The sequence below is a fragment of the Nothoprocta perdicaria genome, unplaced genomic scaffold (genome assembly GCF_003342845.1).
Source record: "Nothoprocta perdicaria isolate Ctin4 unplaced genomic scaffold, notPer1 scaffold_284, whole genome shotgun sequence".
Lineage (NCBI taxonomy): Eukaryota > Metazoa > Chordata > Aves > Tinamiformes > Tinamidae > Nothoprocta > Nothoprocta perdicaria.
In genome coordinates this window covers 281,463-425,641 of record NW_020455515.1, presented here as the reverse complement: position 1 = coordinate 425,641, position 144,179 = coordinate 281,463, and the positions used below count along the sequence as shown (strand labels likewise).

The 144,179-nt window shown below is 39.0% G+C and overlaps 2 protein-coding genes across 3 annotated transcripts; both read left to right on the top strand.

The window, feature by feature from the left end:
- The first annotated feature begins 22,947 nt into the window (after positions 1-22,947).
- CHST9 (carbohydrate sulfotransferase 9) lies at positions 22,948-96,146 on the top strand. The gene is made up of 3 exons (XM_026041431.1): positions 22,948-23,063; positions 82,057-82,094; positions 94,889-96,146. The coding sequence occupies exons 1-3, from the start codon at positions 22,964-22,966 to the stop codon at positions 95,981-95,983; spliced, it is 1,233 nt and encodes a 410-aa protein (XP_025897216.1). The 5' UTR covers positions 22,948-22,963; the 3' UTR covers positions 95,984-96,146.
- Positions 96,147-114,839: 18,693 nt separating this feature from the next.
- Positions 114,840-128,383, top strand: AQP4 (aquaporin 4). 2 transcript variants are annotated; one of them, XM_026041434.1, is made up of 5 exons: positions 114,840-114,896; positions 119,416-119,830; positions 120,724-120,888; positions 121,227-121,307; positions 123,804-128,383. In XM_026041434.1, exons 2-5 carry the CDS (start codon positions 119,450-119,452, stop codon positions 124,080-124,082), a joined length of 906 nt encoding a protein of 301 aa, XP_025897219.1. In that variant the 5' UTR covers positions 114,840-114,896; positions 119,416-119,449; the 3' UTR covers positions 124,083-128,383. The 2 variants fall into 2 exon arrangements, with proteins under 2 accessions (XP_025897219.1, XP_025897218.1); XM_026041433.1 differs by lacking the exon at positions 114,840-114,896 and adding an exon at positions 114,982-115,022.
- The last annotated feature ends 15,796 nt before the right edge of the window (positions 128,384-144,179 follow it).

Sequence of the window (144,179 nt, the reverse complement as noted above, 5' to 3'; positions counted from 1 at the left end):
GCAATCCAGGCTTCTRAGAAATTAGATCTTGTAAGCCATCTGTTCCTCAGATTTTTATTTTCTTTCAGTTCTGTCATAAAAGTTCAGAGAGTATTATGCCTATTTTGGAGGATGGGTTTTGTTTAGCTCTTAAGAGTCTACATTCCCATTTCACTTTCACGGCTTTCAAAAAATACTGCCTTCATCATTCTGAATGCTGCAGTCAGCCTCTTGAGCCACAGCAGAAGTGCAGTTCCAATAGCAACTATGAAAGTCTGACAACTCAACAACTGCATTTCAGTCCTTAGCAATTAGGTGATACTCTGCTAATAGTTTTGATCCATCTTGCAAGGCTGATAATGACACTGCAGTTGTGTGGCTTGAACTGTAGACTGAGAATTACAGGTCCTTCCTTCCTTCCTTCCTTCCTTCCTTCCTTCCTCCCTCCCTCCCTCCCTCCCTTCCTTCCTCCCTCCCTCCCTTCCTCTCTCTCTCTTTCTCTCTCTCTCTCTTCCTTTCTTCCTTCCTTTTTCTTTCGCCTAATAATGACTTTACTGACTGCCAAGCACTAAACCTGCACTTAATTCTGAAGGCTAGTAGCAAAGTATTTCAGCTGATGCTCGTGTGACACTAAGATTTTGTCCTTAAAAGAAAAAGTGATGTTTGTCTTAGTGAGTTTTGTTTTAGGCATGTGTGGTAGTGGCAGATGTTCTTGGCAATTGTTAAATGAGCTCCAGATGGTAGTTTAGAAGTTTGACCTTAAACATTTTCTAACCTTCAGCTGTAATTTTTAAATGAAGAGATGTGTAGATGCATGGCTTGTTCAGYTTTTCTCCTAGATTTAGATAGAAGATATTATGATTAGGTTCATCAAAAAGATGGATGATGATATTATCTTGTCTTGAGTTCACTGCAAGTGAAGTTTGAAAGAATCATCTGTTCATCATTTTTTAAAAAAGAAAAAAAAAGATTTTGAGGAAAAATACATACCCGGTATTTTTTTTTTAGTTTATTTTTATTCCTGGGGAAGCTGAAGCATACTTTCTGCTTGAATCTTTCTAKTCATTGTCCAATAAAATTTCATCTCCTTATGCAGATTGTTTTTTTTTTAGATTGTCAAAAGTCAACTTCAACTCAYTATGTATTTCCTAATAGAGAGTAAACCACTGAACTTTCAAGTTTAAAGAGCTCTTACTTTGYTTTCTCCTTTGAAAGATGAGGTATTTACTTCTCTCACCAGAGTAATCACTGGATAGTTCATCAGAAAATGTAGTATTCCATACAAGGCTTTATAATTTGGAAAATAACATCTAAAATCATCWAAATCTCCTCTCTACTGGAATTGTTATCTATGTGTATTCATTTACTAATGGAGAAAAACTTATTTCTTCATCAGTAAACAATGTCGTGGAGGTCAGACTAACTCCACAATGAGAATATGTAGTAAATGGTTGATTTTGAACACAGGGTATGCATATGCTATGAAATCATGGCTCAGTTCTAAGTAAAATTGTTGCCTCTATTTTTCTCTWTTTATTCTAACACAAAGCAACAATTCTAGCAACTATGCTGAAAATGATATTTGAAGTTACTGACTCCCCATCTAGTGTGGGTAAAGCTCTGCCTCGCCTGTGCAGCAGATGCAAGCCAGAAGCCTGGTTCTTGGTGACACAGATCCAGGGCAGAATGGTCAGAGCACGTCATGTCATGCTCAGCATACCTGCTTCTCTGCTATAGACAGGATGGTGGTGGGAGTAGATTGGGCTATGTTCATGTTTCACTTCAGTGTGCACTCAAAATACATAGGAGGTGACTGGTCTTCGAGKATTAGAGACCCCCTACTGAATCCAGTAATTCAGACAGTCATGAAGTCATAGTTCAAATGTCAGAGATGATCTGAAGCTCTAGATGACCTACTGCTTCAACACATTTAGCACTAGTACTCTTACACCAAAAATAACGAAATTTTGAAAGAGGCAAATGAGGCCTGTAAGTAGAATTTGGGCCTTTGGCTGTACAACAGTTCTAAATTCTTCTGAATTAAAACATCTGTGGAAATACTGACTTGGAAATATTTAATGGCTGCCATTGATCATATCTTTGATCTATGGATAATTCAAGAAAATAAGATCTAATAACGTATCTTATTATAGTTGATGAATGTAATCAGCAGCTTTCAGCCTGACTGAATATTGAATGTTCCTTTATATAGTAATAACTCAAAAGAGAAGGGAGCTTTCACCCAAGGTAAATGAAAGCAAAATCACGAGACAAAAAAGGATTCCTTAAAACTAATTATAAACAGTAGGGCTGTGATATTGATTTATGCAAACTGCTTTGTCCATAGATGCATGAGGAAGAAAGGAATACAAATAATCCTGACTATGACCCTAGGAATAAGCAGAGAAACTTAGCGACAGACCCTGATTTCTGAATCAGGCACCCTACTGACTCCTTGTTCCCCAGGGCTTTGGACAAAGGGAACTAACTGTGCGCTTGYATCCAGATATGTGCAAAACCAGACCTAAACCCAAGCAGCACCTGAGCCTACAACCCATTTCTCTGCCCAACATACACACATAAATGGGCTTTGGCCAAATATCCCAATATTGTTMAAAAAACAAAAGGGCATGCTTACATGTTTTAAATGTTAGTCTTCAACACACTTCTTATAAGACTCCACACTTCTGTGTGGAGTTTCTCTGGAAATTAATTAGCTGCTTGGTGGGGGAGGAATTTTTGCTCCTAATGAAAAGGGGTCCCTTACACAAATATATAGCCAGCACTAGTATGACTAGTATCCTCAACACGTATTATTTGCATTCTGAAGAGTGCACATGGAAGATTTCTCTTGACTTTGGTATGATATATGGAAAGTGATCAAAAAATGTTTGCTTGAAAATGCTAAATTGGATAATACCTTTAATGTCTTTAACCACAGTTCACTATAGACATAAATATTCACTAAGGGGTTTAAAGAAACAAAACCAATCAGATTTTTCTGCCTTTTTCTCCTCAGAGATGTCATAAATTTGAATCTAAGATCAGCTTACCAACCTGGAGAGTTTGATCTGAACGATGCATAAGTTCAGCACAAGTCTGAGCTATGCAGTATGAAGGAAAAGTAGTTTCTTTCTATTTCAAGTTGCTGTAGAATGGAAGTTTTTATATCGATGGTCATGATGAATTCATTAAGTGTAATTTGAAACTAGGCTGGTACAAAATTGTCCAAAAGTCTGTTAAAATCAATGTAACTATGGAGTGAGTAATTAGAATTCAATCAGCAAGGAAAGTTGCTGAGTCTTAAGACAGCAAAATCAATATATATTTTGGCAGAAATCATAAATTGTAATGGCTACATTCTGTAAAATTAGAAAGCAACCTGTTTTATTGTTTTAAAATTACCATTTAATTACATCTTTCGTTTATATTCCCTCTGTGGGTCTCTAYGCAGTATACACAGACAGACCTCTATATAGATGAACTTAGGATTTTTTCCTTAATTACGGAAATTTCACACACAATAAGTAATTCTAATGTTCTGATGAAGTTGGCAAAAAACATCAAATAAAAAAAAAAGACAGATAAAGACAGACAAATTTCTTTATATAATCTATAAATTAATTCAGGCAAATTGCTTTAATATTTACACTAATCATTGAGGAAAATAAGTTTTAGTCTAATGATGTCAATTCACAAATGTTATTATGTTGCTATTTCAGGAACTTGGAGCCTGAAGAAGGTTGTACAATGGACTCAGAGATGTGGGGACAGTAGGTAAAATAGTTAATATCTCATGGTAGAATCTTGGGTGTTTTGGAAGAAAGAACACAAGTACAAATTGCACAACCTACAAAATTGTTAAAAGGGCTTTCTGAGATTTCGGGGAGAAATTGTTGAGAATCTAATGTCACAGTGAAGCCTGAAAAGAAGCTATTATGTCTTCCTTTGTATGTTTGTTTTATATAAGCCATATATATAATAAAAAACTCAGGAAAAAAAAAACAATTTTAGGAGGCTTTTCTAATAAGTTCTACCAATTTTTGTTCCTCAATTTCACCTCTGGAGTATGAAAAAAAACTACAAACAAGCAAATAATTTTCTAGAATTAAAAAAAAAAAAAAAAAAAAAGAGGCAGGAAAGAGATGAGAGAAGATGCAGTTTGTTTGACCTAAAAAAATGGTAAATAATAGATTTTATTTCTGTGCTCTGTTGACGATCCTTAATTCATTCGCACATGGTTTTGGTTATCAAGTACAAAATCCATTTTTCAATCCTGCAAGCTAGGCTTAGCAGCTGCTCCATCTGTTGAGCTATAGTAGCAAGCGGAGGCCTCACTCCACTGCTGGGTGTTAGATGTATGCTGGRTTTAATGTAAGGTCGTCATTGCAAGTGATGACCTCCTTTTCAGGGATTTGTACCTCCAGAATGAGACAATATTCTGTAGCTGAAAGCTGCAATTATTCCTATTCTTCCTGGACAGGGAAAAAAGAGGTTTGTGGTTTTTTTCCTGGGCTGGTCCAAGTCTTGCTTCCATTTAGTCAGAGAATAAAGCTCACTTCTTTGGAACTCATCAGTCTCCTACTCAGGTCAATGGCATGTTGAGATGCTGGCCATTGGAATCACAGGAAGTTATTATTGATCCCAGGATACCCTGATTTGCCATTAAGAGAAAATCATTTTAATAATCTAGTGTAAATCTCAGTTTTGTGCTTCTCTTCAGCTCCAGCCTGCAGAAAAGCTCTTAAACTGTTTACATTTATCAGTATCTGCCATTTAATATTATGCTAGACAGGCTCAACTTGCAAAAAGAAAAGTTCATTTGTACTAGACACTTTATTTCATCAGTGTTAAATATCAGGCTGACAAGACAGATAAAATTCCCTGATTACTTACTTCCCTCATATTTTGCTAGAACATGTTCCTGCATTCATTCAGATATTTCATTTCATTACTGATGGCTGCTTCCTGAAACATGAACAATTCCATCTTGGTTTGAAAAAAAAAAAGTCTTATATGATATCCCATAATTACCTTAAGTGACAACAACTACCATTACAAGCTCAATGCATTCTCCAGCGTTACTAGACTCTGAGCATTTTCAGCTGCTAATTGTTTTTGTGCATGCTTCTTTATTTTTCTCTTGGTCTGACAATTAATTCCTCCATTCCTTCCTCAGGTTTTCATGTTCACACACTAATTTTCTTTCTCAAGCTCCTGAAATGTTTTTGTATACCTTAACCTTCGGATAGAGCTGCTATTCTCCTGAGCATAAACAAGTTTCTTACTTGGTACTACGCTAAAACAAGTAATTATGTAATTGCCCCCACCATTTCATAAAGGTCCCTATAGATGTGTACTGCTATGCCTAAAAGAGCGATTGGCCCATTAGGTACTAGCTGTATCAGTAATTACATACATATATATATATATATGTATGTATAGCTAAGTASTTTTTTGCTATCTGATTGGGGTCTGCTAATGTAATACTTGGAAATTCTAGAAGTTTTGCTCCAAAAGTCAAGCTAAAAATGCAGCATACAGCTGAAACACATAAAGTTGCATTTCTTCTTTCCAAATAAGCACAGTGATTATAATGGTATTGAAGCAAAAAACAATGTGGCTGAAAGCTCACACCATTCCTTCTAGAGGAATGGCTAAATGCAGAATCAGCCCATTATCCCCTTCTGTTCAACTACTCTTTCTTCTGAGGGAGCCCGAGGAGCTGTTCTTTCGCTGCTTGAGCTAGAGACTGACAATAGACAAAGGAAAATTCTGAGGAATTGTAGCATCACACCCCCTCCCYTTGATAAAAAACATTGGAAGAAAAAGAAAAGATCTAGACATGTCAAAGGGGAAAACAACAGCTTGCTGTTGCCATCAAACCATCTGTGGCAGCACCATGACTAAGCCTCTGTGAATATGGAGGAGATGCTGGYTTGGGTGAGAGAGGGAGCCACAGCCACCACTGCCTTCAGAACTCTCAACCCAAAGGTTTTGGCAGCATTAAATTAAGTGTTACTCGTGCTGGAGAGCTAGAGACATGCTAAGAAAAAATGTGTTACAAAACTGATAGTTAACAGCAAGATCTCTCTCTCCAGCACTGTAAACTACTCCTSCAGTGATGTGCACTCTACATACTCTTTGCCACAGCTGTGAGTACGTGTTTGCAGATCATTGTATGCAGTGGAAATCACAAATGTGAACTTTACCGACCTGTTGTGATCAGTGATAAGTACATCTCAAATGCCAAAGCGTGCATGCTGGTTTTCTTATTAGAGGAAAATTTCATATTATGAAAGATGAGTCCTTGTGGGCCTGTTGAATAGAAGAAAGGCATTGTCTGAATTTTCAGTCTAACCCTATACCTACTGTACATGAAAAGGAGGAAGAACTCATTTGATCTGTACACTTGCAGATATTAAATTGCATGCAGTTGAAACTGCAGCTTTTCCTGAAAAAAAAAAAATCCCATTTTTTGGTAGTGACTGTAGTAGCAGAAGAGGTAACAGTAGCAGTTTGGACTTTCCAAGGCAAGGATAAGGAAAAAATACAAAAACAGAAACAAAACCAAAACCAAAAGATCTCACTGAAAGACAAAAACTGATTGTAACARTGCAGAAATTAGAAGGGATGCTCAGGGGCAAATGTAATACCTGCAAGGAGTTGTAACTCATTTATTGAAAATGACCAGGTTTCATACTACTATCATCTTCAGAAAGGAATACATTCAGTTCGTTTTGACAGTTTAGAGGTCTCTTTTTCTGTATAATGTAATCTTTATAGGCAGCTGCCAGAGAACGTGGTATAATCAATGCAGATGCTGAATACAAGATGTAGTTATATCATAACGTGAATTTCATACATATTTTTGAAGTTGATTCATCAATTCAGAAATCTGATCTGATGTAACTAAATGAGACATCCTGTTTTGCTGGCACAGAAATCATACCCTGGTGCCTTCAGCACCAGAACATCATCTTAGCACTATCCATGTGCTCGTTGCAGACAGGGAGACATGCTTCTACCTGCAGACATGCGACATGCAGACATGTTGCTAACCCTTTTGCCACTTTTGCCCCAAACTGCTATAGAGGACACCTCATTATGTTATAATACCCCTATGTTATAATCATAATCTAAAAGCATGTTCACAAGTACTAGGAGAAAAAAAGCAAGCTAATTTGAAGACAACCCACCTCCTAACTCRTTTGCTGAATACTGTTTAATTTCTCTGTTAAAACATTCCCTTGCCTTACAAGCTAAAATGGTAGTTGGTGATTTTAAGACTGTTCAGTGAGAGCCTGAAATGTCCCAGTTTGTTTGTAGCTGCTGTTGGTTTGGGGAGAATTGTCTATAAAACCTGTTGTTTCACAGCAGTGGATTTTCTGCTGTATCTGGAAGGCTGCCAGCATGCCACTGGATGTCRCAGAAATTTTATATAATCCTAGGGTGTGAGATAAGCAACCATAGGTGAAAACCCTGGAGTGACTGAGGTTGAAGGTGCAACCGGAGCTGAATTTCATGGTGCGGAGCTCTGGAGGTCTAGGTTAATAAAASTGAACTGTGAAATGAAAATGAACTTGGTTTTGTGTGCTGTATGGACTGATGGCAGGTTGCAAATGGGCTTTGCTAATAAGGATTTCCTGTGAACTGTCTATCTAACATAGTGGGTTTTATATATATATATATTATATATTTATATTTATATATATGTGTATATATACATATACACACACTAGAACCATTTGTTTGCTTTCGGTACACCACTTTGCCATCTTTCAACACGGAAAGTGAAAGGAGCTTGTTGCAAACAGAGCTTGGCAGTCAATCTTATGCTACTAACACAAGCAGCAAGTGACTAGAGACTGGTGCCAGGAATGAACCTACCACCAAGCTAATGTCAACAGAAGACAGCAAGAAAAGGAGACAAAAACTGCGGCTACTTTAATTCACTGCTGGAAGTCTAAATTGGTTCCATAAACACAGTTCTTTTTAACTAATCTGAAATTCTGAAACAAATGAACAAACAAGTATATTAGTACAATGGACATCATGGATGTGCGTATTCTTAAGCTTGTGTTTATCTTAATGTATGTGATTAAAAGAGGTTTAAGATAGCTGTACCTGAAAAATGTGGTTACTGATGATCTACTAATGCTTAGGCTACACCTATTGTGTACAGGATCCGTATTTCTTGCCATTTTTTCCCTTGTCCAATATTCAAACCAAAAATCTTCAACCTCTACTGACAAAGAATTTCACAGTTTACAAACAATACAATAAATATAGCTGTGTTTTAGTTCTACCAAATACTGAGTGTGAAATATTTTCTATGACTATAAAATTTCCTAAATATTATATTTTGTACCTAGGCATTTAGCTTTAAAGTGATAATTACAAAATAGAACAATTATTTGTAAAATGCATAAAAGAATAACACCCTGCTTTATTTATTCTTGAGCTATTTTCCCATAGTAATTAAGATAATCCTGAAAATTACATAGTTAAGCTTTTTCATTGCTTAAATATGGTGAAAATCCTAAGTACATATGTTTTGATAATAATTAAAAAAATAAAAGCAATAATTACATCTGCAAAGCCCAAACCAGCTATGTAGCAGGAAAGTCGCTTAAGAATATGCTGCAATTCCATTGATTGTTACCAGGCATTTAATCAGGTATTTTTTCACTCTACATCAAGGTGAAACCTAAAATTATTTCAYGTTCTCTGATGAATGGGATTATAGCTCATACTCTCCTCTCTAGATGTGCAGTAACAACCTATAGCAAAGAGAACACTGGATGAGTGTACTTGCGGAAGGTCATAATCCTCAATGGCTTAAGTTAATTATTAAGTGTTCTTAAGCTTTTTTCCAAAGATGAAGAGATGGAAAATCARGATACTGCCTGCAAGAGGTGAATACAATAATCACAAGTCTGAGGAAAATTCAAACCAGAAAAAGAGTAATTTCCAGCATCCTTGAGAACACCACCTCTGTTTGGCAGAGGATGATGAGAAGGAAATAAAGAAAGTGTCTTCCATCAAATTTATGAATGAAATAAATTAATTGTAGAGTTCAAAAAGAAGGTAAAGGGTGATTGCTCCTAACTCAGGAAACAAACTGGTCTGGGCAATTGCTTCCTACCAAGGAAACAGTCTGGTCTATGTCTCACCATGTAGTGGGTTACCACAAAGGGAGTAGGGAGCTCTACAGTAACCTTTGGAGATGGAAGGGGAAGAAATGGGCATGATATTTGTGAGGGAGAATTAGCTTAGCTATAAGGATTAGCTTCCTAAAAACAAACAAACAAAAAAAGTACTTTCCTGAGAATTCTAATTATTGGAGGGAAAGTTAGTCAAATTCTGTAGAGAATTATTTATGGATATTTGAGCCTGAGTTTTTGAGTTGAGCCAAGAAAATTTACTAGGCAACCTGTGAAATTTGTTAGGACTTATGATCCTATAGTTTCAACTCGGTGTTCGCATTTCTTTCTGCAGCACTCTGCAGTAATGGAGCCTGGAGGCAGGAAATACAGAATTATGTGCATCTGACAGGAAGGAAATTCCCAAGATTAGAAAACTTTCTGCCATGAACCCCATTTCCAGATCACTTCAAGCTTCAAGCTAGCTCCCAGTCTGAGCTCTCAGTCTGAATCCCAGTCTGAATCTCTTCCTCTTTGAACAGTCCAAGGTTAGAAGCAGACTGAATTTCCCCATGCTACTCTTCCTTTTAGTTTCATTTTAGTGTGTGGAAAGTTTGGTTATAGATATGCGCTTTAATTTTCAGTGCATGCTGCTGATAACCAAATCCATTTGGACCCTCAGAATTAACTGAGAGGTTTTAATACATGGAAGTGATCACAGAACCAGGAGTACATGTAATCCCGGTGATGTATTTAAAAAAAGAGCTGAGGGAGACACACAGTTTTATCTGCCCTTAAATCCTATGAAAATCAGCATCACATGACAGTCAACTCCACCAAATTCTGCCAACAGATGTAGCTACATTAGCAGAGTAATTAGTCTGAAGTTTATAGCTAAAAGAAGATGGCCGACCAGAGCAATGAACATTGTCTCAGTGTAATATCTTCATATAAAAATCCAGCTGTGAGAATATTTAGGGAACTGGCAGAGATTAGGCAGTAATAGGTCGCCCTGGCTTTTGCCCTCTTAAAGGTTGCTTTCTACTTGTATGTATCTCAACTTCAAGCTAAAAAGAGAAGTTTGCAATTAGAGTGAAACTGCTCCCAAAATTTAGGCAAGCCAACATGTACCCCATATCCACTGGAGCCATGTGCCCTAGTTTTCCTCTGCCTTTGGGACAGCACCTAGCCAAGGTGCAAAGGCATAGAATTGCACTGAGACTTGGCCAACATTTGAGAATTATGGCAACAGCTATTTTTCAAATGTACAGTTCTTTTTCCGAGTCTCTTCTTTTTTTTTTTTACAATGCCTGGCTATCACAATGTCCAATCTTTATTCTGCTTTCCACTCTATTTTAGCCCTGGATTGTCTCAACAACTTTATTTTCTGGCACACAGGAATAATGTTATGATTTCCTAGATGTTTGAATCCAGGCTGCCAGACTGAGTTCAGAATATGCCCATTGGTCCTAATAAGCAATGCAAAGGCTCAACATGTAGTAAGATGCTGGCATCGGTTAAGAGAACTATACATTATCTTATTTCATTCAGTCCTATCTGTGCTTCAGGGCAGCTGCTGGACTGTCAATGTCACTATTTTATTCCAGGTATTTAGGCTGTTTAGGACGGAACAGGAAGTGTTAACACCAGCGGTAAATATTTAATGGTTGGGTGTCTTGTTTCAACCAATCATGAATCACTGTAGAGCAGAGGCACACTTGGCCTCATGCGTCAGTTTGTTTCTCTGCTGATCTATGTAGACAGCTTGTCAGCAGATGTGGACTGTGCAGGACTCAATGCAGAATTTAAGCCATTACCAAGAGAGCTGTTGTGAGTAGAATTTTATCTTCTCACATTTGGGATTGTGTCACATTTGGGATTGTGTAGTGATCAAAGCATATTATTTAGATTTTACTTCTGTGAACTTCTAGTAGTTATGTAAAAGATAATAACATGAGTCTATATTTTTTGTAAGTGTGTACAATGCCTAAGTGCAGTCATTTGCTACTGAGGTTCTAAAGGGAGGATGGAGGTGAGATGTTAGTGTCCTCTCAGCCAAAATGGAAAGACAATAGTGAGGAACACACCCTTCAACATCCTTGGAAATGCCTTTAAAGCATTTAAACTGAACAGTTTAGAAATTCACATTGAATTTTTAAGAATATCAAATAGTGACARCTGAAACACCAAAGGAACTGTTTCCCAGCTAGACATTTTAAAACAATAGTCTATTCTTTGTACGGCTGTATCTAGGAGGTACCATAATCAACCATTATTTTGTAGAACAAAGATAGATGTTCTCCTTTCTCTAGAAGTAGGCAGAGTAGAAATTATTATGTCATGCAGCTTTTACAGGCACTGTTCAAAAGGCCTGGAAAATTAGTTCTCATTTAGAATTTTCTCATGAAAGTGATGAAGACTTTCAGTGAAATCTCCTCATATTTTACAAACCTCATATGAAGAGAAAGCCTCCTGATCCTAGATAAGGGCCTCATTGATTCATTTGTGGTCTGTGATCCTGTGAGTTTCACACGATAAGGTAAAAATCGTCAAATCTTGTTTTTGAAGTGACAGTAGCTGTTTTTAGTGAAGCTGTGGGTTCCTGATTTTCAGATATGCTATTTAGAAAGATATTGTAGGAACACAGGGTATCTCAGGAGATCAGAAGGCTTGTTGTCCAACCTCTAGTCCAAGGTTGGTCAGTCAAGTTGCTAGGGGTTTTATCCACTCTTGTCTTGGAAAACTCCAAGGATGGAAACTGCACAACCTGATACACCTCGATATAAGTTGTAAATGTAATATAATAGCATGAGAACATCACTCTGCTCACCAGTGCTAGGGATGATGTAGAAGAAGTAATCTTCACCTTTCTAGATACCTCAGTTCCTGGAAGTCCTCACTAGGTCTCTAAATGCGGAATGCCTTCTCTTCTGCAGAAAATCAATCTTCAGGATGTCTTGACCCATTTTCCAGCCCTGAAATAAATACCTAATGGGGCAGGTAAAGAACTTTCTAGATTTAGGTTAAGATAATGCACCATCCCATAGAGAGAGAAAAAAAAAGGTTGCAACTACCATCTTCTTTTGAATTTCCTTTGAAACAGGAGCCCATTCAACTAAAATAGCTTTCCAGCTAATGCGTAGAAGCATTTAAGTCAAGTTCTAGAGACTTCTTAAATATGGAACATTATAATAGCTGAAGAACAATAAACAATTTGAATTGCTCAGTATTTTTCAAAGAGCACATAACTTGCTTGGAAAGACTTTGATAATTAATAAAATATGGGATTTAGTGAAGAAATGATTTTTATGCCAAGCTCCTATCAGGCTTTTTTTTTTTTTTTTTTTAAAAAAGAAATAAGCAAATACCCTATAGCAATCTTGAGCTGAGGCATATTTTAGCCTCCTAACTGAGAAAAGCAATATATTGTAGGTAGGGTGTTTCCAACTAATTAGCTGAAAATTAAAAGAGCTCAAGGAATTAAAACAGAACTACTTGCTAGATGGTTTATGYCCTGGAGTGAAAGGCACCATCATAATAATAACATGCATTTAATCACCACGGGCTTATCTAGTCGGTTCAGTGTTGATATACAGCACACCCCAACCGAAACAGAGGCTCTGCCAGGGTGGCCTGTCTGCAAATTCACTGAAGTAAATGATATTTGCATTTGGCATGACTTCGCCTAATGTAGAGAAGCTCTGAAGATTTGATCCTCCTCCCTGGGAAAAGGATCAGGCCAAACAGGCACAGTTTTGTCATGGCTGCTACCCAGGTTTTGGATTTTAAAATAAGAGCTCATGACTTATGACTTCTTGAGAGTTGTATATGTGTGTAGGTGGCTGAGCTAGCTTTGCTGAAAACTTTGCAAGATGTCAGATGGAAACTTGGCATGGAAAGTTCGCTTAGAGGGAAGGGTTTCTTAACAAAGCTCAGAGTGGTGGATCAAGGAAGGATCTTTCCCTCCTTGTGGGTCTTGGCCCAAACATTCACAGGTGATTTAGGGGCTTTTGCCCCATGCACCTGCAGATCATGGAGAAGCAGCGAGGGCAAATGTGACCTTCCTCCGTGCTACACTTCCCTCCACAGCTGTTGCTGCTCAGCAGAGCTAATAAACCACAAAGGGAGCATTCTTAAAAAGCCAGAATTGGTCATGTTGTGGAGCAATGCAGTTTTTATTACAGTAATGTGACCTGCATTTTTTTTTTGGCAGGTTCTAGTTTCAGTTCATGACCTGTTACCTTTCTTTGTAACTACACTGTGACTACTCATGTTACTATGAACAGGCATCACCATCCAACTGCTCTCTCCACTGCCTGCAGAAGGTGACAGTGCTATTTTAAATATTGAGCTGCTCTCTTCCAGAAGACATGGGAAAAGTGCAGAAACCTGACAGGAATAGGTTCTCCGACGCAGGAGCTGGCTCTGTACCAATCCAGCTGACTCAGACAGACTGCCGCCATCCTTTCGTAATTTGTTTCTTTTTCCCTATGTGCTAAGCTTTAGAAGGTGCCGATTACATTTATGTAGTTGATGAGCTTCCTAATCCAGTGTCTAATTTCACCTGTGTGTTGAATTTTTAATCTTGTAAAGATCCTTAAATCCACAGTTTAAATATGTCCTCTGCCCTGGAAGAACCTGTATCTGAACAAGCATTTGATAAGCTAAGTGATATTTTTTTCCTCCTTACATTATAAAATGAGAATTGACTTTATTCCAAAACAGTTAATTTGTTTCTTAAATAYATAAAATTGAAAAGATTTTTTTATTTATATTTAATCAGTTGATGGGTACAGCCTGTGAGTAGATCAACCTGAAGAAATATGTTTGCAGCATATACTTATTGAGTGAAATTAAATCTACAATGCTCAGAAGGTTATTATATATCTCATTGAAAACTTCAGTGATCTTTGTTGCAATCTTTTGAGTGCTTTACCTGAGGAAACTAAAATTCAGAAGGGATGTTGYTTTTCTCAAAATTGTCCCTGCCCATCTGGGACTAATAGGTATACAATTTAAATCTGTGCTTGTATTTTGTGTTGGGGCATATGGTTATCCTAACATCGCATGCCTGCCAGCTTGTCTAAAAGGGGAAACGTGCTCACCTCTTGTAAAATAGCTATAAAATAACGTATTCTGATGTTAAATCATTTCCCTCCTCCTCTTCCCCCATTTAGTTGTGCTATTGAGCCAAACAAGCTGCAGGTGTGACAGCATGAGRGATTGTCTTTCCTCACCAGAACTTTAAAATTGCTTAGCTTTAAGGAAAAAAACAGAAATTTTATTTTTCCTTGGATTTGCTGTGAGCTGCTAGCCTCCATTATGTTCATGGTGAACTTCTTACTAGAAAGATCCTTAAGCGAGATAAAAGGGGGAGTGGTTCTAGAAGCTGGATTTTTAATGCCCTCTAGGTGAKGTTATATGTGCTCACACATCTCTAACTAAATATGCATGGAATTGCTTAGTGTTTAAACAGGAAATCCATAGGGAACACCCTGTGCACAGATCCCAACTGCCTATAGCTGCTTCAATGCCTACAGCATTTTGCTGTGAACGTGAGTTATCCTKGGGCTCTAGGTTCTGGTTGGGATAATTGCATCTAGTTTAGCTAAGTCCCTCTGGATATCAGGGCAATACCCAGCGCTTTGCTCTCTGCTGTGCTGTCTTGGGCCAGTTGGCAATGTTAAGCTTCACACCAAAGGTGGTTGTGCTTCAGTGGCTGGAGAAGTGATCCCTGTGTGGCACCTGTAACAGCGTGTGAGATAATTTGGGATCAGCCAGGATAAAAGATGCTATAAAAACATGGAGTGTTACATTGCTGTTATTTCAAGAAAGGGGCCTATGCCATGTGTGAGGGATGGGACTGCAAGCCAGGGAGTATTTCAGCACCAAATCTTGGAGTAATTCTAGAGACACAGCACTGCAACAAAACCCTTGGGGAGAGAGAAGCAGAGAACAGAGATTTGAGCCTAGCTCCATAAAGTTGGAGCTCCTCTGTGCTTACCCCATTCCTGGCAGAACCGGAGCAAATCCTGGAAGGAATGTAAGCAAAGCACCACACCTGTTAAATACAGATAGTGCTGTTTGCCTACATAGCTGGACTATTGTAGCAGTTAGCTGATAATGTTTGCAAAGCAAATTCAAAGTGCTAATAAGCACTAATTAAACAGTTTTCTCTGTCACCTCTCCCTGTTTCCTGTAGCTGATAAGGGAGTTTTTTGTAGGAATATGCTTGTTTTAGCGGCTAGCTCCAGTCACGACTTGCCACAGCCCTTACCTGGCAGCTCAGATGTGCTCAGTTGATTGTGCTGGGGACATCCATAGGTTTATGGATGTGTAAATGCAAACAACCCTCGGTAGCAAAGCATGTAACACCAGGGGAGTTTTGAGGAGGGAAGGACTCAACCTATAGTTATAGGGGCTTTGTAGAGGGACGAGCGGAGGAGGAAACATTTTATTTACCTGCCTCGGGCGGGATGTGGAGGAGGGGAGGAAGGAGGAGGTCCCGTCCAGGCGAAACTTTTGGGGCCGAAGTTTGCGTCTCCGCGCCTCTGCGGAGCTCTCCGCCTCCCTGAGCTCTTCCTCCTCCTCCTCCTCCTCCGCGGAGGCGCGGGCGGCGCAGCTTCCGCGGGGCCGCCCTTCGCTGACCTTTGCGCGGGAGGAGCGGCGGAGCAGCGCGGCGGCGCCGGCAGGTACGGGCCGTGCGCGGGCTTTGCGCCGGTTTTGCGCCGCTTCTCGCCCTCGCCGCGGGCGGCTCCGCGTTGCGGCAGCGCCGGGACGTGGGGCTGTGCGCGGGCGCCCCGCGTGTTTGGGGAGGTCGGGAAGCAACCTGGAAAGTTTGAGGGAATCCTTCAGCGCTCCCGGCGAGGCACGGCGCAGGGCAGCGCTGCGCGGCTGCTTCAACTTTTCCTCCGAGCCCAAGTGCGCGCCCCGCTGCAATCTGCGATTCAGAGCTCGTCTGCAAAGTGAAAAATTAGGTAGTATTGCCTGTACATTTTTAAGTAGCAGAGTGAGTGATTGGGGCAGAGCGCAGTCTGCTCGGCATGGTAATAACGCCTCGATTCACTGCAGTCGATAAACAGGGTCCCTTAATTTGAATTTAGCGAAATTATAAGAAGATCCTGCTTCTAGCACTAGCCTCCTCCGTGCTAAGGGCGGGGAAAAAACCTACCTCCAGTCCTACTGGTAGATTCAGAGCTGGTGAATTGCCCTCCCGTGAGCACTGCTGCTGTTTAACTTTCCCTAATCCAGGTGACTTTGCTGGGACTGCTCACTTGCTGTGTGCCAGACAGGTAAGAGCTAAGCCTGCCAGTGCTATCTTGGTACTCACTGCACAGGTTATCTCCCTCAGACTGGGAGTTACTATGGGGTTAAAAAAAAAAAAAAAAAAAAAGCTTTTTATTTGCAACATAAAAGTCTTCTGCTGCTACAGAATTACACCTTTGATACTGAATTTTGGAGAAATTGGCATAGTTAGTACTGCTGGAATATCCTTTCTCTTTAAACATGCAGAACTTTTCAAGAAGTTGATATGCTGCTAAGTATATGTACACGTATAGCCTCTCTGCATGTTTCTGTAAATATGCACATGGCTTTTGTTTGGTTTTTGCATTGAAGACTAACTAGAACTGCAGCTTTAAGTTAACCTGCATGTGGCTCACAATTGTTCTACAGATTAAATTAGTATGATCTGCAGTTCAGGAGAATTTGTGCTGAAGGAGGACCACAGAAGTTGCTATATTGCTGAATGTCCCCAGAAGCAGTGCAGGTAGAATAGGCTACTTTCAGTCACCTTGTGAAATTCCTGTCTTTCCTGGGAARATTTAATGGCATCGGAAACCAATATGAAAATAAGTCATGTTTATGTCTGTTGTTTCATTACGGGGAGTTCTTTCTTCGGAAAAAATATTTAAGGAGTAATGAGAAACTAGTGATTTTAATATAGTAAAAAGGCCAAATCCAATGCAAAACACATTTACTTTGTCATGTTATTTATTGTATAACATGTATGCTCTAAAGAGCATTAGCAACAAAACGTAATTGCTGTAACAACATTGAGGTCTGCAATATAGTAAGGGAAAGTGAAATAGAAAAATGTTACTTGGCTGGATGGAAATTGCTCTGGTGATGTTGATGTTTGAAATTTCCTGATTGTTCATGAAACTAATACTAACTTGATATTTTTGAAGGGGGCGTATTGTTTTAGGATTTTCTGTGGCTGTCCACTTTTTAAAGCAGGTCTTTCATTTGAAAGCAAGTCCTTGCCTAGTTCGCACAGAAGTTTTCATTATTTTTGTCTTGTTGAACTCTATGACAAAATTTTCTTAATGGGATTTGCAAAGTCAGTAGGTACTAACCCTATGTTATTTCCAGTGATAAAAGTTATGCAGGCCAGGCAGTGTCTTCAGTTACCCTTGGATGCAACCTTCTCACAAGTTGCTCTTCAGGATATGAAGTTGCTGAGATGTTGGCAGCTAGCCGGGACAGGCTGTTTTTCTCCCTCTTTGGCACCAGCTATCGAAGTCCTGTCTGTCAAGGGGTGGCAGAGAAATTCATCACTGTGCTGCCCTCTTCTCAGCTGCTGCAGCAAGGCTTGTCATACAGCTAACTATACATWTATCATAACATCCCTCAACTATAGGGGCTGGCCTCTCTTCAGTGGTGGACACTGATAGAACTAGAGGAAATGGCCACAAACTGAAGCACCAAAAATTCTGCAGGGACTTGAGGAAAAATTTCTTGACAGTGAGGGTGACAGAGCCCTGGCACAGGCTGCCCAGAGAGGCTGTGGAGTCTCTTTCTCCAGAGATCTTCAAAACCCACCTGGATACCACCTTGTGCCTCATTCTCTGGGTGTCCCTGCTTGGGCAGGAAGGTTGGACTAGATGATTCCTAGAGGTCCCTTCCAACCTTAAGGATTCTACGATAGGCCAAGTATCCTGTGAATGGAAAGGCCTACATTATGATACTTTTTTTGTTATTACTCCTTTGTTGCCGGGGTTTACATTCCTGTAACTTGCCTAGCAGAACTGAGTTTGTTTATCTTGATCTGGCTGTGCACTTAATGCAAATTTCTGAAGTACTTTGACTTTACTCACCTGTAATAYTCCACTTAGCTTGTTGGAATGAGAAAATCACCAATACTGAATGCTAATTCATAGCCACTGTTGGAATAAACTGCCATGTGAGCTTTGTTAAAAACCAAGGCTCTGCTCTTGCACTTTTAATGTGAAGCCAGAAASCTGGTGGAAGGTGGAAAGGTGATCCTGGAGGATGTGTGAAGCAGGACACCTGCTAACAGATGAGTAGTTAGGGAGGAGGGGTGCCTTCCCAGGAGAAGATATCCTTGTCTCCTTTGCTACCTGTGCTGAAAGTAGCCTGGGCTGGCATTCTGGGAGTAGCTGGGAGTCTGGGAGGGCATTCTTCAGTGCAAAATTTCCTTGAAGTGATACTCCAGCGGAGGCATCAGAACATGCAGAAAATGTATTGCTTCGTGAGGTAAGGAAGGAGAGAAAAGTGGTGTGAGCCACAAAGGGTTGTGGTACCTTTCTGCATCCTTTTTTGCCATTTTGCTTTTATTATTACAGATGTRTTTAAGGAGATGCTGATCTCATGAGTATTTTTGGTAACTTGCAGTAACCTGAATACTTTGACCCTTATAAGGAGTTATTTGTTTTGTTTTGTTTTCCTTCTCCAGATAAAGGAAAGATGATGGAAGGAAATGAAAAAGAAGGGTTTGTAAATAGTTCCCAAACCAAACTAATACTTTGCTTTCATATATTTCTGGTTTCTGAACTAGRTGACGGTGAGGGGGAGAATGACAAGGAAGCTTTCAGTTTAGGGCTAGACATATTGCAGCCAGATGTCATGAGTTTTGTGTGTGGTGCCACATGCAAAAGAAGTCAGGAACGGTGGTTGGGTGCTGGATTTTGCTTTCGTAGCGTGGACCTAGCAAGTGCCTCTTCTCAGCAGCAGGTGTATTTGCTTGTCAAGAAGAGAAAGGTAGTCGATCTAGTGAAATAAGGAATCATGCCAAAAGAAGGAGGTGTTCTCTTACCCACTTTGGATGGCTGTGCTATTTCATTTGCCTGTGTTGGCGTTACGCAGAAATGTGCTTCTTTGAACAGGGTCCAAAACATAAAGAGGAAAACTCAGCAATTGTACATTAATGGAAGATGGATTTCTGAAACTCTAACAATGGAATTAAGGAATCTGGCCTCAAAAATGAGTGGTTATAAACTTCTCAGGGTTTTAAATTCTTGCTGCAAGAAGCTTTGTATTGTCAAGGAAGATGTGTCATGTTATGGCTGCCACAATAACTCATTCTCCGTGATATGTGATATAAATGTMTATGTTTCAATAACTCTCAAATAGTCAATTCTCTGAGCAAGCTCAAGTTGAAACAGATGGGACACTGGAGTCCATGCTTACAGAATGAGATGGGTGASGTTAGTCTAAAGAATTGAGCTCAGTGGAGCTAGGCAGGACATATGAGTTTCTTAGGCTGATTTTAGTTTCCATATAGCAAACGTGTTGTCTAGCTSTAGCCCAGGGGGAACCAGTGTTGTCCAGTACAGGTGTGAAAAAAGATTTACAGCTAGCTAGGACACTGAACCCCCCTGCTCACCCCCCCATATGGATATATCTTTTAGATATACTTAGGTTCAAAGTAATTGCCCTTTTGCTCATCCTTCACAGCTATAAGGGAATATTCATCTTGTTTAAATATTTGCAGGTATGTCCTCTCTCTCTGGACACTGGGGATGTTATGCACAATCTTCACTTTCAGTGCTGGAAAAGCCAATATTTCAGTGCTGTGTAGACTTTTTTTTTTAAAGTTCTAGAAGAAGACTTTCAGACCTAGACCTTTTTTTTAATGCCTCTATGATTTTTTCATATGTGAGTGCTAAATCATTACATTAACTAAATTTCACTAATTATTCAGACTCAAAAGCCATTAAAACATTATAAGGTAGCAGAGCATTTTCAAATTTTAAGATATTTTAATGTAGTTATTGTCTGACCTATGCCGAAACAGGTAGTCTCACTTGAAATACATCTTCATTTAAACTTGACTTGGACATAAAGAATATGCTTTTGCTTACATTTAAACAGATTAAATTTGCTTTAAGTAGAATGTATCCTCATACAAAGATAACTGTAGTGACCATGATGGTGGCATTATTGTTTGGGGGTGTGACTATATGCYTGAGACTATATGCTTGCCCACCTGCTCCTTGATGTGTTTGCAGAGCTATAGTCTGAGATACTCAAAACCAAGTATCACCGGTGTCGCTTGAGGAACCTTTTCTTGTCCATCCACAGGCCCTATTTCGGAGGGGAGAGCTGAAAACACAAGTGGGAGTTGCAGAGTCAGAGATGGGGGCAGAAGAGACCAAATGACGGAGTGGACTCATTTGGAAGCCTGCCAGTGCTCACCACAAGAGCCTGCCTTTCTTGCCCCTTATAAGAAGAAAGTTACGAATCCCAAACAGCTTTTTCCAAAAGAAACTGATTTTTCTGATACCACAAACTGTTCATTACAACTTGCAGAGCATTCAAATGTCTTCTTTTTTTTTTTTTTTTTTTTTTTTTTAATATAGATGCTGTCAGTGTCCTGTTATGTGAACAACATAGCTTTTACTTTGGGGGAGGAAAAAAAAATAAAAAGAAACAGAAGAGATTTGTATTCTTTTGTCCAACTCCAGGTGCTCCTGAAGTGCTGACAGCACCAGGAGCTGCTATCTTGCTAGCAGAGCACTGGGCCCGCAAGCTGCCTGTTGGCTGCAGGACTATCCTTGGTGCAGACTGGCCCAAGGAAACCTCTTAGCATAGATAAGGAAGCATGAGACTGCTGAGAGCACGGGAGGAAGAGGTGCAAGTGATAACAGCTGCTCAAGATCTGGTAGGAAGGAGACACCACTGCCCCAGCCCAGGCAAAAAGAATTTCCCAAGGAATCCCCCAGGAGATTTATTTTCTGTCATTTCTGTCATTCTGTCATTTCCAATGAAATGYAGGGTGAGAATAGCTGCAAAGAGGTATGTAGGGAACATAGATATGTAGGAAATGGGTATGCCTTCGGTAAGGAGTGTCATCTTTGAAGAATTAAGGCTGGAAGAACTATGGGGAACAAAGCACCTACTTACCTTCCCTACAAGTTCCATTCTTGAACTAGTCATTTTGTGACCTATTCAAAAAAAAAAAAAAGGAAAAAAAAACCCCTTTCTACCTTTCTATTTATGTTTTGTTAGTATTTAGCTAGCTATCYAACTACAGAAAAGTATATAAAATGATAACTACTTAGGAAGTACGGTTTGATTTATGCCGTTTTGTTCCTCTTGGAATCTTTTATATCTTAGTAAATGTAGCTATTCTTTTCATTCAGTAGTTATTTTTAATAGATATTYTTATTAAGCAGTATGTGTACTTTTTTCTGAGTTATTTAAAAGACAAACTTTTTCTGGGAATGCAAAGTTCTCATGTTTTGAGAAAATACAGGTGTTTAACAGTTATCTTTGTTTATTCAAATACACAGGTAGTTTAGTTCTGTTCCCTCCAAAGATTTCTCTTTCGAATATCTTTTAATATGCTATTGTCCTTTAAAAGTTTAAGTTTTTTATTATATTCTTTGTTGTAGTTTACTAGCAATTTCTATCAGGTACTGACTTAGCAGGATGGCCACTGTGCTGTTTTTTTGTTTGTTTGTCTGTCTGTTTTCCCCTCCCATTTCTGTGCAGGCAAGTTTAACGGCTGCTCTTCAGCTCCTAGTAACCTGCTTTCAGGGAGAACAATTTCTGTTTTGGGTGAAGATTTTTTTGTATATGTTTTATATATATATATATATATACACACATATGGAGAGAGAGAGAGACGGGACATTATATATAGCATATATGCATACTACATATATTCTGCAGTGTATTCTGTTGTTATAAATGGAATTTTATGACTCCTTAGTGGCAGGTGCAGCACACTAGGCAATTTACTTCCTTCTTCTGGGGCCCTCTGCTGTACCATAAAGTAATCTTTTTAGTAAGGTTGGGTGTTTGATCTCATTCCTACTGTTGTAAGTGGCAAGAAACAGGTTCTTCGTGAGTCTTTCCCCTGTTGCAAACTGGTTAGGTATAAAAGCTAATCCATTAATTCTCTTTTTGCGGGCCAAGTTACTGATACCTGTGTATAKATATACAGTTACTGATACCTGATATATATAATCAGGTGTGTGTGTGTGTATATATGTATTTTTTTCTTTGATTTGTGTTTCCAGGTAAACATTAGGTGTAACTGGTATTATGAGAAATGCAGTTTTACAGTGGCGACTGCTCAGCTCTTGCCCTGTGTGCAAAGGACTGTTTGCAGCAGCGCCGGGCAGCAGTGGCAATGCTTCATTGCTGCTTGTGTGGGTTTGATGGCAGTGACATGCACCCAGATTGCCTGGGTTTGCCTTTGGCTACASCTTCCAAACCGTGGCAGTTTGTGGGCAGTCGTGTGTTGGTGTGATGTCTGGAGTGCCATCCTGGTGTCACCTGCAGGTGAAATGATATCTCAGTAAGTTCTGGTTCACACTTATAAAGGTGTAGAAAGATGGTTGACATTCARGATAGAAATCAAGATGTAGAAATAGTAGCTTGCAAGAGCTGTACCCAGTATATTGTACACTGTTTAACCTGCCTCTGATGTGGCAAATCAAGGAAGATAAGTAACTAACTGCATCTTTCAATATTCCAGGTCAGTGTCTTGGGAAAAGGTACTCRGGAAGATGAAGGCATACTGAAAACTTGTGAAAAGTAAACCATGCATCCTTCTGAAAGCTGAAAAGCAGCCCTCTGGTTGGGTCATGAACCTAAGACAAGTCTTTRTGTCTCTACTGGTGTTTGGAGTAGCTGGTCTACTCCTCTTCATGTATCTGCAAGTTTGGATTGAAGAGCAGCACACAGGTACAGTAGTTTTTTTTTCCACTTTAAAGATTTTTTTTTAATGTTTTGTCGAATATATGTGAATATGGGAGGAGTCTCCCATATTAAAAATAGGATTAGCAATAGATTTGTTTCAATTTCTGTACTTCATGTAACTATTAAGAAATCTCTTGAGTTGCATAAAATGCGCCAGATTACTAATCTTATGTTACCAGCTTCATTTGTGCTGTAAAAATGTACTCAGTAYGCATGAAGCCAAGCAAGGCCAGTTTTGAAATAATTGTGTATATTTTGGATGCACTCTTCTTGCATCCTATGTTGTGGCCAAAGGAAACTTGTTTCTGCAATGTCTTGTAGTCAGAAGTAGGCTTATGGGCATAAACGCTCATATGGAATCACCCTATGCTTGGGGTTTTTTTTGTTTGTTTTTTACTTGCTTGTTACTTTTTTTTGTTGTTGTTGTTTTTGAGACAGAGTTAGATGCTAGTCTTAACAAGCCTTTGCATAGCATCAAAGGCATATAGAAAATTCAGGTCTAATTTATGTTAGCATGTGGCTCAGGGTCAGGCTCTTGAGTTGAATGACTGTTGACTGTGTTTTGGAATGAACCATACGGTGATTTGGATTCCTTTTTAGATGAATGTAAAACAGGGGGTGCACTTCAGCTTCTAATGGATGCTCAGCTCACAGCACCAGTCTAGAGCTAGTCTGAAGTGAGGCCCCATGAAATATCTGCAGGGTGGGTTTCAGGACCTCAGCAACAACTGTTTCACTCTACTGATATACTCCTGTTGTGCCAAATGACTTGATGGCATATCCATAGTTTTAGTTGTATGTTATTTTAGTTTTATTTTTCCCCTCTTAAAAACAAGGAACATTCCCAACRTGTTAAAATCTACTGACGTTTATGTCCTCTTCTGTCAATTGCTCATCTTCCTTTGTCTCTGCAAAACTCTTACTTTATAAGACGATGAAAACATTGTGAAGAAATGTATCTGTAAAAGTGACCCTAGTCTTTCAGTTTTGTCTCTCCTTTTATTCCGCAGAAGCTGCTAGGCTTTGGTAAGCTGTATTTTGGATGGCAAAGGAACRGGGCAGAAATGCAGTTTGTTATTCTTGTAATTCTTTGACATTGATCTTGATTTTTATTTTTTTTCCAGTAAGTGTAATGATCGCTTCATTCTTTTCAACCTACAAATATTTCCGGGTTGCTCCAACATATTTACAAGAAAGAAAAAACTGTTAGAAGAGGCACTATCATTTCTCTTTGGAAATGTTCCCTTTAAAACCAAGGTGTTGACAGAAATACATGGAACTGCAGATGGAGTCTTCCTTGAAAACCTATGCTGTTGTCAGGAATGTAAAGGACAAATATCCTCACTTTCAAGTTAGTTCAGGAATGTAGATAATGCTTGTAGATTATTGATTTATTTACTTGCTAACATTCTTCACATTCCTTACATCTTTTCTTGTCCTGAAGTTAACCTTTCCTTTTTCCTTTTTCGCTTTTGTGTACATTCATGTACAATAAAAAGAAACAAGAAGAAAATAAAGTGGAGGTTAGAAGATTAAGCTAAAAATAGTGTACTTTGGGTCAACCAAATGCTTTCTTGAAAGTTTTGTTTTCTCTTTGATATTTGACATGATGCTCTTCAGGAGAAAGAATGCTGCTTGTATAGAATCATAGAATAGAATAGAATCATGGAACCATTATGRTTGGAAAAGACCTTCAAGATCACTGAGTTGAACTGTAAGCTCTTCAACACCATACCTGATAAACCATGTCCCTAAGAGCCTCATCTACACATTCCCTGAACACTGCCAGGGATGGTGACTCCATCACTTCCCTGGGCAGCCKGTTCCAAAGATTGACTACTATTTCYGTGTAGAAATTTTTTCCTAATTCTAACTTGAACCTCCCTTGGKGCAACTAGAGGTAATTTCCTCTTGTCTTATTGATAGTTATTTTAGAGAAGAGATCGATGTGCATCATCTGTGAAAATCTTTTCATAACAGTAACATAGAAACGTATTTAGAGAATAGCAGAGTAATCAGCTTATATGCACCAGCAGATTTGAGAGGCATTTTATCTCATTGGTCTGCCGCTGTGACAGCACTTTGACAGGAAACACTATGCAAAAAATGGGTTTTGATGTTCTCTACAGTGGCTAGCTCTTGCCATCAAAAAGAGCAAGCAGAATCATCTTTCTTTGCTGCCTGCACTTTACTGTGTCCCTTCAAATTTAACATCTAGAGAGCATTTTTTTTCCTCCCCAAGTACCGGTATCTCCTCCAAACCTTTTGCAGCTCAGTTCTCCAGGGATCATTTTCTCCCTCATCTTTAAGCTGTTACAAACATGTTTGCATATTTACAATATGCTTTAGTTTACCTATGGGTATTTTGCATGTTTTTCTTTTTTCTCTGCTGCTGTTGTTTTTGTGCCACTTGTTGAGCACTGGTGAGTTTTCTGAGGTTGAACTCTGCTTCAGTTCTGAAGAGTCTCAAATCATATCAGTAGTCACACAGCTGTAAGACATCAAGAGTTTTAGTCTGCGAGGTGCAGGGCTTGTGATTTGATGTTCCATTAAGAAATGGAAAACATGCCTCGTGCCTCCGAACTGCCACTCTGCAAACCTGTAGGGACAAGTGCGTTTGTGAGCAGAACTATTTTTATATTCCACAGGGCCTTATTCATGCAGATTTTGAGTCAGGACTGCATTTGGCTCCTGAAAGATGGAAAGTTGGCTGCCTTTGGGTTTAGGGAAGTATCTACTTTACACCGTGGAGTCACTGCTGCATACCACCCAGCTCGTCTGAATCTGGAGCCTTGGTCCAAAAATCAAGATCCCTAGACAGACACAAAATTTTACTTGTTTTTTACAGTGTTCATACTTATTTCTTGTGCTGTCCTGGCTCAGATGTGAACCATTCCCAGTAAGATGTAGATTTTGCAGGAAATCAGAATAATGGTAATACACTGTTCTTTATTAATGTTCATCCTACTATTTTAAAGTCAGAATATTTGCTTATGCACTAAGCATTCTCATTGTCACCTCTCATCTTTCTAGATGATTGTTTGCTCTTGCATTAGAACTAGTGTTGCTTTCTCCTAGGCTTTTTTTTCTCCTCTTTTTACTACTTTCTATTGACACTTCACATCTTTAAGTTCTCAACTGAGACTGGATTCTCCTCTTTCTTATGATTTTGCAAGTCTTTCCAAACATGGCTGTTCTGATCTAATTTTGTCTACTTTCTTCATTACATTTTTCCAGTYGAGTTAAAAAACTGATTTTGCATCCAGTCCTAGTACTTCTGCACCCATAGGGTCAGCAGGTAAGAATATCTCTTGCCTCAGCCACATCTTCCGCCTCCTCTCATTGTATTTCAAGCACTTGGGTTATTTCTAGTCATCCTCATTGTCCTTTATCCTCTGTATAACAAAAGAAGAGATATTCTTTTCAGTTAGAAGCAGGGCTACTAGCTTCATGATGGTCCTCTCTGATGGGTTTTTAGTGAGAGAGGTTTTCAGACTGATCATATAAGCAGGTATCCTGGTTTGGCTCTGCAGGTGGTGCATATAAAGATCGGATGATAAACCCTTCTCCCCAGGGATTAACAGAGCCCATCTGTTGGGAGCCTTCAGTTGTCCTCAGCTGAGTAGCATGAATGTCATGCAGCTGCAAATGCCATTGAAATCAACACTGATAATGTGTGTGTTTGTGTATGATAATGTATATGGAGTATTTTAAGTGCAACATTTTAAATGAAGGTGATAACTAATCTGATAAATCTTAGAGTTCTGCTTTGATRGTTCTCCCTACTGCTTCACATCCTTCCGTGGCAGGATCCAATACTATGACATAGGTTAAAATGCAGCGGCTGTTTATTACCTGCTTATTAATTTCAAGATTATTAATCATATACAAGGGAGGAAAACTAATAGATCTTCTGCAGTTGATGTCCCATTGCATTATGTGTTTCGTACTATGAATCACCTGATTTATGAGAGGATTAAGCATTCGAATTTTGAAATTTTGTACCTCTTTTGGGAGGGGGGACTGATTATTACAAAATAATCAAATATGCCGGTGAATAGGTCTCTGTGCTGGGCTTGTTTTTTGTAWTTTTTTCTTTGTTTTTTCTTCTCAGTAGAATGTATATAATTCTTTGTTGTCAGGAAATCCCAGTTATGTCTTCCAAGGTCTGCTTTGCTTCATGGCCTGAAGCATAAGCAATGTTTCACTTTAAAAGGGCTGCATGGCCTCTCTCTTCCTGGAGGTCTCTAGTTCCCAAGAATGAGAAAATATGCATCTCCTCTTCCTTAGCAGCTCTACATCTCACCTTGGGCTGCTTTTGCTTTTTTGCTATGGAGTGAAGTTTTTGTAGTCAGGCTGTCCCCATGAGCAGTGGGGGGCACTGTCAAGCAAGCCAAAATGTGCCAAAATACCTGTTTCTTTGGGACTTTACTGGCTCTTTTGAATGTGGAGACAATGTGTTCTAACAGTTTGTGGGTGTCTGGGCAGCACTGGGCAACGTGTGCTTCACTGATATGTTGCCCATAGAGCTCTGGAGMAGCTTATGAATGCATGCGTATACACACAGTAGTTTTTAGTCTTTGCTGCTTGTTTGATTTTTTTTTTTTAATTATTAAATCTTTCCTAAATGGAGTGATGTTCATATGGCTTAAATGGCAATCCGCTTGTAATGAATCACAAAGGAAACTGTTTACACAGAAGTCATATGTTTGTTAGCCAATATTCACTAAATACTAATACAGCAGTATATTTGTAGGAAGCAGAGTTGTAAACAAAGGAGAAAATTATTGCTTAATAATGGATAATAACGATGAACAATGTAGTTCTTTCAGTAACCTTGAAATCTTTCTTTTATAGAAGTCTTAGGTTGTTCATGAGAGTCTTGCTAAGTCAGCTGGAGAGCACTACCAGTACTGCAAAGCAAATGACTCCCTATTATTAATGAGACTGTTTTTCTGGGTTTATTCATGATTTATCCTTCTGGTCAGATTGTGCGTCTAAGTATATTTTTTATTTTTGTTTTGAGTCTACCTCATTACTGGCTTGAAGCACAAAAGAAAGAAGTTTTAATAGGATCAATAAATGCTGCTGCTTGGTGAGATGGTACAGTGTTCTTGAACAAGTCATAGATATACTACTAGGTGAATTTGACCATATAGCTGTAAACGTTTTTTCTTTCCCTACTTTTTTAAATAGATGCAATCTGCAGGGAGTAAATAATTCTGTTTGGGCAAAAAAAAAAATCTATTACAAAATACGAAGAGGCTAATATTTTATCAAAACATAATGATCTAAAAATCCAAATAAAGGGACAATATGGGAAATAAAGGCCTTCAGARTTAGCGACTGTAGAGACTTATCTTTAGCAGAAGCAAACCTCCCCCTGGCCGAGTTTTAAGCAAACAACGTTTAGATTTCATATGCAGCATGTAACAAGACTATATTTATCTGCTTGTGAGGATCTCTTCCTAAATCTCACCACTTAGTAGCCCTCAATCTGACATTTCAATTACTTTTCAGTTACAGCTAAGTACTATATCCAGTTTTATAAATCATATTTTTAAGAAAGAAATTCCTGCCGTGATGTTTTCTGCATTATCTTGTGGCATTTCTAAGTTGCTGCTATGTTTTAATTSTTCCATAGTTAGCTTCCTTGTTCTGATGGACTTTTGTGGGTGCCTCTCAGCAATATATTAAAGTAACTAGAGTAACTAGATAACTCTTGTAAATGCCATTTTATATGGAACTATTAGCAATTATTCTTTCTTTTGTGCAGATGAACAGTGTAGTTAACAGATATGTTATGTAACTCGTGTGTGTGTGTGTATATTTTTTTAACAGATGAGTTTTCATGCAGTGGAGTGGTCAGCTTGCAATTCTTGTCCAGTGTTTGTTAATACTGTTTTTAGTAACCTTCAGCTCATAGCATTCCTTCAACTCTGGAGAGCGCTTCTTTTTTGAATGTTGATGATTTGGGCAGTGAAACCCTGCAGTTTTGTCTCTTCAGTGAACTGATCGTATAATTGCAATACCATTGGAGGCATATATGTAACTTTGCAAAGCAAGAAGGCTGGAGATGTAATTTTTGCATGGCTGGTCATAATTTAGAAACAATAATAGAGATTTGAGAGAGAAGTTTCTGTGTTCCTGACTTGTTCCTTTTCCCTTAAGTCTGTTGCACATTTTCAGAATAGCAAGCAGTTCCTGCTAGAGTCCATTTAAAACTGTTTTCTTCTGTCTTTGATTTGTCACTTGATTACAAACTGCCCTCTCAGAACAAGTGATGTGGTTGGTGCAAATTCCAAGGGAAAGCAGTTCCTACTAGAACAAAATCAGAAATGTTGACATTTGTTTTTAAAATATATATTTTTGAGTGTATGTATATATATTGAATCTAGTTTTAGTAATCTCTTTATCTCACAGACCCGCTGCAATCCTTGACACCTTCTTGAAGTGGGACCTTTGATAGGGGATACATTAAAGGCAAACTTATAGCTAGATCCTCTTTGTCAATGAAACTATTGAATGAAACACGTCTCACTGTAATCTTTGATTTATGGACCAGTGTCATTTTGTTCCTGCTTATACTATGGCTGTCCAAAGAAAACACTCAGTCTTCTATTCCTTGTTCAAAATTAATTTCCACCTTTGCAATGGGAGGTCATAACTTGGTGCCTAATCTGTGGTTCATGTTCCCTCTAACCACACGGGGTGAGATGCACCTCTCCAGCAAGATCTTATTACTGACCTGTCGTGTTTCTTCTGTGTTTGTGTTTCCCTGTTTGSGCTGTGTGCAGGTATTATTTAGAAAAGCGTTAGGTGAATCAGTGTGGTTGGTGTTTCCAACTTCCCTTGGATCAGATAGATCTGAGAAGTGACAGAGACGAGTCTATCTTAAGTCAAAAAATTCCTCCTTCCCTCTGGTCTTTCTGAAACTGCTAGATGCAGCCCTTCAGCACTATACGTCTAATTTTCAAAACTTTCTATAGCAGAACAAATACAATTCTGTCATGCTTTTTCTTCTTCTTGTTCCCCCTAATCTAAGCAGCAATCAAGCATCAAGTCTAGCATTTTAACTCCAGTTTACTTCTGTCTTGATCCAGTCTTCGTTTGGTGTAGCTGAAACCGACCCTAGATGGTAATTCTACACCTTTAATTTTCACAAGCTCAAGAAAGTTTGGGGTTTTGGAAGATTGGGGTTTGTCTTGGGAAACTGARATAAAAAGGAAATAGATGTCTCCTGACAAAGAATTTCACTAGCCTAGTGAATCATCATAATGGATGATGGCCTAATACCTGCAAAATTTGACATGCACCTTGAGGGGTCATTTTTGCATGTCATAAACACTGGACAACATTCAGAAAACTATTTGAAATACAGCCTGAAATTAAGAATAATCAGAATCAATATTAAATTTCACTGTGAGCAAATGCCAGGTAAAAGAAGAGGAGGTGTTAATTGATTTTATGCAATGTGTTTGGAATGGAGCAGGTCATTCTAGTGCCAATTATAATCTAGCAGTACAAGAATTTACCCAACTGCTTATGTATAGATAGAGAAAGAATGCTTGTAGCTGTTAAAAGTCTGTAGTACTTTCTACCACAGAGATATTATAATACGGACTTAAATACAAGCATCCAGTTAGAAACTGCTTAGTTGAATTGGGATTACTTAGAGTCATGCAGTTATGCCCCATATATGTGCATATCCCCTTCTGGTAAGTTATTTGCAAGAGGAAAGAGGAATTTGGGGTTTTGTTTTGGATTGTGATCATCTAGGGAGATATGGTGCATGAGCTCTGTTAGCTGCAGCTGGAAGCACTCATTTGTGTTAAATAAAGGGAAATGTTGATGCCTGATGTGTCGCCATTCATCCACAAAATACATCTGTTAAGTGAAGAGGACATGTTTAATAGGAAATAATGAACACAAACATTCTTCACAAAGCTAGTTTTATTTCTGTTGATCATATTTACAGATTCACAGATTCACAGAATATTTAAGGTTGGAAGGGACCTCTACAGATCAKCTAGTCCAACCTCCTTGCTTATACTCTTCCAAAGAACAGACAGACCAAGAGCAGGAAATGTAGTTGTTCCCAAATACTTGTTTAATTGCCAAAATTCATGAATTCTCTGTCATAATAGCCGAAAAGGTCACTTTGACGTTGCAAAACCAAGCTCTGTTTTCAAAGAATGGTATAGATTGCACATAAAGTTATGTTTAAAAAATGAGGGTATGTTTCTGGTATCATACAGCAGTTATTTCCAAAATACTCCTGGATTTCAACTATCAATCTTTAACAAAAACAAGAGCCCTCCTARGAGACCCACTCCCTGGTGTACCAGCAGTGTTTTCTCTGCATGGGTGTGAGTTGCTACAAGACTCCTACAGTTGTTGTTCATGTGGGAAGCCAGTCATGGTGACTGCTGCTGGCAGCATTTCAGTAAAAATGAAAATATAGKGGTAATGCACACTACACAAACTTCATGTGAGGCCCGATGAGGAATGAAAATATAGTGGTAATGCACACGGTACAAACTTCATGTGAGCCTTGATTACTTCACTGGAGATGGCACAGTGTCAAGTTGGTATCTCATAGGACAGCAGYGGTCAGTGAAGAGCAAAGCAGCTGTTATTGGTGAACATTGGGAGGGGAAACACTACCMATTTTGTCTGTAGAAGAGGTCTTTGGAGAGCACAGCATAATAAGAAACACTTCTATTCCTTTGTTAAACAACAGATACTTARAAGAAATTGAAAGCTTCAGGGCTGTTGTGTGTTAGTCTTTCTTCTCAAATTTATTCTTTCTAACTTTGGCATTACAGCAATGACAGTTGAAGGAGAGATGTTATAGAAGAAAAGCTTATTAAAGTCGGGACAAAAGGATTTACTTCCTCTTTCTCCACTAATTTATAAAAAATTGTTTATTTGAAATAATTTTTATTAATGCAATGCATGTATAATGCTTTCTGGAAAAAAAAATGTTTAGCAACAAAGCAATTCAATGAAATCTGTGCTGTGATAATATTATATCCAGAAGATACTTCAGTATTCTGTAGTGTATTACTATGTGTTTTCCAAATGAAGCACAGCCAGGTGAATGAGGAAGATGCACATTGATGCATTAGTTTTGTTTATGTTTCTCCTTGCTTCTGGCTCTTCCTTTATAGGCTAAAAGGTTCATTACAGCACAGTGAGCCTTGCCCCCTCCAGGGCCCTCAAGGGCCTCAACTATTAACATAGGACATGGTAATTGAATTTTAGGTAAAAACAGCCTGTTAATTTAAGCATGCTACTCTCATTTATTTCTGGTGTTTCTCTAATTATGGTCAGAAATCATAACTGTGTTACCAGAAAGCTCTGCTGCCCTGTTCTTGATGTAGGGGGCAAAAACCAGAGTCTTCTTGAATGCCTACTTCGTTTAAGCCACTTGGGAACACTCCAACTAAGCTCCCAAGAACCGTTACTGATAAGGAAAACAAGTTTCCATTACCTTTAGGAATTGCGCTTTCCCTAGGAACATAAGAAAACACCTGAGTTATCCTCAAGCTGTCTAACCTTTGTCCTCTAAGATATCATCAAATATGTAAAATGCCAACATTAGGAAAAAACAAATCTGTGCCATGTTTTGTGGTAGGAGAGGGAGAAAAAAAAAGAGGGAAGGAAGATTGTTAGAAGGACTGGAAAATCACTGTATTYTTATTTTCTGTTTTACTACTTTGCTATGGGAGATGCTGAATTATTAATGTCTGTTTGATCTGAATAGTCCCTAATCACTAAAGAAATTACTTGTAGGAGTGAAATCATTAGGGTGAGAGCTGGATGACTGGCTTCTGATTAACTGATATGCAGTGAAGCAGCAGAATGGAAAACAAACATATTTCTAGAAGAATTATCTGGTGATTTTTCTTCTTTCATTTGATCCCAGGTCAAAGAGTTTTGCTAATGCAGTTTTGAGAGTGATAGCAGAAGGAAGAAAATTATAAAAAAGGACAGTAAACTGTCCTTRCCCCTCACTTGTGGGTCTGACCCTAGAATGAAGAGAGGAAGAGCGGGAGGGAAAAAAAAGGGAGGGCAACGTATATGGGAAGGATAAGGAATAATATGGCACCAATTATTATATATATATTTTTTTAATTTGCTTTGACATATTACAAATGGTAAAATTAATTTCACTCTACTTTTTTGTCACACTTTTTTGCACTTCAGTGCATATATTTTGAAGAGGAACAGGCAAATAAGACTGGCCTTATGTAGGCTGAGGTAGTTACTGACAGTGAAGTATAAATACTTCATGATTTATTTAACCTGTGAGCAGAAATTCCTTTCTGGTAAAATTAATCTGCAGATAGCTGAGGTATGCTGCCTCTTAAGTTATGATTGATTATGCAGTGTAATGAAACTCTGTTGGCATCAGAGTTAAGACTGATGTACATATAAATATAACCTGGATGAAACTGCCAGATGTTATGAATGATAGGTGGGTTCAAGGTATTCTAGGCAAGTAGAGCCTCTTGCCTCTCCAGCTACCAAAACACACGTACTGCACAGCTGGGATTAATATGCTGTAAATAAAGCATAGTTTAGATCACAGTTGGGAGTAAATTTAAACAAAGACTCTTCCATAATGGCAGATGTCATGCTACAAATAAATAATCAACTCTCTTGAAAGTTAGAGGTTGATATTKTAAGTGGAAGAATTGAGGAGGATGAGTATGAACTTAAAGTATTCATATTAATGGATTGTTAGGTTGTCTGATTACCACTAAAGTGTAAGATAAACTTTTTCAGTGTTCTTTGTCTCTATTTGAAAAAGAGATTTTGGTCAAATTGTGRAGCTGAATTTTTGCCGTGGTCTATTTTGCACACTTGAGTGAGGAAAAGCTTTCTCATTTTCTTGTTTTCTCTCGCTCGCGYGCTCTCTCTCTCACACGCTTTCTCGTGCTCTCTCACTCACTCTCGCTCGCTCCCTTTCTCTCTTTCTCTCTGAGTTAAAAACTGAGTAACCTGGAAACTCCCTGTGAAGCCTTAGCTATTGTTTTCAGGATTTTTTTTGTGCCTGAAGACTATTTCCTCTGGATTAGAAAACTGTCTCTGGACAGTTCCAGTATAAGTAGAACTRGTAGCATGGAACCTTTTCTCAAGGGCATGTGTCAACTTGAAGTCCCTTGCTGTCATTCAGCTGCACAGGCAAGAAAGAATAAAAACCACCAAGAAGGATCAAAAAGAGGCTAGTTCAGCCYGTTCAATAATGAGCTGCTTAAAATTGATATGTTGTCTAAGATATTGTTTTATTACTGTTTACTTTCTGTGGTAAACTACAGAAAAATGGGAAAATTCCCAAAAGTGTCAGAGAAGTGAATGGTTTCTTACTCTTCGATGACAGGAAAGGCAAGGAAGCCAGGCAATTACAGTCAATTAATTTTAACTTCTATTCTGAGAAGAGAAATTGCCAAGCTTATTTTATACTATTACATATCTTATTTATTGTGCTCATTAATATTTTTCATGGCTACACACTACATGTGTCCAACTCTATTTCTTGACAGCTGCTATCACTAAATATTTTGGYCATTGACTATGTCATTTCTCAGACATCAATCATTAGATAAATTCTCTATCATTAAACTATATTTCCGTGGCTCTGGCAAAAGAAGACCATCATTGCCCAATTAGCCAGTGRGAAATGCATAATAGATGTTACAGGTCCATTATGACTAACTTGGCCAAAATGTTGGTTTTGGCTTTTGAACCCTTCTGGTATTTCAGTTTGTTTCCAGAACTCAAGTTCCTGCCATTATTTCTTCTCCTGCTTTCCAAAAATTTGGAAGAAACTAAAGTAACTGAAGTTTATAGCTTACAGAAATGATGTCTAGGAGAATCACTTTTTTATAGTAGGACCTGAAAAAGGAGATCTGTGCTCCAGGGCATGATGAATACAGCATGCATTCAAGACCAAAGCAATGGTTTTGCTCCAAAGCAATGGTTTTGGGGAGAAATGCTACATGTGCTAAGCAGAGGGTATTGTGGCAGTGAGAGAGGATCACTCTCTGCCACGGGAGATGTAGAAACTGACTACAGATAAGAAATAAAACCAAACCAGGTCATGTCCAAAGGTCTAGCTAGGCTACTGTGCTGCCGCTGACTAGCCAGAAGCAGAGCCTAAAAGAGACTATATAAATAAGGYAAGTGTGTACTAACAAGTCTGAATTTTCTTTGCACTTGATGAGTTGGGGTCAGAGATGTGTTGAGCAACCCTGGATTATTTCCTCTCTGCTGAATTTGTCTCCCAAACTGACACCTTTCCCCTGTGAAACCCTGTGTTGAAGAGTGTCTACCTTAAGTGTATTAGAGATGTGTACTAGTGATCTTCTATCATGTTTTTTAGCTTTAGTATTATTCACTAGAGGGCATGATATCATTGGTTCACTAAAATACCTTCTGTCCCAGTATTTAATCAAGTGACTGGCTCAGCAGAGTGCTCAAGCTGCTTTGGTATTTACTTTCTTGTTACCTTTCTGTGCTTTGCTCCAGCAGATATAGTAGCTTAGGGAATGACTCATTGCATCACCTTTATTTTGTACCTGTCAAAGAATCAGAAGGCATTTGGAGAATGTTTTTGGTTTTTTACTTGTTTGTTTTTTTCCTAATTATTTAAAAGGGGTGGAATCCATTTAACTCATGGCTGTTTTGAGATTAAGTCCTGACATGTAAATATTCTTTCAAAGAGGGCGATTTCRATACAAGCTAGACGTGTAAGTTTTCAGTGTAAAGAACATTTTTTTTTCTGTAAGCAGGGATTATCACTTTTAAATACGAACCACAGGTAGAACTGCACTTTTCTGCCAATTAGGTCAATAACATGACTGAAGTATTGATCTTCATTAGTTGGATATCCTTTTCATGATTTTAGTAAAACACTCGTTACTGTCTAATATTGTCTAATACTGTCTAATACTGTCTAATATTAAGCAGGAAAGAAATATGTGAGGTTTTCAGTGTTTTTGTGTAAAATGGGTAGTGTTCTGAATGCCACATTTATTCAGTGTTTATTTACAGTGATGAAAAATACAGCTGATAATCTGAGTTGGGCAAAATGTTTGCCAGGATACTAAAATAATGGTTGTTTTTTTTAGGTTTTTTTTTTGATCACCATTTATAGAAAAGTTGTAGTATACCAATAAGTCGCAGCACCTCTGGGAGCAAAATAATGATTAAAAAGTGCTTGTTGAGTTATTGCCATTACTCTTTCCGCTGCTTAAATGCCATGGCTCCAAGTCAGATCCTCTAAGAAGAGGAGCTGCCTGCCATTAGTGCACAGAGACATACCAGTTCTCTGCTTCTGCTCAGAGAAACCGAACCACTAGCAGTCATCAGAGATGTTTTAGCTATGAAACTGCAAGGTAAACGTTCTTGTGTTACGTGAAAATTCATGAGAAATATGACAACTTATTCACTGCACCTGGTCAAAAATAAAGTTTTGATGTTATGCAAAGATGTGAGAGATGAATGAATGGAAAATAAGGAAAGTTACTAATTTGAAGTTATTTAGCTAACCACATGTGTTTTGGAAAAAGAGACAAAAACACCACCACCAACAAAAGGCCTGGGTGGAAGGAGGAAAACCTTTAGGAGGTTATGCTTAACACTAAATAGATGCAAGGCACTATGTTAACTTTAATAACAGTTTGCACTAATTTTCTTGATTGGTGTTTTTACATTTTGAAGAAAAATRGAAAATGAAATTGCAGAGACTTTTTTGGTAAATTTGGAAAGGTGTATTTTTTTTTTCCTCCCATAAGATTGACAATGGTCAATTGGTCAATGATAAATTAAGGTTAAGATACCTGAATATCTTTCAGAATGATTTTGCTGCAAAAAAATAGTGCAAACAGATACAAAACAGAAACTAAAAAGACACACAGGTTCTTGTTCATTTCAAGGAAAAATGATATAAAAATATTTAATTTATAATTTTGCTTTCTAAGGGAGCCTTCTGATTCAAAGTGACATAATGTGTGGCTTACACATCATGTTCTGTTGAAGATAAAAAATGAGAATGTCAAAATTTMTTTCAGAGGAATAATTGAGATTTCCAGCAGCTTTTTACATTTCTATCCCTTATATTCATGTTAATACACTGGAGATACATTACAGATTATTTTGTGTGAATTTAAGAGTTAGAAGGCAAGTGATAATGTATYGCTTAATTTATTTGACAAATGTGTTTTGTTTAATTAGTTGTTGTAGTACCTTGTAAACTATTAGAAAATGTTTTGTGATACGTCATCTAAAAATGATTTCTTGATGGATCTTGTAGCAACAATCTATTAAATTTTGATTTGAGATGAAGAGAACTCAGAATTTTGTGAGCAAAATCTAGCTGTRTACTTTAGTGAAACGTGAGAGAGTCTGATAGAGATGTTTTGTCTATTTTTCATTAAACTTGAGAGACTTTATTTAGTTTGCTAACTTGTACTTTCTGGTAAAAGCTGTTAGAGCTGTGTCTTCTTGGAAGGGTCACTTTGATTTTAAATTCTAGAAAATAAGAAAAAGGGAACCTTCAGTAGCAAATGAATATCTGAAGCAGAGCTGATCAAATATTTTTAAAGCTTTCAGAAAGTAATTTCAGCCATCTCACTATTTTCTTTTAACTTTTCTTCTATGCAGCTATAGTTTAGAGAAATCCAAGAAGTCAGTTTTTAATATCTATTCAATTAACATAGGTGAGTATTTCAGATTGTGAATCTCTGATAAAGAATCTCAAGTATTTTAAATGGAAAACAAAATCTGGCCTTCTTTGTATCACATGGTCACTGTTTTGAGGATCACTTCTAAACTGGTATTTTCCATTAAGCAGCCTATCTATTGGTTACTATCCCTAAACAGAAAAGCTTCGCTGTTGAATATGGAACAGCATTTCAGAAGATACAGAGCATCATACTTTCTCTTATGTATAATGCAAAATGGGATAAGAGAAAGTGACATATGCACTTGCTTTTCATAGCTATAATGACAAGCAGTAGATAAGACTTTGCAGGTCTGTGTGTTTCATACAGTTTTGCCTGACAGAAGAAGTGCCAGTATAAATATGACTCCTCTCTTGCCTAAATTGCAAAATGTCAGTCAGTAGTTGCCGTGTTTTATGGAAATGAGGGTAATGTCAGCTTCCTTCAGTGTTATGTGTTTCATGCTTTAAGCAAATCCGACTGCTTGTGGCCTGAAAAGTTTGAGATATTTTAGATCTGAACGATAAACCATTGTAACAAGTTTTGCCCTCGTAGAGAACAAGATGTGACTGTTGCCACCAAGACACTGGGATGCTTTCAGGCCTCAGTTGTGAAATCTCAGCCCAAATGTGTTTAAGCACCCTTTGGGCATAAATAAGGCTGTAATAGATGGTGCTGCTCTCCTGCACCTGCTCAAACACATGCTATTCCTCTTACTTTAGTTTAGTTCCTAAACTAAAATAAAATTTAAAAAAGGTATATTTTACATAGTTTTTTTTTTCTTTTTTTTTGGCCTAGGCATCAGTAGATCGTGACTGTGGAGTGGGGGACTGCCCACTATAGTCTCAATAGGTGAGGAAAAAATATGATTTGCAATACTCTGTTAGGTAAACCATAGGGTCCATAAGTACTGGAGATGTTTCTAATTCAGTTAAAGGGACTTATGGAGGGCTTTGTTGTTTGTGGATGGAGGCTTAACAAGAAAGTGGTAAAGAGATTTGAAGTCATGCCCTATAGGTTAAACATTGACACATCAGATAAGGCACGTAGCAGAAAGGAGGAGACTAGACGAACAGGACTGTGTTTTTGAAAGAAGTGTTAGGGTCAGTAGCCTAGCCCTCCTGAGTGCTCTAGGCAGTGGAAAGACTCTTCCTTTGCCCTTAAGGAGCTCTTGGATTCCAGACTCACTGGTTTTGGACTAAGGCTGGACCAGAGAGCTGCTAGTATTTGTAGTGTGGGGCATGGGCAGATGGGGAGGAAGAGGAGTGTAGTTATGCCCGGGTAAGACTGAAAATTAATTAGAAGCAGGCAAAGATACAGATACAGACAAGGTACTGGTTCAAAATTATAAAGTAACAATAGTCTCTTTTATTCTTTTTTTTTTTTTTTGGTTGGATTGCTGGTTGTAATTACAAATCCAATTTAATTATGCTTTTCTAAATGCCTCCCATGGAGCCACTGTCTTTCCAATGGCTGCAGAAAGCATCTAGAAAGAGACTGATTTCCTCTGCCTAAAATTAGCCTTGTGAATACCCCCTGGAGGTACTATGGTTTGTGTGCGCTCTATATAAACATTTTAAAGAGGGTGCGCAAAGGAAATCTAGCCAAGAATAGAAAGGAGGTTTCATGTTGCTAGGTTATATAAAACTGTGAAGGTTTGCCAGGTTTTTCTGTGGTTTATTCAGCTTACTTAACCCTTTGTATATTCTACAGTTAAAGTTAATATTTTAGGAAAGTTTTGAAAGACTAAAGTAGTAATTTTAAAATAGTAATTGCCAAAAAAAAAAGAAAAAAAGGGAGGGGGAAATAGTTTCTGCAACATGAAGTACTGTGAAGAGGGATATGTAGAGTGCTGCATCCTCTTCCAGCCTTCAAACATGCAGACAATGCATGTATGTATAATATATAAACATGCAATGTATGTATAATATATATACATGCAATGCATATACATTTCTATTTTGTAAAGATATGTGGCTTCCTCTTATATATATGTTGTATTTACCTGGTAAGCAGTAAACTTCTGGCATCAACTCCCTTCATTTCCTTTTTTTTTTTTTTTTTTTTCCTCACGTGAAGGAAGAATAGATTCCTAATTAAGGTCCCATATAAGATGCAGAATTTGTTTTCCTGCCAGAGATTGCTGTAGGTTTCCTATGAAATCTTCAGCTCTTCTACTCTTCTACTTGAATTCTTTGTCAGCAAAGTTAGGGATGCCAATTTCTGTTTCTAGGTTTCCTTTGGTATTCAGATCTTATAGCAACAGGAACATACCATCCTATATTAAAGAAAGGCTTCAGCATGCTTTATTGACCTTTGCTTGCAAAGGCAAAAGAGCTTTCTTCACAGACAGGTAAAATTCTGTTATTCTCTTTTTTCTTAGTTTATCTGAATGAAATGAATTAAGTTGAGATTTAATTTTGCTGTTCCTTAAGATTCATGCTCTGCTTTTCTTGTCCTTGCAACCAGTCAAAATGTTCTTATCAAAATGTTATCTAGTTGGATAAATTATTTTAGTAGATGATGTAGTAGATTTTGATAGGTGATAACTCCACTGATGATGAAGTACACARGCTGAGTAGCAAGAGTTGTATGAATCACTTTTTATGCACTACTTGTCTACCTTGCAAGTCCTTTTTTTTTATTTATCCTAATTTAAGAGCTGCCGATATTTTATATATCAGTATGAAATTACTGCGTTTAGAAGGTAGTTCACTATCTCAAATTCCAGTTCTCTGCATCTTTGCATATTTGGCCCAATATGGCCAGGTTTAAAAAAAAAAAAAAAATGGTTAAAATATCAAGCATGCACAAAAAAAAAAAATCTAAAATCTGAGTCAAACATAGATCAGAGAAATATTAAGATATTATTTCAGTATCTGCAAGAAAGTTACTTATAAAAAAAAAAAATCTAAAATCTGAGTCAAACATAGATCAGAGAAATATTAAGATATTATTTCAGTATCTGCAAGAAAGTTACTTATAACTTGAGTATTCATATATTAAAGACTCGAAAGATGGAGGAAAATGAAATGTGTAGGTTACTAACAATTTAAACTAGTAGGACATACCCAAAGCTTACAGTTTTATATTGTATCATCAAATTCCTCCAAAGGAGAGACTTCAGTGCTGATTATAGTAAATGTACTTTAAAATATATTGATTAAACTGATCTCAGCAGAATTTGCTCATAAACTCAATGTATTCTTCTTAAGAGTTACAGTTCTGTATGTTTACTTTTTTTCTGCTAGTGTTAACATTGTATATTTTGTAGCAGGTAAATTATGCCATAATAACTGAATAAATACTTCTACATGTTTTCCTTTGTTTCTCTTCCCTTTTTATTGTCTGTAGTTACCAAAAAGGAATGTACATGTATATCTGTTTTTTTTAATATAGAAAAAATGCATTGTTTTTGCAAGGAGAAGAAAAATATTCAGAGTGAACAGGCAYTGATAAATAAAGAGCAAGTTAGCATTAACTTCCTTTGCTTTCCTTTCTTTGTCTGCAGTCAAGAACCTCAAGTTCTGCAGTCAAGTACCTCCTCCTTTTACACAAACATTGTAATATTTTTTACTAGCATGTCCTTCTGTACTGCAAAATACTTGACAGTAGAACTTTTTTCAGTACAAAATGGAAAAGGAGTTTGATTACAGCAATAATTAGAGCAGAGTGAAAACTATGTTCTTATCACTGAAAAAAAAATGAAGTTTGTCTATTTATATCTGCATTCTCTTGCAGCTGCCATTTCAAAGTACTTTATAATAAAGGTCTTATTTATTGCAACAGGAAACTTATTTGAACAGGGCAAGTAACTCCATCTGTAAATAAAAACATTGGTATTTGGCTTCTCATGTCCCTTCCCTAATTACTGATGCTTTAGAAGCTGGCTCTGGTGTCTGGTTAGCTGTGATGTAAGGTGGAAGCTCTTTAAGACATTGAGTTTCTTGTTGCCAGAATTGTGCTATCCATCTATCTGAAACCCACGATCTAGGCAGTATTTCACTAACTAGGGATACTGAAGTTCTCAAGTCTGTTTCTGGTGCAAATTTATCACCAGAATAAATTTACTTGTCAAGTTGCAGAGCATGAAATCTGAAGTAATATTCAGGATTTACATAGACAAATGTACATTAATTAGGTATAGGGAAATGTACATTAATTAGGTGTAGTGTGTGTTTTTTTGAGCATAGTACTTTTTTCTTTTTAGTACCGGATCTTTAATGCCTGGATTGTGATATTCTTGCATCATGTTGGATGTCTTTGTTACCACAGTAAAGGGGGAGCAGTATAGAAAGCTGAACAAAYGACTCCATCTGATGAGGACCTGGTGAAGATGTTCCTACAAACCTACTTGGCTTATTCAGGCAGGGCCCAACAGCTCAGTATTTTCTTGAGTTAATGCCTGCAGTCCTCACTGCAGAAAGGAAGGTGGTGAGAGATAGACAGAATTTGACACCATGGAACAACATGTCCTGTGGCCTCAATTCTTAAATCTTACAAGTATCGAGTCTGCACTACAAGATAGAAGAGAAACTAATCCTCTTATTTAAAAACAAAACAAAAAAGTAGGAAAATTGTAAGTGCAGTTATTTTGGATACAGGAATAATATCATTAGCTGTTTTGTGTTCTGTGGGGGGTGGAGAGGAAAGAAAAGGAAAATCTCTGGGCTATATTTTGTTGCCTCCCATATATTTAGTATCTTTTTCTTTTATATAAATATCACATATCTATTAATATCCGATACACAATTTCTTGCTCCATTAACCTGAGTATGCAGTAGGATTTGGGGGCATTGAGAAGAGAGTATCTTTCTCTGAAGGGATAACTTTTTTTTTTTTCTTATGCAGTCTTTTTTTTTAATGTTTCTTTCCAGATCAGCATGAGGTTAGCACAAAATGTTTGTAGTTTATTTTTTCTCCTCTGGTGCATTCATAACTTCAAGCTTTTCAATTTTTTTCCTTTTTGATTTGTTTTTTACACTTCTATGTCATGTGGATATAGTTCATTATGTTAACAGACTTATTGAAATAAAATCTTGATCTCTTACCAAGAGCTAGTTAGTTTCAGTCTTGCTTTTAACATTTTATAAAACTTATAACTTACAAAATATTTTAAATAATATAAAATCTACAGCAATGTGCATTGTGTCTCCCGACTGGTAATTGCAGGGTCCCCCCCATCACCACCCTATCATTTTATAGCTATCAAGATGTGTGAAAGAAGAGAAGATAAAAAAACTGATAGTTTAGRGGTTATCTAACTGACATTAGAAAGGAGAGAGGAAAAAAAATATATACTTTGCTCATAGGTGTCATCAGAATAGTGAAGGTTATATTATCTTGTTGACTCCTTATAAAACCAAACAGGAAAAAAGATAAATGGAGAGYGAAGTCCCCACAGATATTTTGCTATATTATACTATATTCTTTATGGGGTCTGGAATTCTGCCTTTAACTTCATAAGAACTTGAATGTGAGGGTATGTACAAACAGYTAAAGCAGCGATTAATGTGATGTTCTTAAAATKCAAGGTGTTTCTTGAGTCTCCAAAMATAGTTTGCTCAGTCAGTATTTTGGGATCTTAAAACTGTGCAATTTAGCTAAATATGAGATCTAAATCATCTTGTTTTTTTCTCCATGCTTAAAAGAAAACCAAGAGGTTAAATTGAGCCAAGTTTGTTTTACTGTATACRGAAAATTAAAATTCTTAGATCACAAAAATCCTTGTCGGATGTTGGAGCTGCCATGACACCTCACAAAACTTGAATTATTTCAGCGACTGGATGGATTGCAAATGGGATTTTAGGCCTCTCCTTCCCCTTTCTTGATGTTCAGTTACCTTGGCTCACTCGTTGGCATGGCTTTGAGTGGGGGACACTATCCACACTGGCGGTTTTGCTTCTGATTTAGTTCTTCCATTTTTGTACCTGTCCTTTTGTTTGCTCTTTTAGATTTTTTTTTTTTTCCTCTGTGGCAACCATAAAACCTGTTGGCTTGGAAGAAAYTGTAAGATGAAATAAGGAGTTTGACAGAATCGACTACCTACAGCTGKTGTCTCGAATTTCAGTGAACTTTCAGGCATTACCTTAAAGCAGATAMTAGTAACACGGATACAGGTTGTTCAAATTTTATAATAGTACTTGTTTTATGAAGCTAATGAGTCTTATTTTGATGAGTATTTCACTCAATATCCGCAGTGATGCTTGGAGGTTACTGCTGTGTGGTATAGCTTACCAAAGTTGAAGCTTTTTGCACCTTAATCCTTCTCATTTCTCTTAATGAATCATAAAATTGCTAGAGAGGAATACTGGAAAAAAAAAAATGCCATGAATCTAAGAAGTTACACAGATAGAAGTAGCAGGAGAGAAATAACGCTATAGATATGATCTGTGCTACTTCAAAAAAAGATTTTGAAGATGTATAGTCCATGCTATGACCTTCATGTTTTGCAATCAACAATAACTCATATCTAAAGCAGGATTCAACGTATGCCCTAAGACTTCTATGTTTGAGCTGCACTCTAGGGATAAAGATCTGCTTCATTTATTGCCCCACGTGGAAGGGGTCTGTTAGTCCTCTGCCTTACAATGACAAATATATTTGCAGCTCATTGAATTATAATTGTCAGTTCGGATTGCTGTTATTCTCGTATAACTAGTCTATGGCCATCAAAGCCCAAATAAAGTGTCTCAAGGCCACATTTCTGGAGCTGGTGGAATAGGGSTTGTTCAGTTGTGTGAAGGTACTTTTTACAGTATTTCACAGAGGGTTGCTGTCGGGGGGAACCAGAGAGGAATTCAAGTAGAAAAACTTYTCCAGTTGAGATATATTTCATGAAGGATGAAGATAACAAAGGCAGAGAAGGACAAACAATTTGAGAGAAGTCATTTTCAGTTAAAGGAGAAGAAAAGAATCGCTTTTCAATTTCTCTTGAGAATCACTTCTCAAAGGCGTCTACTGGCAGTGCCTATGARACAAAAGCTGTTCTCTGGCCCTTGCAAAATGTTAAGTCGGCACTTTCAGATGAACAGCAGAAAATTGAATATAAGTTATAAGCTGAAAAGTGTGCGTCATAAAAGTAAGACGTTGCTTATGTGGGTAACCTCAGTGCATTAGGTATTGCCASAAAATTGAGTTCTTGCAAGGAGGGCATTAAATAGTGCATTTGAGGACTAAACCTGCAAAACTGCATATTCAGTATAGTAGTATAAGCAGATTTATACYACATAGCTGCATCTGTAGAAATTCAAGTACAGATGATATAAAATATCAGCAATATTAGTATTACTCACTARTCACATTAGTGAATCATCTCATTAGGTGAAATGGTGGGCGAATTAGCTGCTTGTGAGTAGGGAAAATAATTCCAATTAATTCTGAATGGCTTGCACAGCCCTCCAACTGTAGGATACTTTTCTGAGAAGCTCTGGGCCACAGGTTGAGCAAAAAAATTTGTAATTCTGTAGTTTTGCAGAAAAATCCCTGTGATACTGCATACAGCAGCCCTTTGCTGAGGTCCCAACCTCAGGGGCAGCAGTCTGAGGCAAGATTTCTTCTGCTGGGAATGATACCAAACCGCCATTGCTTTGTGTCTCCATCATAGTTGGGATGTCAGTTCTGGAGCAACTGGGAGTCTTTTACCGAATTTGACCTATTAGTTTTTAGCTCTTTGTAAGAGGATGCTACCAATTTAAAATACTACAATATGCTGTCATAAAAAAAAATAAAAAAGGAAAGAAAAAAAATMAAAAAGATTTGTTCTTTCGTGTGTTTGTTGAAGGTTCCTTCAAAAAGAAAAGGAACCAAGGAAGAAAAGGAGCAAATATAGAAGCATAGGCTACTAGCCGAAAGTTCAGTAAGTTGAGAAGTGGTCTTAATTATAAGAAAAAATCTGTTATGGCAGTGTTAAGGATAGTGTTGATTTCTGGTACTAAAGACACATTAAGATTTGCATTTGGAGCAGGAAATATGGAAACAAGCTGATTTATAAAATAACATTAAACCTCTGAATAAGTTATTTGAATCTGARAGCAATTTAGTCTCATTAAAATTTCTACTTTATTTGATGGTAGCAAAATGTGCATTGTTTTGTGTGTTGTGTGTGTATGATGTTTTTCATCTGATGTAATATGAAGGGAATATGACTGAAAGTGGTGAGCCTAGGAGTTGCAGTTCAGAGCACCTTTCCCCAGGACTGTGAAAACAGACTGGAATAAGACRAAGCAGTCCTTCCAAAGTGAATTATATTACTATTCTTTCTACCAGGAATCTGTTCTCTGTGAAGCTCTGTCAAGCTGGTTTCCACAAAGCACAGTAGCATATTGAGAGATTCAAATGCGGACCTCTTGTCTGCACCAATCTCTTGTCTCTTTGGCAGTACTGCCACTTGACAGACTAATGCTTCTTGTGAAAACAGTTTGAATATCAACTACATCCAAGAGTTTCCCTCAGTTCTSCAGAAACATGCCGTACTTCTGTTAAATACTGCTATCATGGATAACTTAGCAATGTGGTGTTATGTCTTGTTTCTAATATTTTGTAATCATGATCTCATGAAAAATATTTGTTTTCTCTTTTTCTAGAACTGTATTAGTGGTGTCAAACAACGTTAGATACTGTACTCAGTGATTATATGTCTGTCTTGGTATAGAACCTAATGCTGCTTTTGTCATACTTTCCTATAATATTTGTTCTTACTTTTGACTGAGGCTTCAGGAACTCTGAAGAATTATGTTTTAAGTGAAGAGGRTGGCAGCCAAGGCTGCCACGTCACCATACAAGACAAGATTTCTTTTCTGGTGAAGTTTAATTACCCATATGTGTTTGTCACCAGCTTTAGAACTAAAACTAGATTTTAAGTATACACCTATCATTTTTAACTCTTAGGAGTGGGTGTTTTGTGCTACTTTTCCTCTGTGAAAACTGCCTGTCATGAGTTAAAGCTGAAAGCATTGACCTTGATCTATCTCATCTGAAGAAAGTTTCTCTTCATCCAACCACCATCAATCTAAAATATAAGAGTAAAGTTGGGCAACAATGTGGAACTACTGCTACTACAAGGCATTACTAAAACAGAACTACAAAACCAGACAGTGTAGTCCTGTACATTTAAAGCAGTGCCAGTTTTGATCTAGGTGTTTTTCTCTCTGCAGAAATGAGTAATCTTCTGAATGAAACTCAACCCCTTCTTCTGTGAATGATTTTTTTTTTTTCTTAAATTGCCATGTCAGTGCAATTTGCTTGCAGGATTTCAAACTCAGCAGACTTTTGCTGATATAATATCTATCTGGTACACTTAAGTTACCATAAAAAACAATGCAGCAGTACAAGTCTTCATCAAATATGACTTTGAGTGCAGTGTCAGTGAAAATGATGTRTATATAAATGCCTGATTAGTAAAACATTTGAGGGTTGACAAGTTCTAGTTTTAAAACCTTATGTAGCTTATAATGTTTTTTACCTATAAGTGGTGATATCTTCATATAAATGCATGCAAAATAGTTTTATTTGTATGATTTTTCTATACTTATGTGTCTTCAGGCTGCAAAACATTTAAATACATATGAAGAGGGTGAGGCAAAAACAAGATTCTGGGATCCTTGGCTACCTGAGTGTCTGTGCTCTTCATTGAATCCACAGTAGTGGATTCCACAATGTGTTGGGGATACCCAGTGCTGGCATCTGATTAGGTGCTTTGGCATGAGTAGTAGTCTTGCTGTGGCATGAAATGATTCAGGACTCACGATTATTTCTACTCTCTGACTGGGTTGTAGACATAATTCAACTCACCATAATCTTTCAGTCCTGTGAAATTGCCTGGGCTTCGTTCTCTTTACCAAGCACAAGGATWTTTGAATGGCTGGAGTGTTATTTCCTGTTCAAGGCAATGAATATGTCATAGACTATAGGTGCTGTGTTGAATCCTCCTCATCCCTTCCTGAAAAACTTGAAGGGAATTATGTTCCTCTGAAGAGATAAGATTTMTTTCAACAACTTATGATGTGTGGAAGGTAAGCAGTTTCTCACTATTTGTTTCAGGCATGCAGGCTAAGCTTTATGCAAACCTTCCACATTGAGTATTGAATATGAGGGAAATACTGAATATTACAGAATCACAAAATCATTAAGGTTGGAAGGGACCTCTAGAGATCATCCAGTTCAACCCCCTGCTCCAGCAGGGACACCCAGAGCACAGGGCACAGGGCAGCATCCAGGCAGGCTTGGAAGACCTCCAGAGGAGAGTCCACAACCTCCCTGGGCAGCCTGTGCCAGGGCTCTGTCACCCTCGCAGGAAAGAAGTTCCTCCTCATCTGGAGATGGAACTGCCTGTGTTGCAACTTAGACTCGTTGCCCCTTGTGCTGTCACTGGCCACCCCTGAGAAGAGCTTCGCCCCTTCCTCCCTACATTCCCCCTTCATATATTTATACATATTAATCAGATCCTCTCTCAAACTGCTTCTCCAGAGAAAACAGGTCCAACTCATTCAGACTTTCCTTTTACGATGCTCTGCTCTCTTAATCATCTTTGTTGCCCTCCCCTGGAAGCTCCACATCTCTCTCGTACTAGGGAGCCCAGAACTGTACACAGTACTCCAGGTGCGGCCTCACCAGAGCTGAGCAGAGGGGCAGAATCCCCTCCCTTGACCTGTTGGCAACACTCCTCCTAATGCARGCCAGGATATTAGAGGATACAAACATGGCTTATGCTTAAGACTCATGGAAAGACTTTTCAAAACCCCTAAACAACATCGGCCCCACTTTTTAAAAATTKCTTCTTGAGCACACAAGATATTTAGTATTGCTGAAAAAAATGCTGCAAATGCAGTCTTCTGTAACCCTATGATGACAGAGAAGAAATGAAAGTACGTTGGAGAGGATTTCTTTAAAAATAATTTTTTTAGAAGAATTCACATGCTATTCCATATTAGAGAAAGCATCTTTGTGTGTTTTGGAAGTAATATGAGTGCACCACAGTAGTATCTTCTGGAAGTGTTCAACATCTATGTTTCACATAAAAATAATTAAGAACTGTTTGCAGTTGTTATTTGGAAAGCACCAGAGCATTACGTAGGAAGAAGGAAAACAAATAGTCTGCAATTCCTAGGCTCTGGAGAGCATTTTTGGTTTCTATAGCCTGTAAAAGGTGAAAGCGATTCTCATTAACGTGTTGATGGCAGTTTTTGCACCTGTATGTGTTCCCTATAGTAATCACAAAACTACCATCCAAGTCAGAAATCTCTGTTGAAAGTTCTGTATTTTTGCTTTCTGGCTCTGTCCAAGTTCCTTTTTTTACTTTCAGGGTAAGAATTCACAAAAGCTCACTTTCCCCAGAAGCAGAAAATCACAGAATACAGAATCACAGAATAAGGTTGGAAGGGACCTCTAGAGATCATCTAGTCCAACCTTCCTGCTCAAGCAGGCACACCTACAGCATGTGGCACAGGGTGGCATCCAGGCGGGTTTTGGAGACCTCCAGAGAAGGAGACTCCACAACCCCCCCTGGGCAGCCTGTTCCACTGMTCTGTCACCCTAACAGTAAAGAAGTTCCTCCTCACCTGGAGACGAAACTTCCTGTGCTTCAGYTTGTGGCCATTACCCTTCGTCCTATCGCTGGCCACCAGTGAAAACAGCCTGTCCCCTTCCTCCCTGCATTCTCCCTTCCTGAACTTATACACATTAATCATATCCCCTCTGAGCCTTCTCTTCTCCAGAGAAAACAGGCCCAGCTCACTCAGCCTCTCCTCATACGAGAGATGTTCCATTCCCTTAATCATCCTGGTTGCTCTTCTCTGGACCCTCTYSAGAAGCTCCAYGTCCCTCCTATACTGGGGTGCCCAGAACTGAACACAGTACTCCAGGTGTGGCCTCACYAGAGCTGAGTAGAGGGGCAGGATCCCCTCCCTTGACCTGCTGGCAACACTGCTCCTGATGCAGGCCAGGATSCCATTGGCCTTCTTGGCCACGAGGGCACACTGCTCACTCATGGTTAACTTAGTGTCAACCAGGACTCCCAGGTCCCTCTCCGTGGAGCTGCTTTCCAGCAGGTCGACCCCTAATCTGTACTGGTGCCTGGGGTTATTCCTCCCCAGGTGCAGGACCCTGCACTTGTCCTTATTGAACCTCATGAGGTTCCTCTCTGCCCAACTCACCAGCCTGTCCAGGTCCCTCTGGATGGCAGYACAGCCCTCCGGAGTGTCAGCCACTCCACCCTGCTTGTTATCATCTGCAAACGTGATCAGGGTGCACTCCATGCCCTCGTCCAGGTCATTGATGAACAAATTGAACAGCACTGGGCCCAGCACTGACCCCTGGGGGACACCACTGGCCACAGGCCTCCAACTGGACTCGGCCCTATTTATATAAATATAAATATTTGTAGGTTTGTACTGATAGTCACAGTTCACACAGAATACACAAATTAAGATGATATGTGAACTCACAGCTTTTAGTGCATACTGCTTTTCCTTGGCTCTCTACGTTTTTAAGAMCTACAAGTAAAATTTCCCAAGTACAGATGTATACCAAATAGTAATACATACATGCCAAATCTTCCATGATGGGAAGAGATCGTACAGAGATCCTGTACACTGCCTTTTTAATCCAGTTGACTCGGTAGKAGTAGTATAATTCGGCTATGTTTACCAACCTAACAGACTAGGTTCATTTGCCTTTAAATCTATGTGAAGAAGCTGGGGCAGGGATGGAGAGGTGAGAGGTGGAATGCCTTGTGCCATCTTGCTTTGTGTCCGTTAACACAATTTCAATTGTTACACAAACAAGGCATTTGCAGAATCTCAGACGAGGCAAAAAGATGAATTGTTGCACCATCTAAGTTATATATGGTTTGAGCCATTAAAAAGTCTTCATAGATGAAACAGATTTATGATTGGATACACAGAAGTAGGCTGTGTACAGAAATGACTGTCTATGCTTGATGATCCCAGTCAGTGGATAAATGCGAACAAGTCTACAAGGGTTTTGTTTTGTGAATTCACCTTACTTGTGAAAGAAGCATTTTGTGTTACAATGTAGTAAAGGCAAAGAATGAGTATGAATTCAGATGCGAAGGCCTAAGTCATTGCATATGCTTATAACAAACTTATAAATGATATGCTAATTTATTTCAACATATACAGTAGAATTTGTTTTTCAAATATATTATGGTAAATCTGTTTMTGATCATTCCACTGGGTATTAGATAAAGTTCTCATTACTGAACTATTTCTCGTAAAGACATTATGGAGTGTTTAAAACTTTGCCAGTAACTACGATACTGAACATTCAGCTTGTTTTTATTTCTTGTTGCATGTCTCTCGATTATCCAGAAGTGCTATATCCAAATGGTGCTATGCTGCTATGCTATATAAATGGTCGACTATGTTTTCTTTTCTTTTTTTTTTCTTGTTAATGCATACTCTTTTATCACAACATCCTGATTTTTAAAATGCAGCTCCTGCAAGCTAGTTTTCTTGTCTCARATCTGTGCATTCCCCATGGCACTTTTTAACAAAGAGGAACATTAAGCTTAAATGAAYATCTCTAGGTAGCCTAGCAACAGGATATGATTAATAATACCTTTCACCTAACTGTATGCAGATAAATGTCTCAAAGTGAAAGCAAATTCAGAATTGGTTGGCTAGAGACTAGCAGTGCAGTGAGAGAGAAAAGGTAATGTGATAATAACTTGTGATCTTTGTTAAAAAAGGGGAAGAAAATTAAAGAGGTATTTAATGGGTTGGAGCTGCCTAAAGGAGCAAAATACAGAGTATAATAGCTTTTTATTTATTTTTTTTTTTAACAAAAGTTAAATGGAGAGCAAAAATGCCTTTGCTTCTCGTGAGTGGTTATCCTTACTAATTTACAAGCTTTGCTTTTCCATTTCTGAGGAATGAGAAACAATCAGTAGTAATTACTGGGCTATCACCACTAAAATGAAATATGGTATGATTTAGTGTACAGTTAGCGGCTTTCTAGGACCATACTATGTTTAAGGCTAAAATGACCCTTTATACTCAGTATTATTCAAAAAAAAATTGGTATTAAGTTTATAATTAAACACTTGTCTATCAGAGAAAAGTTTTTTTTTGGTTTTTTTTTTTTTTGTCATTCTGTTTTAAATGACTGCATTACTTAGCTTTTTGTCAATACTTTGTAAAAGTTCAAATTCTTTTTATATGTTTGTATATAGATAGGTCATATACTTATATATCATATATATATATGTATACGTTTTTTTTAAAAAAGGATACCTACTTTTCCAGTACTTTAAAGATGTTGAAGTTTAAATTGGCCACACAAGCTTAATTTTTTCCTATTGCATATATWTTTTCTGTGTAAAGGAGAGTCTGTTGTGAGAATTGGATGAATATGGGAAATGTAAGTTCACCTTGTAATAATGGGAAAATTGTTATTTGTATAAGAGTAAACTGGAGCAATATATTTATATGCCGGCTGTAAATCTAGTTATCTAGAGCTAGTGAATAGTGGAGATATTGGAAAGGCATAAAAACATAAAATTTAGGAAAAAAGAAAAAGTAATTACAATATAGAAGCACAAAAATTCATCCTTAAGACTGCACTTCAAAGCCTGCAGAACCTGTTTTCTTCTATTTCCTGAATTACATAATTATACTGATCATGCACTATTTTCTGCATAAAATCAGTAGTGATAGTTTTTCCAGTTTTACTGGATGTTATATACTTGTGTTTACCGCTCAAAAAAAAAAAAAAAAAAGCATATCTTTCAGTGAATTATATATGTTGAAGAAGAAATATTGTGAAAAGTTAACAGTTGACAGTACTCCTTGTAACTACCTTGTTGTGTTTTCATCTCCCTGTATCCACCAGTGATCTTTCTGATTTTCACTTACTTTACATAGATCAATTCTTTAGTGCCTCATAAGCGTCCRTGCTTTATTACAGAAAGGGAGAGTTTCCCGCATTTAATTGAAAATTTACTTCCATCCATTCATGTTTGGTACCCTGCTTTCAAAGTGTAATTTTTCTCCTGAATTAGGAGCTACATCTCTTTAAGCTCTGAACATTTTCAAAGGAAAATTGCTGTTTTTTTCTGTCATAACAGCTTGCATTGTGCCAAGATGGTGGTGGTGGCCATGGTGTTTGGGAGGTGTAGAAAGGACCCCAACTTTTGTTAACTGAAATGCCCCTTGCAACATGTTGGGAGTGAGTATAACTTTTTATGGTTACACAACTTTAGAACAGCATTCTTTGCAAAGATTATTTGCAGAACTAGTTTGACCTATATCTACGAAAATTGTTTGTTTTCTGAGAGGTACAAATTTTGGTCAACTAAAGCTACTCATGCACATGTTTTCCAGGTTTATAGGCAATATAGAGAGGCAACTCTCTTTGGGGCTTCTGCCCTTAATTACATTTATAGGCTTTGGCTGATAACTGTCAAACCAAAAGAGTACAAAACTACAACCCTCTCTTTCTGGGCTGCAATTTCAGGGCAGCCTTTATTTTGCTGGTGAATCACATTTTCAGCTCATGGAAGAGAGACTTTCATAGAGGGTCTGTAAACTTAAATGAGATCAGAAGCGATTGCCTTCAACTAACTTCATTTTCCAACCAGTCAATTTTAAGATAGAGTATATATAACAAAACAGCTGTGCACCACTATTTTGCAAATGGGTGCAATTTTGTTGTTTAACAGATCTCTGGAATACAGTTTGTTAATGCAAGCAAGACAAACATGAAATGATAAATGGCTAATGCAAAAAAAAAAAAAAAAAAGAAGGAAAAGAAGAGGGGAAGAGAGACATGTCGTTTCTCATTGGCAAAAGCAAGATGCAAAAATGTTTCCATGCAGTTCTTCTTTACAACTTATGAAATTTAATACATGGATGCAGCAATCCTCAGTGAAATAGAATGTAATAAAATACTCTATCCTCTGAGTTAATGAAAGTATTACATGTTTATTAATTGTTATCTGGTTTGAATTTTCAGAAATCATTTATGATTTTGAGTTTCTCTGTCTTTTTGTAACTCAGCTTGAGACCACCTTGTAAGAACCTCTGAGTGCCATGAATATGCCCTGAATTTACGACAGAAAGATAAGCTGAATCTTTGCTACTTTTTATATAATTAGCAGTTGTGGTCGGTCTTTTTTACAGAACTGAACAGGATGAGAATATCTGTTTGGCCAAGAAATATAGAGAGGAAGGAAAAAGTCTCTCTGCTCTCTACCTCCACTGCCAAAACACATTCGCTTGCATCTCTGCCTTCCTCAAAAATTCTCTGCAGTTCCATAAGTGAAGTGAAAATAGGAATTTGTTCATTTCAATCATCAATTTGACCATGGAGTTACAGGTGCTSTCAAGATCCCCGTGAAATACACTTTCTGAATCGCTTGTTACTGCACAGTCTGACCTCCTGCGTCATGGGTCCTTGCTTCATGTCCCAAGTAGCACAAGAGCAAATTAAAGCTGCTTACCTCTAATATCTGTTGAGGTTTCTGCCCAGATCAGTCCAGTGATGTAAYTGTTGCAACGCAATCATTAATCTTAATATTATCATTCTTGTGGAGGTCGGTATGCTCACAGTTATCTGARCAAATTCATGTTGTTCATTGTATCTTGTTCAGCATATCTATATCACTGTAGTATGACCTTGCAATTTTCAGTTTCACAGATGTCTGAAATGTTAAGTATTTGGACTTTTCCCTTGGTGTAAGCGGAGATAGCTTTTTTAAAAAAGCTATATCCAAATTCAATCTGAACACTGCTTGAACATTTCTATTTTGTGAGTGCTTGTTCATCATATACCCCTTTATTTGAGTATATTTTCCCCTAAGATTGGTCTTTCTTTAGTATGATAATTAATAATGCGTGTTTAACACAGTCAGCTCTGAAAAGAAATCACCTCTTTAGTCTTCTTTTGCCTTTTCCCTCAGCTGTGTTCACACAGTTTTCTTTTTACGTTGGCTTAAAGATATTGGGTACAGCTAGATGTTTTTTTTCCTTAAGGAAGTTTCAAATTCTAGAATCTGTCTTTGTTCTTCAGCAGGATGGTAACTTTTCAAATGATTTCTGCTCTTTGCAGGTGCAAAAGACGTGTATGTGTATGCAAAATTAGTAGCAAAGGGAGAGCATAAAGGAAGAAAACAGGGCATCCTCCTAAAGAACAACAACAAMAAAAAGCTCTAGACTCAAAGAACAGATAATAAAGAAAATGAAGACTATGAATGAACCCGCTTGGATGCAGCCCTGTGCCACGTGYTCTAGGTGACCCTGCRTGAGCAGGGGGGTTGGACTCGATGACCTCTGAGGTCCCTTCCAACCTTCGGCATTCTATGATTCTATGATTCTATGAATGAATACTAGTCAAGAGATGTAACGGGAAGAGGCACAAAAAGACCTGGCTTGTGTGGAGTCCATGTTGGAACTTGGAACACATCACAGGCATATGAATTCATACTTTTTATTCTTGTTTTCTCTGTCTGTTAAGAGGGAGTGTCTCAGAGCTGCCAGACAAAGTTTGTGAATCACTGTAGCTGATTTCTCCTTCTATGAAGCTTGTTTTTAGTTTGCGATACTCGTGTAAGTCCAGAAGTTAAGAGGAACTTTTAATGTGGTTAAAGTTAAGGGAATGCTGAAGTGTCAGAGTATCTGCAGAATTGAGTGCTGCAGAATTGAGGTTTAGCACATGTAATATATTAAGGTCAGAAGAGACAAATTTAGGAACCAAACTTGCTGCACCTTGGCTTCCATATCTGATCTTCCATGAGCCATATCACCGTGGAGCATCTCTTCTCCTGTAGAGGAATTTATTTTGAATGTTTCTTGTGGCAGACTGGAGGACACAGTGAAATAGGAACCATAAAAAAAAAGAGAATAGGCAAATGATAAATGCACTGAGAGGTGGAGTAAAGAAGATTATTTACCTTAGTTGTAATAATGGAACCATAAGCAATAAGACAAATAGGCTTAGGAAGGATAAGCATAGCCAGATTACTTTTTTACTTTTTCTGATAAGATTAAAAAATAAGCAGATGAATGGCAAGTGATATAATATGTGCATTTTGGTAAACCTTTTGATACTATCTTGCAAAAGCTCACATGAAAAGCTGGTGCAGCTTGGCTTGGATAGAAGCATGGGCATATGGACAGTAGACAAATTGAAGGACTGTAAATAATGAGCAGCGGAGAATTATGATGCATTGAGACAGAGTGAGCCATAGTAATGAGGCTATGCAAGAGTCGGAATTTAGACTCAAGCTTTTATTCTTTAACATGTTCATTAAAGAATCTTTTGAACATGCAATTGATTTGCCTTCTTATCTAAAATGCCCAAGAGGTGAAGAAGTCAAAAATTGGTACCCGCTGAGATTAATCCTGTGCAGAAGACAAGATGAAATAAATATTAGCTATATGTAAACCTCAAAAGAACTTGCTGGTAATTCTGATAGRTGTAGGTGTTTATGTATTACGGAGTGGATTTTACTGCTAGTTGAGTGAGGAGTGGCAATATTGAGTTACAGGAATACTTAAGGGAAACATAGTTTAATTTAGTTAAATGCATAGTAAGTTACTGAACAGCTTGCAAAATAAAGTTACTTAAAACATTGCTACTTGAGTCATCCTATGCTGCACTGGACAAACAGCAATAATATATGCTGAGTAAAGAACGATAGTCTGAATAACTTCTCTTTATATTGTTTGTCTGCAAGCCTAATTCCCAAGCATCTGTCAGACACTGTCATATATAGCAAGTCATCCCCTCTGCTCCCATCTGCAGTCCTGTCCTCCTGTTCCAATACCCTTGGACACCTACAGCAGAACCTGAAATGTGGTGGTCTTCCCCAGGATCTACATCTACTTTCTTGAAGATAAAGAAAGAAAGGGAACATGCCAGAGTGTAGTTAATACTTCACACACGTGCTCTGTAATATAGCAAAAGTGTTGAGCTGTGCTATGAAGAATGACCAAGAAGTGACATAGGTTGATTTAACTGGTGTTAGAGAACTGTTGCTCAAAGATTTTAACAGTAATGGAACAGCATGTCTACAAAACAATGCCATAAGAAATGCCATCAAAGCTGGCAGGAAAAGATTGCTCAAAAATTCGTTTTTTCAGAATATTTTTAGGGAAGAGTGCTTTTCTTGTTAAAATCAGCACTACTGGAAAAACGCTTCTTTTGACAGATTCCYACCAAGTGTTGAAATAATGATTTCATTTTTTTTTCTGAACTTGTTTTCACCTTCATAATATTAATAGGCAATAGCTAATAATGCCCTTATAAATCACTAAATGCATAACATGTGGAGAAGTAAATAATAGCTTTATTGCAAGAGATCTAAAAAATGCCTRTGTGAATCTATCAATGATAAAATAATCAACAGAATACTGACTTTTTTCACTTAAATCAGTGCCTCTTGTGTTTTAATGAAAGGCTGTCACTGTACATAAATATGTACTACTGCAATTGTTGTGTGATGAAATGATGGGAAATTTTTACCAGAAAGGATTTTTTTTTTTAAATTGATATACAGCATACTGTGAAAATACTGTTGATTTCACATCAGTTGCAGCACATACAAAATAAGGTTATTTAAAGTTTCCTCTACTGGTGAAATTTTATATTTCAACCAGTTAAAAAATTATTGTTATTTTTATGTGTTTATATAGAGTATGTTGTCTATGCAGTGGAAATTAAACCAAGGACATGAAAGGAAATGAGAAATGATATTAGGAATATTTTATCCTGAAATAAAGAAGTGAAATTATTTCATGGAACTTGATGAAAGCAGGCTTTAATTTCTTAAGCATTTTGTGGAAATACCAAATTGGTCAGACCAAATTTTGCTCTCCACTTCTTGTGGCAGTTGTTATACATTTGCCTAAATAATAAATATGTATCCTATATGAAAGTATAAGCAATTAATATTACTGTATTGAAGATATGGGAAATATGGTAAATGCATTTTCTTTAATAAGGAAATGTTTCAGATTCTTCCTGCTTCTTGTAATTAAGCCTATATAATATATAGYTAAGTACTGCTATATATGTCTCTAAGTGCTGCTTCCACTGCTGCTTGCCTTTTTAAATCTAAATTCTAACCTAAAATAAAAATAAGACTGTTTTCTTTCATATCTTTTTGCTCGAGCTGGATCTGACTTAACGCAAATGATGCTGAAATYAATCAGATGTGAAAATATAGCTTGTTTGTGTATAGTTTGGATTAGAAAAAAAAAGGAAGAAAATACAATTAGAAGAGTAAAAGATGTGCATTGCATATAAATTGTGCATGACTACAATGCTGTAAGGAGACAAAGCTAATTAGTTTGAAAGACTGGCAGACAGTAAGAACTGTTTTGTATTCTCAGTATATCTGTACCATAAACTTTTACAATTTCAGTTTTGAAACAAATGATTTGTGTAGTGATAATTTACATTGGCAACATTTGAAGTTGTTCGATGACTTTGTAATGCAAAGAACTTGGTGTCTAATCCAGTAAATTAGCATGAAGGTTTTGCTTTATTTTTTCACAGATACTAGCCTAACTATCCTGCACTGATAGACCAACAGTAGAGCAGACCTGATGATCTACGACATCCAACTGTATCYCCCTTCCTTCAGGAGGGGTTAACTGTTGTCTTATAAATTTGACACTACAGTATATTGTCTATGATGCTGTTCAGCAGATGAATTTCTAATTTTCTGAAGAAACTGAAGCATACATTAATACATAAGCTCTTTCCTTACCTTTCTAARGTTAGAAGTGGCTTCTGAATGATAGGTTATTTGAGCTGAGCTGGAGCTCTGCCCAACAACAGCAACCAGTGTAGCAGTCAGTGTCAAATGCCTGTTTTATTGAAAGTCTTTCAGAAGAAATCTTCCCAGTTGAGTGCTTACCAAAAGAAAATGGCTCTGCTCAGCGGAACAGTAATCCTACTTCTAACACTAAAATTACATGAGCAAATACAGTAATTTTTCATGGTAGCACAGAGCCTTACCCTGTGGAAACTCCTACATCTTAACCAGTTAGGCAGTGATACAGTCACTAACAATCCCATGCAGGTACATTTAACACTTCTTATAAAACCAATGCAGTAGTCTTCAAATGTTTAGTGATGCCATAGCATCTGCCACATAGTGCCTCTAGCCATGCTCTATTATTAACGCTTAAAAATAATATTGCAAAATTGTTTATCAGGAAGCTATGAGATGTACAGATTTACTGTAATTCATTCCAAGCTGTGAAATGAGGATATAGTATAAATCATGTAGTAAAATGGGAATAATCAGATAAGATTAGACTCTTGATACATACAAGCACGAAGCTAAAAGATTAAGTGTGATRCTGAAAGATTATTTGAGGGCAATACTAAATACTGTTTTATACATTCATATATACGATGAATATCTGCTTCAGCAATGGAAATGAGTTTAAAATTATAAAGATGAACTAATGCTTTAGATTATAGTTAAGCTTCTGTTGCAATCATTTTAGCTTTTTTTTTTTCTTTTTTTTTTTTTTGGATTTCCTTTGAAATGCCCATTGGTCAAGGAAAATTGTAGAACAAAAAGAAATAGGCGTGATGCTGTGGCCCTCTTTCTCAGTTTTTGTACCTTCTCATGTCAGCATTTTTCCTCGTGAGTGACATTAACTGTCCCCAGCTCAACAGCCTTTCCTCTGCCTGCAGTTTTGCCGTGTTTGCCTTGTGTGGCTCTAGCCCATAGACATTCTCACCATTCACTATCACAGCCTAGCAGCTTTCTCAGAGCTGAAAAGCTGAGCCTAGGATCCCAGGCTGCTGGAGCCCAAGGAGAAGGCAATATGGCTCTTCTGGTAGAAAAACATTTTTTCAGGCCTCAGTTCTCCTGCTGCTAGAATATAAGCAAAAGGATAGCCCTAGAGCAAGGCAGGGATCTTCCTGACAGGGTATTCTTCTTTGGAAAGAAATGCTTATTCAGTGCAACTGACACGATGTGTGGGGAAGAATGTTTCAAATGAATTTTCTAAATACATTTCTTTGGTGAAACATGTTGACATTATTGTTTTGACATCTTTTGAATCAAAGGATCCTTTTTTCATTATTCTGAATTTATGTTACAGCMCACAGCCTAAGAATAAGGACAGGATGTTTTGAAATTATTTGAAAGTTTTAAGTAGTATAAAGTGAGTTTTTATTCTAAAATTACTGTAATTTTCGACTTTTCTTCCTGAGTTGAAGCATAAAAGTTTGCAAAACCCCAAATGTTTTCCTGGAATAAAAAAGTGCTTCCTACTTCATTCTCAAGGCAATCCATAAATAGGAAGAGTGCTGATAGAAAAACACTATAAAAATAGACTAAGGCATGAAAAGTGGACTGCAACAGATCGAAAAAAAAATGAATTTTTTGCTACCTTAAAATGAAAGAACAAAGATAAGACACATATGCAAACTCCAGAGCTAGGAGGTTCAGAAAGAGATGGCAATTGCTACTTCTTTGACGGAAAAGAGGAAAAGCCAGCCACAGCAATGATCTTTTATGTTGCACCTTCCTCCCAGATCATTTCTGTCCACAGTCTTGGATTGTTTATTTTTTGGTTTGTTTCTTTTGGTTTTTTTAATGGTTTTAAGTTTGTGTTCTCTTTTTGAAATTTATGGTAAGTTGTACTTTTATGGTTAATTATTATAAGGAGGAAGAAATAAGGTGTAGGGAAAATTGGGTGATCATGAGCTTACTCTTGGTACAGAGACTAAAAATTGGGAAGATGAAAATGGGCAAAAGGGAGATTCTGGATTCAAGTCATGCCCTGTATTTCCTGTCCTGATCTCCAAACTGTCTGAAGGAAGTCTACATTGACTTAAGATCTGAGACTAGACTGTGCTGAAGATCATGCCCACATAGAAAACTTTAACATTTCATATCCTTTTTTTTTTTTTTTTTTTTTTTTAAAGGTATCCTGCATTACTTTTTCCAAATAAAACAGAATGGAAGGCTATTCTACGGGACTTCCAAAGTCAGTTAATTACATTTTTGGTCTCCTAAGTTGAAAAGATATCAGTGGAATATGTAGTCATTTTATTTCTTTCAGAAATATTATGAACCTAGTTGCAATCTGGACAAATTTGGAAACTGATCTTTAAAGCCATTATCACATTTTGCAATCCATATGTACTGCAAGCTACCTATCATGTAGGTAAGAATGAGTTGCTTTTATGGTAGCAGATTTCATATACCTTATTTAAAACAAAGCTAATGGAATTTTGATCATAGTTTAATGGAAATGTGCTCTGTGACTCCCATGGACCCTTCCACCAGTGTCCAGAGAGACAGGAAGGTTCCAGGGAATGCAGACCTTCAATCTCTCCAGTTGTCTTTGGACTGAATATTCCCTTTTCTTTTTGAGAAGGAAAGAAAAGTTTATATTACATTATGGCAAAGCAACAGCTATACTCTCGGTTTATAACATACTGTTCTCTATTTGTCCCTGATAGCTGGAATGCAGAATAGTTTATGAATGTATTTTAAGGTAATGGAACTAGATTTCTTTAATTTTAAAAATGTGTTTCTGGAACACCAGGTGTTATATTGGATCCCCCTGCTCATGGCTGAACCCTGACATCATGCTGATATCCTAAAATACTTACAAAATATTTCATCCAATGCACCAGGCTAATAAAAAAAAGCAATTTTCTGTTTTTTTTTCCCTCATCAAATTGACACTCTTTTTTTCTACATCCAAATATAACTTTTTTTTTAGTTAAATTATGCGCAATTSCAGCAAAACATTATTCAGAGTTTGTCATGCATAGTAATTTCATGATTACTAGCTAGGATGTCTTCACATTTATGTATTTGCAAGTTGATTAAATAGCTAGTTACTTACTTAAGCAACAAAATTTATATAAAATTGCATCATTCTGAGGGGAGGAAAGGTGTCTGCTTCTTTCTAAAGAATTTGTGTTGCTGTATGAAATATATGAATCTGGTAATATTATGTTGAACCAGCACAACCAGCAGCATTTTTTCTCCAGCGCAGCTTTTCCTTCCTGGAAACTGAGATCCTCCTGGCCTCAGCAGTTGGAATGTAGTTGAGTTGGGCAATGTCACTACTCAGAGGTGTCTCTACATTATAGTAGGTATAGGTTGGAACAGGTGAAAGAAGCATAATATGGAGAAGATGCAGCTGTGGTGTTCCCTTTCCTTCTTGCACTATGGTGACTCAAGCATGAGATGGCTCCTCTTTCACACCTCTGTATGGGAAGGTCTCTCTCTGCTGGTGCTGCAAGTGGGAGTGTCCAAAAAATAGAGCAGTCTCCTAGCAGTTATTAAATRTACTCTTCCATGAAAATGTCAGCTTAGTTTTCCTTAACTTGAAAATCTGAAAGTGAAAACCCAGTTTCTGCAAATGTCACCTTTTGCTGGCCTAGCAGTGGTCACAGTTCAGGYTTAAGAATTTCTTACTCCTCCTATCTACCACACATTCACTTACTTAGAAAACCACAAAATGACCCTRCTTTCAACGGATGTAGGTAGTCACTGCTGTTTAAATTGAGAAAATACATTACAAATAACAACCTGAAATTTGAGAGGATTTGCCTTACTGTGCTGAGTGATTTTGTTGTATGGTATTACATATGTATGTATGCTTATCTGCAACAGTACGTGAGACTTCCACCTTCTCCTCTAAAGCAAATAGTTTCTAAACATTCAGAATTAATAATTTCTCTGGGTAGAATGACTATGCTTTCCACTGTCGATACAGCTCAGCATCAATATTCTGTATGTTTTTGCATTTGTGTGTAGTTTACTGTTGCTGATCAGATTTCTCAAAGTGTTACATCTCCCCTTGCTGGTGTATTACAGCAATGGCACTCRGCTGTTTATCCCGCATGCATTGAATCCAGGAGGATGACTTTTTGGAGACAAACAACATAATTAAGAATAAATGGGGGTTTTTTTGTGTCGCATGACCATTTATTAAGTGAATAGGTTGAGATTCAATTTCAGCCTTTTTGCAGGTGTGAACCTTAGTACTGTGTAGACTTGTCAGCATATTTTRTCATACTTAGAGCTATTTAAATAATAGTATGGTAACTGTTTTAACTGTCTTGTGTTATAGAATACTTTATTCTTTTGTATGTAAAACCAAATAAGGGTCAATAATAATGATTTATTTCCTTGGATTAAAAAAAAAAAAGAAGAAGAACTTTTTTTTAACATGATAACTGTTTTTCCTGTCTATATTTACTTCCTGCACCTCAAGTATTTCTGACTTCACTTTTAAGCAAAATCATTTCCTTGYGATGCAGATAGAGAATTTTGTGTAGCTGTTTTGCCTCACTGTAGCAAAACATCAAAATATAAATTTGCAAAGATAGGATGATTTAGAAGATAGACCAGATTTTTAGTGAAATTAGGATCTTTACATGGAAGTTTATTTTTTTTAATTTGGATTTTTTTTTTATTTACCTTGGGAAAAGGTGATAGAAGCAATACAGAACTGTGTTTTAAGAATTCGTCATTTGCAGCACAGAATGATGGTCTGCCCCTTCATCTGTTGTTTTTCTGGACTGTCTTTCATGTGATTTTATGTAAGCAGGACATAATTTGGTTGCTTGTTTGCCCTACAATAATAGGTCGTACGGGGTCAGACAGAAAATCTGCTGAGCACAATTATCTGGTCTCCAGCAGATATCCCAGAACAGATTGAGGGGGAAAAAGGCAAGAATAAAGCAAGAGCTGGTTGTCCCTTCCCTCAGCTCTCTCTGTTTCACTTAAGTAATGCTTGAATGAAATGAGGTTTCAAAACTAATTTCCAAAAAATAATTGTATCCTTTGTTTTTTGGAGACTAAAATACAGAGGAAAGTTAATGTTATTTCCTCAAATAGCTCTGAAATGTATCAGGGTGTTAGGAAAGGTGCAAGATGTGAGATGAGGTTTATAGGTCTTGTAACACAGGGACTAATCTCACATATGTGCATTGAATTTCACAGAGGATTTCCTATATTTGAGTGTGATCTTTCTTTTMAAATGGTGAATCTGTGCCTTATGATAGTAATATAAAGCCCCAGCAGGTCACTAAAGCAGGTCAAGAATAAAAAAATTAATTTTGCCGGTGCTTATTTCTGTGAACAAAACCAATCAAATGAAATGCAGACTAAGGATCCAGGTCAGAACTTGTGGCACATGCACTTACAACTTGTGATTATTGACCCTGAGGTCTACAGTGTAGATCTCAGCAGCATGATTTGTCTCCTTTCATATAGGGCGATGCCTAGATAAGGTGTTTATCTGTGTCATGGCCATGGAGTGCTTAGCAGGGAATTCTTGTGGGGCAGAACTGGTTAACCTGACCTTTGAGGCAAGTGCTGAGATTTCCATCCTGCAGGGAGGTTCATCAGGAGCACATCCCAGGGGGTTCAGCAGAAGCAGGGCTTCACCCAGCCACCCTCTCCCCAGGAGGGCATCCTGTGGAAGACACTGCTGCTCTTCTGCTCTTTGCCCGGAGCAATGGATTTTCCTCTGCAAGGACCACATCCAGAACTTATATGAGGGAGAAAGGGGAGTCTGTTCAATACCCTAACTTAAGGGCCAACTCTGTTAAGTAGCTGAATTTTCAAGGTGTATGTTTAAAATTTAAGTTGAGACTTTTAAATTGTTTTTATGCTTTGGTTACTATTGCATATTTGAAAACTTATTTGAGAGCTGTATCTTAAAGGCTTCTGTTCATGTGGGCTTCGTTGCCTCTTTTCTTTTTTCTTCTGTTTTAACTTTTTTTTTTTTAATTAACCCCCCCGAGGCTAAATACAGCTAGTTGAGGCACTATGGGATTGTAATCCAGAAACACAGAACTAATTTCCTTGTTTTACTTTTAAATTAGTTTTTTTTCTGTTAACTAAAATTGAAATGTTTCAATTATGAATAATGTCGGGAAGAACTAGTACACTTCAATGGGTTTAATGAATTGCGTGTGTTCTTGCTGCTTTCTGAATATGTGCATGGTGGTGGAGTTTCTGAGACCTGTCACTTAATATATACTGAAATACATGGTTTATTTATGATGTATTAATTTTAACTATCCTAGCTTTTTTGTTTTATGAGCAGAGTTTCTGTAGAGCCCTAAAATCATTTTAATATGTTCAGGAGAAATTTCCATAGACACTGAATTCCATGGGAGTGGAAAAAGTAACATGTTTCTTGTCTGCATTTATTAGCCATAAGAATGTACTGAATTTTTCTATAATGATGGAAAAAATACTAAATGGCGGTTTATTCTTTTTTTCTGGGTAACTAGTTAGTTGGCATTTACAGTTCTTGATACTAAATATCAAGTCTAAATATATTGGACATACATTGAATATGAACCACATAAAGGAGCCAGCCACATAAGTACAATGCTAAAACTTGAGAATAGGTTCTAACAGTAAAACTGTACCTTTTTAGAAAGTAATTTAAAAGGTCACATTACAATTCAGAGCATYTTAGGAGTGATCTCTATTGATTTTAAGGAAAATTTCCTTCAGAGAGTTGAACTTACTTCAATGCATTTTTATGTTGTCTCAAGTAGAACAATTTGTCACTTTTGCAATGTCCTCTTTGTTTGATGAACTGTTCTTTTTTTAAAGGAGGAAGTTGATTTTTGAAAAGTTCTATTTTTAGATTTCATTTGAAATGTTCCAGAAGAGTATGGGAGTACGTGTGACTCAAACTCCAGCCTTACGGTAACTTGTGAGCACTCAGAAGTGCTTTTCTAGCTAATATCATTGATTATAATAGTACAAAGACAATGAAGCAAGCAAAATTAATGTAGTGTGGTGATTGCTTCATTAGAAAAACAAGAAAATATAATTTATGATTATTAAGTGTGGAAACTCTCTCCGTTTTCTCAGAAGTGGCCTCTTCAAATTTCTTAAGAAACTTGAAAGTAGAAAAGACTATATAAAATAKCTGATAATGATCTTTGCAAAATTAACCCAGAACTATTTTAAAAACTGAGACAAAGATGACATTTTGCGATTCTGCAAATTAAAAAAAAATCACTTGAGAAAATGACATAATCATTTGTGGAAGAGCAATGAATAGTTTTGAAGCAGATCTGATAGTCTGAGAGAGGAGAAAGAGAAAATTTGTGTTTTACAGAATTTTCTTTCGTATTTTAAGAGTAATTTATGAATCTTCAGCCATGATTCATCTAGTTTCACAACTTAAAAATGTTTGAGGGCAAAGAAAAAAAAATCATATTTGGGGGTTTGGAGAATTTTTGTTTTCTGAGAGCCCCTTTGTAAGGCAAACCTCCCAGGGGAGGTGTTTTCCCTTTACATCTTTGGAGAGAAGAACTGACCAGAGGAAGCTTCACATGTGCCTTTCAGACACCATAGGTCTAACACATGGGTGGGAATTTAGTGGGAGAAATGATTGATCTGAGGTGGGCTTGGGTGGGAGGGAGGATTTATAGTGAGAGGCAGGACTTGTGGAGAATTKATTTGCTTCTCTACTTTTTCTGCATCACCACCATGGGGCAGCTCTTAGAAGCAACTGAAATGCATCAGTTAATTGGGTACTGTGTAATTTTAAGAGCTCACTGAGGAGCTGACCCTGCATCTGTCCCAAGTTATATTTACATTGACTTTCATGCTACCTATGCAGGAAAGGGCTGATGGAAGCATTTGGAGGCATGTTTCAAATAAAAATGCTGGTTTTGGACTAGCATTTACATTTTTATGGAGATAAAGGTTGGTTGGCTCAGTTGCCTTGTCTAAAAAATTGTTTGWAATGATGAGAACCAAAGTAAAAGACAACATTTAAATTGTGGATTTTTTTGTTTGTTTCTTTTTTGTTTTTCTGGAAAATGCAGCAAACTATGGCATGGAAGTGGCTGTGAGAGTTTAGAGTTGGGCTGTGTCACTAGGGGGCACTTAGGCACACGAAACCTGCAGTCTTTTTCCTCTTGGGTTTTGAGTGTCTGTGAACACTCTCAGAAATATCTTTCAAAAATATCTGGTGTTTGTTTGTTTATTTGTTTTTTAATTGATTCAAGAGTATGAACACATGGACAGGAAGATGTGCAAGCACAGAAGGGTTTCAGGGCAGTGATCTGCAGTGCAGCTTTTCCTCTGGGAGAGTGGGAAGGCAAAGCAGAGGCTACAGCGTGCAGAATTTAGTGCAGAATATGCTCAGGCTACAGAGAGACCTTGAGGCTTCTTGATTAGTGCTAATTTAATTAATAAAATCTGAAGCAGCACAAATGATGATAGTTAGCAGTGGGGAAAAATAATCACACACACATTTACTTTTCCTRTGAATACCGAAGTGCTGCCACTGTAATTTCATGCCTTCACAAAATCCATTATTAGAWATAAATGAAAACACAGTGGACATTTACACAAACCAGCCATGAGATGCCAACTGGACTACTCTTCTAGAAAATGATATAAAAATGCTTGCTTTATGTTACCTAGATTCACTCTACTTCATCTGTTTGGCTGGGCTTTACTAGAAGAACCTCTCAAGATGCTTAAGCTATGGGTTGCTTAAGATACACAGGCAAATTAGTCAGAAACAGACATATTGGCAACTCCCAATCTGGTAGTAAAGCTCTGTTTTTGCCTAGAAATAATGTTTTTTTACTCACCAGTGGCACGGCTGTGAGAATTTGCTCTAGGATCCCTTTTCTCCATATCCCTTTGAGGTCCAGGCTCTCCCAGGGAGCTGGGAGTCGAGCCAAGGGCTGACCCAAGCGGGTGGGTTTTGCTGTGCTGCTTGGGGCTGTCACTGCCAGTCACAGCGTGTGAAGAAGGTGCCCAGGGACTGTGTCTGCTGGGGCAGCTCAGTGTTGAGGCACGCACGCTGCAAGGATTCATTTTCAAGTATTTTAAACAGCCCAGCATGCACTTATGTCCATGAACTCCTGTGTCATAGCCCAGCTGCTTGGCAGCGTCGTCCTGAGCTCACACTCACGCTTGCTACAAAAAGCCCAGAGCTGTTTGTTTTTATGTTAGCTGCTATAGGCAGTCGGGCCAGCTAGTTATTAAATTAATCCCAAATTAAGTCTTTCTTCAGGTGGAAACGTGAGGAGAGGATGGAGCTGGGCTGACTATTGCATGTGCCAGAACCTGCAGCCACCTCATTGCCTGCTCATGCACAATCCCTGAAGCCAAATTTACTGCCGTGTGGCTCTTGTCCTTTCATAAGTGGACGTGGCACACAGGGACAGCATAAAATCCAAAGGTTAAAGCATGTCTGTACTCTTTTCTGGGAAAAGAATGGAAAAAAATAGGTTTCAGGTAGATTCTCTATAGCTGAGGAATTCCAAACAGTTCTCTTAGGCAAAATTTAGAGTTCAAAATGCAAGTCAGACATGGTAATTATAGGTTATAGTAATTCAGGCTGCCTCGGAGGTCAAGACTATTAYGCCAGCATTTTTCTGGATGATTATTTATGGCACTGGCTATGTGCTGGGGTGTGCAGCAAGGTGTTTGTATATTTTTCCATGGTGGTAACTTTCTCCTTTATGGTATAGTCTGATCTGTGCAGGGATCAAGGCCTTGCCTGCACTATGTGCTGAGTGCTCAGATGGCCCATATACGTGTTTGAGTGCACATATTGCCAGGCTGGGATTTATGAGCTGGAATTCTTTTCTCTCTCTCTGGCACAATGAACTTCACCATAGGGTTCATTCCCCCATGTTTCTTGTAAAGCTAAGGTGAACATCTGAGTTTACATTCCTGATGACTGTTTATTTTTAAGGGAAGTTTAGAATTGAGTTTTATAAAAACTTAAAATTATGCAAGAAAAAACACATTTCATAATGGCATTCCCTTGCATAGCTTGGAATCTAGCAGAGGTAAATATTGCTGACTCTCCTAATTGGTAAAATAGATTAGAAATTGGTCATAAGCTGAAAGCTTTTGGACACCTTAGCTGAACGGCTGGCCTGGCAAAACTATAAAAATTAAAAAGTGAAGTATTCTGTGTTTTTGCGTCTTAGGCATTTTAAGCGAGTCAGGTAGAGGGCACTAAGTGCTAACATTCAGCATGTCTGATCCATTGTACTGATGCAGGGCAAATCGCTTTGCTGATCTTCAGCAGTGATTATGGGTAACCTTATTTTAAATGGAAATAGACTGGGAGCTCCCACTGAACATTAAGATAATTTAGCAATAAGAGATATGATATTTTAAACTGCTTAGAGATGCCCCTTCCATTTAGTACTTAAGAATTAACCTGAAAAGACTACAAATGTTGGTTTGGGGGTTCTCCATGCATGTGAAGTTTTAAGCTGACAGCTGCTTTTGCCCCCAAACAGCTAAAATATTTAGCAATTTTTTGAGGATTTTATTTTTGACTTTTAAAGCTAAGTGTAGTGATAGCCTTTTTTTTTTTCCCTTGAAAATGAATCCCTGAAAGGAGGCAATCCATAGAAGTACTATATGGACAAACCTTAATTAAATATAATTATGTTTAACTCATGCAGTGTAATTAGAAACAATGTTTAAGAGTTTATTATAATGTCCATTCAATTATTTGTTTTTTTTTTTTTTAATGAATGCCCACTTTATGAACAAAAATCCAGCATGGTAATGTTCTTAACACGGCTCACTTGTTTTTTTCTAGAGACATTGTCCAGTTCCAGGGGAGCAAAACCAGAAACCCAGGGCATTGGCAGGTGATACAGAATTCTTGTAATAGCTCCTAAACCCTTATCATTCCTAGTCTGCATCCTAGAAGGAAAATGGTGTGGTGTTCTCATGTGCTTTAGGATGCTGCAGTTAATTTGTTATTCTTAGTATGATTCCGAGAAACTTTGAGAAGTCAGTCAAGTCCTTGTGTTCACTAAGCATTGAACTCTCAGCCTAATATTTTCAATATTCAGTAAATCTTTTTATTATTTTTTTCCRTTTCTTTGGAAACTGGTCTAAATACTACTGAGCTCCTTATGCTCTGAAGAGTATGTATCAGTTTGATGGGAGAAATCAATGGAGTCCTGTCTGCAGCTACACGGAGGAGCTAAGACATCTGCTCCCAAATCAGACAGATGTGATTTTATGTCCTCTCCGCAATGGAGGGATTGAAGTCCAGGTCTCCCATACATACTACTACACTAAACTGTAGGATCAAAAAAAGAGCATTGCTGAGAGGCCATCCTTGGAGAGACCACCCAAAGAGCTTGCTCAATGTAAGCACAAGTTGACGATGAATGTTTAGCTTCTGACACCTGCAGGGTTGTTTCACTGTTCAGTGCTGTCCATATTTAGGAGTTCTTGGCTTGACTAGAAGAAGATCTTTATGTCTGCAAAGAGTCTTACTGGTAGAAAGCAGCGCTGTGAACACTTTGCCTGTCCAGGTGTCAATAGCTGAGAATAATTTAAATCGTTATCTGACTTATCAGTGCTGTTAAAAGCAGTATGAGATAAAGAGCACAATTTCACTTCTCTCTTGACTGCCTATTATCAGTTCGACAGGACATTAAGCTGTGATGGATATATCTACTGAGGATGTCCAGACTGTAAAAAAAAAATTAAAATTGGGGTCTCTTTTTAGTGTTTCATGTTGTGCCAGTTAACGCAAACAAGCAGCCGTACTGGATCAGGCCAAAGCTCCATCTTGCTCACTATCCTTACAGTAAAGCGAAAATTCCCATTACTTTCCCAACCATTTATGATCCAGTGAATTCTTGCACCAGAGTTAGTTTCTGTTTGCTTATTAATCCCCAAAGGATTTCCCTTTATTAGTTTCTTCAGTTGTCCCCTGAATCCATGTAAAGTTTTTGCAACCGTAACATGCCCTGCCAGCATTTCCTTTCCCGGCCACGTGGAGAGCTGCTTCCTTTTGAACCTGCCATCTGCCTGCTTCATTTGATGCCCCCTGGCCTTGCATTAGAAGAGGCAGTGAACAGTCAATTCTGATTCACCCTTTCCATGTCACTTATGATTTTCCGGCCTCTATCATACCTCCTCTGGATTGTCGCTTTTCCAGGTTTCTTAGCTGTTGCTCATGTGCAAGCATGAGAGGATCAAAATTGCACACAGCAGCAGTTGTGCATGTCATACTCAGGATGCAGTTGTGCATATATAAAGGTTCTTCTGGTTCTTTTGTTGTATTCAGTTTGCTTTCTGCAACTGTTGTGAGCACTAATATTTATATAGCACTGTTACCTCCCCAAGGTCTCACTCCTGAGTAGTAATTCAAAATCCACAATTCTGAGTTTAAATAAAAAAAGTTTTTCCCTCTTTTGCAGCAGTTTGCATGAATTAAATCTTGCATGTTGTGTTATCACCTACACAGTCTTGTAAAATTCTGTAGCCTTTTTCATTCCTACCCTAAGAGTAACTTGAAACAATTCACAAGCATTGTTGTCTCCCCATTCAGTCCCTTTCTCAGTGGTGTTAAAAATGTGTTGAACTGTGTGGGTCCTCTCTTGTTGCCTGTAGGGCTGTCCTGGTGACTTTCCTCCACAGTGAAAATAGACTGTTAATTCTTATGTTCCATTCCCTGTTAACTATTTTCTTTTTTAAAATCCAGGCAAAAAAAAAAAATGTGTCCCTCTAATTTTCTGCCTGCTGAGGTTTCCTTAGGGAGTCTTTGGTGAGGGACCTTAGCAAATTACCTTTTAGAAATCCAGGTAGACTCTGATTCAAAATTATTGTTCACCTGAACCATTCAGTCATTCGTGAGCTGGGTTCATGCTGATCTGCTTGTGTGCTTCTCCAGCTGGGACATTCTCCGTGACTGCCCCACCACATGCCCCTCTTTCCTGTGTGGTGGCAGAGCACTTGCATGGGCAGATCAGAGCTGGAATTGGTGAAAATTCCTTGCTGCTGTGGAGCAAGACAAGAGTTTTTGGCTGAATCGGATTTATGATGATACCTTGACCACATGATGCAGATGCTGGCACAAGGGAGTAAGAGCACTTTGCTATGTCTGGGGCAAGGGAAGGGTCCTCCTTTTCTGCCAGGCATCGAGAAGCTTAAGTCAGCTGTGAAACCCAGCTCTTCTGTGATCGATATGGCTACTTTCTACTTCTCCAGTGGCTACCACGTTTAACTTAACGTTGGTGCTATGTGGCAGTAGAGGAGCTTACATTTTTCCTTTATTTCTGTTGTCCTGGGAGCTAGTAATCTATAATCAAGAATGAGAAAAAATATTGTTGAAAGTAAGTACAACACTGAAATGTTTGTATGAATAGAAGAAATATGAAAGAGATGTTTGCAGTATTGCTACTTCAATGTCTAACTGTGCATCCAGCTAACCATCTATTAAAAATATACTGTCCATCGCTTTCACTGCTGCTTTCACTATCCACCAGCAACATTAACATGTAAAATTGCTGTTTTGGAAGGTGTGTTTCTCATATATTTGTAATATCTGGACCTCACTGTTATATTCTGAGCCATTCAAAGTAGACAGATCACTTCAATTTTAGCAAGAGGTCAATATTTTTTGTGTGCCCAAAATTTCTGGGGACAAGGGAAGAAGGAAGGCAAGAAGGATGCTCAATGGTCGCATTTTATTTTTTTATATTCCTAAAAATGTAGGAAGTTCAATCCTGTCAAATCATTGTTCTTCTCATTGCTTGAGTAATAGCAATGCGTGGCTTTTATCTCAAGTAATTTCTAATTTGAAGATTTTTTCCCCATTTCCTTTCTGTTTCATATTCTGTTCATATTCTTTAATTAGACTTTTAGATACAGAATCATATCTCATTATAAATAAATAGCAACAATGAGCTAAGTAGAAATATGCCTTTTTCCCCTTAATCTGTGGGACAGTGTGAAGACCTTGCCCCTGCAGTTAACAGTACGCCAATAACATGTTAAATTCTGTTGATAATCAGATGCAATATTGACTGTGTTTCACTGTCAGAAGCAAAGAGAACTCTCTGCTCCTGAGTGCTCAATTCAGGAGAAATTAGTAATTTACATGTCAATAGTGGCACCAAATTATGAATATGTCACTTAGTACTTGCTGCAGCTTGGACAGTGATTCATGTGCTGATTCATGTCAGGCATGCATGATTGCTTTTTTAATGGAGTGAAGAAGACTACATTCTTCAGTGGAAAAGAATAAGCATGGCATGATTTTCCAGTAACAAAGAAAATATTTTAATTTAGTCCCTTAGTGCTAAGGACTCCTTTGAGATTCCTTTTTTTTACCCTTGTAGATGTCTCATTAATCTTGTCCCTTGTTTAGGATATCATCATCCCTGCAAGTACTAATATGTATCCAGGATCTGCAAATGAGGACTGGATGGACATGTGTTTGAAATCAGTGTGCCTGTTGTGAGTGTAGTTCTGATTTTGGTTGTAATAGTCTCTCTTTCCCCTTGAGTCTGGCAAGTTTACATCTGTGGTGACAAACAGGAAGGTTACTGTGCTCATTTTTCAGAGACTGAGTTGTAAGCAGTAGCTGTGCGTTGTGTGATCACGTTCTTCTCGTAGGTCTCCATAAACCAACACCTGCACATTTTATGGATGCAAATTGTACCTAAGCACCAGCTGTGGGGTATATATATGGTCCTTTGCAAACAGCAGTATTGCGCTTTGTGGGCAGAAAATGCTTGTGTGTGCAAAACCTGCAGGTGTGGTTTTAAAGCCCGTTTGACAATTCGCCTTGTGTGCATGGAAGAAGGTGTGCCATGCTGGGAACGTCTGCTTAGTCTCTGCCTGGGTGATCGAATTGATAGTGTGCATCATTTATGGTTTTGCCATTGGGGTGCTCTCCAGTTTCTGGGTGCTTGTTACTGCTTTGCTGCTGCTATTTTCAGTCTCCATTTAACGGCTAACRGAGACAGTTAGCCATGTTTGCAGTGACACGTGTGAGCTTGGTTCTCATAATGTTCTCTGCAGCTGAACGCGCGGCGTCACCCCTGCCGCTTTCCGCATYGGAGCGTTGCCAGCCCCCGGGCTGGCACTGCACGGATGGTGCTCGGAGGGAGGCACCACAGGAATTTCTAAAGTAAGCAAAAGACTCCTGTAAATTTTTTCCAAGTAATGTAGTCATGAATAACAAACATTAAAATTGTGTATACTCTACTAATTCATACTCATGTATTGGAAATTGTGTGGTTATGCTAAAAATGTTGCCAAACTATTCAAATCCAATAGAGACCAATACAATCTCTCGCAGTGGTTGAGCTTCCTACCTTCCTCCTCCCCTCTCACTTTGAGTGTCGCAAGGCAGTATAGCACAAACCTCAACTCCCGTGCGTCTTGGGTTCATATTATATTCTTATCCATGGATGACCTTTCACAAATGACTTCGAATAACAGCAGCTGAATTCAAGCACAAGAGTTGGTAGCAAAAGGTCATACTCTAGTTATACAAAACGTAGATAAATTTGTACTCCCTGCAGCAACTGATTGCTGTAGCTTTTTGTTTTGTATCTGACCAATCTTAATTCAAAAGCATGCACTAGGAAAGGTTATGTTCTAGCTTTATTTTTCTCTGCCTTTCTCCTAGTTATCTTTCACTTAAAATTGCCCTGTTTAGAGGTTTGGGGTTTTTTGTTTATTTGTTTTAGTATTACAGCTGTTAATTTTCGATTTTAAAGGGATGCTTACTGCTACCTTTCCTTTTCTGCTTGTTCTTTACCTGCAGGATGGTCTTGCATATAACCTTCCCTGGAAGTGTGACCAGCATTTTTTCAGTGAGCAAGAGCCARGTTCTCATTGGAGAACATTTTATTTCCAAAAGAAATAATTTCAGTTAAGTTATTTGAGGCCACTGTGCTACGAGCATGCCTTAGAGTGGTGCTTCTAGACCTTAAACAAAAGAACATGGCAGAAACAAGTATGGTCTGTTTATACAGCCATAACTCAAAATGAGTAGTAAATTGAAAKAGTATTTGTGCTCATCACCACTGGTCACTTCCTGCCCTTATGTTTTATAGACAATTCATCTCTTTTATTTCTGAAATACAGAAACTGTAGACTAAGGCTTCCCATGGAGACTCAGCTGTGGTACTCTACTTTGTAACTAATACCAACAAATMGTATTTTTCTGTCCATATTTGGACTTGCTACTTGCACATCTTGCACACCGCTGCTTCTGATTCAGACCAGAGGAGCTTTGCTGCTCTTTATGGTAGAGCTGTCCTTGCAGATGAGTTAAAGTAAGGCTCCACAGGCATAACCCTCTAGAGGCTTGTGTGATGCTTACCCTGGGCTCTGTTGCTTCTTTGGCCATTTCCAGGTCATTCAAATTAAGTTTCTATGGGTTTCAGAGCCAGGCATAACACCATCCTTCTGCCAGTGACAAACTGACAGCAAACTCTCTTAGGAGTATGCCAGAATGAAGCCCATGGTTTCATGTGGCTTGCCTCAACAGAGTTAATRTGACTGCAAACTTCAACTGCAGTCACATTCCTCCCTTGGGTGGGGGCAGCCATATGTTCTTAATGTGGATGGAAACCAAGCAAGAACCAAAGCCAAACTGCTGCAAAGTTTCAGCCCAAATGTCAGTGCAAATCAGAATTTTAGCTGCCTTAAAGCAGTAGCAGTGTATATGTCCTCAGCCTTATTTCTGCTTGATGCTTGTAAGAAAGAGCCCTTGATGCTCTCCACAGTCTTTTCCCACAGAGGAGTTCTTACCTTTCTGTTCTTGTACTGAAAGCCACATAGTTTTCCTTCAATGGAAAAAAAAATCAGAATCAACCATCTTGTTTAACAAAGAGATAGAGCCTTCATTATAAGAAGCTACCATGGATCAGCTGACAGATACAAGTAACTTCTTTTGAGTCAAAGCCCAGAACTCTATTTTATGGAAAATAACCATATAATCATTTGAGTTTAATGCTGGAGTGTAGTCAGGAAGGCATTTTAACACATTATGTAACCTTTTCTATAGATGATCATAATAAAAAGCACCATGAACATAATTGGCAATGTGCAAATGGAGTCTACTGTTTCCATGGGATTCCAAATGGAAAAGTGGTGGCCCTTGCAGTTAGTGGCATGAGAGCAAGGCAGCCCTTACCATATTTTGAGGAGATGCATCTGCTAAGCCAAAATCAGCTAATCTTTGCCTGCCTAACTGCAGATGACAATGAATCTCTGATTTATTCTACTGCTTAAGAGAGCAGGGATCCAAAACAGTCATGAAGTAGTTCAATACAACAGAAAACATTTGAAGCAGTTGAATAGTGAGCTCTAAACCAAAATGGAAATGTACTATTCATGTTGCTAGATATAGGATCAACACCAATGAAAATATGAATGACGTTCACTTGGAAACCATCCAAAGCACCATATCARTGGTTGTGCTAACATTAAAATGGAAAAGATGGTCTGCCATGCTTCCATTATCTCAAATCTTCCATTCTTAAAGGAACATGGTGACAAATCTTCACCTTACCTTTCTAAAAGAAAATCTGYCTGCTAATTCTAGTAATGGGCATACTGGTAGTGCTTGTTGAAAGMAAATCTTCAGATTTTGGAATTTGGGAAAATCTTCTATATTTTGGAAATATTTGTCAATTTATGGGCAGGTAAAATTTGAAATTATAAACTGATTTAGATTCTAACATTTCCTTTTCTTAAGCACAAATATATACACAATGTTAGTCRATGCAGAATTTTGCCCAGGCATAGATTTTTTTAAATGGAATTGCACYATTTATGCCCAGAGGAATGAATGAATGGGATCTTCAATTCTTTTAACATTAAGTTAACACTAATTCTAACACTAATTCTTGGTCTTTGTTAGACCAAGATTGCAGTCCCCCACCTCTGTTCTTTGTTTTATTACTGAGTTAGATGAATCTGAATGTTGTATGCTAATAAGCACRAGATGTTTGGCTCCTAGAGCTTTCGTGAATATTTGGTTTCCCAGGGTCCTTTGAACCTTCCAGGGAACAGTTCTGCATCCTTATTAGAGACTGACAATTAAAGGTCTGTTTTCATATCAAAAGTAATCATGAAAAATTAGCTGGGGAGACCTTGGAATGCTGTGAGAATTTCGGTGTTTTGAGATGGCCAACTTCCCTTCATTTGGTTCAATCAGTATCAACTTGGGTTTCTTTTTATGTTTGCTACTGCCAGGGCAACTTATGAGTTGGCGYTGTGACAGCCAGCAAGGATTATGCAATATGAAGATGTGATTAATGCATTGTAGGCCCCAGTTCAGTTGCCTGTTTGCCACAGAGGTGCAAAAGAAATTTAACTAGGTTTTGAATATAATGCTATAAATGAGGAGTTCCAATTTTCTGGAAATTCCCTCTTAGAAAGGATGTAAATGTCATGCATTGAAGGAGCAGTGTTGCATTATGTTCATGGAGATTCTGTGATTAATTTACAGGAAATATTTGTTTCTTTTCAAAAATATTTTAGAGTCTGCATGTGCCAAATGAAGGTCTCTCAAAAAAAAAAAAAAAATCTATGACACCTTCCCAGTAAGGAGAAGAGAGCTGCAGAACTTGGTCAGTTTCTTTCCAATTGCTCTGGTTTCTTTCCACTCCTCAGAAGCTGCTCGAGTGAGCTAGGAAATCAGTAATGAATCACAACCACATAGGTCTTTTGTGTTTAGGTTTATAAAAATTAAGTCAAAACCTCTCAGTATGCTTGTCATAAACTGAAAAAAAAAAAAAAAAAAAAAAACTTATATTAGAATATCAGATTTCCTCCCCATTTACTTATAGTGCCATTCCCACATGTAGGGAAGTGATTATGACTGTTGCAGTACAAAATTGAACTTTTTCATGCGTTTTCATGAGTTGCCATTTGAGATTCTCCCCATTTTTCTCATTCTAGTTGGAAATCCTAAGACAYGAGGAGCAGGGAGACATACACAGAATTATTCTTATTATTCTTTCCTTACCTTCTCATTGTGCCAAAAATATTGGTAGGATTATTTGAAGACTTAAGGAACCAAGCTGTGTATTACACAGTCTTCTCTTTAATGATTTTGATGATAGTCTTTTTAGGTCTAAATTGGGATTTGACTTTTGGGAAGGAAAAAAAATTGTTCMTGTTGCAGCAGTCACATCACAGCCACTGGCAGACCAATGTGTTTGAAGGAATTCTACACGCTAATTAAATGCAGTAGTTCTTTTTTTGATTTTTGAAATTAAATATCTTTTGCTATATATGGAAGGATTTTTGACAACATATTTGTTCCCTAATGTATCCAGCTACTTGAACATAAGTAGCAGTATTAAGCTGTCACTTGTTCTGCTTGTACTCTTATTTCCAATCTGAATCTTTTGTACCTGGTGATCTTAATTATATTTGAGCTGGAAATAGTTTAACATTCAAAGGAATTACAGCAGATTAATCTGTAAACCTGCACAAATATCACATTCCTTTGCATGGAGGTAAGCAGGGCATAGTGTGCTTAATTACATAGTGTTCCCTGTGTAGGTTGTACCCATAAGGCTGAAGAGTCTGCAGTGCAGTTCCTCGTGACAGCATCAGTTATGACATGCTTTTGTGTCTTGCATTGGTCAGTTACATTATAAAGCAATTCACTCAGTAAGGTAATTTTCCATAGTGTAAGTAGTAAGCAAAAAACTGAAAACCCCGGAAACAAGATGGTGATGCCCTGGAAACAGGATTTAGTATACTAATTAGTGAATGAAAATACAGAGAATTCTTTAAAAGAATGTTTATTGTAAATGCTTTTTTCTTAAGTGATATAGCTTGAGGTCAAGCCTAGGAGGACACTTATTTCTACTATCCAAAAACAAATAAAGGTATTTTACTTTTTTTCTTTTGTGGACAGAGTCACTGCTTTACAGATACTGAAAAAGAAAATCCCTAAAAATAAATTTGGGATAGACTTGCTTCTCTACCTGTGGTTCCCAAAGTGACATTAGTTTAGGCTCAGTGTCTGGARAAGATAGTCTTGGCCAACAAGAATCTGCATGCTGATAAATACCTGTCTTTTGACTAAGTGTATTGCCGGTGTATGGTTGCCTGTGATTAATGCCTTCTGATTTGCCTGTATCATCATGTCTGGTCATATTTATTAATTATTTTCCAGATATTTATTAATCCATATATTAATAATTTTCCAGATGACAAGTAGAAAAAGATATTTTTAATGTAGCAGGAAAAATACAGAGGGAGAACAGTTTATTCGCATGTAAGCTGATTTGTGGAAGAATTGCCTTTTGGACTGCATGGACTACCTGCTATGTAACTGCGATTTGAATTTCCAGATGGCAATAGATTTCCCAGTTAGCTTGATGTTCCTGCATTCATTCATCTTGCCACCACAGTGGCTCTGAAAAAGCTCATGTAGAAGTTGAAGTTTATGTGTGTAGTTCTACAGGTAATTAAACTTCTAGTACATCTCATGAATTGTATTTGTTTCTTGTGACTAACTCTGGTGTTGCCTGTGAGACTGGCTTGCATGTTGTGATTATTTTTTTGTTTTATCTGGTTCAGATTGCCTCATATTCTTTGTATTTAGAGACGTCTCTCCAGTGGAACTTCTCCAGTGATACTACTGAGCAAGGCAGCCTAGAAATGACTAGGAACCTGAACAGAAACATTCCTATCAAAAATATRGGTGTTGTATATAAACTACAGATTAGTGACTAGCTACTCTGTGTAATGAGAGGATTAGGAAAACAAAACAAAAAAAGTAATAAAAGAAGTTGAAGAAACAAAGTTGTGGTTAATTTCAATTGCAAAACCTTGTAGTTCCCTTGTTGTCAGCCAAAGATTGAAAACCCTCTCAGTGCTGTTTGTTTCCTGTGGAAGACCTTTAAGGATCCTTTATGGATCCTTTAAGGATCTATATTAAGAAATAACATTCTTGGACCTTTTAAAATCCTTTTTTTTTTTTTTTTGCTTTAAGCTGAGTTCTGGAAGGGATATTTTCTTTTGATAGAAAATGTGGTTTTCAAAGGAATATCTGTTTCAAATTTGACTACTTAGTAGCAGTGCGAAAGAGGGAAAAAAAGAGAGTATTCCATTGATGCTAAGGAAGAAAAAAGTATAGTTTTGTGTGTTCACATTTTTTTTTCACTTTTTTGTAGTTTTTCTTCTTAAAACAAAAGTACAGTGAACACCAGACTTCCTGGGATAATGGTGCCGATATACTCCTACTTTAATAAGGGAGATGCAGCCAATTATGGACCTTGTTCTCTTCTGAGTGTACTGCTGACTATGACAAATTCATTGAGTTGTTCTGTGATGAGGACAGGGATCATGTAGTGAATAAATGGAGAATAAGTAGTCAATTTGCCAGTGACCTTGAATTTGATCTCCTTTCTATCTTTAACTGGCTAGTCAATCTCTGTCCTGTTTAACCCATGCTGTCATTACTGGTATATCATATACTTATGTACCTGCCTTTTCATTGGTACTGTTGTGTTAAATCAGCAAAGGGGAGAACTAAGAATGATACCATAAATTCTTCACATTTTTCTTAACAGTGTCAACAATGGTCAGAAAGGTCTCACCCAGTCTTTCTGTTCATTTTTATATTTGTCTAAGGTAGAAACCACAGGTTTGATTGATACTACAATTTGCATCTTGAGGCATCTCTGTAAATACATACAATGGCATAAAAGGCTACTCTYGTGGAGCTCACTTTTCCCTCTGGGCTGACTTTAGAAACTCATTGATGTCACTTCCTTCCTCAGTCAGCAAGTGAATTTTCACTAATTCTCAAGACCAGCTGTCCATGCTGTCAACAGAAAGTTATTAAAATTCCTTTAAAGTGAATCAAAATAGCCTAAAAACAAATGTACTGGGAAACAGGAAAGCATCAGTATTCAAAGTCCACAAACCTTTGAGCAAAATAGTGTTGATCTAACCAGAGATTTCAAACACTCTGTTTTCCTAGCAACTTGTATATCATTAGAGAATGCTAAAAACACATACTTCTTTAATCTTCAATTACCAAAAATCTATTTGGTTAAAAAACTAGTTACAAGAAAAAATTCCATTCCTCCCAAAGATGATCTCAGTGAGCAAGGGAATGCATTTTGGAAAGTCTCCCCCAAATGATTTTTTTTTAAGCCAAAAAGTATTATTTTTATATTTAGCAAACAAGAATTCAACATAAGCATGCAGGAAATAATTATCATAAGAAACAATCTTACAAAATAGCCTGAAGTAATTATCTTTATCTAAATCATCTATAATGCTTTCCTTGAGAAGAGTGTTCTCAGGGACCAGTAGAGAAGATTATTTTTATTCAACTAATGATATTTTTATGTTATATTTTAATACTTAAAATATTTTAACATGGTTTTAACTGTATCTTATGCTACACACAACAGTACAAAGAAATTCTGCCAAACTAGAGCAACATTTACAGACCTGAAGAAGGCTACCAACGAAGCTAAGAAACAGGTTCCCCTGCCAATTAATGGTGATATTGACGGTTATTAACTGTTATGACCCCCAAAAAATCTGATGGATACATGTAGACCTTGCTGGATAGATAGGTGTGAAATTCCTGACTTTCCCCAATGCGTGTGATTGGTCTCCAATAGCAAAGGAGCGTAACTGAAGCCAGCTGTTCTCCTGACAGCTACTGCATGGTGTCAGTTAACGAGGCCAGAGTGCTGCCCTTTGGGATCTGAAAGGAAAGAACAGGTTTGAAATGTCATTGCTCATAGGGTCTCTGCAGTGGAGAAGCAGGTTTCTGCCGAGGCTTCGGCCAGGTCTTCAGCAGCAGTGCTGGGCACCGTTGCAAGGACGCGGCCGGGATGAGTGAGGGAGGCCGTATTTCAACTCACCRTTTCATGCCAGGTTGTCGGCATAGGATTTCGTCTCTGAGCTGACTGGTGCCTAATTTCCATCATCGCTCATGCCCAAACGTGTGTCATCGGTTAGGTGCAGAGGACATCTCTCTACTCTCTGTTTCACTAGAATGGAGACTAGAATTCTCTATCTATACTATTCTGCTGCATCTATTTCGACTCTCGATCTATTCAGATACAGTGTTGGGTGCTGCCAGTGTCTCTGTTGCATGTTCCCGCAGCAGTGCAAAGTCTTGCAAAGTTAATTAAGGGGCTCCTTAGTGCCTACTTGAAATGTGTTGTCTTTACTTGGAGTGTTTTAATGCCTCGTGAGATCRGGCTAGTAAGACTGGCTTCCTATACTGGCCTTCAATGACATCTTGATTAAGAGGGTTTGTTTTTCCTTCACCACTTCAAGTGGATTTCCATTTTGAAGGTTTCTCCCAGTCATTTATACATGTTAAATTTCACTGTTTAATTAGAACTTGTTTAATTTTATTTCTGCCAGCTTCACTGCTTTTGTTGTATATGTGTATGATCCTATTTATTAAAATGTATGCCAACTAATTATTTTCATTCTCTTTCAGTGTCTGGAGAAAAATTAAAACAACAGATCATTAATCAGGTATTTTGACATTTTTGTACTTTTTGTTACTTATTTGTTCATGTTAGAAAAATTGTAACAATTACAAAGAGGACAACTTCATAGGACAAGCTAAAATTAACTGTATATTAAAAAGCTAAAATTAACAAGCTGAAATCATCCCCCCCCCTCCAAAAAAAGACATTATGTTGACAGATTAACCATCTTCTTGATCTAAATAAGAGATTTGCCATGTAGGTACACTTAGTAGCTCTCATTATTGATGTGTTGAATGTGAGGATACAGACAATCAACAATTTATCCACTAGTATCAAATTTTGTAGCCCTGAACTGTGATTTTTTTTGTCTAATGGTTTAGTTCTCCTGTTAACATTGCTTTTAAAAGTCAAAAAAATATTGCTATGAAACATGTACACGCCACGTATGCTTAATACCTTTCAATGTTTTTTAGGTTTCATTTCTGCCATGAGTTTTTTTGAGGTTTCATTACAATTTTGGAGATATTTTCTATCCTGTATTTATTACTTCATAAATTAGGTGAGATTGCTTGAAAAACTTTTAATATTGTTATTTAGCATTTCAATGTCAGGAAAATAATATACGAAACTATACTGAAATAAAATTGTCCTTTATCAGAATGAGGAGGAAAGCCATAGTTTGCTTTTCTGAAAGGTGTGATGGTCCTGAATGAAAAGAACTAACCTGTAGAGAAATTATATTCACACTCCTCATTCACAGCTTGTCATCTTCTTACTGAATGTTGTTATCCAAATGGGATGAAAACTAGTATTCTTAGCATTTGTGCGATGTATTTGAAAAGACATTTACAAACATTTTAATGACTCATTTTATATCAGCAGTAGACTTCAGAGTAGTCATTGATGCACATGACTTCCTTGGTTTTATTTTGTCTTCTGTGTTCATCCTCCATGCTAAACCATAAGACTAAGAGATGTGAAAGAGGCATAATAGGGCTTTGTTGTCACATCCTATTCACTGCTTTCTGAGGAAGGAAGGAGGTGACAAGAAGCTGTAATTCTCAATATAGGTTTGACCAAGAAAGGAGACATCTTGAAAGATGCAGCTAGTAGGAGCAGATGAATTTATAGCAAAGCACCAGCGTGAATATCTGACAGCTTTGCATGAGATCACTGATACAACAGCCCTTGTGCCTTTGGTAGGCTTTCTCACAAGTCCTAACTCCTGATGCTGGGCTTCATAATGTCCATATACCTCACTTTTATGGGTGATCTGGCTACGTAGCCAGATCATAAACCAGCCAGTTCATTACCCACTTTAAAGCTGTTTGGGTCAAAAAGCATTTGCATTTTGCCTGTTGTAGCAGAGCACTGTGCTGATGCTATATCATTTATGTGATAAATGATATCTGAGCTGGCATGACTCCTCACCAAATAAGCCCTGTAGGTCTGGAAGCTTATGAGAAGCCTGGTCTTGAAATACCTAGCATTAGCCATAATTTTGTTTTGTCAAAATAGTTTTAACTTTCCCATTATCTTGAATAATTGATGGCTGAATGTATTTAGCCCAGAATATAACATTGCTTCAGGCAAAGAAAAATCTTCATTTTTTTTTCTAAACAAATGTAGAACTATTTAGAAATTTCATGGAAGTTGTGTGTCTTTGCTGAGAATTTATATGCTAAAATTAGCCTAATTAACTTGTAATTCAAAATTAATTTGAAATGTTTTGTGAAAACACTTTTGAGTGTTCTGGCTTATTGGCCAGAAGGGGGGGCAGTTGTATTTTTAAAACAGAACTTGAGGCTACTTTAACATGGCTGGGGATGGCTGACTAGAGACCTAGCTGCACGTTTTCTATATGACAAAATCAGCTCAGTGGAAGACATTGGCCTTCTGTGAGAAACAGCACGTTGTAATAAATAGGATATTTGTCACAATTGCAAAGGGTCGATTAGATGCCATTCTTGTGTTTCTTCCCTTGGTCCTTTCCTGCATGCTTCTGCCTTGCCCTTCTGAAATTGCTTATCTGCTCTGTCTGCAGTTAACTACGGAACATCTCAACTAGAATTTTATTGCCTTAATGTGGTGGTGGGTGTACCCAAACAAAGCTGTAAAAAGTTGATTTGGGGTAATCGGTAAGACAGTCATTTTAAACGGATGCTGATGAAGCTGTTGATGCCCTGTTACACAAATAACTTTCTTTGATCTTCTAAGAAGTAAATAAATTAATTAATTAATTACAATGAGAAATTAGATTTTTCAAGCCTGTAATCTAGGGTACAATTGCAGAGACACCATTTTTCATCTGAATTAATATTACTTCATAAAAAAAATGCAGTTAAGATGGGGTGGATTCTCATGGAATAGCTTCCATTAAAGGACTCTGTTTATTTTCAGTATTTRAATAGAAACTTTTATATACAGGATTAAATCCTCACCTGGCTTCCACATAAGTCAGTGCAGAACCACTGAGTTAAAGTCTCTGCCAGAAATTTTAGTGATGGCGAAATTTTTCTTCAGAAGATAAATGGTGTTATAATTTTACARGAGCAGTGGTATGCAGGAGCAACTATCAAGGAATGGCTCATTGAGAGATGCCTGTAAAGCAGGAGGAGACTAGGAAACAATAAAGCTGCTGTCKTAGTGGTCTCCTACTAGGTTAAACCCTCATCAGCTGTGGAKATTTGCAACAGTTTGATCACAATTGATCAAACAGTTGATCACAGAATCACAGAATCACAGAATGCTTGGAAGGGACCTCTAGAGATGATCTAGTCCAACCCCCCTGCTAAAGMAGGGACACCTACAGCACATGGCACAGGGCGGCATCCAGGCAGGTTTTGAGGATCTTCAAAGAAACTCCACAGCCTCTCTCCTGAAGATGCTTGTTCTTTTTGGTTCTTAGTTTCTTCTAAAGTCTAAGCCAAGGTAATCTGCCAAGGCAATCTGCTTCCACAAAATGCCCTGAGTTATGGTTATCACCTTCACTGGCACATGTTCCATTTGATGTGGAGGCATTTGCTTGTGCCTTTTCGCCATTTATATACATTCATATATTTGTATGTTTAACTTTATATGTTTAACTGCAGCAATTGCCCTCCATAGCCTGAGCAGAGTCTTCCAGAAATGTTATACACTTTACTTTTCAATACTTGCTTTTCTATCTTTGTAATGTCAGCATAAATCCTGGTACATGTGTACAACCTGATTAACTATGGACCATATTGACTATTGTGAGAGAAACAAGAAAATGAAAAGAAACAAGAACAAACCTCACACTTTAACCATGTAACATTCTGGTTAAAAAACACATTACAAATCGTCTGTGAAAATATGTCTGAAGGCAATTCTTTATGCTTCATCTTTACACTCAGGTTTGTCTGTGTTGTGGTCTTAGGGAATGTTCCTACACGTGGTTTTGCCCAGTACCTCCTGGAAGCTTTGCAGGACTATCAAGAACATGAGTATTTATAATTTGAACCTGTAGCTCTTTGCGTGGCCAGGTTTTGRGCTGTGTTTGAGCTCAGACTTGAACCTGCCACCTCTGCAATGAACTTGCAGGCCAGGGCAGCAGGCTGGCTGCTGGGAGTGCTCCACCGTATCTTTCCTGTTGCCTTGTCCCTGAGCAGCTCTTTCCTCAAGCCAGACTCTCTTGCAGTGGCATAGCCATTTATTAGAGTTTGAACAAACAGCTCTGTCAGGAAGCATTTCGCTTTCTGTACATGGCAATGAGAGGTGATCATGGATGATTTGTTCATCCTTCAGTATCCATGACCTACATCAGCATGAGCAAAACCACCGTGGTTCAGTTCAGATGCCTTGCCTTTTCTTGTGCTCTGCTGTGCTCTGCTTCAGTGCCCGTGTTTCTTTCCTTCTTTTTCATGCAGCCTAGCCAGGAACARGTCCATGTATGCCAGTGTTACTTGGTTCCCCTAAAATGAGCAGTTTGGTAGTTCCCAAATAGTGAGTGTATTTAGTCCTCTAAACAAACTGAACTATTATTTCATTTTCCTATGCTTCATGGAATAAGGGACCCCTGGAAGTTGTTTGGCCCAACCCACATGCTCGAAGACCCCATCTGCTTTCTGACCAGCATGTCTACAGCAGACACCCACCACAACGTTGCTGCTGCTAATCCCCATGAGCTCTTAGCTGGCTCACTGTGCATCCCTAGGCAGAGCTGCAGGCGCCTTTGCTGCTCTCTTGCCCAAGAAACTTCCCCTTTCTTACTGTCACAGCCTGTCCTTTGTTAGGGACTATCARGCACCTGCAGGAAGGTCCCTTAGTCATACTGGTTTACCAGGAAAGATAGAAGAGCTTTTCTCATCATGCCATTGYGTAGGCATTGCCATATTTATGTGGCTATGCTTGAAATGGCCATCCTTCAGACATGTTTTCTTGATTATGAAATTTCTTCCTACTCACCCCATCCTGCACACTTCGCTTACCAGCAAGCACCTTTTTTTTTTTTTTTTTCCCSTCCAAATTTGCAGTATTGTACAGAAATTAACATTATTCATATGAGCCGGTAAGAACTGCCTATCTGTTGTTTTGCAGACATGRAAAATGAAGTGTGAAAGTCATGTGACTTGCTCAAGAGTTAAATAAACAAATTCTGTGGCTCTGGCTTGTGTGTCTACGCTTGTAACCACAATATGGTTCTCTAATTATTCCTCCACTTCAAGGAGGGATTTGGATTGAACGGATTAGTATTTGTGTGGCAACCTAAAGATCTGTAGCACTACTTATAGATCAAGACATGCTGAGAAGATAGCTATACAAAACACCTGCCACAGAATAGGTTAGGATGTTTCCTCCTACTCCTTATAAAAGTGAGATAGTTCTCTTCAGTGAAAATTAGGTATGTTATTTTCCACTTAACCTGAAGAGAGAATATGTGCAATGAATCTTGCCTATCTTTTCCCACAGTAACTTATGAGTATGATCAACTCTAAAATATTACTAATAGTATTATTAACTTGAGCACATGAAATTGCCTAAAAGTGTGCACAGGTATCCAAGTTCAGGTGTCTTCCTTTAGCTGCAGARGAAGTGTGTTGACCTGCAGACAAGATGGACAATGGATTCTGTTTACCAGCAAAATGTCCTCATGGATCTTAMAGTAGATCCATGTGGATTATGTGAGAAATATTGCCAGGTGTGCAAAAGTACAGCGTTATATTACAAGCTTACCTCCTAAAAAGGAGTGGTGTTTTTTGTGAGGAAGGACTACAGCTGTTTATTTGTCTTCATTTTTGCATCTTTCTGGTTGTAAGTGCCCTTGGTTCCCTAGAGATGCTTTCTCAGTCACATTGCCTGGCCATTTATTTCCCTGAYGATGCTTCCCCACTTACATTTGAACCCAGGGCCACTTTTAGCTAGCTGGTTAGAGGAGAAGTATTGTCCTCACTGAGGAAAAGGCAATCAGTTATATGACAGCTCCATATCYATTTCAGGAGGGGACCATGGGCTGGCCAGGGAGCCTCGCTGCAGCTGCACAGCCCCTGTTTTGCCTGCTGCTGGGAGACGGAAAAGGACCGGAGCTGGGAGCACTGTCCAGGGAGACACAGGATAGGGGAAACATGATACGAGCCCCTGCTAAACTAGGCCATCACTTTTTTCACTGCTTCTAAGAGCAGCTTGCTGAACAGCTTGTTCGTAGCTTAATGTTTGCAGCTGAAATAATTCCTTTACAGAAATTGTTGGAAAGGATTTTGTACCCAATTCAAAGCCCTTTGTGCCTAGAATTGTGTTATTTCTCCTTAAAGCACATGCTCTTTGCCCTCATGCAGATGTCAACAGGTGTCCAGCCACCATATTTGGCTATTCAGAAGAACATCTAAGTGCTTATTTAGGCAGTTGAGTCTTCATTATAGKTCAGGTGGGCAGATTAGTAATGAAACTGAAAAAAAATCAATTTCTTTTGAACTCCWAAATTCAATTGAGGTCCACAACTCTTCTAACCTCTACTCATTTGTCACCTACRAGGATGGGCAGCTGAGCCTGGCAGGCTTGTTCTTCTGCATGTGTGGACCAGCCCTAGTGTTGGCAGGAGTGATCCAACCCAAGCCCTCCTAGGAAATCAAGTGCATGTAGCAGCAGAAAAGCTCACACAGGACAGATTGTATGAAGCACAGGCATGCYAGACTGTCTTCTGTATTGGCATGTCTTTGAAAAGTAAGTCAGTGACTAAAGCAGGCATCYCCGATGTAGGGATATTCAGATTCATTTGTTCTTTCTACTTAAGGCTCTTTCTCATTTGCTTTTTCTACCTAAAATTCAAGCCTGCAACCTCCAGAGTTAAATGTCCTGGAGTTTGATCATTCTCCCAAGAGATGCACCTTGATGCTGCCCAGGCAGACAGGGTCTCCCATGGTGGGGAGCGCTCTAAACACCAAGTGCCAGGATTCTGACTCTTGACTTGCTTCTGTGCTTTAAGTTCTGAAAAAAGAGAGACACGTTATCATTATTTAATCAGCTCAAATGTGAGACCAATATGTAATATATTGAGAGCACCTGAAAATCTGTCCTTTTCGTATTTACACTACAGATATATATATACACACACTCACTATATATATATACACACATATATATATATATACATACACACACAATCTGCAAGTCAGTGTAACAGGATAATCTTTTTTTTTTTCTCATAAAATGAATGCCAGATGCTTAGTTCCTTTTGTATTTCCATGCTGTTAAAGTTGCTTTACTATGAGTCTCTATTATTCCATACAGAAACCAGAGTGAGTACTGATTTCTGGTCAAGACTTCACGATTGGACTGATTTCTGGTCAAGATTTCTGGTCACTGACTGGTCAGTGACTGGCTTAGATTTTATTAATAGAATATGCAAAGGAGGAAACAGAGCTTAGAATAAAAAAAAAGGGACATAACAAAAAACTGTTGAAACATGGTGGATTATTTGAACATGGTAGATTATTTGTATGCAAAATGAACATGACTGCATAGAAAAGAGGTAAGTGTGAACTTGGCCAGCTGTAAGTGTTTGTGAACTGGCCACAGTGTCTGTCTAAACACAAGTTGTCTAGGCTGTAACAGCTGTGTGCTTAATATAAAAATTGGTGTGTTGTGCAGTGAGGAGACCCYGAGCCATTAAACTGTTGTTCGAAAGCTGGAGAAGTACCTTCAGCATGATCCTATCCAGAAGCAATTAATCATTGCTGTTGACCTCGAGACATCTCCAGTAAGCTAGAGATGATTGCTACTAGTAATAAAGGGGTGGGACAGTTATTTTTAATGTCACTACTTAGTGAATCTTTAATCTGTCACACAAACTTGTATGACCTTGCAAGTTTCTGATAACTATGGCATCTTATTTTAACCATGGACTCTTTCCATGCATTGTGCCTTGTTTTCTTTTCTCTCTTTTTTTTTTTTTTTTTTTGAACATATTTTGCAGAAATCTAAGGGTTTTATGAGGGCAGATATAAGAAGGAATTATTTTCAGATTTGAACACTAATTTTCAAGTAAATTTAGGACTTTATTTTTAACTTCTGTTCTCTTATTCCTTAGCACTCCCTTTGTCTGTCCCCTACATCTATTTCCAAGGCACCTCGTTAGTGAGACTACACAGCCTTTTGCTAACAGGTYCAAGAGGAAATAGCCACTGACTCACCAGCTGTTTTTGAGAAAGCAACATGTAAAATTATCTGCATCTGTTAATTAAAACTTAGCTGCTGGTTCATTGTTATTATTATTACCTTTAATTATTCTATTTTTTGTCTGACTTGGTGTTCATAAGTATCTGCCTTAAACCAAACCACTTTTCTGCTACAAAATGTTAAAATTTGCTTCTTTCTATACAGGAAACTCTGATCATTTCATATGCTTCTTTTTTTTTTTCATTTTCCCCATTTATTTATTAATCATAGAAATGCTTTGTACAAGTGCATATGTTCTAGGGATACATACGTTATATATGTTGTGTCTATCATAGTAAAGTTTTGCCTGTCAGTCTTATGAATGATGGTACCATGTAAGAAATATTTCTGGATATTAATCTGGAGGAAAAGATATGCTCGCAGCTGTTGTGCGATCTTTAGAGAACTTTAGGGATGGAAAGAGCTATAGAAGTTCAAAGTACAAATGTTCTGTTCTTCCATAACGAAGTTCTGTAAAAGCCACAAGGCAATATTTTGTATCTCTGAAAGAAGTACCTTTACTGAATTCGCACTGTCCACAGGCAGTACATGTGTGAATGGTAGCTTGTGAGGATTGTAGCAGTGGTGATTATTCTTGAATAAGTTGGAAAATTCATAAAATTCATGACATCTCCGTGAGGAGGGGGAGAGTAATGCTTGTCCATAGAATAACTGTTTTAAGCAGGAGTGATAAATCAAGAGATTTATCTCTTATCTCCCCTGCATGGAAGGTGAAGCACCGTATTAGCATGTGTTTCCTGTCACTTGCTGCCATCCTTCATTGGGTGATTGCTTCAGATGTCTCTCCATTGAGAGCTCCTCTAGGAATTTGCTTAGCTCACCAACCTTATGCTATGCAGTTTCTCTGGTGTGGGTAAGAGATGAGCACATGTCCTTGTAGCCTTGGGTGGCATCGCAGTCAAGGAGTCTGGCCATTCCAAATTATGCTTAGCAAATGCTGTTCTAGCACAAAAAGTTCAAGGATACTTGAACCTGCCTACTTTTAGCAAGCTCAGAGAACTTGCGCAGACATGGTATGTATTGTTTTACATGTGTTTATACTTAAGAAACTGAGCAATAGCTCCAGGCTTCACTGGTGCATGCTGTAGGTAGTATTCATGAAAGCTTTTCCTCATATTTCAATTACATATTTATTCTCACCCCTCAACCGCCATAGTCATGGACTGATGGAATCCTTCTGGTTGTGCCTAATCAAGAGTTTAGATTAAAATTGTATATTATCCTTTCCAAGACACACTCCTACAATCCARGTAAGAAGGTATTTCTTTTACAGCTCTTCAGTATTCACATTAACTTTGTTTRAAGACCTGAATTTGGAGGTTCATCTCCCTGTACTTCCTAACTGATGAGAACTCAGAGAGGAACTGATTAACAAACCTTTTCTCAGAAGAGCCCCTTTCTCTTTTTGCTCTCTACAGAGAGGTCCTAGGGAAAGAACAAGTTTCCTGAAATTAAATCTTCATTGTGATATAATCCTCACATTAGAAGCAACATTGAAGAAATACATTTATGCACTAAAATAAGATATCTAATGATCTCAGTCCATGATGAATTTTAGTACTGCCTGAGCATATCTAGTACCAAAGAACAGGAACATGAGATTAGGACAWGAATATGATACATGTGCTCCAAACATATACTGTATTTCTAATTCCTGTCACTTCATTGGTAGGGGGGCTCTGTCCCCTGKCATGTGTAGGTTTCTCCAAGTATGTACTGCAGAACCCTTGCCTAGGGTTGATCTTTGTCCAGAAAACACAAATGTTCCTGCCTTATGATTATTTGTCTTTCATAAGTTTTATCCAGAAAAACTAATTCCAACTTTCTTTTGTCTTAAGGAATGAAGTTTTTATCACCTTTGAACACTCATGTTTGGAGAGCACCTATATTAGATACATAATATTGCTGAGAGAGTCCTTGGGGCACTCAAACCTGTCACAGTCACTTGGCTAGTGAAAGTGAAACCATGGTGAAAAGCAGAGTACAGTGTCCTCCAAGGGGATTCATGCAATTGCTCCCGAGAAGCTTAAGAAGCTTCATAAATGCTATTCAAGGCAGCTTGTGTTACAGGACAGAAAATAAACGCTRAAAAACAAGCCAGACATTAATACCTGAAGTGTAATTATTGAGCAGCACAGAAAAGCATGATATAACAGAATCCTTCTTTCTCCCTCTGCTCCACATTTTCTGGAGCCCACTTAATTTTATTATTTTAGTTACTAAAAATAAAGATACAACAATCAAATATTTAGAAAAAAAAAACAGCAATATCTGCAAGCCATTAAAWCTTTGTAAATCCATCCTGGAATATATCATTATCTTTTTGCATGGCACAATGCCCTAATTSTAAACTGTCTAGATGAGATCCCACCAGTGCATTGTAAAACTACCATGAAGAGTAATTGGATGAGTCTCAACTATTCTTGGCAGTAGTCAAATTCATCCACCTCAGTGGCTTGTGAAGGTACTAAGAAAAGGACAACTTTGATGTGCATGAAAGAAGGTGTTAACTACTTATTTCTACAGTGAGGAGAAATCCTTTTGTGGATGAGGGAAGAGCAGGGAATCTTCAGCAATAAAAATGTAAGGAAAAAATATCTATGAACCCAATGACATCAGAAATGCCTTTTGTTTCAGCACCTTCATTGAACTGTCTGCCAGTAACAAACACCGTGTTGACATTCTGTGGAATTTCTTCTTTCAYTTTGTATTTAATCTTAAGTCTTCAGTTCCTGTTTAGCCAAAGGGAGACAGAGGTTATGTGCATACTCTTCTAAACTGGACTCATGGCGATTTCATAACTTCTTTTCATATACGTACGTGCAAACAGAGAACATGGCACTCTGCATAATTACTGGCAACTCTTCACTGAAAATTAATTTTCAGATGAAAACTATGCAACCTGCTGTATAAATTGTCAGCATGTCTCGAGGACAGCTGTGCTTCTCCCCAAGGAGACCACAGAGCTCATTTCTCAAGCCAGTAGACTGATTCCCAAAGATATTTGCTCTTCAGAAAGCTCTGAATGCCTATTTGTACTTTGGCACTTGTCTCAAAGAAGAGGGTAGAAGATTTTGCATGGAATGATTTGGATCCATAGTTAGTTGCCAATAGGTATTCAGTTTAGTTGTTGCTGTACATTCAGGTATCCTCAAAAATAATGGTACTCAGCAGCTTGTGAAGAAGAAATATAATGACCATATTTTTTTWAAAAAGTGGCCCTAGATTTTGAAGGGTTTCTTGTTTTCCACTTTCCACGTTAAAAACAAGTTTTGGTGTAACATGGAGATATTCTTGTCTTTAAGGCATCATAAAACAAGCTATGAAAAATTACCAGTGCCAAGAGGATGCCAAAGACAACCCCCCAGTTTGTGCAAGACAAATATTTTTAAATCCTTTCAAAGCATGTGGCGCTCAACTGCATATAGCAGATTTTTAGGTAGTTTTAAGAAATATGGCACTACCTATTGAACAATTTCTGTTAATTTCCTAAGAAATCTTGCAGAATGCAAGCTTGATTCATTCCTTCATTCATCTCTGTTACTAATTACTAATCACTAATCTAGTTAACTAAAGCAGGTAAATAGGTAGGGTTTTTTTTTTGAGTTGGAAAACTTCCATAGCAAGTGGCAATATGTCTTTAAAAATTATCATCACTGTCCTTTTCCACTCATAGCATGCTACAGCCAGCATTTACTGTAAGCACACAATTCCTTGTGGAGCTTATAATAACATTTATTAGCCATTATTGTTGTATTCACTCTGGGATATGTATGTCAAAGAGAAGGAGAAGCAGAGAGGGGAAGCAACTAATAGTATTTTACATATGTAGATTTTTCTTTCCCCTCAGAACTTCCCGTATCATTGTTTTTCCCCTAGGACTTTTTTTCCTTCTGTTTGGGGCTTTTTCTTCCTGAGAGATTCTTTCTTCTTTTGCCTCATCTTGCTTAGAGGGAACCCCTTTCAAGTGGCTCCCACTGTGCGAATGTTGTTCCTTTAGGGTGTTACCCAAGATTTCTCTGAATGGTTCTGCCCATCCTTCTCTCAAGTTTTTAATCTCATGAAGAATCCTTGCTCCCATAATGGTTCCTACAGCTGTATTCACAGCTGCAAAAACRGAAATGCCATCCCATTTTGATGTCTCCTCAAGTTACCATCAGAGGTTGGTCTTGCATCCAAGGAAGACTATTTAAAATCTAGAACCCAAATGTCTCAGTCTTTTTATTTTTTTGCTTGGAATGATGGAACAAGGCAGCTCTTCACAGATCCAAGTGTTGTCATTTCCATTGCACAAAAGCTGGTAATGTTAGAAGAGATGTTTAGGAGGAAAGTCCCATCTTTTTACAATCTTGGCAGGATCAGTGACTGACACTAGCTGATGTCATGAATGTTGATATTTAAATAGATCAGATGAAATATGCTTTAGAAGTTATTCTTTTGCCTCATTTCAAAGCAGCTCAATTAAAATGTAGATGTTGAGTTGCAGGTACCTGCATGTTGGCAAATRCATCTCTCTCCCATGATCTATGGCCAGAAAGTGGACCTTTATGGAGGGTGATTCCACTGTCACTACATCCTACTCCACTCCGCTGATGCTGGACATTTAGGAACCCTAATGTGGTTTTGCTATCACAAGCACTGGCCTTGCAACCAACCACTGAGAAACAAGGCCTGCTCCAAGTCACGCTTGTAGATGCAGCAGCTGCTGGCTTGATTGTGCCAGGGCACTGTGGAAAGCTGTTAACACTACTGTAAGTCAACAGTGCTGTCATGGGGGGAAAAATGTATTATGTACAGAAGAGCATCCAGTCACCCCTACCAGGGCTATCAGCCTCTCTGTGTGAACCTCTTCTGATCTCTTTTTAAAAAGTTTGTTTTAAGCTATTTATTTYTGAAGGAAGACCTACTGTTCATTAACAGGTAAGCTTCAAAAGCACATATTTCAATAATTAGCCCAGATTCTTGCTAAATTTAGGTGTATTGATCAAGTGGTTCATACGGAATTTGTAGCATTGAATATGCTTTGCCAATGCACATGAATGCCTGTGAATGAACACTGCTGTTCTTGTCACTGTTACGGTGCAGATGAGCTCGGCTGTGCTGTTGCTGTGTTTTCAGCTCTCATTCTCTCCACAATTGCAGGATTTAAAGCTCCCACCTCCTGGGGAACTGAGGAGATCAGCCCAGAACAGGAGCTCTCCTGTTAGCCTCAACAAGCAAGAAACTGCGGCTGTGGAGGGCCAGCGCTCGCAGGGGAAGCCAGACCCTTTTGGTGTGGTAGCTGTCCCCACGGCAAGCCAGCTTTCTGGCCATCAGATGACTGAGTCATTTCTCAGCCAGTTCAGAGAGGTGTATTTACCCACTGCGATGCGCCCTTTGAACAAGAGTTTAATCAACGGAGACAAGTGGAAGGATGTCGATGGTGCCCAGGAAAGACGCAGATCCTTCCTTTATGGCTTCTGTAAAAAATACAACAGCCGAAAGAAGCTGCGAACACACCTGGTGCATGTGGTGTCAAGGATTTATGTGGAGGATAGGCACAAGATCCTATACTGCGAGGTGCCTAAAGCAGGTTGTTCCAACTGGAAAAGGGTCCTGATGGTGCTCAGTGGACTTGCCACATCAGCRCACAACATTTCCCATGATGATGTGCACTACGGTAAGCATCTGAAGAAACTAGACAGTTACGACCTGAAAGGGATATACACACGTTTGAACACTTACACTAAGACTATATTTGTACGTGATCCAATGGAAAGACTGGTATCTGCATTCAGGGATAAGTTTGAACATCCAAACAGCTATTACCATCCAGTATTTGGGAAGGCAATAATTAAGAAATACAGGCAAAATGCAAATGAAGAGGCATTGAAAACAGGATCAGGAGTTAAGTTCAAAGAGTTTATCCAGTACTTATTAGATTCCCATCGACCAGTGGGAATGGACATTCACTGGGAGCAAGTCAGTAAGCTCTGCTATCCCTGCCTCATCAACTATGATTTCATAGGAAAGTTTGAAACTCTCCAAGAGGATGCCAATTATTTTTTGCGGCTGGTAGGTGCTCCAGCTGAGCTGAGGTTTCCTAATTTCAAAGATCGACATTCCTCTGATGAAAGAACAAATGCAGAAGTAGTGAGGCAATACTTAAAGGAATTGTCTAAACAAGAGAGACAGCTGACCTATGACTTCTACTACTTGGATTACTTAATGTTCAATTATACCTCGCCAGTTGTATAGCACCAGAATAGCTTCGGGCTTCTATTAGATATTTATCATTTCAGGATTCAAAATAACTACTTTGATGTTAGCCCTGAAAGAAAACAAAGTGATTGCTAAGTGGAGTTGTCTTGACTTGGTGGAGATTTTATAAACTAGAGTGACATCAATTGACATAAAATTATAGGAAAACGCACAAAAAACACCCTACAAACAGCATAAATTGCACTAAAGTGTCTGAAAAAAAAGCTGCTTCTACCATTATAGATTATGTTGTGGAAGCAGTAGCACTGCCAGCTGTTGCATTAGCTTACCTAATGTTCTTTTAATGGTTTAAGAAAAAAAAAATCAGAATAGCATGATTCTTTCTGTTTTAGAAATTGTTTTTTAAACTATTTTTGAATGTATTTTTTACTTTCTGTAGCTTATTAATAAAGACTAATTTTCTAAAATGTTTGCAGTGTTCAGTTAAAAGGCATGGTTTTATGATTATTGTTAGACTGTAGCTATTTTCAGAGCTATTTTACTGAAGGATGGTCTCGAATACAGATGCGTAAAAACTACAAGTAATGCAGCAACTAGCARTTGCGCAGAAGAGGTTTTGGTGAGCCTGTGATTCAAAGGCATGGACCACAACCCCTGAGTGATGTCCTTCTGATGACACAAAAATCACCCTCCTCTTAGGGAATTGATGCATACCATTAAAATTAACATTTTATTACAGTGGAGGCAACAACATGATGCACACTAGTGATTCCAGTATTTAAGCAAGTCTTCATCATRAGTGGTAGGTAGGGCAAAGTCTTAGGTATTGGCAATGAGACCTTCTACTGATAAGCAATTTCAGTGCAGTTGCCATGACCTCTCTGCGTCTGCTAATGATTGACTGTGTATACGCATCACATCTCAAATTCATGGGCAACTTATTTCCCCTAAAGATTTGAGCAGTCTCCTGTATTTTGCTGTCCTTTCTGCTTTGTCATCATCTAGCAAAGCCCAGGGCTGAGGGTGGATGACTCAGTATTAAAAGGCAGGATGAGTATTGACCTCCTAGAGGCAGGTTATGTCTGGAGTCCCACCAGTCCTGGTTGTAAAAGGGAGATGTGCCTTGCCCCATACTCTTCCTTCTCCTCCTTCAAGTGCTGTCTAGCTCATGTATGTAGTTTTTACAGTGATTCATGGTAGCACATGATCTTGTAGGATGGATGACCAGATTACAGTGTCTTAGAAGGAAGAGAGGTCTCTACAAAATGGGTAGGAAGGAACCCCTATGCCTGCCCTTCCAAAATAAAATATCATCCATTGGTTGAATACAGTATGATTTAGGGCATTTGGCTCTGGCATCTTAACATAACAATTTATAGAGTAAGAAAATAGACTGACAAGAAACTGATGCAAGTAAAATATCATTTGTCCCCTGTTTTTAGCAAGTGCTGACTTTTAAAACTATTACTGTCCTTTCCTCTCTAGCAGCTCTAATCACAAGCCTTTGCTGAAAAGAGAGACCTGTTTCTCTGTTTTCTCCTTGGGAGAGGAAGGCAAGCCTCTTCTCACCTCCAGAACACCACTGTGTAGCATAGCAGATGCTGTGTGTCTTTACAAGGTGGGCTGAGCTCCTTCAAGGAGGAGAGGCAGTGCTGTTGCTGTGTTTGGCTAACAGCTGGCCACATCTCTAACAGAAGCCAAGCTGTTTCCTGGGGACCTTGGAGCAAAGGCAGGAAAAATAAACTCCCCACAAARTATCGGCATCTAGTGGGAGGGCAGGAGTTGATGCTCAGCACTGAAGAGAGCAGTAGACGAGTGCTCCAGGCACATGGACATGGCCAGGTTCTCTTCTATGAGCCATTCCCATGTCTAGTTGGACCCACACCAGGAGTATTTGTGGAAAAGGATGAGATAGCTAAGCGTTAACTTAGGTAATAGGATGTCCTCAAGTCTTCCACCTTCTTCTCCAACACAAGCATCTCCTGGTTTATCTGCAGTGTCATTCCCAGAGCTGGGAATGTGCTTTCTGTGAGGAGAAGACAGCTGCCCTACAGCTCATGACGGCCCCTGGGAAAGGCATTGGAGAGAGGTTTCCCTGTAGGGGACCTCAGTCATCCTTGCAGCACTTCCCATTATGTATGTCATGGTTTTTTATGACTGTTACTGGGTAGAGTGAAATTCTATGTGTTTTTACTGAGCACAATTCTTTTCTGAGTTTGGCCTTGAACTTTCGCTCTTGTTGTTCTTGAGTGAGAATATGCATTAGGACCTAAGAGAACACATCTTACCAGAGTTTCAATTTTGCATGATCCAGCCTCTTAAATGATGTGGAAACAAAGCAAGTGCCTGGTTTTCACATGGGTTTCTACCTTGGTGTAYAGGCATATTTCCACTGGTGCAGCAGAGATCTCTAGGTCCTCTGGTGTTGTGTGTTGACCCTCACCTCAAATTCTGAGTGAATTTCTCTTTGCAGGGAGTTCTCCCAATCATTAAAGATGTCACATGAAAAATGAATGTACACTGAATTTTTGCTGTCTGTAAAATTTCCTTTGCCTTGCCAGTTGTGAATTTTTTTAGTTACTTGTTAATTTGCAGACAAGAAACTAGCGTGTGTACTGGCGTACTCTAAAATTTATTCGAGAAAAAAAAGAAAATTAACATGCTAATAAAGAATGTAGATCAATTTATATTAGAGTTTTGCATTAATTATTTGTGGGAGATATGTTGTAGTAAATTAGAAAGTCTCTGAAGAGTATGAGTTTAAGCTTAAGCCTGAGTTAGTGGCAAATTTTCAGTTTATCTGCTTGGGAATTACAGATTTTGGAGGGAGATATATTTGTATTGAAAAAAAGAAAGTACACAAGTTCATAACATTTCATCTACTCACCGGCCTTAGTCCTTGTTTGAGACAAGGGAGTAGTGAGAGAAGCTATTAGCAAATGTTTGGCTTCTGCAAATGAGGAGGAAAATGACATTGATTTGCATGCATCTGTGGACATAGGCATCAGGTCCCTGGATTGTCATCTTCAAAATTTGGTACAGTTTGCATTTGTGATTTAAAAGGGGAGGACACTGCTTAAGGTCTTTAAAGAGCGTATGTGCACAGAAGCCTAATTGTTTTAGCTGTGCTGTTGTTCTATGGCTCTAGCGAAAGTAATTTAACTTCTTTGTATGCTCAACTTTAAGTTTCATAGCCCCCCACTGCACTTAAAAATTCATTTTTCTTAAATCTAACCCAGAGTTTTACAAAGAAGAGCCTCTCCATAGTCATCTTCAGTGACCTAAGGGATTCAGATGATCTCAGTAGCAGAATCTAGATTGTACTTTGCCTCATTAACCACATTTTGAAAATCACCAGCCTGCTTTGCCAGGAATTAAGTTACATGATTTAAAATTAACATAAGAGTTTAGCATAATTGAAGTGGGACTGTGATATCTGACTTATGGGATTATAAGAGATAAAGGCATAATTTGTAGCATAAAAGATAACCTCTATTTTTAAAGTAAATTTTAAAAGGTCAAAGGATGGGTTTTAACTTACCTTAGGTTTTGTAAGGTGGTTARGCAAAATCAAAAATTGAAGGTCATYCACTACAACTTACACAAATTCCCAAATTTATAACTACACATAGATGGTTATTTTACTTGGAAAATCATACTGAATGTATGGAGAAAGGAATTAAAACACACTGCACAACAATGAATAATGCAATTGCACTTATACGAAAGATCAGCTGCAGCATGCAGAGCCCCTTTTAAGGGGTGTCATTAAGGTAACTGCCTTTTAGTTATGAACACTTCTTCATTTCATGATCTCAAAGCACTTCTTTGATGCAGGTCAGTTGCCAGGAGAAGCCAAATGGCCTGTGAAGGTTTTATAGCCGGTCTGTGGAAGGACTGGAGTYGGAGGACAGCGCTTCCTGTGTAAATTTGCTTCTTGAAAACACCAGACATTTGTGCTTCCCTCCTGAAGCAAAACCGTGGGGTTTTTTTTGTTGTTGTTGTTTTTTTTTAATCGACTGCATTCCATATTTCCATATCCATTTTCTTCCTAAATTTTGTTGGTTTTGCCTACTCTATGATAACTTCCACTATCCATGCTGGATTTGGCTTGCGGACCTAAAACACACTGTTAACACTTGCCTAAAACTGTGGCTAAGGTGTTGCTAGCTTCAAGTCACAGGTGTGTAGACACAATGCAATCAAATCTGGTACACCCTCTTGCAAGGTCCTCTGGTGTAACTCCCCCAAAAGGCTAAATTTATTGGAGCTATTCCTGCCCCAGGCTATTCTGTCTTGGTGATGGGTCRTTGGAGATCACCACTTTAATTTTAAATTTGCTTAAATTTAAATGAAAATTATAGGATGACACTATTCAGAAGTCTGAGAGGAAAGTGTTTCACCTACACTCCATATTGCATATATAGGTTATATGTAGAAGTCTTTGTTGTGCCTTCAGGCTAATATTATATCAGGTAAGTATTTTTAACTGCAGTGTTAATAATACTGGCTTCAGAGATCTGGATTCTCCTTCAAGTTCTGTGACTTGGATTTGTTGGGCAAACTTGAGCAGTTCTTTGCCTCAGTTTCTCCTTTAGTAAAGTTTTCCAGTAAAGGAAAGTTAATTAAGTCAAATGTCTTTGAAAAAGAACTTTGAACTGTCTGGATAGTTCTGTTCAGAAATTTAGTATGGATTTTAACTAGTAGGACTTTGGAACCCTGTCTTTGTGCTTTCTTTCCAAAGGCTTGGAAGAAGATGGGACTTCCTGATTTAGTTCCAGCCTTGAAGTGCATCATTCAGCTCTGGCTCGTGCAGTTGGCAATTTCAAGAAAGCAAGTTCTGTTTTCAAACACTGTGCATCTGTCAAGCCTGACCCAACTTAAGCCCTGTGCCAGACTGTCTGATCAGAGGGAATTGTCCCTCCAGATCCTTTTATATGGAGTAGATCGGACAGAGATAGGGTGGGAATCTTGCTTTCTCATTTTATTCTGACCCAAATTAAGAGAAATGACTTATGGGTGCCTTAGMCCTAAATATTGTGAAGCTCAACTGGAAGGTCCTACAGGAGCAGAAAAGAGGTTTGAGCATGTTGAGCAACTCAATCTTGTAAGCAGACTGAGAGAATGAAACAAAGTTTTGACTCCACTGTCATAATTTTTTTTATATATATATATAATTGTTGCTTCCTTTTCTCTGTCTTCTGATAAACAATTTCCCACCTTTTTTAAGCATGTCAGCACAAACGAGTACAACCAATTGCCAGTTCGTGCTCAGCTGTCAAGCATAAGCCAGCTCCAGTCCAGCACAGCTATGTTATCGTGGCACTGAGGCTGCACTAATAAGCCAGCCTGGGAGTATGGTACTGTCAGTCACCATCTGTGCACACATATCTGTCCTGTCCTTTTCACTTAGGAATTCCTCTCATGTCAGATTTTTTTCTCAAATTCTTCCTCAAAATKCAGTTTCCACTGAATTTCCCAATAGTGCTCATTTCCCAAGACCTGCAGATATACTTTGCATTCAAGAAACAGCATTCTGAGACATGGTGGGTGGGGGCAGAACAGGTTTATCCAGGTTTTTAAGCACATAGAGATGTAAATCAGCACTCAGTCGATTGTAAATACATGTCAGTAGGATATTAAATGCTTGAGGTTTAATTTTCTCAAGCTAGTTACTTGGATGCAATAGCAAAAGACCAGCAGCTGCCTATTACACAGTCTCCTTTTTAATAAAAATACACACGTTGAAAGATTTAAGTGTTGGCAGTGATTATAAACTGTAATACATTTTGGACCAGTCTATGTTCAGAGAGCTGCATATCTAGAAGTTCCCTCCCTACAAACACACTTGTTGCAAATATTTGAAAACCATTTGGTCAAATGTTTCTCACCACCAGTAGCTCCAAGTTTGATAGCTAAGCCTTGTTTTTCACTTTGAGATCTTAAATCTGAATTAAGATACACTTYATCTGTTGTCTTGAGATGTACTGAAGAGGCTAAATGGCAAAATATGAGAACAGACGGCCTGCATAGTCCAATTGCAGCTGCCCCAGCTAGAATGAGAGGCACATTGGGAGCCCAGCTCAAATGCCTCTATGTAAATACCTGCAGCATGGGGAATAAGCAAGGAGAACTGGAGATTTGTGTGTGATTGCAGGGCCATGATCTCATTGCAATTACTGAGAAATAGTGGGAAAGCTCTCATGACTGGAATGTGGCCATGGAGGTATTTAGGCTTTTCAGGAAGGACAGGTCAGGAAGGAGAGGTGGTGGAATTGCTCTTTATGTGAGAGAGCAACTGGAATGTATGGAGCTCAGCATAGGGGAGGATGAAGGGCAGGTTGAGAGCCTGTGGKTGAGGATTAAAGGGCAGGCCAACAGGGGCGACACTGTCATGGGAGTTTACTACAGGCCTCCTGACCAGGATGAGGAAGTGGATGAGGCCTTTCTACAGGCAGCTGCAAGAAGCCTCCCGATCACAGGCCCTGGTCCTYCTGGGGGACTTCAACCACCCTGATATCTGYTGRGAWAAYCACRYAGCCAGGAACAGACAGTCCAGGAGGTTCCTGCAGAACATTGCAGATAACATATAGATGCCGATGGTTGATGAGCCAACAAGGGGAGGAGCACTTCTAGACCTGATACTAACAAACAGAGATGGTCTAGTAGGAAATGTGAGGGTTGGGGGCAGTCTTGGCTGCAGTGACCATGAGATGTTGGAATTCACAATCCTACATGGAAGAAGCTGGGCAAGAAGTAGGGTGGGAACCCTGGACTTCAGGAGAGCTAGCTTTAACCTCTTCAGGGAGTTACTTGGAGGAATCCCCTARGCCAGAGTTCTAGAAGGAAAGGGAATCTAGGAGAGTTGGCTAATATTTAAACACCACTTTCTCCAAGCTCAGAATAGGTGCATTCCTGCAAGAAAGAAGTCGAGCAAAGGGGACAAGAGACCTACATGGATGGGCAAGGAGTTGTTTTGTAAACTTAATGAGAAAAAAGAGCATGTACATAATGTGGAAGAAGGGCCAGGCCACATGGGAAGAATACAGGCACATTGTAAGAGAACGCAGGGATGCAAGAAGAAAGGCCAAGGCCCGTTTCAAATTAGAGTTAGCGAGAGATGTCAGGGACAAGAGGAAGRGCTTCCATAAATATTTCAGCAGCAGGGGGAAGACTAGAGAAAATGTAAGCCCRCTGCTGAATGGGGAGGGGGCCTTGGTGAGAGAGGATGCAGAGAAGGCAGAGTTATTTGCTTCCATCTTTACTGTTAAGGCTAGTTCCCAAAAAACACAGAGCCCAGATAAAAGAGAGAACCAGAAGGGAGGAGGACTTTCCACTGGTCGAGGAGGACTGAGTTAAGGATTATTTAGGCAAACTGGACACATATAAATCTATGGGCCCCGATGGGATRCACCCAAGAGTGCTGAAGGAACTGGAGGATGTTATTGCTCAGTCTCTCTCCATCATTTATGAGAGGTCATGGAGAGCAGGGGAGATGCCAGAGGACTGGAAGGAAGCCAACGTCACCCCAGCCTTCAAAAAGAGGCAAAAGGAAGGAGCTGGGAAACTACTGGCAGGTCAACCTCACCTCTGTCCCTGGAAAGGTGATGGARCACCTCATCCTAGAGAGCATCTCTAGGCATGTGAAGGAAAAGAAGGTGATCTGGAGTAGACAGCATGGATTCACCAAGGGGAAGTCATGTTTGATAAACCTGATGTCAGCCTTCTACGATGGGGTGATTGGTTGGAGGGGAGAGCCGTGGACGTTGTCTACCTTGACTTCAGCAGGGCTTTCAACACTGTCTCCCTTAACATCCTCATAGGAAAGCTCTGGAAGTGTGGATTAGATGAGTGGACAGTGAGGTGGACTGAGAATTGGCAGAGCTCAGAAGGTGATAGTAAATGGAACCAAYCAAATGGTTGGAGGCCTATGGCCAGTGGTGTCCCACAGCATTCAGTATTGGGCCCAGTGCTGTTCAATTTGTTCATCGATGACTTGGACGAYGTCACAGAGTGCACCCTGAGCAAGTTTGCAGTTGATACCAGAATGGAAGGAGTGGCTAACACTCCAGACGGCACATGAGGAGGGATAATCCTAGGCACCACTACATGTTAGGGGTCGACATGCTAGAATGCAGCTCCGTGGAGAGGGATCTGAGAGTCCTGGTTGAGAAGTTAGCCATGAGCCAGCAGTGTGCCCTCATTGCCAAGAAGGCCAATAAGCCTTCATCAGGCCTGCATCAGGAGGAGTGTCGCCAGCAGGTCAAGAGAGGGGATCCTGCCCCTCTACTCAGCTCTGGTGAGGCTGCACCTGGAGTACTGKGTGCAGTTCTGGGCTCCCCAGTATGAGGGACATGGAACTTCTATAGAGTGTTGCATAGAGCAACAAAGATGATTGAGGGACTGGAGTATCTATTGTATGAGGAAAGACTAAGTGAGMTGGGCCTGTTTAGCCTGGAGAAGAGAAGCTTGAGAGGGGATCTGATTTATAAATACCTGAAGGGTGAATGTAGGGAGGAAGAGGCCAAACTCTTCTCAGTGGTGGCCAGTGATGGGACAAGGGGCCATGGGTACAAGTTGAAACATAGGAAGKTGCATCTGCATGTGAGGAAGAACTCCTTTACTGTGAGGGTGACAGAGCCCTGGCACAGGCTGCCCAGGGAGGCTGTGGAGTCTCCTTCTCTGGAGGTCTTCCAAGACCTGCCTGGATGCCACCCTGTGCCACATGTTCTGGGTGTCCCTGCTTGCACAGGGGAGTTAGACTAGATGATCTCTAAAGGTCCCTTCCAACCTTAACCATTCTGTGAGGCTGTGATTCTGTGACTGACAGAATTTAGGTTAGCTCTGTTTTCATCTCTGACATAGAATGGTGATGGTGACACTGTATGTACAAAGGTGTCATACGTGGCAGAGTTATGTAAAGGTTTTATTAGAATGTCTTAGAGCCACCAGGCTATTCCAAATGATGCTGAGATCTTCACACGGGTTGTAGGTTTTCCTCTTGCCCGGGTTTTAATTTTGCTCCTAACACTGGCCCAGCCCACAATACTACCAGTCCCAGAGGCCAGTGGTTTGTGCAGCTGCAGCTGGTTATGGTTGAGGTAGTGCTATGTACCACTGTTGGTGGTTGTTGTGTTGGTGCTATGCAATGTACCACTGTTACAGACAGCAAGAGTTTGCAGCATCTCTCTACTGTCAGGGRAGTTATGGAGTTACAATTTATAATATATTCCCAGCACCAACAACAAACGTCACGACTGACTTCTGGTATTTTCTTATAAAAAAAAGAAAAGAAAAACATAGGGAAAGGATAGAGGGGAAAACCTCTAATGAGAGGAAATGTTAATTGTGGCTGGGGGTGAGAGTGCATGATAAGAAATTGCTGCCTTGCTTTTGCATCTCTGATGAAAATGTCCTAAAGACACAGCAAAACTTGAGCTCCAAGGGAGGGTGGTGTTTCTRGAAATCACACTAGTCACTGCAGGCCATCTTCAAAAGCAGGGAAAACAAAAAAATAAAAAAAAAAAAATTACAAAATTAGTTGGTATCTCACCCAAGCTGGCAACAAATCCTCCTCTCCGATTTCTCCTTCAATCCTTCAGTCTTTCTGATTGGATCAGGACTGATGATGCTTTCTTTTCACATGCAGAATCTCTCTAAACAGAGGTGGTGTTATCAAGCAGAATCTGAATCACAATTTGTTTTCTGTCTTGCCTTACTTAAAGCTACCAGTGAGACTGAAATTTCCAGCTTAAGCCCATATACATTAGGCTGCTCAATCCGCAAATTGGCAGCTCGAGGGAACAGGAGGATCTTTGCAGGTGACTGGAGCTACTGCTGCTGCCAGAGAGATCAATAGGAGCTGCAGGGGTCACCTGTAAAAAGCAGGTAGCCTTGATGGAAACTCCTTGTTGGAGCTGAAGAGGCAGCAGAGTAGTAGTAGAGCAGAGTTTGTAAGTAACTGTGTCTGACAGCAGGGGTAGAGCACTAATACTTGCTACAAATTTAGTCCGAAAAGGCCTTGAAAAAGAAGAGGGAATCCTTTGCATTTTGAGTGATTCTTTGTAGCTTTTTTTTTTTTTTTTTGTCTTCTCCGAGCACTGAAGCACTCCTTCAATTTATTGCAATTTACTGAGGGAAAACAAGCTCTCCCACTGACTTTGTTGGAGCTGAAATCAGCTCTCTGTGCTGCCTTGGTTGCACAACTGGGCACAGGCTGAATGGGAGAAGCTGGGAACTCGTTATGTAAAATCCACAGTAACTGAGCTTTTCTAGGGCTATTATGCCCTGACCCCTTATTTTGGCGTAGAAACAAAACCATTCAGAGTGGACAATTATAGGGTTTCCCAGGCTCATTTCTTTTCCTTTTTGGCCTCATCACAAAACTCAAGCAAATCAATGGTGTTCCCAAACCTCTGAAATAGCCCAGGACTTTCAGTATGTCCAACACACAAAGAAACAGTGGGGAAATATCTGTATTTTAATTATTTATTATTCTAGCAGGAGAGTCTCCTGTCTACAAGACGCCATGCTCTGGATCACTTAAAAAGACTCTGACACATTTTGTAGTCACTTGATATTTGGACAATTCTATGATGACAATGGCTTTGTATTTAACTTGATTTCCATATGTGGCTYGAGTTCTTCATTTTTCCAACAAAATACACTTCTAAGTCAAAAGATTATTCTTGTTCTACCAAGAGTCCATCTTTGTTCCATTCCAACATCTTTACTTGAGTGAAAAATAAGAGATTTCTTGGCTATGGGCTGYTAAGCCTTCACATGTACTTTTACTTCTTCATGGTTTTTCAAGAGTAATCTAATATTTCTCATTTATATGCTCAGATTTTTGAGACAGTACAGTTGGGACCAGTATTAGCAAAAACTTTCAAAGAAAGAATTGAAAAATAAGACAGCAAATTTTGCATTGTGAGGTTGTGCACGACATGCTTCTCTGTGCCTTCATATCAAATGTGCTCAGTTTGCMTGTCAAAATCACATTCTGGGAGTCCATTCTGCAAAATATACCCTGCAAATTAGAAAAACAGACTGCATAGTTGCGTGCCCCCTCTTGCAGGAATAAATGTGCCGGAGCTGGAGCCACACCACTAACAGTGCTGATGAAGCGTGTAGCTGAAAAGAATCTCTGTCACCGCTATGTTGGTTCTGCAGGACTGGCAGAAGACAAATGAGTTCATGTCAGACAAGTATGCGTACTGAAACTGAGAATCAGATGGGTACCATAGATGTTTAGATTATATGAAAGGGAAATGTGAAATCACACATCCCACAGAAATCTCCCTTATTCTGAATTCATTCCCATAAAAGTAAGTCTATTTTTTAATGGAGTTTGGACTCCTTCGGCTTGTATTCTCCTAGTAAGAGGTAGAATTAGCCATATTTGTTCTATTCTTACCATTAATTTAATACAATACTTGTCTTCACGAAAACAATTGTCTCCAAGAAACTCACAAAATTCACTATGAACAGCAGCTTACAGCAGAGTTATCTACAATCTACCCAAAATGTGGCTGCAGAAAGAGAGGAGACTGATGAGCCAAAAGTGATAAGCATAAGTGACAAGTGAAAAGTGTTCACAGACTGATTGCTCTATAGTAATAAGATAAGTTTGCAAACAAGGCAACAAAATATTTATTATTCCCAAAGTCTCCTAGAATAAATGTCTTTTGGTATTGTTTTTAATTATTCACACAGCTTGCAGCTTTTTTTCCCCTCTGCTGGCTTTACAAGAGAGCAGCTTGCGATTTTATAGGTGCCTGCAGAAAGTAATAGTGAAGGCAATATTAGAAAATGTTCCTTGAGAAAGGAACACAAACCACAAAAGTAGCACACAGCTGAGAGTGCTCAGGCTCTGTATTTGATTTCCTCCCATCTTTGCAGGTTCCCTCCACCACTCAGAGTCCACACACATATGGACAGGAGAAATGATCAGATATTGTGTGAGAGCAATGGGCCTCAGTGGCTGAAGACAAAATATCACTTAGTGTTCAGTTTTCTGAGCTATGTTCATCTACGCACTGACTAGGGATTGCTATCTGTAAAGTTGAAGATGACAGCAAGAGGTGTTTTTTTCTCTATATTTTATTGAAATTTAGCTCAATTATCTTTGCAGATAACTGGATCAGATGCAAAAATCTCTGAATGATGTAGCCTAAGTCATAATATAGGCTAAATAGCCTGAATTGATGTCTCTGAATTTACTTGTCCAGTAAAACTGTGGCAGCTATATTTCCAGTTGTTAGACTTCACATAATTCTTTTCAGGATGTAAATATGAAAGCATGTCAGAAATGAAACTGTTCTACTAAAGATTTCAGGAAAAGTATGCCGACAAATTTTTTTAGAAGCTTTTGGACAAAAAAGCTTAAACTTGTAAATATCCAGTCAGACTCTGCTTTGCAGTTAGTTCAGTGAAAGATGAACTTTTGCACAGAGAAATATCAGTATCTTCATTTCTAAGGCCTAGGGTGTAGCTTTTAGAAGGTATTAATGTTGAGAAGGAAGAACAAAAAGACTATAAAGACACAGTATTAGAAAGACAGTTACTATTGTAATCTACAAAGATAGCCTGAATGATGTGAAGCAAAATTGTTTTTCTCAGAACAAGCTGCATAAACCCATTCATGTCATGCATTTCTAGTGGGCATACAAATCTTGTGAGTATAAAGGTAGAATGTATTATAAATATTATCATTATGTTACATACAGCAGATGGCTACGGCAAAGGCCAGATTCTGAGCATTAGGGTGAATGTCAAGGGTACTTGATGGAGTCTTCATCTTCTCAAAAAGAAAAAAAAAACAAAAACAAATAAGCAAGATTTCATTTTTAAAATTACATACCTGTTGACAGAAGAGTGATGCCTCTTTAGTGTTTCTAAAGGCTTTACCACAAAACTGAGTGACATTTTTTTAAAGTATGAACCACTGTACATTGACCATAGAGCATTAAATAGATTCGGAACCTGTTGACAGATCTCTCAAAGTACTTAATGGACTAGTAATGTTAGCAATTGGCAGGGATCTGAGGAGATCGCTGGGAGGCTTGCTGCACCTCAGGGCAGAATCACTGCCAATATATTTTGAACATGACTGAAATTACCAAATTGAAAAAAGCATGGCCCAGCAGAGCTGTCCAAATCATTTTGCAGTTTGATCCCCTTCAGAACAAAAAAAAAAAAACAAAACAAAACAATCAAACAAACAAAAAAAACTCTTTTAATATTAAAAAATGCAAAGTTGGATTTCTTGAAGTGAAACAAGCCTTACCTACTGAAGGAAGGATATAACCTGAAAAGCACTTAGGGATTATCGTGGGAAGGCAAGCAAGAGCACACTGTCAATGTGAGGATGCAGTAAGAAGGAATAAAGAAATGTGCTACAATGTGTGATTTTACTTCTAAGTATGCCTGTTGAGAGTCCAATGTTGAAAATGCATTTTAAAAAGCATGTTGAATAAGAAGTGAAGCACAAACAAGAGTCAAAAAAGAGTTGGAGAAACGTATTTTGGAAAATACATTTAACCTAATGTAAATTATAGCAGTGATTAAAGTTGTCATTAGGTAAAAGGTATATGATATATAACTGGAAAATGTAATGTTGCCATCTAGTTTTTGACCACTGTATGATTTTTCAATCATAGCAACATTGGTGCATGTGGAATTAATATGATAACCAAGACAAAACACCTCTTCAAATAAACTACCATCTGCTATTGGCAAACAAACTTCTCACTTGGAAACTTGTTCATGCTTGTATGTGCTTGTTGCTGCACTAACATTGGGACTCATTGTCGTAAAAGGAGAGGAGATAGGTCTACATTAGTTGTAACTTTGGTTACRATAGTGCTCTTCATTCTCAAAAGTAGGTAAAAATGGAGAGAGTACAAACTGCATCATCACTGTTGTGGGTTAACATAGACTGCAGGTTCAAAACTTACTGAAGAGGGCAGATACAGAGGCCAGAGGTTTCATCTAGGTGCTATTCCTGAAGGAAATGAAAAGCTCATAGCAGTGTTGAGTTAGGAGTTGGAGTACCTGAAGCTGAGGAGCTTAGAGTCATGGCAGGACTGTAAGAGAGAGCAGCTCACATCAGATTGGAAAGTCCTGCTCATTGCTAAAGAAAGTACACTGGAGGTATACATGAAGCTGAATACAGCATTTTGTGCAGCTAATAAAATCAGTGATTGCATGACTAAATTYCTCTGTGTCTATAGCAAAATAAGATGTTTCTCTTCAGCTTTACTGGCTAAGGCCACACAGCTTCAGCACATAGGCAGCAAGCATGCAGAGTCAGGTGGTCACCTCAGGATAGCCCTTGATGKACAACCTCAAAATATCCTCTGAAAACAAGTGGAAGGGCTCCTCAAGTCAAATAGTGCAGCAGATTTACTCCTGACACTCTCTGACCCTTGCCTGTGCCCTTCCCTGTGTCACTGGATTTCCTCCTTCCAAAGGGTGCAGGCTATTTTTCTCCCACATCTGCAATTGTCCCAGGAGTCTTCCCTTTAATCTYGCATACCTCAAACTGGTGTACAAGATTATTTTTCTGTTCTTCCCCTTCCATTCATCAAATCCTTTTTGTGCATCCACCACAGATGCAGCTTTTTGCAACAGGTGTTGCAGAAGGTTGGAGAAGGAAAAGAGATAAAGTGTTTATTTTGCTGCATTCCCAGCAAAAGGTCTAGCAACACCAAGTTCCAGAGCCCTTCAAATGAAAACATTTCTAAGATGAAAAAGTCTCCAGTTGGTTCCTATCCCATCTAGCTCTTAATTTTGCTATTCTAGATGTGATTGCTGCTTACTGAGCTCAGGGGGTGGGGAAGAAAGCAAGAAAAAAAAAAAGGCAGTCAATCCAAAATGTCTCAGGAGGAAAGGAATCGAGCAAGACTAAGGAAGCTCAGCAGTCATCCAACTGCCCAGCTTCTTGTAAAACCTTTATGAAAAGCCTGAATGAACCCCTCAAATGAATGGCCATTTTGTTCCTTTCACTTCTCCTTCTCTAGCATGGGACTCAATGTGCAGCTTGTGGATAGACAGATTCCACAATAAATTGAGGAGAGTAAAACTAAACCCTCTGGAGCTTGGCCAGCAGCAATGTCAAATCTCTTGACTGATTTCCCAGGGAATTCTTGCTCTAAATGTCAGGAGAACATAGCCCTGCAGCCAGCTCTGGACCAGACTGATACCAAGGCGTGACAAACCGAATGACCTAAGTAACAAGATTACACTGCAGGAAAATTAAAACTTTAGAAATGTGCAAAGATCACATTTCAGTAAGCGCTGTTTTATTTCAGATCCTTTTAGTTSACAAAGCTTAGTCCAAACTTACAGGACATAAATTGGTGAGAGGAGGGGATTTATTAGTGACAACAGACTGAAACTTTGATTCAGTCGGTAAAGAGTCTGAGAGTTTCTGTAAGTGCCCATGCTTTCTAAAAGGCTTACAGTCTCTTTTCAAATGCTCTCGTCAGTAGGAGCCAAGTAAGGTCAAGGGAATATAGACTCCCAGGAGTCTGCCCCACTTATGAAATTGGCAGCTAAATTGCTTCAACACTCAGAAAAATCCTTTTGGTGCCATTCCTCTGAGGGGCAGCAAGCCTCCCTTCCACCGTGAGCTACCTGCAAATCCTACTTGGACACATTCTGACATGGCTGGCAGGAACTTAAATAGTTTGGGGATTTTTTGGTCCTCTGTCAGCGGTAGCTGAAATTGGTCTGTGGGTTCCAAAACTATTGGAAAGGGCAGGAAAATGGAGAAAGAGAGAGAGAGAGAAAGCACGTTCGTGTAAGCCTCGTTGCTTTTGGAAATTGAAAATTTGAAGTGCTGAGAGATGAGCTGGGAGAGCTGAGCAACTTAAAAACAGCAGCATAAATGAGAACAACCCAGATGAAAGAAAAARAAAAAAAAGAAAGAAAGAGTGCTTCTAAATTATGTCAGTCTGTGGAGGAGCAGGGGGAAGCTCCTCTTTCTTTTCCCTGCTTTGGTCTCCTGTAGCAAATCTGTAAGGCAGAGCTGACCCAACTGCTTGAGATGAAGATCCATGAGAATCACCATAGAAATGAAAGGAACTCTGCCCACATTGCTATTCTGTAAGGTGACAGGATCTAGTCATGGGAGATTTTCTGCTCTCCTATCATTTAAGTTGGAATTAGCTGCTTGCATACTGCTTTCCAGCTTTGGTGATCTGTGCTTTCCTGTGTTACTCACCAACCCAAAATCCCAGATCCAGCCACTCCAGCTGTCTGGAAGTCCTTGTTCAGAACATGCAAGTGTCTTAGGAGTTGCATCTCATCATGGCTTACTTTCCTACAGAGATCTTTAATTCATGATGCCTTGAAAGAGACGCTCTGATGAAATGTTTGGTGAAGGAGAAGAAGCACAGTAAGATTGCCCTGCATCTTTATCTCCCTTCAGACATGGATCGAGCATTAACACCATTTTTAAATTTTTCATATATACACTCTTACAAGTTATTTCCTTAGCTGTGTTGAACACAACAGCGGGAGGAATATTTTGTCTTAGGGCAGAGGTCCACAATGAGCTAATCCTTTTTTTTTTTTTTTTTAATAAAGATGAAACCACATAAGCATAGTTTCTTTTGAAACTATGTGGTCCTAACTCCAAGTAATAACAAATTTATCCTTGGGAAAAAAAGAATGATCTGGGGCTGCTTTGCTGTCTTTTTAAGTGCCATCTAAGGGGATAGCTTGCTTGCCTTCTGTGCTTTCAAGAGAACATCATCTTCTTGCTTGAGCAGGGCTGGCAGGATGCAGTGTGCTCCAGGTTTGCACCTGAAGTGTTGCCTTTCCCTGCTCATGTGGCCACAGGGCTGGTGTCACCCTCCAGATCTCTCGCAGTCAGAACGGGAGCAGTGATAGAGGCTGTTAATGTTCTGGCTTCTCTGCTCTGCAGATCACAGAGATCACATATGTGATAACTACCAGAAAAACAAGGTAATCATTTGTTTCACTAAGTGAATTTTGTTGGTGATTATTGCTCCTTTGGGGCACCTCTGGAGTAGACTGTGACAGGTAGAAAAGAACAAGTGCATTGCCTGGGCGAGGCCATAAAAGCAACCTCTGCCCTGGTTTGAAACAGAAGAAATTTGGGGTTTGTACTTGAGCCCTTTCAGCCTTTTGACAGAGAAGAAGACAGTAAAGGTGTGCATGGCAGAAGTAGCCATGTGTCAAAGACTGAAATAATCAGATAATTCTTCAAATTAAATGCAGACGGGCAAAAATGTAACGCATTCAAGCAAGGAAAACTACAGGTGTTCAAAACAGAGCACTGCAAAAGAGCTTTTTATACTCTAATTCCTAGAATAGGGAGAGAAAAAGGAAACAGGAGGAAAAAACTTCCCACAGAGGAATATTCTTAATAAATCACTGTGAAGAACTCCTCTTGCCACCTAGACATTAACAAAAACATTTTGTGAGTATATGATGGAATTATGCACCAATATGATTCTGTTGTAATATGAAGTTTCTGGAGTTGTTGTAACRAGCTGTGAAATGGCATAAATTGCCAAATCAAATGTAACAAATGAGCAAATGACAGAGCAGAGCTGTAAAATGGTGACCATGTCACTTCTTGACTAAGTTCTTGTCATAAGCAAATGAAGCAAAGGCTGAAAACAAGAAAGGCAAACATCCAACAGTTGTTTTTATTTGTCACYGAATTGCAAATCTCTCTTGTAATACTTTGTTATATTATCCTTTATTGCATGGCTTTTAGGGAAGTGCATGGAAACACTTGACAGAAACACGTAATATGCACGCACAACTGTACTTTATGATCACCTTATATTTACCATGAACTCTAATTGGTAAGTATTTAACAGATGGATATGACTTCTTTATTACTGTGTGTGCAATTTTGTGTGGGGCATTCTGAACTGATAGTTATTTACATTACATTTGATTTTGCACCCACGTAAATAGTTACCCAGGGTCCAGAATCTCCTAGCAGAGGCTACAAGAGGGCTTTTGATCCRTGCCTCTCAAAGCAGTTCTTCAACTCTTATGCTATTTTCTAATGGTCAGAAAGGCTGTCCAGTAAAGCATCATCCATCTGCTGGTCAGGCTGGCTGGTCGTCATTCCTAGTTTTTATACTTTCTTGTTGCCATATGCATGCACGGTGGTAGATGGAGTTTCTCTGTGCATGCTCTTATAATTTGGCTTAAGAGTTGCACAGTGTGTCATTGAAGGTGTTTTGCTGTATAACTTATGCCTGCTCTCTTTATATTGCATTCAAGGTTCAAAGTCACCTGTAAAAGGATTGTCTAGAAACTTTGTTTCATTTTCATCCCTGCCTGCTTGAAGTGTCACCTAGGGTACATTCTCCAGCAAAATAATCTGGCCTGGAAACTTAGGTGTCTGCTTGCCATCTAAACCCTCATCCTTAAGGGTTGTTTTTAGGTAGAATCTTTTCCACTCTGTAGATTCGCAGGGTCCTTCCCAAGGTGGAAACGGTCTGAATTTCTCACCAGCATAACAACCTCATTCCAGCAAGCTTTCCTTCAGTGCAGTCTCATTGCAACATGTTTCTCAGTGACTTTCCACACTGGASAGAACTCTGTTGAACTCAGCAACTCCCAGCAAATTAAGCAACTTGCCTCATTTTTTTTTTCTCAGTGTACCCAGAGCCGCTCCAGCTCCAAGAAGCTGCCGGGCAGCAGAGCAGCTCCGGGCTCATCCCTGGGACAAGGCGCGCGGCGAGGCGGCAGCGGGGCCTCCGTCGAGCGCCCCCGATGTGGGGCAGCCCCCGCGCTGGGGGCGCCGCGGGCTCCCCCCGCGCCGCGCTCCCGCTGCCCACGCGCGCCCGCCGACCTCCCGCGTCCCGCCGCGCGTTCCCATGAGCGCGGGCGGGGAGCAGCGGGCGGCCCGGCGGCGCTGGCCCGTGGACCCCGCACCTCTGAGGACTGACAGGTAACGGCAGAGCCACCGGGAGCCCCCCCGGGCCCTCCCCCTCGCCCCGCCGCGCTGCGCCGCTCCGCGCCGCGCTGCGCGCCCCCGGCGAGGCATGAGCGACGCAGCGGCCGCGCCGCGCCGCGGGTGAGTGCGCGGCTCTGCGCGGGGCACGGGCGGCCCGGGGGGCTCTGCCGGGGGGTTTCCAGGCGGCGGGATGTGCGTGGGGGTCCCTGGCCGCGGATCCCCCCTGCGCGATCCCCCCTGCGCGATCCCCGCTCCGCGGAGCTGCCTCCGCTGCCGCGGGCAGCCCCGTCCTGCCCGTCGCGCCGGCAGCGCCGCAGCCTCTGGGGCGCCCCGCGGCTTTAACCTTGGGGTGCCAACGTAACCCAGGACCCGGGAGAGTGGGGGGCTGCGAGCACCCCGCTTCCCTGCACCTTGAGACTTCTCCGCGGGGTTGTGGTGCTGCGCCCGCCTCCCCCTTCCCAGCACCTCAACTCACGGCAACTCATTTCTTGCCAAATGCAAAAACTTTTTATCTTTTTTTTTTGTTGTTGTTTTTAAGCCCTTACATGCCAACTTGGGGAGGGAGGAAAAGCCATGGATCTTGTTGCAAGGCGAGAGGGATCCTGTTGTACCCTCGAGCTGTGACCRCCTGTGCCAGCGCAGGTCGGGGGCTCCCTGAGTTTGTTGCAGAGATGTCACCGTAAACAGTTGCGTCCCGCACGCAACTGCTCTGCGGCTGCCGGGTCGTGTGGAAGGGCTGGCCGGGAGCCCATGGCCAGCTGCTTCTCTCCGCTCGCTGTATTTATCAGAGTGATATTGGTCAGAAATGGAAGAAYTTACAAAGTGCCCTCTGACTTTTGTGCTGAAGCCCTTGCTGTTATTTATATGGTTACGGCGTAAAAGCCATAACCAAGCCTGCTGTCTTGCATTCTTATAGATACGCTGTGAATCTGAGTAAAAGACACTCCTCGCACCTAGATTACTTTATCTCTGGCAGCAATATGAGCCATAAAACCCACCTTGCATCCTGCTTGTCATTCTTCAGTGTAATCTTGTAGTCTATGCAAGAAATTTCTCAAGTGTGGCTGCATACGAAACTAATCGTGATTGTGACATGGAAGTACCTTTTTCTTTTTCCTTCTGTTGTGTATTTATCCMAGGGATAAAAATGTCATGTGTTATCAAACTCTTTTGAAACTACTACTTCCAAACTGCTTTGAAGTTGTTTTGTAACTTGAATGGCAGTTTTCATCTGTTAGAAAGTCACACTTCTGTTTCAGACCTGGCACAACCACCGTTGTTTCTCTGTCTCATTTCAAGCTGTTAAATCAGCTTWGCATTGAAAAAATATTGGACTTGGTTGATTTCAAAGTTGCTCACAGCCTTTAGAGTTGAGTTAGAACCTGGATGCAGGGCTCAAATGCTTTCACTGGCATGTTAAGCTTTCATTAGTAGTTGGGTGGGGTGTGATGGGGATGAAACTTGTGCATTTTTCAAGAAAAAGTTGCCTGTAGCTGCTGTATGCTTTGCTGCATCTTAGTCAGACTGTTTAAGAAAAACAATTAATTAATTACTTATTAAAAATAAATACTATATAGCTTACTATCCAAGTAAAGTGACATAGTATAGATTTATTGTTTTGACTTTCTGTTTCAGCTTTTCCATGCAGCATTAGCAGGATAGAAATGCAACATTATAAGCAGTTTCTTGTATTTGAATTATGCCTTAATAGGTGCATTTGGTTTACATGCATTTTCAAGACTGACAGAACTGACAGAACTGTCAGAACTGACAGAACATGATCTCAGCTGGACTAGCAATATTACATCTGCTTATACAGACTGTGAGGGGTGGGCTTTTCTTAGAAAGAGACATTAGCAACTCAGCAGAAAGTACGGTTTTCTGCTTTTTTACAATCTCTTTCCTGCACTTAAACCATGTTTCCCAGACTCTCCGCAGCTTGAAGGATGTGAACTGCCTTACTTTTGCACCCAATGCAAAATCTGTTTTCTATTTACCCCTACAAGATGGAGGAATGTAGTTAATTTGTAGAGCTTGATGTTTGCTGCATGTAGAAAGAGATGGTGGGACAAACTTGGACGAAGAGGTCAGGAGACTCTATACTCCTCCCTCTCTTCCATACTACCAATACCTGTAGTCCTTTCGTGTGCCCTCAGGGTGATAGGACATCCCAGAGAAGCCTGGAATATGGTACCTAGCCTTGGGCTGTGCTCAACAAAAGTAAGTGTGTAACTGCACCTACGCTCAACTACAGGGGAAAGGAGAAGCGAGTGCTGCAGTCCTAGTCTGGCCATCTAGGTCACTTTTCTGTGAATAGGAGGATGTAGCTCATCCCTGCATAAAAGACCGAATTAGGGCATGCCCTGGGACATGGAGGTCTTCCCAGTATGGACTGAGTTCCTGTCTCTTGCCCAGACAACTAACTTAAATTACTTAAATTGTTCCTGAGGAGGTAGCTGTAGGTTAGTGGCCGTGTCCAATTTATGCCTTTTGTTGGGTTAAAGTGCCATCTCCTATAGAGAACTGGGGAAGGTGGTGAATTTTGGTCCATTTGGAATGAGAAGTCTGGTCTAGATAGTTGGTCATTAACTGCCTGTTAGTATGAGATATTGCAAAAATGTCTTGCAGTTTGTTTTGAGGTTGACCTGAAAACAAAAGTCAATTTGAGGCTGACTTTTTTTTTTCCCCCTCCTGGTTTTAGTTCTTCTTTTGCAGAACTGCTCTTACTCAGATCTCTCAGGTCACTTCATGAACATTTTACAACAGCCATTTGTAGGAGATATAACACAATTTGTGCTCTCATCTGAGAGTCCAGAGAACTGAGACAGGGTTCTAGCGACCTATCCAAAATACACAGTAAATTAACATAAGAAATGAAACTGGAAAGTCACAGGATTAAATTGTCTTTCCCTAACTCTTTGCCACTGTTAAGAAATTCATAGGCCATTCCTCTTGCAATAGCTTAAAAAGGCTAGATATGCTTTTTATGCTTCTTTCTCATGTAAGTGGTATTAAATATGCATTGTAGCTCCATTACCCCACATAACTGAGCATTAAATTCTTCCATCCTTTGACATGAAATCCCACTCAAAATGTAGCAGCTCAATATTCTTTCTTTTGTGTTTTTTTTTTCTTTTTTTAGGTGTTGGGGGGTTGTTTTTAAAGAAGAATCTTGTTATCATTCCTTAGAAACTTATTAAAATGCTTCACTTTTGGCTTATTCTCCTAATTTATTAATATAGCAAATAAYTTTTCTTTGGTGACCCAATTTCATAGGTATCTGAGCATCTAGCAAAATTGTAGCTCATCAGAAAGGCAATGTAGACTAATAAATAGCCTCTTCAGACAGGGTGGAAAGCCATGACACTTCTTTCTTTGCCTCAGAGCTCTACCCACAGCAAACATTCAGTAAATATTTCTCAATTCCACTGCTTCTCCTTCATATTTAGCCAAAATAATCCCAAATATTTCTGATAACATAATTGATTAAAAAGGCAGAATTCAGGATTGCTTGCATTTTCCTCTATGAGTTCAATTCTCACACAGTGTCCACAGTGAAGAAACTATTCTCTGAATAAATATTAGTTGAAGCATTGGTTTGTATGAGAACTGATACAAACAGACTTTCTCCTACAAGATCCAGGCCAATGGATGAAATCTATGAAAATAGATTTTCATATTAGTGGGTCCCTAGATGTTTCAGCTGTGGAAATCAGAAAAACTATCATTGACTGCCAGGAAAAATGGGTTCTCCAGCTTCTATAGTTAATTGCAGTGTCCTGGTGCAGTGAGTGGTGGAGTGTCCTGACCGATTCTCCTCCTGAGTAGATTAAAGGTCTGACAAYAAAAAGAACGTTGCCAGGGACACACTTGATGCTCAAGGAAAAGAGTGAAGTTAAAGCTTCCCTACTGCATCCATATTAGCATTTAAATTCAGCTTAGTAGCATACTTTTGGAGTGTATTTCCTAGTCATTCCTGCTTACTATGCTAATACTCATCCAAAGTAAACCACATCAAAACACATAGAGAATCATCAAGGTTTGGCAGAGCTACTGCCTTTTACTGAACTATTGTACCTGCTTGGTTAAAAAGTACAGATTTGCTAAGGGAAAGATGATAAATGCTCAAGGATTTAATGAGCATGATGATTAACAGGTCACTGAAAGTAGTGGTGTTTTACAGASTCTAAGTCAGGCACTTCAGCTAGTATAGAAGAATACATTTTTTTTTTCCACACATACTTATTTCAAAAAAATAGCAGCTGCTTTGCCTGAACTGAAGTTCTAAACACAGACTTATCACAGGGGATGTTTTGTTGCCTCCATCCTACACTAAGAGCACCCTCTTGAGCACTGGTTTAACAGCTGGCTCTGGTAAAACAAATGTCCATAGTTCTGYTCTGAGGATGTTCATCACTGCTACCTTCCCTCTGATATCTGCCAGATAATACCTCCTAACAGCAAGGTATAATGCTTACCTGGTGATTTGACAAAGTTTTTCTTTCCTTTTCAGTAAGTGTGGACGTCTGTGCAAGTGTGAGAGCATCATGGTGGCCTTCAAAGGAGTCTGGACTCAGCCCTTCTGGAAAGCTGTCTCAGCAGAGTTTTTGGCCATGCTAATTTTTGTCCTCCTCAGTCTTGGCTCTACAATCAACTGGGGTGGATCTGAGAAGCCCCTGCCTGTCGACATGGTCCTTATCTCCCTCTGCTTTGGGCTCAGCATTGCGACCATGGTGCAGTGCTTCGGACACATCAGTGGAGGCCACATCAACCCTGCAGTGACTGTAGCGATGGTCTGCACAAGGAAGATCAGCCTTGCCAAGTCAGTCTTCTACATTTTGGCCCAGTGCCTGGGGGCCATCGTGGGAGCAGGCATCCTCTACCTTGTCACACCACCCGGTGTGGTGGGTGGCCTGGGAGTCACAATGGTAATCTTTTCTGCTCTTAGACTAGACCAATTTTTAAGATTAGACTAGTTCTTACAGTCTAAGTAATAATAAGCAGTGTCGTGAAGAATAAAGAGCACTCAAGCAGAGATTCAAGTAGCTTTTTGCTGGCTAATTTATGATACCTAGACATGGCTTAAAGCTCCCTTTAGGATGGGTTGATGTGGTGTAATATAGCCATTCTTTTTATAGAACTTTCCTTTTCTAGAACTTCCCCAGATCTGATGACAGAAGGTAATGCTAATTTGCATATACCACTTAAATAATATATGTGTGAAGTGCCATTTCCAATTGGATCGGGGAGGGGGAAATTAATTCTCTGCCATTATGATGGGGATTGAAAAAACATCAATTTAAAATGACACACTTTTGAAACAGATTGTGGCTTAGATTTCAGCTTTGTTCTAAACTAATAAGGAATGCCATCAGTTAGCCCTGTTGCAGGACTTATTAAAAATGCACTTGAGCCGCACACTGCTTAATTTTTAATTGAAATTTAAATTAATTAAGTCAGGGCTAATTAATGAATTTATAATTGAATAGTAAATTACAGTGCTTCCAAGAAAAAAATGGTGAAGAAGTGCAGCATTTGCAAATCCCTTTATAAAAAATAAACTATGCTTCTGCAGTTGAACTTTGAAGCTTTTGTTGGATGCTTCTGTCAAGAGTTCTTTTGTCCAGCAGTAATTTTCCATGGCACTCAAATAAAAYAAACCAAACCAACCAAACAAATGAAAGAATCTATACCTGTTCATTGATGCCTTTCACTGTGTACAATTCAAAATTATATTTACAGGGAGAAAAAATGGGAATTGGCTTTTTGATTTACAAGCTCATAGTTGCTTCATCTCCGGTGTTTCTTTCTCTTCTTTCAGGTACATGGAGATCTTTCCGCTGGCCATGGACTCCTGGTGGAGCTGATAATTACATTCCAGCTGGTTTTTACTATTTTTGCTAGCTGTGATTCAAAACGAAGTGATGTCACTGGTTCGGTAGCTTTAGCAATTGGATTATCTGTTGCTATTGGACATTTATTTGCTGTAAGTTAATGGCTTCTGTTTAAATAATAAAATCTTAATCCCTTTTTGCCTACTTCAAAAATAGGTGGAAACTTTTTATAGTTGAAGTTTCTTTATGGATCCAAGCAAAACATTTTAAAAAGCAGTGGGAGGGTTCCTTTGGATGGGATGTTGATTGGGACAACTACCTGTTTGCATCATGACTTTGTTACTTCTGTAGCAAATTCTTGAAGAGCAGCAATACATGCTGCTTGGATTAAAAAACGTTCAAAGCCGGAGTGTCCAGATGTGGCAATGAATTAACAGAAATTGCACAGCTGCTGTAGAGATATTAGTAATATATTTTTTCTTTTTTTTAGATCAATTACACTGGCGCTAGTATGAACCCTGCTCGATCATTTGGACCCGCTGTCATCATGGGGAAATGGGAAAACCAATGGGTAACTGCTTTCGTGTTTACTTCATCATAGCTGGCAGGATTTTTCATACATCATCTGCTTTTASTTATCCATTCTGGTATATCCCACAAAGACCGTCATGAGGAAGATGGACACTGACCTGCTAGAAGCTCTGCCACAATTATGCTTCTTGCTTAGGGTTTTAGTATTGCATGCAGGTTGGTGGGACAGCATCTTGCTATTCAAGGGTCTTTTTGTGGAGGTGGTAGTTAGAGGAGGAAGAAAATCATGCAAGAAGCCTGAAACATAAAAGCAATCCAGTGAGACTGAAAAAACTGAACTGCTACAATGAAGTGTCCTCTGAGGCAGACTGCGAACCCCCAGTCATGATGGTGAGAGGAATTCTGTTGGATTCACATTTCACTTGGTTCTACCTCAAATTGCAGCAAATGTGTGAAATGAAAGTGGGCACCTTGRTCTGCTGCAGGGAGAATCTTTCTCAGCAAATGCTCACAAGTGAAAGATGAAGGGTTTGCAGTCTGGCCTTTGTGAGACAGAATAGATTTTACCTGCAACCTGGCAAGCATCAGCCTAACTGAGACTATATGTGCAGGCAACTATTTGATATCTGGATCATGAATGATGCAGTCATTTTCTATATCATCCTATCATTAAACTCCTWAAAAAAACCCAAAAGTTTGTATTTTATAGGGACAGATGGATTGCATCTCAGCTTCACCTAATTAAAGATATGACAAGCACTTCTAGAGGCACTTATAGTTAGTCCTGAAAGAGCTGCATAGTAGAGTGCATATAAGAATTTTCTTAATTTTAAAATATTGAGCCCACATTGCTCCCACTGCAGCTAATAACAGAAATAGCATTGTCTTCAGGCCCTAAGGCTCCAATTCTGCAAATACAATATCATGTGTAACTTTGTTCCCAAGTGTTATCCTATTGAAACAGATTTACCCTGTTATCAGTGAATGGCTTGTTCATATGACAAACTGCTGTAGTTTTTCACAAGATTAATTACCCACACTCTCAGGCAGCCAGTAATTTATAACTAAAGCTGTAAACAATAAACAAATGCATCATGTAGCAACTTGTAGGAGATGCTTAACTGCTGTCCTGGTCATTTGGAAAGATTGTCTTTTCTCCTCCTTGAAAGTAATGACATTAACCTGCCATTAACAGAAGCTGATTTGGCTGCTGTGCCTCCTAACCTGCTTATAGACCTGCTACAGTTTGTTCAAAAATTAATAGGTACCCTACAAAGTTGAGTATATCTGTTGTATTTGGTTATTCAAATAATATAATCAGGTATCTGACTGCCACTTGGATTCTGCAAGATCAGAAGCCCAAGTTGGGTTCTTCTCAACTGTGAATCTCAAACACTGAAGGGGACCAGTTTGTTTATATGTTTTGAAAGATTGTGTTTCTTCACAATTTTATTATCCTCTTGGGTGAAAACACAGCAAGAAAACTAGTTTTCTGCATTGRCATTTATTTTTTTGTCACTCTGCAAGCAGCACAAATATGCTACAGCTGACAAATAAGCAGTCAAAATTTGTAGAGAAGTCCTCATGGAAAAAGACACATCAATAAAGCTCAGCAAAACTGTTTCTCTTTGAAGATAYGGACCTGTGTCTTTATCATCTTGCCTCCGATAGTGTAAAAGCAGAGCTATTCTACAGCAACTGTAACAGAGCTGTATATAACAAGTCATGTATGATGCAATAAGGATCTATAGCCTTTTTTTTGTCCCCAAGAACTTTTATAGCTATAGTTGAATCAATGAGAAATGATGAAGGACCTGTATTTTGTCTTATTGCACAAAGTTAAATACATTATATACCTCCAGAGAGAAGAGAAAAAAAATGCTTTATCTTAGTGGGAGGCCTGCATACCCATCCACATGGATAGTTTCATTGTTTTTCTATCAGTCTGCCCCAGTAAACCGGTTTCCAGATATGTGCATGGAAATCTTCAGACATCAGGAAAGGTCTAACCTCATACTCTGGGTTGTTGTGCTGTTATGGTATGCTGCTCAAACTGGAGTTTGAGAGGATGGGTAGCGTTTCTGGGGGGKTTGGGTTGTTGKKTTTTTTTGTTTGTTTTTAGGTTGGTTGGTTGATTTTTGTTTCTTTTTTGGGAGGAATACAAAAACACAGAAGCAGCCTGCAATATGAAAATAATGTCATTAACTCTTCAATTATTTGTTTTTTTGACCATTTTCTTGTTTCATTTTAGAGGTCTCATGAGTATTCAGCTCCAGGTCACCAGCTGTGAAAGCTAGGGTAGTTACACTGCCTTGTAAAYGGTGTGAGGGCAAATTCATTCTGCTTCATGATATGCAGGGAACACTGACTAGAGAAAGGAGAATTGGCTAAAACAACTTCACCAGGACTTTTTGCTAGAAGTGTTCTGAATTAAGTTTGTATAGATCTGTTTGTTTTTTTGTTTTTTTTTTTTTGAGAACCCAGAATTCTTTGTTCTGTAGCTTAATGCCTGTGATTTTTCCACCTCTCTTTGCAGGTGTATTGGGTAGGACCAATAATCGGAGCAGTCCTTGCTGGTGCTCTTTATGAATATGTCTATTGCCCAGATGTTGAACTCAAGCGCCGTTTTAAAGATGTCTTCGGCAAGGCCACCCAGCCATCCAAAGGGAAATACATGGAGGTGGATGATAACAGGAGCCATGTAGAGACCGATGACCTGATCCTGAAGCCTGGGGTTGTTCATGTGATTGATATTGACAGGGGTGAAGACAAGAAAGGGAGAGATCCATCCAGTGAGGTACTGTCTTCTGTATGACTAGCAAGGAGCACTGAAAACAGAGAGCGGCCTGCTAGCACATCCTCAGATGTCCTTCCACCTGTAAAAGAAACAGATCTTCTATAAACCGAGCATCTATTATTTCATAGTGCAGGCAGCAGCATTGCAGGGGCATCACCAAACTGTGATCTGATCACAAGGAACACTAGAATTTTGCCAGAATTAGGATTCCCCACACATTATTCCAAATTAAGAGATRTCCCTGTTCTTTTCCTCTCCTTCTTTATGGAACATCTCCAAAGTCAGAAAAAGAAAAAATCTCCTTTAATTAGTCCTAAGGAGATGAAGACAGAGATGTTTAACATCCAGATTGACAGTTAAGACATATCAGGAAATGCCTATAGACATAAAGACCTACTTATCAGATTGTTCTTCTGACACTTAATTGGCCGTTGTCAACTCTAATTAAAGCATCTTTCCTGTTAAAACTTCTTTGCTAGGTCCAGGGACAACATCAATGGTATTTAAGACTTTTACCCAAAGTCAAGCAAAGAAATGTTGCTTCCATCTATATACATCATTAATGTCATGAAAACTACCTCTGAAAAAAATAATTTATAGACTTTAAAAATCTATTAGTCCATCAAATCTCACTCATTTGGTTTTCAGTATACATACACCACTTTGATACCTTCCCAGAAGTAAATACATTGAAATCAAAAATTAAATCCTCTGTAATAAGGCTGCAAAGCACTTGACTGTTCTTCATACTAGCTTGTGTCACTGTCTTTCTGGTGAAACATTCTCCTGAGGTTTGACTATTGACTATTTAGTGCTAGCAGACTCTCAAGGTCATGCAAAGAATATGAAGGCTCTCCTGTTACTTAATAACTCAAGAGATATCAAAAGAAAAGAAGGCATATCTGTTTTCAGTGCACTTGTTCAAATACACACTTCTGTGCCAATTTATATAAACTAAAGGTTTAATTACTTATCTACTTTCTTACAAGATGGTTGGAGATATGATTTTTTTTAATTTATTAATAATGTAGAAGGTTTTTTAACTTCTGTTAACTGTATTGAAACACTGATTAGGAAATATTTTTGTAACAGATGATAGAAATGACAGCTTCTGGCTTTTTGTTGTAATTGATCTCTAGTTGAACAGGATCTGTGCTTGTTTCATTATTGCTATAGTCTTAATTACATCTCTGGCAAAGCTTTTTTCTTCTATAAGTAAGAAATACAAGCACTTGGTATGGTTTTTTTTTTTTTTTTTTTTTTTTAGGGTGAAAGGGAATAAAATATGTTTCTCTTCTAGAAGCATTTCACTAGACATAACCAATCCAAAAAAGCATTTCTATAAAGCTATTGCTGACTTTATTACAGGCTTTTGTTTCCGTCATTTGCTTTGAGTTTTACAGTATGCACCTGCAGAGCAGTTAAAAGCCTCATTATTACTGTAATTGTATAGATTTTATTTTAAAATGAAAACTTCTTCCTGTCTTCTTGGCAAGAAGGGGGAGAAAAAAGCATTGGGTCTGGCAATGGCCTGTAACAAACTTGCCTGCTCTTTGACATTTCTCCACATTCAATCTGTAATACAGGGAATTAGATGTTTCTAATGAGGAGSTAAAGCACTGCTTAACTTAAATCTGTGCGCTATGATCTAAGGCCAACATTGCTATCCAATCTAGTCATAGCATATCYTGTTATGTTCATTTTTCTGGTCTCCCTTTTCTTGCTTTGAAAGCACTGTTAGAGAGTTATACACGAGCTCTGTGGGTTGAGCGTGAGCTTCATGACTGCCAGGCGCGTCCAATTTGSCCGTGATTTCCTTCTTGCTCCCCGCAGCTCTGGCTCTAGTGGCCAAGCACAGCATGCGGCAGGTGTGGGCACAGGACAAGGCTTCCTTAAGAGGTCACATAGTGTGGGTCACATGGAAGTGTGGGAATGCACTTCCCTAAGTTACTCCACAGCACGCTGCCTCTGGGGATATGAGTCTGAACTTCCSAGAGCAACACATCATACCATCCATCTCCTCCAGCACATGAGCCATCCCACCAGTATCATCTCACACTTGCTGAGACATCGCAGTAGTGTCTACTCRTATTTTCTGATAAGATAGCTGAATATTTTTCTTCAGCTTTTACACCTGACACAGTGACAGCATCGGTAGGCCGTGAGCATGGTAGAGGCGAGGCTTTCAAGGCACTGCTTCAAACAGCACTTAAGAAGTGCTTCCTAGAGCATGGAGCAAGTATTCTCTGGGAAGGGCAACAAAATGTGGTTTTTAGATCACCTATTTGGCTCTTGGATGCATAAATTTCAGACTAAATACATTCAACAAGGAAGTATAAAATTTAAGTTTTCATTCTTTTCCATTAGGCGTTTGTTCTAACTTTTCTTTCTTTCAAATGCTGCATTTGTTAAAGGGACAACTTGATAAACCTTTTGCATGGCTTCAGTGGACAAAGTAGAGAGTAATGCATGTAACTCTGGTGGTTTGTTAAGAAGTTTTGCATTTTGCTGTTTAAAAACACTCTGCAGAAGCTCATAAAATGTGAATTTTGCATGACATTGTTTAAATAAGAAGTTGTGACTTGTTTTATGCTTAAGGTCCTTTTACACAAATAGTGTGAACAAGTAGCTTGATGCTACTGCTGAGGTGAGCATAATGCTAGTATAATATTAGCCAAGTGAAGAGACTCTTTTCTCTTTCTTCTTCACTAATGAATTGTGGCAAACTCTCAGAACCAGACCTAGGAGAACTCCTCACAGAAGGAGTATTAGAGATAAGGTACAGGCTCCTGAGCAAAGATCAGGGGAAAGAAGGGAAGCCAAAATAAACAGGACATTAGTCAGTAAAGGATGTTCTCTCTTGGCATAAGCAGGAAGGTAAGATATGGTAGGTCTACTCCTGCTCCCACTGAGGAGGACTCATGGAGAAGTTTCTTGATCCTGGGCTACTTCAGGACCTGATGGCTCCTCTCATAGATTTCACTGTGGTTTCTGAAAAAAATGGAGCCTTTGGGTGAGATGCTTAGTTTTAGAAGGAGATGCATTCAACTTGAGTTTTATGACCCACCCTAAAGTAAATTCTTAGTTGTAATTGTCATCACTGTAAGAAGTTCTACCCCACCACAAGAGATCACCATTAATGGAAGCAAATACCACACTTCAGCATGCCTCAGGTCTTGATTCAGCTTTAACCTGCAGGGCTACATTGTTGTCTAAGTAGTTTTGCAGTGGCATTGTCAACATGAAATTACATTTAATTAAATAATCGACCACTGTGACCTTCTTCATGGCCTGCAAGTACTCTTGCCTTAATATGATTTTAAAACATATGCTATAATACTGTTTGAGATGATAGATTTATGTTAAAAGGCCTTCAGCTAGTGCCGCAACTTGATGTCCTCCAAAAGTGTTCGTTGATTAAGGTGGGAAATGGTAACTGTCTTTGGTTTATGATGGACATCATAGTAAGCATGCCAGGCATGTTGTTGTSATAATTCTCTGGTCCTAAAATATGAAAGATGGATGAGCCCCTTTTTCCTCCATGAAGTCAAGACTGTTTCCAACATTATTTTTACATTCTAACAAATGAATGCAGAATTACGATATCTCAGATGCTGTAAGAATCTTGTTTTTTCCCCTCCTGAGAATTGAATTCCCCTCCTGAGTAGTTAGAATTTGGCTGATAAACCCCATATAGTCCACACAACCTCAAAAGAATTTATGTACCTCAGTGTAACCCACCTTTAAATTCCTTCCTTTCTCTTCTGAAGTTGGGTAATTAACTAAGATTCCTATGGCATCTGAGATACTGTAGTCCTTCTCCTTTAAAGTACTARGAGCTGTATCTTTCATTCATTCTGTGGAAGCAGGAGCAAGACACTGCATAGCACATACAGGGCTTAGGTTTCTCACCTGTGTTAGTACATGAGCTTTTAGAAACAAGTTTTATACCTGACTATTAATAGTTAAGCACAATAKCTGCTTAAAAGGCTAGATGGCCTTCAAATAAGACTTCTGTCTTTCTAGTAACTGGTTATAGAGCAGTTACTGTTGTGCTCTGCAGCGTTTTGTCTGTAGCCTATGCTAGCCCATATTAACAAAATGTTATACTTCATCCAATATTCATAATCTAAATAAAATATATGGGAATTTACATTGTGAGACTGTCTTTCCAAGGCGAGAGAAGGAAACATCAGACTTTTTCTTTTTGTATCTCAAACCTGTGTGTCTCTGAGTTTCTTGAGGACTTATCAAACAGACATGACGCAAATGTAAACCAAAATATTTGTTACCTAYTTCTATGACCTAAGCCAGAGTCATTCGGTCTCAGTAATTTAGGACAAATGAGGTAAAGTAGCCTAAATACATGGATGATTCTTTTTTTCACAAGACTACGTGTTGGAATGTTCAGTCAGCACAATACCAAAACTAATGTTACAGGTTTTAAAAATTCTTTATGTGATATTTGGACTAATTTACTGAAGAAAGTTATGAATTACTGCATGTTTATCTGATTTCCACTTGTATTCTACTGTATCTCACACATTTCTTGCAAATAAATTGTCTTCAAAAAAGAGAAAAAACTTCATTTGATCACTGAAAATATTTAGTCATGAGCTTTAGTATTTTAAAATATAAAGAAAAAAGAAGAAACAATTGGACAAATAGGCAAGAAGAGTCTGGATGTGTGTGTGGCTGAGAATGAACRATTTACTGTAAGAAAATATTTCTGTCAATGGAGAAATGAGTGGAAGTGATTCAATATMTTTATGAAAACAAGTGAAACCAACTAGAGCAAAAGCTATGCTGGTGTATGCTTGCCTTAGACTTTGCTAGACGATTTAAAACCAAGGCTCGTGGAGAGCTAAGAGATAACAAAATTGTTATCAATGTCCTTTTCAGAAACCATATAYGCACTTTGCTATAGCAGGTAGGTCCTTTGCAATACAATTCCTTTCATTAAGTCATGGATTTGAACACCCAGCTCCCATAAGGAACTTAGGCAAGTGAAATGAGGCCCTGTAGCAATTACTGTTCAGTTGCCTGGTTCTGTACTCAGGCTGCAGAACTTCCTAACTGCAACAACAAATTTGTGCTCCGTTTTTGTCCTGCAGACCTTATAGATTCTTTATGCAAAGTCTTTATGGGGGGCAGAGAGCATGGTCTATGAGTCCCCAGCCTGAAATCCCCTTATCTTGCAGAAGGCTTAAGGGTGTGTTTGGAAGTTGAGGATGTGTATCTTACTTTACATGTGCTCTGCGTGTACTGTACTAAAACAGGTTACCAAGGGAATTCAGGGAGAAGAGCATCACATCCTTTTCAATCATAGTCATTTAACACAGGAGCTGCTTTGACATTTTGGGACACTTGAAAAACAGCAATGTATGTGTCAGGAGAGTTAGAGAGTCAAGGTGCTTTGGTTATCTCCAGGGTTAGGACAKCTGGGAGAAGCAGGAAATCAACAGCATGAGCAAGGAAGAATGTTGTAGTGCAGCTCTGAGAGTGCTTGCTGGCACTGTGGTGTCACTTGCAGGACAAAAATGTCATCCCTGATGCATGTAGACCTGTAGGTCAGCTTGTAGGGATTGTGTCTGAGCCACTGTGTAGTGCAGAGGATAAGACACCAACACAACCTGATCTGAGTCAAGTCCCCACTACAAGTTTCAGTAGACACAGACTTTGACAGCAACCATTGCAGACAGTGATTGTGGCCCCATCCTTTGCTTAAAAAGAAAACTTATAGACACTCCCATTAGCAGCTTCCTTACAACTCTCCTTTAAACACCTTTATCTGCTCCAGATTGTGCTGTGCTGCAGACTTCATAAGGTGCTTTATTTATATCAGATTGATAACTGTTATCTTGGCCATTAAAGTCTTCTGACCTTTGTTTCCCCATTAGAAAAGCAATCCTTATGAGTACAAAGGCTGCGAAATAATCTGGCTGAAAAAAAACCCTATCACAAGGTTCTTTTGAAAGAAGAAAGGAGCTTATACTATTTGGCTCTCACCTTGCTACATACAACAGAGAGGCACAAGCTTTCCACCAGGCTCACTGGTTAAGCATGGCAAATAGCAAACCCAAATTATTTTCTACATTCATACATARAAACTGCCCTCATATGGTGTTTCATCTCTGCCTCCTTTTCTCCTTAGAAAATGCTGAATTTCAGTGTCTGAAAGTTTGCATTAGGAGACTGTCWCTGTTTGAAGGAGTAAGCGCACACGCATGTGTGGCTTTGTACAGTCCCAGCAATGGACAAGATTCATGGGGGAAACTGGGAGATCAGTCACCATCTGAGACTGTTACAGGTTTCACTGGGATGCTAATGATGCAGTCATTTATTTTCACTTATTTTCTGAATCGTATGACTTTTAGCTTGAAGAGGGATCTTGGTTGTTACCTTACCACCACCAAAGASTCATTTGGGTTCTGCTGCTCTTCCTCTCAAAGATGATTTATGATTAGCCTTTTTTTCCCCATGTCTGCACAATTTAAAAATTGGTTACTTTACACATTTTGGAACCTTCTGGCATTGTAAATATTCTGCTGCTGTCTCATTCTGCTTTATGATTAGCCCCACGTATTCTGTGGGAATTGCTCCTTTGCTTTGGAACAGCATAGCTTAGGGCACTGCAGATTGTTTTCTTTTTTTCTCAGAAAAAAATCCTTTGATAATTCCACTGATATCAGCACAGTTTTGTTCCACTGCTTAAACTATCCTCATCTTCCTGGTATCCCAGTGCCTACCTGAAGATAGCTGATCCTGCCTTCTGACCAAATATATTTTGTTTATTTTGTTTTATTTCCTGCTTTGCTGACAAAATGATCTTATCAGAACTGGAGTGAGAGGTTTTAGTATTTAGAGCCTCYTTCTCCAGGCTTCTTCAACTAGCTGCTGCTGCTTCAGATTTGGAGCACTTTTCTCTAGTCAGCAGCAGATTTGCCCCCTGAGGAGAGCTTCTCATCAACCTCAGCTTGCCAGATCTGTAGAGTACATTAGAGATGGGAAGCTAAATCCTTCCTTAGCATTGCTAGAGAGATGAAGTCAGTTTGCACCAGCTGAACCCAGTCTTAGAGAATTGGAACAGTGTCCACAGTGTCCCAGCAAGGAAGAAAGTGATTTTGAAAAGAATGGATTTGGGCTTGTAGCAAGTCCTTGGGCTCCAATTTGAAAGAAAAACATCAATAGGAAAACTGGAACAATGGTGGATTGACTCTGTAAGTATTGAACATATGCACATGAATATCCACTAAGAAAAAGCCTAATGCTTTCTGATTAAACATGACAGAGTGGGTACAAAATGAACTCAAGAGATCAGGAAGATGAACATGGATGTCGGACTCTGCTGCTGTTTGCCCACAGGTATCGCTCCAGAGAAACAGCTGCACAGCATCTCCTCAGAGCTGAGTCAGACCAGCTGTACAGGGTAGGCTGCACACAAACACTAATGTTTCAGACACAAGCCTTTTCTGCTTTTTTCCCCCTCCTTTCGCAGCTGTCCAGCAGAGTTCACATTTACTGGAGGCAAATATAGCTTGGGCATAAATGCAAAATCTTCTGTAGCCTCAAGACTAAAATGTGAGAATAAAGCTTTGTGTCCTCTAACCTTTTAGCTTTGAAAAAGCCCAGCAAATGCCATGCAAAAGAGGAGGTAAAAAAGTCCTCCTGGATCCTCTGCATCTGAGACATTCCTAGAGCTATCCTTAGAGATGCACTCCATAGGTTAATTTATCACTGTGTAAATAAAATATCCCCAACTGCTTTCACAACTAGCCTTCCTGAGCTAGAATAAATCTCTCTTATATGAGTATAGCTGAAGAGCATCTGGAGTTTATATATAGAAACTATTGCTGTTGTGTCTGAGTGGTGAGGAAAAGGTCAAAGCAAACTGATTTTTTTCTCTCTCCAGTTCAGAAAAGTACTGTCTGTCTATTGGGWTTTGTGTTGTATTTGGTCTTTTTTCTCCTTAAAGATCTGTGTTCCTGTCAGGATTTCCTAATTTTATTTTATCTTTCACATAAGTTGAATCCTCACTTTGTAGAATTAAGTACAACTGTTTACTTTCTCATCCAGCAGAGTCCTTCACCATCATTTTTAATGGTCAAAAATTGTGACCATGTACTAAAGTTTTAGATTGTTGTAATGTAGTATTCAATGGCATCCTCTATCACAGGTTCCCATTTGTCTGTATTTTCCATATAGAAAGTTCTCCCTTCAAGGGTTTGGAATTCCCTGAGAAYTGCTGAGGTTTTTATACAATGAAGCTGCAAACATCTGAACTTCTGATTCAGAACTTGATTTTACTTTAGCAGCTCTCTTCCATATCAAAACAAACATAGTTTCTGTGAACTTTGTTTTAAGATGAACTTCTTTTTTTACTTTAAGATCTTCCTTGCTTTATATTCCTTTTTGCATCATCTTATTTAATTATTTAAAATTTATTCTTAAAACCTGCATGTTTGATACAATTGCCTTTATAAATAATATTTGTATTTCTTATATTCATTTCTAATTTTTTGATATTGGCTGGGTCTGAGGGGCCAAAATTTTGAGAATAACATAAATATTTTCTAAAAGGGGAGAAATTCTATTCCAGCAGTTGTATAYGACATAGCTGAAGTCTTGGATACTGCAAAGTGACTGAAAACTGTTATGTTATGTTGTATGTGTTATGCCAACACAAACAATAATTATCAGTCAAACATCACTTAAAGATTTTGACTCTAAGTAGAAAATGTATAATGCTAATAATATGAAGTGAAGACGTAGATACTGATTTTCAGCTTTGCACTCAGAGGATGGGAATTCCCCATCATATCCTTCAGGATATGCTCCCAGTTTATATGTCATCTACAAAAAAATGCCTTGTGCAATTTGGTGCTGAATCAGCTCAGAGGAAATATCTGTGTAATCATCTGAGGATTTCTTTGTCAACATCAGGCCCTCTGATACTGTCTCTTCAGCGCATCACCATGGGCAAACGACCAAGCACAGGAGGGTTGTTACATGCCTGAGTTCACCCGTGGCTTTAATATAATAACAAAAATTTAGATACATGGCCAGGCATGGCCAGAGTCACCAAGGAGGCAAGCTGAGGCCAGGCAGAGCTCCCAGATGAGCTTCTGGGAAATAAAGAAACATGTGGTGCTGCTCAGGACTGCTCCCCAGATAGCTCACATAGAGCCGGGCAAACACAGCAATAAAGTTCTCAGCTCCACAGAGTAGAAGAGTCTAAATGATTTTTTTCCACTTCTCACCTGTAAATCCTGTATCATTCCATAGCTAAAACAGCTTTCTAGTACTAAATTCTGCATTCCTAGGATATAGTTGCACAGATTTTACAATTAAATATACATACGTATACACGTTTGTAAATAAAAAACTAATATTCAAGCAGTCTTGAAGAGGTCTGGGTACCTCACAAGTATAATAGTAAAATTTAACAGGGGAAACAATACTGACAGCAGGACTCCCATTCTTCTTTTCTGAATGTTGGTGTGTTCTCTCTAGCAACTGTTAACATTTCTATAGYGAATATAAAGTGTTTATTTTGCAGATGAGTCAGAGAAAGGGGGGCTTTCACAGTTGTTAAAGGAATAACCTTTTCCACACAATTTGCCTTAATGTGAAGGTACAACTACCCCGTGTAAATATCGAATTATTGAACAGCAGCGCTGAGCAGACAAAATATAACTCACTTCTGCTGAAACAGAGTGGTTTTATCTCATCTGCTTTGCAYCTTCTTGAAGATCAACCTGGTCTCTTGCCAAATTAGAGCAGGAAGTTCAGAAGATTCAGCTAGCTCATTGCATCTTTTTCCACCATGCCCAGATGCTTTTGTATGTTCAGAGCTCCTCTGGTGGTGATAATCCATTGACTAAATGAAAAACAAAACAAAACAASAAAAAAGGATAACTGCAAGCACTAGTCCTTGCTTTCTAATGATGAGGTAGTTCTATAATAAACAAAGTATAAGTCTCTTTACTTAGGATTACAAAGGATAAGTATCTTTACTGGGAGTGATACTGGGAATGGATGTCCCCCCCACATGCTGTCAGGGGATTAAGGTGGTTATTCCTCTCACAGCAAAGTATGGGAGCTGGAAAAACCTCCTGCACAGGTCTACATAATGCTCGGTCAGACCTCAGATGACCCGTAAGCTGTCTCAGATGATGGTTAAAATAAATTGCCAGAGATGCTGTAGAGAAAGGTGGTAGAGTGCTCTGTGCAATGTGACCCTGCTAACATGAATGCAAAGAGACTGTMAGAAAAAAATGTTTGTGCTAAGAGTAAAATTTGTTTTAAAAATAGATGGTGAAATAAAAAGCATGAAAGTAGGCACTTCAAAAGACATTTCACAGCAAGCGATATCTTGCATTAAGTGTTTCACATTAGAAATTGCACTGTATTTTAGTACTTCTTTTTCAATTTAGCTGCCTAGGTTGTCCCTCAGAACATTCCTTATGTGACCCTTAGAGCTTCTGTCAAAATCCTGTTGCAAACCAGTCTCATAAGGGAGGCATCAGTTTATGCTGCTAATTAGTAAGGCCAACTTGAAGAGGAGCTTGCAGTCCCAGAKGCCACAATAAGTGCTTCTAACCTTTTAAAGAAATGAGATTTCTTTTTCATACTGTATGCCAACTAGCCAGTAAAACTAATGTATGGAAACAAAGCTGTAAAATTGCTCTGAATGGAGAAGTCAGTATTGTCCAGTGACACCAAAAATAAATTATTCGCATAACAAGATGATATGCTCTGGAGTCCAAATTAATTACTGGAGCTGAGTTTAGCCAATTGAAGTTTGCTTCATAACGAAGCCAAGCTCCTTAGAAGAAGTGAACTTCTTAAATCTAAATGCCAGAGCTCTAGCCCCAGAGGCCTGCTGGTCATTTCCCCCATCACTGACAGAGAAGGCATTGGGATCCTGAGAAATTGTCAATAGGAATATTTTCACTGAGTGATCTCCCTACAAGCATTGGCTCAGCTGCATTGGTTCCTAGCTACCAGGTTTTAGCCATTTCTTTTAGGATAGAGTGCTACTGAAAGTATTCGCTCTGCTGATGTTAAAGCAGTTCTAGTGCTCCTGAGGGACGACTGCTGCCAAGTGACTTCAGCATATATCCATACACCTTTGCAGAGACCTGGCAGAGACCAGGAATCTCTTGCTCCAGACTACTCACTTCCACAGAACCTGGAAAAGAGCAAGCAGGTGTTGATCGTGGAAATGAGATCTCAGTTAAGTGATCTGTGACAATTGTCTAAAGTGACCTAGCTGAATTTGCACCGATACATTTAAAGAGMCTAAAGTCAATCGTAAGGATTTTCATCAGGAGGCAACAAAAGGACCACAACATACCAGTGAGGTCCAAACCTTCTTTAATTCTTCTGTGGGAAGATATAGGATCACGCATAGTGTCAACTGGATTGAAAACCAACAGTGTGTTCAGAATGTGTAACATCTTGCAAACAGTAATTTTTTTCTCAATATTTCTTTGGCAATTCCTGGTATCAAACGCTAATATATTGTACACAAAATAGTATGTCTAGGAGTCAGAGATGTGGTAATAGCCTTGTTGGCTTCTGTAGCTAGACTGGATTTTGCTTCTTGAAACAAATCTTTACCATTTTTTATTACATGGCATTCTGTACCAGTAGGTCAGAGTATGATAATTTGGAATTGACTCTTGTAGGATAACCTAGAGACCAGGTGTTCACTATGCTAGAAACTGTATAGTATAACAAAGAAAAGGTCTCTTTCCCAGGAGCCTGTCACTCAAACTACAGGAGTATTGACTAGAGAGGAGATAAAAGAAGCAGGCCTGGGGAGAAGAGGGAGTATAAGACCTGTGAAGAGTCAGCCAGGAAAATRAGGATCACACCTAAACAAGGGTTAGCTGCGTAGGATGCTATTTAAAGTTCTGAAATATCCCACTGACAAAAGAAATCTTGCAATAGATTTTGCTGAAACTGTAAGTAAATGACAGTAAGTCAATGTGTATATTATAGACCTACAGGAAAATCTGAATTGTTACTACAATTTTGCAAAGAGGAAAGAGAATGTCCTGGGATATTGGTCTTCCAATTGCAAAATGTTAGCCTCTATCACTATAGCAAGTACCACTTGAATGTAAAAGTAATTCTTCACTAACATCTTCCCCGGATATATATCACAGTCACTAGCTAGAGAAAAAAAATGTTAAATCCATCCAGTGTACCTTTGACAATGACAGATCCTGTGCCACATACTATGTATTAATATTTTTCCACGTGACCCAAAAAAATACTTTGCTCTGAAAATCAGGAATAGATTTGTAACAGCCTTCTCTTATTTCTGTTTTGCTAAACCATTTCTACGAAACTACATATTTCCTCTCTATCCAAGAAGCTTGTGGCCTTCAAGTAGCACGTTGTATGCTAAGGTTGTTTTAGTCAAAGAACACATGCTGTCCTTGATTTACAAGTTGATTCCTTCAGCTCATTTATCATCTCTCTTCTTTTTGTCTGCACCTCTCTTTTAGCATTGTAAGGCCTGAAACTCACTGTAAAAACACTGCAGGTGATAGCAGTGAGCGATTTAGATCTCTCCTCTCAAACCCAGGATGTCTTTCCATGCACCCAGCATTTTCTGCTCTCTTACTACAGCTACAAACTCTTCAAAGTGTCCATTTCCTGGTTGTAATGCATTGAGCACAAAGAGTCACAGAGCCACTGAAATTGTAGCTAGAAATATTAACTTTAAGCTCAACAGTACTGCGAGCTTTGAAATTTCACTCAAAAGCAATCCAAAAAAGGCTGCAAGGGTGAGAAGCAAGGTGAGGAGGAAGAAGAAGCAAGAGATTATAACAAGCAGACTCAATACAAAGGTCAAGATGTAAGAAGGATAAATGTAGCCATAAGGGAAAAGCAATAAACTGACACTTGGGAAACCTGCTAGGAAGCCCTCTGAGCTTTCCCCAGGACACAAACACTGGGCGGCCACAGAGGGAAAGCAGTCGGCACCTTTCATCCTGGGAGGGATGTGCTGGGCTCTGTTGAAGTCACAGCTGCAGTGTGCCCTCTCATGGCAACATCACTTGTTTTCCCTCTCGTCATTGAGCAGTGGTGTTCATGCGGAGGGTGGCTTTGTGCTTATATATATATATATATATATATATATAAAAATTTATTCTATTTTCTTGTTTTCTTTTTCCTTTTCCCTGTTTTTCCCTTTCCCTCTTTTTTCCTTTTCCCTCTTTTTTCCTTTTCCCTCTTCTTTTTTAATTTCCTTTTTTACTTTTCCTTTATCTTTTTATTTTCTTATTTTATTCATTTCTTTTCTGTTTTTATTTCTTCTTTTTTTCATTTTTCTTCTTTTTCTTTTTCTCCTGTGAAAGGGATATGGGAAGAAAGCATTAAACCTGTGTGCTGTGGCATGCTTAGAAAACAGATTTAAAGCTTCATGTGTAGGCGTTTTTGTGTTTTTAGGGCTTAATAAGTTAGAGAGCTTAGCGAAAGTAGATGATATAGTATAGCATAGGGCATAGAGCTTAGGGCATGGCGCTCGGAAGATCTCGCGATGTCACGGGAGTTAGGAGCGTAATTAATTTATGCAGTTTACTGATAACCCCATGCCATACAAGGCGAAAAGTAGAAATTAGTCTCCCGATTGGGCAGTAGGTGAGTTTCCGCATTCAGCTGGAGTATATAGGCAGACTGAACTGCGCAATAATCGCCATTTTGCCGCATMCCCCATAGTGATAWCTGTGCTCCAGGGCCCTGGGGTGAGGACAACCCCAGGTCAGTCCAGCTAGCGAATGAGGCTTGCCGACCCCCGTCGGCAACATTCATGTCAAAAGTGTCAAGAAAAACACCATACACCAAAGAAGCTTAAACAGTGAACAAAACTAAAAGAAAGGGTATATGTCATCAGGTTCAGTGTATGCCTGTCGTGTCAAAGCATAGGGAAACTGAAATAGGGTTATTGATTAAAAGCATGGCATTTAACAGATATTATCAGGTTGGTTGAATGAATGTTTCGGTACTGCCTTCACCACAAACTTGGCCAGGTTTTTATTCCTTTGTATTTGTACAGCATTTTGTTTAAGGGGATGACTAAAGTATCATCACTGCTTTGTCAATACTCTACCACTAGATCTATTCCAAAGACTGTCTTTCCATGTTTTCCTTTCCTTCCATGTCTCATGTCTTCTTTTGCACTGAGATTTTTCCCATGTTATGGCTCAAAACGTGCCCCCTCCTCTTTCTTGGAGGGTCCCTTTCCAGCCTAATGCTCCCAACATTCATCTCCATTCCCTGCAGGCCTGCCCTCCCATTCTCCCCGGGAATATTCTTGTCTTCATGGTATCTTCCATTTCAACGAACAGTAATCTGAGCAATCTAGGGAACAACAAGGTCATCCTTGCACATCTTTTATATCAGACTTACTTATCTGATATTACTCCTTTGTCTATTGAATGCTTAAAAGCAGATAGAAATTCCTGAGCACTATAGGCAAGAGTTGTGACTATGGTACAACTGCCATGGCACTCTTTCAAAACAAGACACACACACATGGGACACACACACACCACCCTTTCCCAGTTTCCTGGTCAGTCTTGGAGATCTAGTCTTTGTTGACCACTTCAAATTTCTGGTTCCTCTAGCCTCATTAATATGAGGAAAATAAAGGTTTTCTGCAGTTCAGTTCTTGGCTTCTCCGTTAGAATAAAACCTGATACCAGATAAAGGTATGTGTTAGTCCTCACCGATCGTTCTGCATGCTCTGAGCACAAGCTATTCCTGGGATGACCTGCCATTCTAGGGGCAGGTTTGTAATGCTGCCCAGAAGCCATGCATGCACATCCTGGTATTTCTGGCTGCAATTGCATCTGTGTTTCTATTTTCCCTCTAGCTCATTGCCTTTTATATTTACTTCAGCATGCCTGCTCACCTTAGTATAAAAAAAACAAAACAACTTGAAGACTTTTTTTCCCATCTGTAGGATATATTCTGTTGCAGCTCATCCAATATTCGTTCATTTTATCAAAGTCTCTCCTTCATTTAAATAATATAGTAATGAGTCAGTTTCAATATCTACAATTATTGATGCTAAGATGTATGATATTTACTGAAGAAAAACAGGGTTGTTTTGAGTAAATAAAAAACAACCTGCATGCTCACCTGGGATTTCTCCTGAACAAAATCCCACTGGCTTGGTGCTGAAAATCTATGATAAAGGTATCTAAAATATCACAACTGTCTCAGCACTGCTTGACTTAGAAATGGAGAGAGGAAGATGATATTGTCTGTAGTTATATAGATACCAATCCTGCCCAGCTGTAGTTAGTGGTGTTCCCCAGGGGTCAGTCCTCAGTCCAGTCCTGTTCRACTTACTTATCAACGATCTGGATTGAGGGATGGAGTGCTCCCTCAGCAAGTTTGCTGATGATACCAAACTGGGAGGAGTAGCTGATAGCCCTGAGGGCTGTGCTGCCATCCAGAGGGACCTGGACAGACTKGAYGACTGGGYGGTGAGAAATCTCATGAAGTTCAACAAGGACAAGTGCAGGGTCCTGCACTTGSGGAGGAATAACCCYGGACACCAGTACAGATTAGGGGTGGAGCTGCTGGAGAGCAGCCCCACAGAGAGGGACCTGGGCGTAATGGTGGATGACAAGATGACCATGAGACAGCAGTGTGCCCTGGTGGCCAAGAAGGCCAACAGGATCCTGGGGTGCATTAAGAGCAGTGTCTCCAGTAGGTCGAGAGAGGTGGTCATCYCCTTCTACTCAGCCCTGGTRAGGCCACATCTGGAGTACTGTGTCCAGTTCTGGGCTCCCCAGTACAAGAGGGATGTGGAGCYGCTGGAGAGAGTCCAGCGCAGGGCTACGAAGATGATCAGGGGCCTGGAASATCWACCATATGAGCAAAGGCTGAGGGAGCTGGGCCTGTTCAGCCTGGAGAAGAGAAGGCTGAGGGGGGGAACTGATCAACATATATCAATATCTCAAAGGAGAGAGTGAGGAGGAGGGGGCGGCCTCTTTTCAGTGGTGGMCAGCRATAGGACTAGAGGAAACAGCCACAAACTGAAGCCTCGGAAGTTCCACAGGAACTTAAAGAGAAATTTATTGACAGTGAGGGTGACAGCGCACTGGCACAGGCTGCCCAGAGAGGTTGTGGAATCTTCTTCTCTGGAGATCTTCAAAACCTGCTTGGACATAGCCCTGAGCCACATGTTCTAAGTGACCCTACTGTCCTAGGTAACTGTATACCATASTCTCTTTCACCTAACACATCAAAGTTTCTTACAATTATGCTAAGTGTTTTGTCTCTATTTTACTTCGAAGGTTGCTCCGGAATTTACTGATCTGAGAGTTAGGAAACTTCTCTTAATTTYCAGCCTAAATTTATTCCTAGCTAACTTTCATCCATTTATTATTTACTAACATTGTCCCTTGTTGAAATATCTCTTCCTTCTGTTTTCTTCTGGTATATTCAGAGAGATTTTTCATATCTTCTCCCACCTTTTTTCACATGAGGCTCTTTCTTTATGTTTGCTGATGCAGGCTCACTGTTCAATTCACCTTCCTGATAGACTTTTTGCTACTTATGTGCTACTATTGGTGCAATGCTTCATACATAGAGCACAGTCTTTCCATGCCCTAACTTTCTGGTAGCAGAGCTGTATTCCTCTGCACTGTGACCAACCACTAGGAGCAAAACAAATGGGTTCGAACAAATGGGAATATGGTTACACCATTTTGTTCTCTGTTCCCAGCAGCTCTCTCTGCTCTGTGCACTCTAACTTCCCATTAGAGCTATATTTGTCTTCTTTATTCTTGCCTTTTTGTTTTAAGATATGTAACAAAGTGYGAATGCTTTTACCTGAGACTTTACCTTGAGGCTTCTGATATTCTTCTTTAGCTTCCCCTCTAGCCTATTCCAAAATAAAAGATTGATTTGTGAGCTCTTCTTTCAATACTAGAAGGATAAAAACAATATAGACCTTTTCCAGAAACAGTGAAAACTCTCACCTAAATGAGTACCAAAAACTGCCAATTCTGGTTTCTTGATTTTTGCTTTCAAGGCTGGGAAACACTCCATGTATCTGCAGGGATATAAACAAGCTGATGCTGGATAACACTGAAGAATATGCTATATGAGAGCTGAAGTATGTTTTGTAGAATATGTGTACATAGTTTATTAAAAGACTATATAGAAAATTGAAATGATGCACCTACAATTACTTAACAAAATCATGGAGAAAGTCATCTTTTCCACTATRCTACAGTTTTCCCTGTCAGAGGGAGAAATAGCAGAGAAATTAGAGAAAGACAGGAAATTTAGGGCTAAGTGTGGCTTGAAAAAATGCCAGTGCACAAATGCACAGTGAAGATATTTGGAGCTTCCTGTCATTCTGGAATACTTTCTTGACTCTGTSTCCTCAACCATTCCCTCTGCTGTCAATTTCCCAGGGAGGTCCTGGTTTGTGTCAATATTCATGGAGTTGCCTTCTCTTTGTAAAACATTTAAGTTATGAATAGTTCTGGTCCAGATACATGATGTCTCCTCCAATCAAACATGTATTGTGATTCACAAAGTTCACCAAATTCAACAGATTAATCATCTAGTATTTTATTCTTTTTTTTTTTAGAAAAGGTACCTCCAACGATTTTTAACCAGTGAAAGATGGAGCATGTGATTTACTTTTATATTGCTGTTTCAAGATCCTCTTTCCCTCAAAGATACTTTGCTGTAAAAATTCTATATTAATAGATCTGTTCACATTCATGATGCTGACTAGAATAATTTATTCGAGGCAACCAAAAAATTTCCTTTGTTTTATTGATGAAGCCTAAGGATCTGGCTACACCTAGAAACCAAAATATCATTTGAAGTAGCATGTTAATGGAAATAAATATCCAAATTTTTATCTCAGTAAAACATTTCTTAGTTTATTATTTCTTARTCATTGAGTTTCCGGAAGTGAGAGATTTTTTGTGAGGAAACRGGGAAAAGATGAATCCATATAGCATCCCATTATTGTCTCTCACTCTCTTTATTGCTGAGCAGCAAACAAAGCCAAGACCAGTTCCTCCACCTCTTTTCCATTACAGASTTGTCTGTCAGGACATAACCAGTTATAACCACTTGCTCAGGTACCAGGAACCCCCAAATTGCAACTGGCAGGCTTGTGTCAGGCTAATTTATCCTACCACAAAAGACCAGAGCATCTCTTGTAGAGTGGACACGGCTGCAGCTGGGCTGATCCTGATGCCTGAACAAAGTCATTTAAAGCTAACTCACGCATCTTTACACAGGGCTATATGGTGCAGTAGAGACACACATTTTTTTAAGCTATTTGAATGGGTGGGTGGTGTGAAGCCCTTTAGATAAGGCCTGACAGGACCTATCCCTGGACTAGCTGGTCATTAGTGAATGTGCATTAATGTCTGCCTATGAACGCAGTTTGGGCAAGGAAAGTCATCCTCCCTCTGTCTTTCCTCAGATACGTGATCTCCTGCCTGCCTGTCACAGAGYGTGCATTTCGTTGCAGCAGTGAATAGCAAACGTCCGCACTGGAGGATGCTCCAGATCTACCCTCTGGATGCACAGTCTTTGGAGCAAGCCCTGCATGTCTTCAACCTTCCACACAATGCAGTAGGGTTACTGCTGGAGGTACTGCCCAGCAGTGGAAAGGGACCGCAAATAAATCTTATGGGTGCAGATATTCCACAGAGTAGGTTTTACTAGGATTTCAGAGATTCTCTAGTGTGTCCAATGAATTTCCATTTTAATTACTCATGCCACCATGATAGAGATGCTGAAAATAAATTCTATTAATTTAATAGTCTCTTAGTGGAAAGGACCTATAGAAACTGTAAATTTAGCCTTGGAAGGATTAAGTGTAATGTCCACTGCTCTTCTCAGCATTTTCTCAAAAAAATAAGAAAAATAAGGAAGCTTTACAAGGTTCATGCCAGTTGGGTAATGAAGTTAGCCAGGGGCTAGGAGCCAGACCAGATTATTTTAGGGAAGTGGAGCTTAATGGCCGCAGAGCACACAGGCATCTCATGTCACCTGCACAGAGTGCTTCTACACTGTGACCCTGTCTTGTGTCTCTCTCTTTATAACCCTGCTAAACAGTGTCACTGAATTTTGTCAGTCATGGTGAGGATAAGTCCAGCAACTTATTTRAAGGTTTCAAAATAACTGGGCTCCCTGAGTCTAGGTCATCCTGCCTCGATGAGGAAGATGGAAAGCCATTTCTCTCCTCTCCTGCCATCCCTGTCTGTGCCGTCCTTTTGCTCTCTCACAGGAGACAGGGACCACCAGGAGACACATTTAAAAATCATCTGCAGCACACAGAAGGAGAAGAGAGAAAGTTGTTGGTACATTTCAGCAAGCCTCGTTAAAAACATCTCTAGGCACTACAAAGTGCATGTTATCAATATGCATATGTGATGTCTCTGAGGCAGAGTTGCCTTTAAGGTACATATTCAGCAGGACAACATTTTCCCATGTGAGGCAAGGAACAACAGTGAATCATATGTGTAGGAGGGAAAAGCCTTCTGGCTATGTACAGTATTTATTCCCTTTTGTGTCTTCCTTCTCTCCCCTCCTCCCTTTTATTAATGGTTTTTGCAATTACTGGTAACAGTGCTAGCTAGCAGAAAGTGGTGACTTCTGCAGCTGATTTTTTAAGTAAAACTGGATACATAGGGAAACGAGACAGTGCTTATGCACTAGCTGTGCTTACCTCTCTTGACCCTTAATTGAGAGTCAGCCCACATATTAATTGTGCCTGCAATGTGCCCTCAAAGCAGAGCGTCACATTACTTGACCATACATAAATGCACATACATATTTAGAAATGCATAAGGTGTGTACCCTGCAGTACACACACTAAAAATTCCTACTGAAGATATCAGTAGGGGATCCAGAGAGGCTGATTTTGATACAGAGGGGACCTGAAGAAAAAGCATCACACCCTGCTCTGTCTAGAAYCATGCAAGATACCTATTGGAGTCTGGTTTTTATTTCTCACCTTACTAAAGGGGTAATATTCCACCCTGGGAGCATTAGCACTGGAAAGTACTGCAAAACCAACGGGGACACCAGAGTGAGTCTTGA

What these genes read in the sequence shown, in the direction of transcription:
- AQP4 (XM_026041433.1), top strand. Translation starts at nt 114,991, where the DNA reads ATGAGCGACGCAGCGGCCGCGCCGCGCCGCGG. An exon ending in GCGGCCGCGCCGCGCCGCGG is followed by an intron (nt 115,023 to 119,415) that starts GTGAGTGCGCGG and finishes TTTCCTTTTCAG; the next exon opens with TAAGTGTGGACGTCTGTGCA. An exon ending in GTGGCCTGGGAGTCACAATG is followed by an intron (nt 119,831 to 120,723) that starts GTAATCTTTTCT and finishes CTCTTCTTTCAG; the next exon opens with GTACATGGAGATCTTTCCGC.